Raw genomic sequence first — 144,179 nt, 5'->3', positions numbered from 1 at the left:
CATCATGCATTATTATTCATACAAAACTATGCATGTTCAGGAGTTTCTTACTGCTGACCTGCCATCAATACAAACCTTCGTTCTGGAATTTCTTCCTCGCATGGACGTGGACAATGAATGGCCGTTGAACATTCTGTGGACTGACAAAGCCCATTTCCATCTCCAAGGACATGCCAATATGCAGAACTGGAGAATATGGGCAATGGAATACCCGCACAAATATCAGTCGGTATCACTTCATTCTAAAAAAAGGTGACTGTGTGGTGTGGGTTGATAGAATCGCTTATCGTAGGCCCGTATTTTCACGAGGAGATGAGCACTGCGGGTCCTGTTACCGGTGTCGCCATTGATAAACACTATGAGAGTTTTCTGTGCACTATCCTCATTCCACTCCTTCAACAGCGTGGATGTGCGGGTAAGATCATTTTTATGCAAGATGGCACTCCTCCGCACATTGCTCAACCAGTGAAGCATCTGCTGCAGAGGCATTTCGGAAATGTTAAAATTATGACCATCATTTCCCTGCAGCCTGGCCATCCAGATCACCTGATGTTAATCCATGTGATCTCTGGCTTCGGAGTTATCTGAAAAATGTTGTATTCAATGCTCCAATTCCGGACGTAGCAGAAGGCACGCGCTGCACACCGCATCCTGAACGTGACACCTGAGACACTCCGATCTACATCTACATCTACATCTACATGGATACTCTGCAAATCACATTTAAGTGCCTGGCAGAGGGTTCATCGATCCACCTTCACAATTCTCTATTATTCCAATCTCGTATAGCACGCGGAAAGAACGAACACCTATATCTTTCCGTACGAGCTCTTATTTCCATTATTTTATCGTGGTGATCGTTCCTCCCTATGTAGGTCGGTGTCAACAAAATATTTTTGCATTCGGAGGAGAAAGTTGGCGATTGTAATTTCGTGAGAAGATTCCATCGCAACGAAAAACGCCTTTCTTTTAATGATGTCCAGCCCAAATCCTGTATCATTTCTGTGACACTCTCTCCCATATTTCGTGATAATACAAAACGTGCTGCCTTTCTTTGAACTTTTTCGATGTACTCCGTCAGTCCTATCTGGTAAGGATTCCACACCGCGAAGCAGTATTCTAAAAGAGGGCGGACAAGTGTAGTGTAGGCAGTCTCCTTAGTAGGTCTGCTACATTTTCTAAGTGTCCTACCAATAAAACGCAGTCTTTGGTTAGCCTTCCCCACAACATTTTCTGTGTGTTCCTTCCAATTTAAGTTGTTCGTAATTGTAATACCTAGGTATTTAGTTGAATTTACGGCTTTTAGAGTAGACTGATTTTTCTTGTAACCAAAGTTTAAAGAGTTCCTTGCAGCACTCATGTGAACGACCTCACACTTTTCATTATTTAGGGTCAACTGCCACTTTTCGCACCATTAATATATCTTTTCTAAATCGTTTTGCAGTTTGTTTTTATCTTCTGATGACTTTATTAGTCGATAAACGACAGCGTCATCTGCAAACAACCGAAGACGGCTGCTCAGATTGTATCCCAAATCGTTTATATACACTCCTGGAAATTGAAATAAGAACACCGTGAATTCATTGTCCCAGGAAGGGGAAACTTTATTGACACATTCCTGGGGTCAGATACATCACATGATCACACTGACAGAACCACAGGCACATAGACACAGGCAACAGAGCATGCACAATGTCGGCACTAGTACAGTGTATATCCACCTTTCGCAGCAATGCAGGCTGCTATTCTCCCATGGAGACGATCGTAGAGATGCTGGATGTAGTCCTGTGGAACGGCTTGCCATGCCATTTCCACCTGGCGCCTCAGTTGGACCAGCGTTCGTGCTGGACGTGCAGACCGCGTGAGACGACGCTTCATCCAGTCCCAAACATGCTCAATGGGGGACAGATCCGGAGATCTTGCTGTCCAGGGTAGTTGACTTACACTTTCTAGAGCACGTTGGGTGGCACGGGATACATGCGGACGTGCATTGTCCTGTTGGAACAGCAAGTTCCCTTGCCGGTCTAGGAATGGTAGAACGATGGGTTCGATGACGGTTTGGATGTACCGTGCACTATTCAGTGTCCCCTCGACGATCACCAGTGGTGTACGGCCAGTGTAGGAGATCGCTCCCCACACCATGATGCCGGGTGTTGGCCTGTGTGCCTCGGTCGTATGCAGTCCTGATTGTGGCGCTCACCTGCACGGCGCCAAACACGCATACGACCATCATTGGCACCAAGGCAGAAGCGACTCTCATCGCTGAAGACGACACGTCTCCATTCGTCCCTCCATTCACGCCTGTCGCGACACCACTGGAGGCGGGCTGCACGATGTTGGGGCGTGAGCGGAAGACGGCCTAACGGTGTGCGGGACCGTAGCCCAGCTTCATGGAGACGGTTGCAAATGGTCCTCGCCGATACCCCAGGAGCAACAGTGTCCCTAATTTGCTGGGAAGTGGCGGTGCGGTCCCCTACGGCACTGCGTAGGATCCTACGGTCTTGGCGTGCATCCGTGCGTCGCTGCGGTCCGGTCCCAGGTCGACGGGCACGTGCACCTTCCGCCGACCACTGGCGACAACATCGATGTACTGTGGAGACCTCACGCCCCACGTGTTGAGCAATTCGGCGGTACGTCCACCCGGCCTCCCGCATGCCCACTATACGCCCTCGCTCAAAGTCCGTCAACTGCACATACGGTTCACGTCCACGCTGTCGCGGCATGCTACCAGTGTTAAAGACTGCGATGGAGCCCCGTATGCCACGGCAAACTGGCTGACACTGACGGCGGCGGTGCACAAATGCTGCGCAGCTAGCGCCATTCGACGGCCAACACCGCGGTTCCTGGTGTGTCCGCTGTGCCGTGCGTGTGATCATTGCTTGTACAGCCCTCTCGCAGTGTCCGGAGCAAGTATGGTGGGTCTGACACACCGGTGTCAATGTGTTCTTATTTCCATTTCCAGGAGTGTAGATAAGGAACAGCAAAGGGCTCGTAACACTACCTTGGGGAACGCCAGAAATCACTTCTGTTTTACTCGATGACTTTCCGTCAATTACGACGAACTGTGACCTCTCTGACAGGAAATCACAAATCCAGTCATATAACTAAGACGATGTTCCATAAGCACGCAATTTCACTACGAGCCGCTTGTGTGGTACCGTGTCAAAAGCCTTCTGGAAATCCAGAAATACGGAATCGATCTGAAATCCCTTGTCAATAGCACTCAACACTTATAGACCGCTTTCTTCGAGGTAATTCATCTGTTGTGAAACATGTTTCTCGATTCTACTCGTGGCAGAAAACGGTGGGCAGCACACGGAAATTGTCTCGCGTCAGTCTTAAGAGAGTTAGAAAGTTGTGTCATGTTGCTTTTTTATGCAGTTTTTGGCCCCAGGACAATTGAAAACTGATGCCATTTTGCTTTTTATGTGATTTTCGACGTCAAGGCAATAAAAACCGATTTTTACCGTCCACTGTGCTTCGACCTCGCCTTGGTGGATGGGCTTACGCAACTAACAGTGTCCACAACTGTTGACTGCCAAACTGGTGTAGTCATGCACGTTGAACAGTCCGGATGGTGTAAACTCAGTCCATAAATTGTAAAAGTCGTTCCGTTGTGCCAGTCTGCAACTCAACGTGTCGTCTTAATGGTGAGTAACAATTTATCGTTTTGCTTATATTATTGATATTCCAACCGGGAATTTCCATTGTTCGAGGTGCAGTATTTCTGCTAATTAGAATTTTATGTAAGTAGCGACAAGGAAAGGGATACACAGGGTGAACCCGAACTACACAGACAAAATTTCGTAAGTTATTCAGGGATATTTCCGGAGTATTTTGGGATAGGGGTCACTTGGTCTTTGGTACCTCTTTACAGAGTGACAAGGTAATTTTGATTTATTCGGTTTGGTAGCCCAGTTACCTTTGTTCTGTAAAAATACTCTCACAACACTGAAAAAGCTTCTAATACGCAATCATCAAAACGTACAACATATAACAAAGAGTCATGCAACAACCCTCAGATAGAGGCAGAAGTGCTGTGATATGACTGCCTTCGCTAAGGGAAAATCCCATACACCAACATTGATGGAGAAACACGGTTTTGCACTCGCCTAGCGCCGAACCGATATAGTCACGTGCCCAGGAGAGGCGCTGTAGGCGATGTCGTGCTATTGGCAAAGGCACTCGGCCGGCCTTTGTGACCGAGAGGTTCTAGGCGCTTCAGTCTGGAACCACGCGACCGCTACGGTCGCAGGTTCGAATCGTGGCTCGGGCATGGATGTGTGTGATGTCCTTAGGTTAGTTAGGTTTAAGTAGTTCTAAGTCTAGGGGACTGATGACCTCAGATGTTAAGTCCCACAGTGCTTAGAGCCATTTCAAGCATTTAAGCGAAGGCACTCGCGTCGGTCGCCTGCTGCCACAGCCCATTAACGCCACACTTGGCCGCACTGTACTGACGGGTTCGTTCGTTGTACGTCCCACATTGATTTCTGCGGTTATCTCACGCAGTGATGCTTGTCTGTTAACACTGACAACTCTCGATCGTTGACTGAAGGCCACCGGCCACTGCGTTGTCCATGGAGATACGTAATGCCTGAAATGATGTATTTTCGGCACATTCTTGACACTGTGGATCAAATTTAATGTCCCATGCGTCTAGCTCCAACTACCAATCCGCGATCAGAGTCTGTTAATTCTCGTCGTGCTGCCATAATCACGTCGGCAACCTTTTCACAGATGAGTACAACTGACAGCTACGCCATTGCACTCCCCTTTTATACCTTACGTACGCGGTATTACTGCTGTCTGTATATCTCCATATCGCTAGCCCACGATTTTTGTTAACTCAGTGTTCCTCCGGAAAACCACCAAGGACTTATCAAGTCCATGCCACCCAGAATCGCTATTGTATTCCGTTCCAAAGGTGGACCAACGCTCTATTAATCAGGTGGGATAATGTTTTGGGTTCGTCAGTGTAATATACTTGTCCTAATGAACGTAGTGTAGAACTCAAACCAGGTTAAATAACTCCATAAATACACTTCCAGAAAAAACTGAAGGACGCGCAAGGACCATGTCATTTTATTAATAAGTGAAGTGTAAAGTAGATCATAATTGTAGGAGTGCATGGTTACAAATTCAGGCCAAATGAAACTCACATGTCGCAGTAAGGGGTGCCTAAACAGTCGCATTAGTACACAGCATTCTCCCCTCTGGAGGCAACTCAAGCTTTGATTCTCGTACGCTAACGATCATAAAGCTACTGAATGACATCGTGGAATAGATTGTCCCAACCATCGAGATTTGCATCTACGTCATAAGCCGCAAGCCATCTTACGGTGTGTGGCGGATGGTACTTCTCAACCCACTTCCCTGCTCCAACCGCGAACGGCGCGTGGAAAGAATGATTGTCGGTAAACCTCTGTATTAGCTGAAATTGCTCGAATTTTCTTGTCTCAGTCATTTCACGAGATGTATGTGGGAGTAAGTAATCTATTGTCCGACTCTTTCCGCAAAGCTCTCTCTCGAAACTTCAACAGTACATCACTCCGTGATGCATAACGCCTTTCTCGCACTGTCTGCCACTGGAATTTGTCGAGCATCTCTGTAACGCTCTCGCGCCAACCAGATGATCCCGTGACGGCGCCTCTCTTCATTGGATATTCTCTATTTCTTCTGTCAGTCCTACCTGGTAAGGATCTACATCTATACTCATGCTCATTAATTAAGGATAATTGCAGAATGTGGTGCCACACAACGTGGCACTACACAAAACTGGCGCCAATAGGATAGGCACATAGGGAAGACGCACAACACAGATCTGTAAGTCAACAGTATTGGTGATAAGTTGAGAAAACCGTTCCGAAACACATGTGCTACAAAACGCCACTGTTTCCTGTGCCTGTACCCCGACATCAATATGGGATGTAATCACCATGGCCGGCCGCTTCAGTCCGGAACCGCGCTGCTGCTACGGTCGCAGGTTCGAATCGTGCTTCGGGCATGGATGTGTGTTATGTCCTAAGGTTAGTTTAGCTTAAGAATTTTTAAGTGTAGCGGACTGATGACAGATGTTAAGTCCCATAGCGCTTAGCTTCATTTGAACCATTTTTGATCACCATAGCCTCCCATTCTTGCACCAGTGACTGTCGGAGCTCCTGAAGTGTCCTAGGGGTTTGAAGACGTGCAGCGATACGTCGACGGAGAGCATCCCAGACGTGCTTGATGGGGTTTAGGTCTGGAGAACAGGCAGGCCACTCCATTCACCTGATATATTCTGTTTCAAGGTACTCCTCCACGATGGCAGCTGGGTGGGGCCGTGCGTTATCATCCATCAGGAGGAAGGTGGGATCCACTGCACCCCTGGAAAGGTGGACATACCGGTGCAAAATGAGGTCCCGATACACCTGACCTGTTACAGTTCCTCTGTCAAAGATTTGCAGAGGTGTACGTGCGAGGTGCCGGGGCTAGCAGTGTATTTAACACTAAATTCTTCTCGAATCGTCATATGGAAATGATGCTCTAAGCCCCCCCTTTTCTAACTCCTACTTTTGCTGTTGCACATGGATTAAGAAGAAACGTGAACTGACTCTAATCGACCCTGCAAGTAGAGTAGAAAAGAGTTTGGCACCTACAATAATTTAATTTGATAGACATTAATTAAATAAAGGAAAGTTTTAGTAACGTAGTGAGAAATGAAAGTGTTGCTCTACCGATTAACAGAATGAAAGTTCTGTCCAAAATAACAATTCGATTTATTATGACTAAACTCAAAATCATAAACAAAACACATGAAACATTTACCATACATCAAATTGGATCAAATTGGATACTCAAATAAATGCTGTGAAGGTGAAGTTGTCCATAAACTAGATTGTGACATTTATGACGAAATGGTATATGGAGCCAATTCCTTGCAACTCAAATCTTAAGAGAAACACCCAGCCAACTCAACATTAATTGCTGCTACGGTAGTGATGACTCAGACAATGAACACCCAAGACAGAACAAAGTTAGAAAAGACGAACAGGCGCGCTCTGCTGAGCTCTGATTATCACACTGCAAATTCCCTAGTCTGCCGGTTCTGCGGACATACGTTACGAAGCTGTCTTCTTAACTGCAAGGACACGATCTGGCGTACCGGAAGCGATGGCTGGTTGCTTCGACGTCCCGTCGTGGTGATGATAATGTCGTGAGTATAGCCCGAAACAAATTGTCCTGGTCTGGTTGTTCCAGACTAAATACTTCCTATCAATACAAATGCGCCTCTGAGGGAGCCGAAGAAGGCTCACCACACAATCACTGACGGTACAGTGATTGATTTTAACACGCGAAGTCACACAGTAACTCCGATACAGTCAACTTTAGCCAAAACTGCCCAAGACAGACAACATAGGCCGCTTGTACCCAGAACGCTCAATTGCCAACTGTACTCGGAAAGTTACGTTGAAGTCGAAACTTCAGCCACTTCGTTAAACAGTTACAATCAAATAAAAGTATATTAGACAGCCAACGGAAGGCAGGCTGTCCAGAGCAGCGAGAGCTCAGTCTTGTAACATACTCCGACCGAAAGGCGAGAGCCGACTACCACAAGAGCACCCGTGCAAACCGAACACAGAACATTCCCGCCCCCACGACAGTGGCCGTGGTTAAACGTTCCAATCAGCAACTCGAAAACTGGCGGAAAATTCCACTCTATTGCCGAAGCACAAACCATTCCACCAATGGAGATTCTTGGCGCCAATTTCTGCGCCGATTTTGCTACGTCACGGAGCTATGTCCTGAGCAAACCAATCACAGTTACGATTTTGCAGAAAACGCGGGAATTTGCCCGCCAAGACTGCCTGGGTGCACAAGTCATTCCCACGCCTCGCTGGTAGCCCGCCAGAAAGTGTTTTCGCTAAGTTTCTGCGAAGTAACGGAACCTCTAGCCCAGCCGCTCCTTCAGGCCCTTGCGGGCGTTTCTCCGCCGCTATTATGCCAATGTCGGCGTCTGGAAAGCATTCACTCGACTCCCTCACACCCATCGGCTTAACCCTTTCAAGATCAGCAGAGCCCGCCTGTCACCGGACCACCCGGGTGACGAGAGACGCTGCGTGGGAAGTCCGCATGTGAAGGAATAGCAACTTTTCACCGCATGCAATTAGAGAGGAAAATCGAATTACTCAGAGTAAGATAGAAATATGAGAGGGGGCTTCTGCCACCTGTCATACGTGCACCAATCATAATCCCACGCCACACCATCAAACCACAGCCTCAATACAGATCCCTTTCAAGGACATTAAGAGGTTAGTATCTGGTTCCTAATTCACGCCAGACGGAAACCCGGTGAGAATCGCTGTTCAGACTATACCTGGACTCGTCTGTGGACATAACCTAGGACCACTGGTCCAACGACCATGTACTGTGTTCTCGACACCAAGCTTTACGGGCTCTCCTGTGATTAGGGGTCAGTGGAATGCACCTTGCAGGTCTCCGGGCGAATAAACCATGTCTGTTCAGTCGTCTTTAGACAGTGTGTCTGGAAACAACTGTTCCAGTTGCTGTGGTAAGGTCCCGAGCAAGGCTTCCTGCAGTAGTACGTGGCCGTCTGCGGACACTGATGGTGAGATATCGGTCATCTTGTGGCGCTGTACATTTTGGACGTACCGCACTGTACCGCCTGGACATATTTCCTGTCTGCTGGAGTTGTTGCCATAATCGTGAGATCACACTTTGTGACACACAGAGGGCCTGTGCTACGACGTGCTGTGTTTGACCAGCCCCCAGTCGCCCTAGTATTCTACCCATCATAACGTCATCAATATGTGTTCTTTGAGCCATTTTCAACACACAATCACCATTAGCACGTCTAAAAACGTCTGCACACTTACTCGCTGCACCATACTCTGATATGCACCAACACACCTATGCATACGTGGACTGCTGTCAGCGCCACCGTGCGACGACCGCAGGTCAAATGCACTGCATGGTGTTACCCCGAGGTGATTTAAACCTGCAAACCGCCCACCAGAGCATTGTTTCACCATGTATCAGCATTATCCTTAATTTATGAGCATGAGTGTACATACATTACCGCAAGCCACCGTTAGGTACGTGGCGTAGAGTACCCTGTACACTACAAGTCATTTCTTTTCCTGTTCCACTTGCAAATAGAGCGAGAGGAAAACGCTGTCTGTATGCCTCCGTACAAGCTCTAATCCCTCTAGTCTTACCTTCGTGTTTCTCACATGAAATGTACGTTGTGGCAGCAGAATCGTTCTGCAGTCAGCTTCAAATTCCGATTCCCTAAATTTTCTCAATAGTGCTTCTCGGAAAGAACGTCGCTTCCCTCGAATGATTCCCATTTGAGTTCCCGAAGAATCTCCGTAACACTTGCGTTCTGTTCGAACCTACTCGCTGTTTCCCGTGTGGGAAGGCGTGCTGGTGCTTGTGGATGGTTTTTAAGGCGGTTTTCCATCTACCTCGGCGAATGCTGGCTGGTTCGTCTTATTCCACCTCAGTTACATTGTGTCGGCGATTGCTGTGTAAACACCGTATCCTCGTACACGTACACCATCATTACTCTACCACGCAATCATTTGAGGTTGCACTCGTCTGGTATGAGACGTTCCCAGGAGAGTCTACTGGGATGCCGAACCGCACAATAACCCTGGGTTCGGTACGGGGCGGCGGTGGGGTGGGTGGACTGCTGTGGCCTGTTGTGGATTTGTGAACCACTGAGGGCTATGGTGGGACGAAGCCTCTCCGTCGTTTCTAGGTCCCAGGTTTAATAGATACACACATACATACACCTCCCAATAACCTACTGCAATCCTTACATGCTCATTCCATTTCATACTGCTTTGCAACGTTACATACACCTAGATATTTAATCGAAGTGACTGTGTCAAGCAGCACGCTGCTAATGATGTATTCGAACATTTCAGGATTATTTTTCCTACTCATCTACTTTACTTACATTTTTCTACATTTACTGCTAGTTGCCATTAATAACAACAACAGAAATTTTGTCATCTTGTGTTCTCCTACAGCCTCTCAACAACGACACATTCCCGTACGCCATAGCGTCTTCAGCATACAGTGGTCGATTGCTGCTTACCCTGTCCGCCAGATCATTTATGTTTATAGAGGATGATATCGGTCCTGTCACAGTTCCATGGGGCACTCCGGACGGTAACCTTGTCTCTGATGAAAGGTCACCGGCGAGGACAGCATACTGGGTTCTGTAGCTAAATAAGTCTTCCAGACATTCACATATGTGGGGACCTACTCCGTATGCATATACCTTCTTCAATAGTCGGCGTTGTGTCATCACCGTCTGAAATGCCTTTCGGAAATCTAAGAATGTGGAACTTACCTGTTGCCCTTGATCCATAGTTCACACGATATCATGTGAAAAAAGGATAAGCTGAATTTCGCATGAGCGATGCTTTCTAAAACCGTGCTGATTCGCAAGCAGAAGGTTTCTCTCAAGAAAATTTACTATATTCGAACTGAGAATATGTTCAAGGGTTCTACAGCAACCCGATGTTAAGGATATTTGGTCTGTAATTTTGCGGGTCCCTTCTTTTACCCTTCTTATCTACAGGAGTCACATGCCCTTTTTTCCAGTCACTTGGGACTTTGTGCAGGGCGAGAGATTCACAATAAATGCGAGCTAAGTAAGGGACCAATGCTGTAGAGTACTGTTTGCAAAACCGAACAGGGATTCAATCAGGGAATGTTGATTTCTCTGCTTTCAACACTTAACAGTTGTTTCTCTAGGCCAGGGTTGCTTATTACTGTGTCCTCCGTACTGGAGTCTGTGCGACCGTCAAACAACGGTATGTTTGCACGATTTCCCCGCATGAACGACTTCTTAATTGCGAAATTTAAAACTTTAGCTTTACTCTTGCTATCTTCTGCTGACACAGTCAGATACAAGACTGGTGCACAATACTCAAGAATCGGTCGAACAAGCGACTTGTAAGTCGCTTCCTCCGTGGATGAGTTCTATTTTCTTAAGAGTCTTCCTATGAATCTCATCTGGAATCTGGTTTTCCTACTATTTTTGTATGTGGTCATTTTGTTTAGGCGTTAAGTCAAGCGCCGGCACGTCGGTCAAGAACCTTAGAGCAGAGAGGGCTGTGAAGAAGATGTCCGCCATTAGCACGCTGACCGACCCCTCTCTAGGACGACAACCCGACGGCAGCGCCCTCGACACGAAGAGGACATAGAGCCGCGCCGCCTGGCCGCGGCCCAATTGAAGACCAGCCGTTCTACGAGCTCTACAGCAGCGACTTCGGAACTACACTCCTGGAAATTGAAATAAGAACACCGTGAATTCATTGTCCCAGGAAGGGGAAACTTTATTGACACATTCCTGGGGTCAGATACATCACATGATCACACTGACAGAACCACAGGCACATAGACACAGGCAACAGAGCATGCACAATGTCGGCACTAGTACAGTGTATATCCACCTTTCGCAGCAATGCAGGCTGCTATTCTCCCATGGAGACGATCGTAGAGATGCTGGATGTAGTCCTGTGGAACGGCTTGCCATGCCATTTCCACCTGGCGCCTCAGTTGGACCAGCGTTCGTGCTGGACGTGCAGACCGCGTGAGACGACGCTTCATCCAGTCCCAAACATGCTCAATGGGGGACAGATCCGGAGATCTTGCTGGCCAGGGTAGTTGACTTACACCTTCTAGAGCACGTTGGGTGGCACGGGATACATGCGGACGTGCATTGTCCTGTTGGAACAGCAAGTTCCCTTGCCGGTCTAGGAATGGTAGAACGATGGGTTCGATGACGGTTTGGATGTACCGTGCACTATTCAGTGTCCCCTCGACGATCACCAGCGGTGTACGGCCAGTGTAGGAGATCGCTCCCCACACCATGATGCCGGGTGTTGGCCCTGTGTGCCTCGGTCGTATGCAGTCCTGATTGTGGCGCTCACCTGCACGGCGCCAAACACGCATACGACCATCATTGGCACCAAGGCAGAAGCGACTCTCATCGCTGAAGACGACACGTCTCCATTCCTCCCTCCATTCACGCCTGTCGCGACACCACTGGAGGCGGGCTGCACGATGTTGGGGCGTGAGCGGAAGACGGCCTAACGGTGTGCGGGACCGTAGCCCAGCGTCATGGAGACGGTTGCGAATGGTCCTCGCCGATACCCCAGGAGCAACAGTGTCCCTAATTTGCTGGGAAGTGGCGGTGCGGTCCCCTACGGCACTGCGTAGGATCCTACGGTCTTGGCGTGCATCCGTGCGTCGCTGCGGTCCGGTCCCAGGTCGACGGGCACGTGCACCTTCCGCCGACCACTGGCGACAACATCGATGTACTGTGGAGACCTCACGCCCCACGTGTTGAGCAATTCGGCGGTACGTCCACCCGGCCTCCCGCATGCCCACTATACGCCCTCGCTCAAAGTCCGTCAACTGCACATACGGTTCACGTCCACGCTGTCGCGGCATGCTACCAGTGTTAAAGACTGCGATGGAGCTCCGTATGCCACGGCAAACTGGCTGACACTGACGGCGGCGGTGCACAAATGCTGCGCAGCTAGCGCCATTCGACGGCCAACACCGCGGTTCCTGGTGTGTCCGCTGTGCCGTGCGTGTGATCATTGCTTGTACAGCCCTCTCGCAGTGTTCGGAGCAAGTATGGTGGGTCTGACACACCGGTGTCAATGTGTTCTTATTTCCATTTCCAAGAGTGTATATTGTTTCACTTGTATTAGTAGTTGTGTACACTGAAGATATTTTATTATTTTCTCTGTCGCCAATTGCTTGCGACACACCATCCTAAATTCTCGAAGTTAAGTATTATCATTTATCTTACTGTAATAAAAATTCATTAATACGATTTGCTTGAATTCTTGTCTAGCGATCCGAGCAACCATGTTTCCTAGGCGCCCCATATTCGACGAGTAGGCAGGATGTGAGTTAACGAGCATTTCGCTCTCATTTACACTACTGGCCATTAAAATTGCTTCACCAAGAAGAAATACGGATGATAAACGGGTATTCATTGGACAAATATATTATACTAGAACTCACATGTGATTACAATTTGCATAGATCCTGAGAAATCAGTATCCAGAACAACCACCTCTCACCGTAATAACGCCCTTGATACGCCTGGGCATTGAGTCAAACAGAGCTTGGATGGCATTACAGGTACAGCTGCCCATGCAGCTTCAACACGATACCACAGTTTATCACGAGTAGTGACTGGCTTATTGTGACGAGCCAGTTGCTCGGCCACCATTCACCAGACGTTTTCAATTGGTGAGAGATCTGGAGAATGTGCTGGCCAGGGCAGCAGTCGAACATTTTCTGTATCCAGAAAGGCCCGTACAGGACCTGCAACATGCGGTCGTGCGTTATCCTGCTGAAATGTGGGGTTTCGCAGGGATCGAATGAAGGGTAGAGCCACGGGTCGTAACACATCTGAAATGTAACGTCCACTGTTCAAAGTGCCGTCAATGCGAACAAGAGGTGACCGAGACGTGTAAAAAATGGCACCCCATACCATCACGCCGGGTGATACTCCAGTATGGCGATGAGGAATACACGCTTCCAATGTGCGTTCACCGCGATGTCACCAAACACGGATGCGACCATCATAATGCTGTAAACAGAACCTGGATTCATCCGAAAAAAAGACGTTATGCCATTCGTGCACCCAGGTTCGTCGTTGAGTACACCGTCGCAGGCGCTCCTGTCTGTGATGCAGCGTCAAGGGTAACCGCCGCCATGGTCTCCGAGCTGATAGTCCATGCTGCTGCAAACGTCGTCGAACTGTTCGTGGAGATGGTTGTTGTCCTCCAAACGTCCCCATCTGTTGACTCAGGGATCCAGACGTGGCTGCACGATCCGTTACAGCCATGCGGATAAGATGCCTGTCATCTCGACTGCCAGTGATACGAGGCCGTTGGGATCCAGCACGGCGTGCCGTATTACCCTCCTGAATCCACCGATTCCATATTCTGCTAAGAGTCATTGGATGTCGACCAACGCGAGCAGCAGTGTCGCGATACGATAAACCGCAATTGCTACAGGCTACAATCCGACCTTTATCAAAGTCGGAGACGTGACGGTACGCATTTCTCCTCCTTACACGAGGCATCACAACAACGTTTCACCAGGGAACGCCGGTCAACTGCAGTTTGTGTATGAGAAATCGGTTGGAAACTTTCCTCATGTCAGCACGTTGTAGGTGTCGCCACCGGCGCCAACGTTGTGTGAATGCTCTGAAAAGCTTATCACTTGCATATCACAGCATCTTCTTCCTGTCGGTTAAATTTCGCGTCTGTAGCACGTTATCTTCATGGTGTAGCAATTTTAATGGCCAGTAGTGTAAATATATGGCCGAAAGAGTCAGCCTACAGCAATTGCGAAACGAACCCCGTCGTTCAGGACCGCGTGCCACAAAGGGCGCAGATTCACCACGAGATGGGGAAACTCTCAGGTGTCTATTGTCTGTTGAGGCCTAAGCGCTGTAGTGTGCGAGTGAGACAGACGAGAACCTACGTCATAGGGAAACCCAGTAGAAGCTGTTATGGTCAAGGAAACGTAGCAGCGTTAAATATGACGGAACTAAGATCGGCCATAAAGGGAAACATTTATGAAAACTATTTAATTCTGTAATAGTGCAGGGAATGAAGCCACAGTAATTTTAATCTGCCATCCTTCATAACATTTCATGGTGATCCCAGTAAAACATGAATACTGATTATATCTATAATAGTTTAGGATTTACTGTTACAGTGAAATTAAAAAGTTTCGTAGCAAAGACCTGAATGCTAAAATCTGAACGCTTTGGTCGATCTTAACGGTCGACAATTCCTATAGAAGCGCATCATTAAAATGACAAACGTTGTAAATATCAACTCTGTAACTTTATTTGTTTAAAAGATATAGTAAATTTAAATTATCAGTATTTACTGTTAAGCATCAGATCATCATTTCCTCCACACAAAACACATTTAACGATAACAGCATGACACCTTATTGAATCATTAGGTAAGAGAATATTTGTTGGAAAGTTTAGTGCGTAATAGTTACTTTTATTCTTTATTTATTTATCAAAAATTATAAAAACTACTGTGTTATATTAAGAAAAGTTATTAAAAAATCCAGGAGTTTGTGTATCATGTCTGAAATCAGCAACTCTGATAATAAAATTAAAACAATTTGGAATATTATTAAAAGAGAAACAGGTCAACCAAGAGCAGAGGAAGGCAGTATTACCATCAAATTGAATGAAAACTTTACGAACAAAAAGTCAGAAGTTGAAAATATTTTTAATAATCATTTTCTAAATGTTGTGGATATAGTAGGATCCAGGTGTTCATTAGAAGATGCTAGGCTGTTAATGGAAGAGGCCATACCTATGCAATTTGATACAATTGAAATCTCACCCACTTCTCCCTCTGAAATTAGGAAAATAATAAACTTGCTTAAAAGCAAAAACTCACATGGAATTGATGGCATTTCCAGCAAAATACTAAAAGCTTGTTCTCAACAGATAAGTAAGATTCTCAGCCACCTGTGTAATAGCTCTCTGGAACAGGGCATTTTCCCTGATAGACTGAAATATGCTATTTTTATACCTTTGCATAAAAAGGGGGATAGATCTGATGTCAACAATTACCGTCCAATCTCCCTTCTATCAGCTTTATCCAAAATTTTCGAGAAAGTAATGTATTCAAGAGTAGCTTCACATATCTGTAAAAATGAAGTACTAACAAAATGTCAGTTTGGTTTCCAGAAAGGTTTTTCAACAGAAAATGCCATATATGCTTTCACCAGTCAAATTTTGAATGATCTGAAAACCGAACACCACCCATTGGGATTTTTTGTGATCTCTCAAAGGCTTTTGATTGTGTAAATCATGAAATTCTGCTAGAGAAGCTTAAGTATTGTGGCATGAGTGGGACAGTGCACAAATGGTTTAATTCGTACCTAACTGGAAGAGTGCAGAAAGTTGAAATAAGTAGTTCTCGTAACATGCAAAGATCAGCACATTCCTCAAACTGGGGAACTATCAAGAATGGGGTTCCACAAGGGTCAGTCTTGGGTCCTTTGTTGTTCTTATTATATATTAATGACTTGCCATTCTATATTCATGAAGAGGCAAAGTTAGTTCTCTTTGCTGATGATACAAGTATAGTAATCACACCTGACAAACAAGAATTAACTGATGAAATTGTCAATACTGTCTTTCAGAAAATTACTAAGTGGTTCCTTGTAAACGGACTCTCAGTGAATTTTGATAAGACACAGTACATACAGTTCCATACAGTGAATGGTATGACGCCATTAATAAATATAGACCTTAATCAGAAGCATATAGCTAAGGTAGAATATTGCAAATTTTTAGGTGTGTCCATTGATGAGAGATTAAATTGGAAGAAACACGTTGATGATCTGCTGAAACGTTTGAGTTCAGCTACTTATGCAATAAGGGTCATTGCAAATTTTGGTGATAAACATCTTAGTAAATTAGCTTACTACGCCTATTTTCACTCATTGCTTTCATATGGCATCATATTTTGGGGTAAATCATCACTGAGGAATAAAGTATTTATTGCACAAAAGCGTGTAATCAGAATAATAGCTGGAGTCCACCCAAGATCATCCTGCAGACATTTATTTAAGGATCTAGGGATATTCACAGTAGCTTCTCAGTATATATACTCTCTTATGAAATTTGTTATTAACAACCAAACCCAATTCAAAAGTAATAGCAGTGTGCATAACTACAATACTAGGAGAAAGGATGATCTTCACTATTCAAGATTAAATCTAACTTTGGCACAGAAAGGGGTGAATTATACTGGTACTAAAGTCTTTGGTCACTTACCAAATAGTATCAAAAGTCTGACAGATAACCAACAAGTATTTAAGAAGAAATTAAAAGAATTTCTGAATGACAACTCCTTCTACTCCATAGAGGAATTTTTAGATATAAATTAAGAAAATATATATATATATATAAAAAAATAAAAAAAATAAAAATAAAATATAAAGAAAAACAAAAAAAACAATAAAATAAAGTTGTTATATTAACTTAAGTATGTTGTTAAATTAACCTAATTATGTCATGTATTGGAAAATTCGACTCGTTCCACATCATTACGAAATATCGTATTCATGATCCATGTAACTAGTATTAATCTAATCTAATCTAATCTAGAATGTACATTGGTGCAGGGCTGCTGGCCGTGGCATTCAAAGCTAAGAAGGAAATTGAATTGGTTACACGTAAAAGAATTTAACGTTTATTATGTAATGGATATTATTGTTTCTTTATTTAGAGCGTGAAAGTGGTCAAGCTTTGATTATTTAAATATGTTAAAATGTAAAATAATGTAGAATGAGCTGTAGCCAATCAGATGGACGGCTTCAGAAAAAGGAACTGCACTTGTCAGTTGAGTGAGTATGTTCGGAGCGCGGGACACGCGGCCGGGGACGGACAGAGGACAGCGCTGGGGTAGACGTGATAGCGGACAGTTCTGGTCTAGGCGCCAAAGGGAACAGTGTTGGGGGAGACGCGAAAGCGGACGGTCGATCTTTAGGTAGCTAGAAACTGAAACGACTTAGAAAATTTCGCGTTGTGTGGTATCGCGGGACCTAGTCTCTGAGCGGCGAGCAGCTGCGCGCCTGGTGTGAACTCTTTAAGTTTTCGCACAGTTAACGATGTGCGGTATCGAACTTGTAACTCGCGATAAGATTGTGAATGATCGAACTGTGTCAAATGGATAGGTGCTAGAATGTAACAGTAACTCTAAATACGACCACTTTCGCTATTAGTTTGCTTTCTGAATAAACATTATTCTAACCAAATCGCAACTGTGTGGCCTACATCATGTATGGGTCGCTAATTCAGTTCCAAGATATTATTATTACTGTTATTATATGTTATGTTAACTTCTTATTTCGCAAACTTGCCATCAGCCAGACAATTCAACCAAAGGGTCAGCCGCGCGGGATTAGCCGAGCGGTCTCAGGCGCTGCTGTCATGGACCGTGCGGCTGGTCCGGCGGAAGTTCGGGTCCTCCCTCGGGCATGGGTGTGTGTGTCTGTCCTTAGGATAATTTAGGTTAAGTAGTGTGTAAGCTTAGGGACTGATGACCTTAGCAGTCAAGTCCCATAAGATTTCACACACAACCAAAGCGTCACAAGTGTCTAATTTAGAGGGTGTGATGCGACACGTGCGGTTCAACCCCCAGACGAGTTTGAGCCAGGACATTTCGATGAAGAGGAACCGCCATGTGAGCCCGAACATCTTTGGGATGTTAGCTCGCTAGGACACAACACATCTCACTTAGAGTCGTCTGGATACTTACTCCTAGATATTTTACGGTGGATACCGTTTCCAGCAATTTATCATCAATAGCGTAGTTGTACAGTAGTGGATTTCCTCTACTATGTGTGAGAAATATGTTTCACTTATTTACGTTCAGGGTCAACTTCCAGAGCCTGTACCATTCATCAATTCTCTGCCTGCCATTCTGCAAATCGATACTGTCTTCTGGGGTTGCTGCTTTCTTATGGACAACCGTATCATCTACGACCGGTCTTCGATAGCTTCCAGCGCTTTCTACTAGGTCATTTATCTAAATTGCAGACAGTAACAGTACTATCACCCTTCCTTGGGATACTCCGGAAATTACCTTTACATCTGTCGATTTTGTTCGGTTAAGAACGACGTGTTGAGTTCTATATGCAAAGAAGTCTTGTATCGAGTCACAGGTCTGCTCCGATACTTGGTAAGCTCTTTTTTTTTTTTTTTTTTTTTTTTTTTTTTTTACTAACCGCAGTGTGGGAGGGAGTCAAATGTCTCGCCGAAGTCAAGGAACGCGGCATCAACCTGAGCGGTGCTGTCTGACAGCGCTTTGGATCTCATGGAGGAACAGAGAGAGCTGAGTTCCGCAAAATCTCGGTTTGCGGAATCCAAGTTGATTTTTTGTAGAAGAGATATTCGTACTCCGAAAACGTCGTAATTCTTGAATATAAAAGATGTACCATAACTCTACGACAGTCTGGCGTTAACGATGTACGCCTGTAATTATGTGCATCTGTCCAACGACTTCTTGAAAACGGGAATGATGTACGCTTTTTTTTTTCCAGTCGCTGGGCACCCTTCGTTGCCCCAGCGATCTACGAAGAACTGCTGGTAGAATAGGAGCGAGTTCTTTCGCATATTTTTTTGTAGTATCTTATAGATATATCATCTGGACCTGATGCATTTCCACTACTAAGTGAATGTAGTTGCTTTCCTATTCCGCTACCGCTTATCTCAATATCTGCATTTCGAAATTCATACTATGACTGAAAGGAAGAACCGTGTTACAATCTCCCGTGGTGAAACAATCTCGGAAGACCGAATTCAGTATTTCAGCCTTCTCTCTGTTATCTTGCTCTTCTGTGCCATTATGATCACTGAGTGAATGAATAGAGGATTTAGAACCGTTTACTAATTTCCCTAAGAACAAATCCTCTTAGGATTTTTTACGGAGGTCGGTTGACCAAATTGTACTTTCAAATTCATTAAAGGCTTCTCTCAATTGATCTCCTTACCCTCATTTTCAGCTACCTTCAGACTTCTCACGAATCTGTGATGAAGCTGTCTTTGTTTAAGTAGCAGTCTTCTAACACAGCTGTTAAACCACGGTGGATCTTTCCCATCCCCTATGACCTTGCTCGGAACAAACTTGTCTAGGACATATTGAATGAAGCTTTTGAATTTTTCCCATTTGTGCTCCACGTCTTGGTCGTCAGCACCGAATATTTGATGCTGACTTATCAGATGCTCTGCAGTTTTTATCCTCTCACTCTTGCTAAGCTGACATTCCTTGCAAAACCTTTCGTCATAGTTTCCACCACAGCCTTATGGTCACTGATGCCTTCCTCTACGTTAACTGATTCGGTAAGTTCAGGTCTGTTTGTTGCTAGGAGGTCTAAGACGTTAGCTTCATGTGTTGGTTCTCTAGGTTCTCTAATTATTTGCTTGAAGTAATTTTCGGACAAGACATTCAGAATAATGTCACACGATTCCCTGTCCCTACAGTCAGTTTTGATAGCATGACGCTCTCAATCTACACCTGGCAAACTGAAGTCACCCAATATTACTACAGCACTATTACTGGAGCACTCCATCACTCCGATTCCTGACCCTGGCGGTCTATAAAAGCATCCGATTACCTTTTTTTACCCACATTTGATGCATAACTTCACCCAGATTAATTCTCATGCCGAATCTGTGATAACCTTGCTAGATATTATCGAATTCTCTACTGCAATGAATACACCTCAACCAGTGCCATCTAACCTATGCTTACAATAAATATTCCAATCTGAACTTAGGATTTCGTTACTGTTCCCTTCTGATTTCAACCAAATTTATGTTGCTACTGCTACACTGAAGGGCCAAAGGAACTGGTATAGGAATGCGTATTCAAACACAGAGAAATGTAAACAGACAGGACATGGCGCTGCGGTCGGCAGCGCTTATATAAGATAACAAGTGTCGGGCGCAATTGTTAGATCGGTTACCGCTGCTAAAATGGCAAGTTATCAAGATTAAAGTGAGTTGGAACGTGGTGTTATAGTCGGCGGATGAGCGATGGGATACAGCATCTCCGAGGTAGCGATGAAGTGGGAGATTTTCCCGTACGATCATTTCACGAGTGTACCGTGAATATCAGGAATAAAGTAAAATATCAAATCGCCGACATAGCTGCGGCAGGAAAAAGATTCTGCAAGAACGGGACCAACGGCGAGTGAAGAGAATCGTTCAACGTGACAGAAGTGCAACCCTTCCGCAAATTGCTGCAAATTTCAATGCTGGACCATCAACAAGTGTCACAGAGAGAACCATTCAACGAAATATCATCGATATGGTATTTGGGAGCCGACAACCCACTTGTCTACCCTCGATGACTGCACGACACAAAGTTTTACGCCTCGCCTGGGCCCGTCAACATCGACATTTGACTGTTGATGACTGGAAACAAGCTGCCTGGTCGGACGAGTCTCGTTTCAGATTGTATCGAAAGCATGGAGACAACTTCATGATACCATGAATACTGCAAGTCAGCAGAGGACCGTTCAAGCTAGTGGAGCTTCTGTTATGGTGTGGGGCGTGTGCAGTTGGAGAGATATGGGAATCCTGATACGTCTAGATACGACTCTGACAGGTGCTACGTATGTAAGCATCCTGTCTGATCACCTGCAGCCATTCATGTCCATTGTGCATTCCGACGGACACCCCACACATCTAGAAATCCTACAGAGTGGCTCAAGGAACACTCTTCTGAGTTTAAACAGTTCCGCTGCCCCCCAAACTCCCCAGACATGAACATTATTGGGCATATCTGGGATGCCTTGCAACGTGCTGTTCAGAAGAGTTCTCCACCCCCTCGTACTCTTACGGGTTTATGGACAGCCCTGCAGGATTCATGGTGTCAGTTCCCTCCAGCACTACTTCAGACGTTACTCGAGTCCATGCCACATCGTATGGCGGAACTTCTGCGTGCTCGTGGGGGTCCTACGCGTTATTAGGCAGGAGTGCCAGTTCCTTTGACTCTTCAGTGTTTATGAGCATTGTAAGCTTCATTAAGCGATACCAATACTGGGACCTTTCCTTGAAATGCTTCTGAAGTTTACATATGCCATATTAACCTTTTCTGTCTACGATCCGCCGGCCGCTGTGGCCGAGCAGTTCTAGGCGCTTCAGTCCGGAACCGCGCTGCTGCTACGGTCGCTGAGTTAGATTTAAGTAGTTCTAAGTCTGGGGGACTGATGACCTCGCCGGGCAGAGTGGCCGAGCGGTTCCAGGCGCTACAGTCTGGAACCGCGAGACCGCTACGGTCGCAGGTTCGAATCCTGCCTCGGGCATGGATGTGTGTGATGTCCTTAGGTTAGTTAGGTTTAAGTAGTTCTAAGTTCTAGGGGACTGATGACCTCAGCAGTTAAGTCCCATAGTGCTCAGAGCCAACTGATGACCTCAGATACTACGTCCCATAGTGCTGAGAGCCATTTGTCTACGATCTACAAGGACGAGCATTCTCTGAGATCATTTTGGCTGACGTAGCCTCGATTTCGCAGACAGTTCGTCTCTAATCCCAAGGGGGGTTTCTCTAACCTAAAAACCCCGCTATCCTGGCAGACGATTTCAGCGTGTAATGCACGCCAGACCTTTTAAGGGGAACTCTACAACTTTCCACTTGGTAGCGGAGGTCGAGAAATTCTCATCCGATACGGTCGCAGAGTCGTCTGATACCTCCCGATCTGCTCCAAACCAGAGGACCACGATTGAGCTTGGGTACGGTGCTATAAATAGCTTAGCCTGCACCCTGGAACAATTAACCAACTACGGATAACACCAACACACAAACATGACAAATACTGGTGAACCCCTGGAGCGCAGCAAAATTAACTGACACTGCTAGATGTAAATTAGCCGACCAACCGGCAACGCAGGGAAGCTGTATTGCACACTAAACACAAACAAACCTAACCAAAGCTCTTACACAGTGATCGATTTATATTCAGTCGACCACTTATATGACACACTTGGCATATTACAGATACAGACGCTGCAGCTGCCTCAGAAGACTTCGCAGGTGCCCAGCCCAGTAGCACCCTCTTCGACGGAACAGATACTCTTTATGACGACCTAAGCTATGACAACGGGACCGAGCATTGCACGATAACCAAAACTAACAACTACCCTGCCCTTGCATGATCTGTCGCAGATAGAAATAAACCGCTACTGCTCTTACTGTTCGACCAGACTACCGGAGAGTTCTTTTTCCCTTGGTGCTTGCCTTGGCACTTTTCTTCCTCTGTCCTTGAAACTGCTACCCTTCGTTCACTTTTCGTCCACTATGTATCTCCTCGATGCGACCGTGTTAGTGAGTAATCCTACCCAGACGCACGGATTACGTCACGATCCCACACCCCTTGAAGCCCTCTATTAGATTTTTTGAAATGGTCACTCCGCCGGTGTGGACGTGGATGGGCTCCACCCTTTCTTTAAAAAGAAGCATGCTATACTGATTGCCTTCACTAAATCAGCCATCCACGGAAAGGAACCGAGGACGCCCTCAGAATGCAGGCGCCAGGTGTCATTAGTGCCGACATGTGGCACTATTTGTAGCCAGTTGCACCCAGTGCGCTCGATAGCCGCCTGACGATCCTCCTCCACGTCAAGAACGAGACCCCTCAGAGCGAGCATAGCAAATGTACCGTGGCAATCTTTCCCGCCATCCATACTATTTCCCTGACGGGCTCCATCACCTGCCTAACGTTGGAGGTCCCAGTGACTGGCACAATCGGCCTCTGCACTTGTACGCACTGGGCAGGAAAATCAGTCGCTGACCCAATAGGAGAGGCATCCCGTACTGGTTCAGAAGTATTATCGTAGCTGGGCAGCACCTCGTACCCATTGCTCAGGCGTAAGGAGCCAGCCATGCAGACCATTTCCTATTTCGTCTTCCACCCACTGTCAGATGAGCCCACCACTGTCCACCACTAACCCTCTAGTGAAGGCGAACCGGCTAAATGTTTCGTATCAGAAGACACAGCAACCATATGGTCGTCAGGGGATTCCAGCGACATCAAAGGTGTCGCAGGTCTCGCCACCGGCGCCCTGATGTCGCCGTAGCTATGTGCACCAGCCAGATCCCTGACTGTGGCCGAGTACCCTCCATCTGTTTATGGACAGCAGCTAATTCTCCTTGTGCCCGATGACAACAAGCACAGTCCCTATCCAAGACGTACTGTGCAATAAATAAATAAATAAATAAAACTTAGTAAGATCTCAAACATTCAGACACAGCGGTGATGAGTAACTGAAGAAGCACAAACAGAGAAAATTACCCGACTGTGGCTCTTATGGTAGGAAAAGCTCAAGTTGCTATACAAACACTAACTCACTGAACACAACTGCACAGCACACAGGCAGACAACGAAAGTTGCCTTGCCACTTTTTGTTGTAATTCAGCTTTGATTCTTGCAGGCTCTGGGGACAAGTAATTTCCCACTTCGCAATCCCCCCATACATGTTCATCTGGCATTGGATGTGGTGTTCTTTCTGGCCAGGGCAATTGTTGCATACCACGAAGAGCACATGGTGTAGCAGCAACCGCATGTAGCCGTGCATTGTCCTGCTGAGTAAGCACACCACCTTCATGTCGAAGAAATCGCAGTATCAAGGGGATAACAGCCTATGCAATGAAGCGGGAACTATCCTGTAAATGTAACTGCAAATTATAACTGATGCCTCCACATGCTATGAGACCTATGTGTCGTCTGCGCCTGCACTCCCTAATTGGTGTTCAGCACGTCTACGTCAAACATTTGTGCGTTTATAACTCGCATGCAGACAGAACCCACTCTCATCTCTGAAGACGACACAGCGCCTTTCCATCCCCCAGTCGACTGTTTCACGACAGCAGAGTAGCCGCACTTGGTGGTGACAGAGCGACATTCCACGTTTCTGTCGTCTGTTTCAAAACACCAGGGTAGCTGTGCTTGGTAGCGACAGAATGCTAATCCACCTTCCATTCGACTCTTTCACGGCATCAGAGTAGCTATACTTGGCAGTGACAGAGCGCCATTCTACCTTCCAGTCGAGTGTTTCACGACGCCAGAGTAGCTGTGCTTGGTGGTGACAGAGCGCTGTTTCACGTTCCAGTCGATTGTTTCACAACGCCAGAGTACCTGCGCTTAGCAGTGAGAGTGCCATTCCACCATCAAGCCGACAGTCTCAGAACACCACAGCAGCTATGCTTGGTGGTGACAGGGCACCATTCCACATTCCAGTCGACTGTTTCACACCACCGTAGTAGCTGTGCTTTGCGATGTTGTGGTGTCCTTGGCTGCCTGGCTAGAGGAACACGTGACCTTAATCCATCTACAAGCAGTCATCGCCCAATGATCCCTGCTGACACCAGGTGCAGCATATGCGCAGATTTCTTCCCTGGACGATGTTCGTCCAGCGAACGCTGCTCGAACAATGCGTCGATCTTGAAGTGCATCTATACTATGCGTACGTTCAAAAGCTGGTCTGCAAGTGTGGGAATATCCCACAAACCACTGCTGAAAGCAGCGACACACCACCGATACATTGTGCCCAATATGTACAGCAATCTGTCGATGCACCCATCCAACTTCGCTCATGCCTACAATGAGACCCCATTCAAATGGCAGAAGTTGTCCAATAGGAGTATATACTCATCGGTGGGGCCTGGTTGTACCCTAGAATGAATGTTGCAATCACTGTTCATCTCTATACTCACAAGGGAACCTCCCCATCGCCCCCCCCCTCAGATTTAGTTATAAGTTGGAACAGTGGATAGGCCTTGAAAAACTGAACACAGATCAATCGAGAAAACAGGAAGAAGTTGTGTAGAACTATGAAAAAAATAAGCAAAATGTACAAACTGAGTAGTCCATGTGCAAGATAGGCAACATCAAGGACAGGCTGAGCTCAGGAACGTTGTAGTCCCGTGGTTAGCGTGAGCAGCTCCGGAACGAGAAGTCCTTGGTTCAAGTCTTCCCTCGGGAGAAAATTTTGCTTTCTTTATTTTCGCAAAGTTATGATCTGTCCGTTCGTTCATTGACGTCTCTGTTCACTGTAATAAGTTTAGTGTCTGTGTTTTGCGACCGCACCGCAAAACCGTGCGATTAGTAGACGAAAGGACGTGCCTCTCCAATGGGAACCGAAAACATTTGATCGCAAGGTCATAGGTCAACCGATTCCTCCACAGGAATACACGTCTGGTACATTCTATACGACACTGGTGATGGCATGTGCGTCACATGACAGGAATATGTTACCGACCCACCTAACTTGTACACTTGGCGAATGGGTAAAAATATTCTTCTACCTTGCCCGATTTAGGTTCTTATGGGTGTGATAATCATTCCCAAAAAAGTGATGATAACATAAGAGTTTGTCACATAAACTGCAACAAATGAATGCAACAGTTTCACAGTCGCACAGTTTTCCCTGTGCTCTTTCAAAACATATGTTTTTAACGTTTTCAAATTTTTCCGTGTGTAGACCGTCAAATCCTGCATATGTCCAAGCAAATCTGAACATGTCCTGGAATTTTGGAGAGCGAAGTTGATTATATAAAAAATAAAACTTTTCAGTCGAGGGAAGATTCGAACCAAGGACCTTCCCTTCCGCAGCTGCTCATGCTAACCACGGGACCGCAACGCTGCAGTGCTCACATTATCTTTGATGTTGCCTATTTTGCGCATGGACTACTCAGTTTGTATATTTTGCTTATTTTTTTATAGTTCCATACAACTTCTTCCTGTTTTCTCGATTGATCTGTGTTCAGTTTTTCAAGGCGTATCCCCTGTGCCAACTTATAACTAAATCTGAGGGGGGTGCGATGGGGAGGTTCCCTTGTCAGCACAGTTACTGTCTACAGAAAAAAAAAACAGAGGGTGCATAGACAAACGTCGTGAGCGCCATATGATCGCCCGATGATTGTGACAAAAGAATCACTAACGTTACAACCGCCGCCCCCTCTCCCAGCATGTACATATTATAACCTGTGCCGTTGAACTCGTTACTTGGGAGCGTTGCATTTTTTCAGCAGTGCGTAAAAAAGACTAAGAGATGCTGAAACACCTCGGGAAAGACTGGAACAAAAAGTCGAAGCAGGTATTTTTTCAGCACCGCTCAATGAAGTTGATTTGGACCAGTAAACGGCTGTATTGTTTCCAACAACATTAAAAAAATAAATTATTGTAAATAATTAAGCAAACTGTCCAAGTGCTAGTAGGACTCGCGCTCTGTGGGTTCCGCACACAATTAATTCTGTATGTTGACAGTTCATCCATCTCAGCAATAGAGAATCTCGAAGATTTTCGCCTGTTAGCAACACCGATGTTGCCAAGATATTGGTCTCCCGAATTCAAGACTTTCTACAATCTTTTAATTTTAAGTTTAAAGTCGGATAACGAACGACAAAAGAAATATTTACTGTCTGATAACATCAACAAAAGCAAAACGAGGATAATGGAATGTAGTCGAATTAAGTCGGGTGATGCTGAGGGAATTAGATTAGGAAATGAGACACTTAAAGTAGTAAAGGAGTTTTGCTATTTGGGGAGCAAAATAAATGATGATGGTCGAAGTAGAGAGGATATAAAATGTAGACTGGCAATGGCAAGGAAAGCGTTTCTGAAGAAGAGAAATTTGTTAACGTCGAGTATAGATTTAAGTGTCAGGAAGTCATTTCTGAAAGTATTTGTGTGGAGTGTAGCCATGTATGGAAGTGAAACATGGACGATAAATAGTTTGCACAAGAAGAGAATAGAAGCTTTTGAAATGTGGTGCTACAGAAGAATGCTAAAGATTAGATGGGTAGATCACATAACTAATGAGGAGGTATTGAATAGGATTGGGGAGAAAAGAAATTTGTGGCACAACTTGACTAGAAGAAGGGATCGGTTGGTAGGACATGTTCTGAGGCATCAAGGGATCACCAATTTAGTATTGGAGGGCAGCGTGGAGGGTAAAAATCGTAGAGAGAGACCAAGAGATGAATACACTAAGCAGATTCAGAAGGATGTAGGTTGCAGTAGTTACTGGGAGATGAAGAAGCTTGCACAGGATAGAGTAGCATGGAGAGCTGCATCAAACCAGTCTCAGGACTGAAGACCACAACAACAACAACAACAATTACAGATTAACAATTTCCTGATTTTTTCCCTTTATCCGTACTGTGGAACTTGCTTTTTTGCCAAATTTCATTACTGTAGGTCAACGGGAAGTGCCTTACATACTAGGTGATCAAAAAGTCAGTATAAATTTGAAAACTTAATAAACCACGGAATAATGTAGATAGAGAGGTAAAAATTGACACACATGCTTGAAATGACATAGGGTTTTATTAGAACCAAAAAAAAGCAAAGTATTGTTGCTAGACGCGTGAAAGATCTCATCCGCGCATCGTTTGGTGATGATCGTGTGCTCTGCCGCCACTTCCGCCATGCTTGGCCTCCCAGGTCCCCAGACCTCAATCCGTGCGATTATTGGCTTTGGGGTTACCTGAAGTTGCAAGTGTATCGTGATCGACCGACATCTCTAGGGATGCTGAAAGACAAACATCCAACGCCAATGCCTCGCCATAACTCCGGACATGCTTTACAGTGCTGTTCACAACATTATTCCTGGACTACAGCTATTGTTGAGGAATGATGGTGGACATATTGAGCATTTCCTGTAAAGAACATCATCTTTGCTTTGTCTTATTTTTTTATGCTAATTATTGCTATTCTGATCAGATGAAGCGCCATCTGTCGGACATTTTCTGAACTTTTGTAATTTGTATTTTTTTTTTTTTTTTGTTCTAATAAAACCCCATGCCATTCCAAGCATGTGTGTCAATTTGTACCTCTCTATCTACATTATTCCGTGATGTATTCAGTTTTCAAATTTATACTGACCTTTTGATCACCCGGTATTTTAAAGAGTGGCTTTGCGAGTGTCGAAATAGGTGACATAACTGGCTATATCTTTCGATTGCACTGACTTAGAAGCTTAATTTTTTACACCGCCATAGGACTATAGACCTTAGTATGTAACATAAATTTCAACTTTATACGTCTACTCGTTCCAGAGAAGAAGGAGTCTTAACAGACGCACGGACAGACAGTTGAGTAACAAGTGACAAAAAAAATTCGTGTGCAATAACTACAAACTAACATTTTTCGGATCATTTCCTTTAGTTTTACTGTGAAACCCTGATTCTTGCCAAATTACATGATTCTAGGTCGATGGGAAGTATGCTATATGTTTTGATGAGTAAGTTTGCTTGTATCAAAATATGTGAGATAAATTGACGTATGTTTTGACTGCGTGGACTTAGAAGCATAAATCTTTTACACTGCCAAGGGACCGTACATCGTATCACGCGACATAAATTTCAATTTTATGCGTCAACCCATTCCTGAGAAAAAGGTGACAGGACAATCAGACAGACAGGCGAACAACAGTGTGATACATTTTTACCGACCTGAGGCATGGAACCCTACAAATTACTTGTTCAATGGTCATGATGTTAAAGTCACAGAAATTTAGGCTAATACGGGAGAGTAAAATAAGTCTGTCAGCAAACGAGACAGAGATGCTGTAAAAAATGTAGACGCACGCGCGAAAATAACTCACCCTGTGAGGTGAGAAATTCAGCCCCGCAGCATTCCAGAGCACCGTTCAGCCCCTGACACCTGAGTGACACCCGCCTTCTGTATGACGCGATCCCTCGTCAGCGGTATTTATCGACAGCTGTCGCCGAACAACTGTGCCCGCCATGTTGCGATTGCTCGCTCACGGACGCGCATTTCATTGTACCATTGCAGATGAGTGTCACCGCCAGAGGAACGCTTCACTTATCTCCCGATAATACCTCCCGATGCGATGTATGCTCCCCTGCCCGTGACACTGTTTCGGTGATTTTACGTCAACGGCGCACTTTTTAATTAAACTGATCCTTGCGCTCATCCATCACCGCTATCTACGAACAGGAAAATGTAGTTCCCTCAGTGAACTTCTAGAAGCTTCCGGCTGCACAGCAATATTCCCACTCTCCTAAAGGCGTAGAGACGGACGGATTTCAAAAAGTGGGAAACTGAAAGATGTATGAAACTGTACCATCCGTCCTATATGTGTGTGCGTGACATTTAGTCCACCTGTACCTCCCACTCTATAAAAGTATATCGTGTCCCTACAAACTGTTATCCCACTTAAACTCGTGTGCTAAGCTGAGACTAAAGAGAACCAAATTTGAATTGAATTGTAAATGGCCTGAATACAACTTGCGTTTATATCAAATGCGCAACTGAAATAAAACCATTATCTGGCACTAATCAAAATTTTCACTTACCTCGAATCTTGCCGGCTGCGGTGATCTAGCGGTTCTAGGCGCGCAGTCCGGAACCGCGCGACTGCTACGGTCGCAGGTTCGAATCCTGCCTCGGGCATTGATGTGTGTGATGTCCTTAGGTTAGTTAGGTTTAAGTAGTTCTAAGTTCTAGGGGACTGATGACCTCAGAAGTTAAGTCCCATAGTGCTCAGAGCCATTTGAACCATTTCGAATCTTGATAACATCGTTGCAGGTTTCTCGGAAGCACAACATCAAACAATAAACAGACAGCGGCTAAGCTAGATTTCCATTTTTTAAGTAAAATTTCCGAACAATCTTCCGACTGTTACATACTATATGGTGTAATATGGTAAAGCCTAATGATAAGCCTTCTTTAAACAGGTGGGATGGGAAGAGTAACTATTCCTATGAAATGATATTCCAAGTCAACAATTTTAGAATGAAGTATGTATTCAAAAAGACAGAGTAAAATTTTGCGTGATCTTCATACATAACTTTGGTCTGAACAATATTGTGTTTAATAAAGTGAACAACAATTTGAAGAGGGTACAATGTAAAGAGAGAAGTTCTACAAATACCAAACAGCTTAATTAGTCGATACTTTAATGCATGACTCAGGGAAATGGGGTGATCTTTGCCTCAGCTCTGAGCAAGTTAACTAGCTGACAATAATTATTCTAACTAATTAGCTACGCAGTCTGCAGTCTTACATCAGACTTCTTCTCTTCAAAAATAGTAACGTTATTCGAAATTTATATTCTTTTCACCTTCCAAATATATACATCATATTTATCCTTACTGTCCTTTACAATAAAACTTGCTTCGTATAACAGATAAAATCATAAGTCAATACAGAAATACTGAATACGTCCATTACATACCACACTTCAGCTGAGAATGTATCAGACTGCGCAGAGGCAAAGACTGTGCCACGAAAATGCCAAAGATTGTTTAACAGTAACATAACTGCCGGCCGCTGGTGGCCGAGCGGTTCTGGCGCTACAGTCTGGAACCGCGCGACCGCTACGGTCGCAGGTTCGAATCCTGCCTCGGGCATGGATGTGTGTGTTGTCCTTAGGTTAGTTAGGTTTAAGTAGTTCTAAGTTCTAGGGGACTTATGACCTCAGCAGTTGAGTCCCATAGTGCTCAGAGCCATTTGAACCAAGTAACATAACTTGCTCTCTCTCTCTGACGTGCACATCGATAACTTAACAACCATCAAAATGACATGCCCACCTTACAGAACTTACAAAAGCAACGGAAGTGTTTAAATACATTTACTGCTGTCGAATGCGCAGAGAAATGAAGTGAAACGGTTAAACAGCATGAGCTGTAGATAAAATAAAATTGCAGCCTACGATTCATCGGTAGGATTCTGGGAACCCACAATTCGTCTACAGCACGCACAACACCTATACGGCGTATACTTAAATACTGGTCAAGCATATAGCATCCTTATCATGTGGCACTAACAGGGGACATCGAGCGTATAAAAAAAGGGCGTGCAAATGGACAAGGACATATCCGGCGACGTTTGTTAATGTGTTATAAGGTTGGCTAGTTCATCCACATACTTTGATAGTGATCAGCCAGCCACATATTCCTGAGTACTGTAAGTTGGCTTCCACGTTCGCCAACTCAGTTATTTTATAATGCTTTACCACAATGAAAACAGTGATCCTAGATTGGTGTTGGGAACGGCGCAATAGAGAATGTGGACCGATTGACTTTTTGAAAATTTAAATTGAATATCGCCATTTGGTTGTCGCTGTATGCTGTGTGACAGATTTGAAAAATCTTGGACTTCTTTTCTGGATGACTGCAGGTACCACACACAAAATGAGTAAGAATGACATTGCAAATTAGCAATGAAATCACGTCAATGGCGGATAGGTACCACACAGAATTGTTGCGTCTTCCTTGCTAGAAACGAAGAAAAACTAAAAACTTGAAATACAATTAACAATGAAATAAACATGTGGACTAGTTAACTGATAATAAAACTGCATTTAAGTAACTCAAAATAAGTTAGTATATTCTGAAATCACTACAACTACAGCTCACGATGGAGGTTGAGAGCAGAAGATAAGTTCGAACAGCCAGATTTCTCCTAGTTGCTCTCAAAAAATTTGAAGGCTTCACCTCCGTTTATTACACAGATAATACAAACATGAAAATCGACTCTTTGATGAATGCGTTTAGACAAATTTTTACGTAAATCATAGGTTTTAAAAAAAGGGGCATTACAGAACCCATTTTAATTTTCCTATTGTCTTATTTGTTCTTTGTCAGTTACATAACATATGACTGTTTTAGTACTACCTTCAAGGATGTGAGCTAGTGAGATTGTGCTGGTGATCATGGGTGAGGCAGAATGAGTGAGTGCAATTTTATCTCAGATTGCTTCTTATTTCTTTCATCCATTCGCTACGGCTAACCAAATTCGTTTCGACTAATTTTCGTATGGGTGCTGATGGCCTAGTCGTTGCGTGCCCCTACCCCCCCCCCCCCCCAAAAAAAAGTGAAATACCCTGACTTGCAGCCAACCGAAGAAAGACGCCGCAGAAACTCTCTCTCTAAGGCTCTTTCCAAGGTAACAGAAAACAGTGCGTAGCTCCATTAAGGAAAAGAAATCGCTAACACAATTCGGCAAATATAAATCTTAAAAATCGCTAGGATGTATCTAGACAATTCGCAACACTGTCTTTTTGGCTATTTAGAGTTGCTGTTTGGCTGCAGGGTAATGTGTAATGGAATCGTCCTATTCCTCCTATTTATCCACAATACGCTACATATGTTTATGCTGTGGATCAACTGCCGGTCCTATATAGCAACGTTTCTCAAACCGTATTCCACCGATCTCTGTTTTTTCTTAAAATTTAATTTATTGGCCTTTAGCTTACACTACACAGCCAGCTCATTCTTAAATAAAAATATACAGATATTGATCGATGATTACTGTTAGAACATCTGTTTGCTCGATTGCTCTCTCTCTCTCTCTCTCTCTCTCTCTCTCTCTCTCACTCTCTCTCACTCACACACACATATATATATATATATATATATATATATATATATATATATATGGTGAGTCACCTAACGTTACCGCTGGATGTATTTCGTAAACCACATCAAATACTGACGAACCGATTCCACAGACCGAACGTGAGGAGAGGGGCTAGTGTAATTGTTTAATACAAACCATACAAAAATGCACGGAAGTATGCTTTCTAACACAAACCTACGTTTTTTTAAATGGATCCACGCTAGTTTTGTTAGCACATCTGAACATATCAACAAATACGTAATCAGTGCCGTTTGTTGCATTGTAAAATGTTAATTACATCCGGAGATATTGTAACCTAAAGTTGACGCTTGAAACCTCCGACGTTCAGTTGCGTGTTGTAACAAACACGGGCCACGGTCGGCGAGCAGCATCTGCAGGGACATGTTTACGATGACGACCGTGTTTACGAGTGTGGCTGTAGTGCACTGTTGTGGTTTGGTCTAGCTGTAGCAGTGTCCGCATGTAGCGCTTGCTGCTATTATTATTCTGCATTCGTCTCCGCACGCAGACCAACTGTAGTACACCGTGTTACCAGACGTCTGCGATAGTGTAGTGTTGTAGGAACTATGACCATGGTGTATTCGAACACTGAAAAGGCGGAGATGATACTCATCTATGGCGAGTGTCGACGAAATGCAGCTGAAGCCTGCAGAGTGTATGCAGAACGGTACCCGGACAGAGAGCATCCAACGTGCCGCACATTGCAAAACATCTACCGCCAACTGTATGCAATAGGTATGGTCGGAGCACGCAAACGGGTCCGTAACAGGCCCGTCACAGGAGAAGCGGGTGTCGTTGGTGTGTTAGCTGCTGTTGCCATGAACCCACACATGAGTACACGGGACATTGCGAGAGCCGGTGGACTAAGTCAAAGTAGTTTCATGCGCATACTGCATCGTCACCGCTTTCACTCGTTTCATGTGTCGGTACATCAGCAATTACATGGTGATGACTTTAATCATCGAGTGCAATCTGTCAATGGTCATTAACAGAGAATGCGTTGCAGTTCTACCTGTTTACCGATGAAGCGGGTTTCCCAAACCACGGGGCAGTGAATCTACGGAACATGCATTATTGGTCCGTGGACAGTCCTCGCTGGCTCAGACAGGTAGAGCGACAGAGACCGTGGACTGTAAATGTATGGTGCGGAATCATTGGCGACCACCTCATTGGTCCTCACTTCATTGCAGGGGCCCAAACAGCTGCAACATACATCGCGTTTCTACAGATTGATCTGCCAACGTTGCTCGAAAATGTCCCACTGGAAACGCGTCGACGTATGTGGTATCAGCATGATGGTGCACCTGCACATTCCGCAATTAACACTAGGCTGACAGGATGTTCGACGGGCGTTTCATAGGACGTGGAGGACGCATAAATTGGCCAGCCCGTTCTCCTGATCTTACACCTCTGGACTTCTTTCTGTGGGGTTCGTTAAAGGAGAATGTGTACCGTGATGTGCCTACAACCCCAGAGGATACGAAACAACGTATTGTGGCAGCCTGCGGCGACTTTACACCAGATGTACTGCGGCGTGTACGACATTCATTACGCCAGAAAAAAAAAAATGGTTCAAATGGCTCTGAGCACTATGGGACTCAACTGCTGTGGTCATAAGTCCCCTAGAACTTAGAACTACTTAAACCTAACTAACCGAAGGACATCACACACATCCATGCCCGAGGCAGGATTCGAACCTGCGACCGTAGTGGTCGTGCGGTTCCAGACTGTAGCGCCTTTAACCGCTCGGCTACTCCGGCCGGCATTACGCCAGAGATTGCGATTGTGTGCAGCAAATGATGGCCACCACATTGAACATCTATTGGCCTGACATGTCGGGACACACTCTATTCCACTCCGTAATTGAAAACGGAAACCACGTGTGTACGTGTACCTCACCCCTCATGGTAATGTACATGTGCGTCAGTGAAAAAGACCAATAAAAAGGTGTTAGCATGTGGACGTAATGTGCTGTTCCAGTCTCTTCTGTACCTCAGGTCCATCACCGTTCCCTTTGGATCCCTACGTAATTCGGTGCTCTCCGATACACACGATCGAACAGCGGAGGAGTGGTACTCAAGCGTCAATATCTCCGGACGTAATTAACATTTTACAATTCAACAAACGGCACTGATTACGTATATGTTTATATGTCCAGATGTGCTAACAAAACTAACGGGGTTCCATTTAAAAAACCTAGGTTTGTGTTAAAATACATACTTCCGTGCATTTTTTTATGGTTTGTATTAACCAATTACACTAGCCCCTCTCCTCACGTTCGGTCTGTGGAATCGATTCATCAATATTTGATGTGGTTTACGAAATATATCCAGCGGTAATGTTAGGTGACTCACCCTGTATATGTACGCGTGCGCACTGTCAGTGATATGTGTCAGTGAAACGTTGGTCTTAGATACGGATACCTGAGGCAACAATGAATTTATACGCCGCGTTGAAAAGCCTGTGATTCTGTGTAGCTAAAGAAGCTGTTGTACAGGTTGGCAACGGATGACCAATCTCAGGAAGCTGTTCTAAAAGGATTGTAGTACTTCCAAGTGCTCTGGGGTACCGAAAGAAAAGATATGTGCGTTCTCTTGCTGTTCACATGTGTGGAAAGGTGTTTTTACGGTGTACAGCTTGTGAAGATGTTTGTGAAAACGTCCAGGGTTAAGTTTGAGTGTGGCTATCGGAAAGATGAGGTGCCTAGACTTTGAATGTCTATGAGATTTCCCTGAATACAAGAGTGATAGGTGAATTATTGTGTACCTCGTCTTTGTGTCTTGTTTCCTTCCACTCCTGTTGCCAGTTGTCGGCAAGCTGTACTTGTGGTTGCAGTCCAGGTGGTATGCCCCTTTACAGCTGCTTCTTTGGCTATGCAGTTGGCAGCTTCTTTACCATTGATCGCACAGTGTGATTTCTCCCAAGGAATTAAGGCAATAGCCTTTTTCGTTCATCTATTCCAGCACTTCGGTAATCCTGTGTACAACGGAGTTTTCAGGCAAACGGTGCTACAGTCCAAATTCTGTTAGAACAAATACGGCGTCACTGAGTAGGAACTATAGAGATGCTGTCATTATTGAGCAGAAACGTAGTGCTTCTATTATAGCAATCGCGGTCGTGATATTTGCCTGTTGGCTAGTTGAATAATCCCGGTATTTTCAGACATGGAATGTAGAATGCACTTCCAAAAAAGACACTGTTTTGGTGCCCTCACTATCGATATAGAGTGCCTCCAGGCACTGTCTTAAAAACTGCATCGAAGTTTTATCTTTAATGTGAGCATTATGGTCAAATCTATTGTCAGTTATTCCGTTCACCTGGGTCATTTTAATGGGAGTGTGACGCTTTTTAGTGTAGGTACCCGAAAGATCTTCCTTGACATCTCCTGATGAAATGGAAGGGAGGGACGGAGGGGGGAAGTATAGCCAGATTGTCAACTAGATCATTCCCTGGGATGTCCTCATGACATGGAATCCAGAGATAGACAACTGAGCAGGCGGCACAGCCAAGGACATAGAGGAACTCATGGATAGCAGTGACCAAAGGGTGACGAGAGTAGCATCGGTCTATAACCTGTGCGAGCTAACTTTCCATAGATGTTCGGGCTCACATGCGGCTCCTCTTCGTCGAAATATGTCTAGGCTCAAACTCGTCTAGGGGTTGAACCGCACGTGTCTCATTATGCGCCCTAAATTAGGCACTTGTGACCTTTTGGTTAAATTGTCTGGCCGATGGCAAGTTTGCGAAGTATACAGTTAATATAACATATAATAACAGTAATAATAATGTCGGGAACTAAATTAACGACCCATAAATGATGTAGGCCACACATTTGCGATTTGGTTAGAATAATGTTTATTCTGAAAGCAAACTAATAACGAAAGTGGTCATATTTAGAATTACTATTACACTCGAGCGCATATCCATTTGACACAGTTTGATCATTCACAATCTCATCGTGAATTGAAAGTCCAACACTTCACCTCGTTAGCCTCGCGGGATTAGCTGAGCGGTCTCAGGCGCTGCAGTCACGGACTGTGTGGCTGGTCCCGGCAGAGGTTCGAGTCCTCCCTCGGGCATGGGTGTGTGTGTTTGTCCTTAGGATAATTTAGGTTAAGTAGTGTGTAAGCTTAGGGACTGATGACCTTAGCAGTTAAGCCCCATAAGATTTCACACACATTTGAACATTTTGAACTCCACCTCGTTAACTACGCGAAAAGTTAAGAGTTCAAACCAGGCGCGCAGCTGCTCACCACCCAGAGACTTAAGTTCTGCGATACCACACAACGCGAAATTTTCTAAGTCATTTCACTTCTTAGCTACCTAAAAACTGACCGTCCGCTTTCGCGTCTCCACCCGTACTGTTCCCTTTCGTGTTTAGACCAGAAGTGTCCGCTTTCGCGTCTCCACCAGTACTGTCTCTGCCCGTCCCCGGCCGCGTTTCCTGTGCGCTGAATATCCTCGCTCAACTAACTAGGGCACTTTTCATGCCATGCTTTTGGTCTGAGACTAACAGCAGTTGAACTTGTCCCATGTATAGGGTGCCGCTAATACCATAACACAAACGAGTGTTTCTGGAATGGTGTCGAGAAAGCATGGACTGCTGGCGATGGCGTCGTATTGTGCTCAGCGATGAATCGTTGTTCTGAACTACCGCAGACGAACATCGTTAGCTTGTATAAGGTGCTGGGAGGAGGTACCAATCTTACAATGTTGTGGATAAGTGCGGCAGTGATAGGTATGAGTTCACATCACAACTGGTAATGAGTCAGGAAACTCAGATGGCACAACGGTAGGCCACGGGCATCCTGTGTCCTCATGTGTTACCTCTCATGCGACAGTATCACGATGCCATTTTTCGGCAGGACAATTCTAGTCCACACATGACACCTATCTGTATGGACTTTTTTTTCTTTATTGTGATTTCATTCCCCTGCCCCATATGGGCAGGGGAGGGCTGTCAGTAGCACAATCCGCCGTTCTTCAACCGAGTGACATGACAACAAAAACAAGAATAAAATGATACATACATAAGGCGATAAAGAAGGGGAACATAAAACGGAGTAAGGGGAGAAAATTGAGGTAAAAATACACGGACAGGGAGACGTTCATGGGGGACAGTTAAAAAAGTCACCAGAAAGTTAAAAAAACATAGTTGGCGATTCTTAAAACACAGAGGAGACACTGAATGCGCACGCACAGGTTAAAAATCGGCCACAGTATTAAAAACACTCCGCAATAACACACTTAAAACCCACTTGGAGCACACACGACGAAGAATAAAACTGCCAAGTGGGATCTGTATGGACTATCTGCCAGTTAATTTTTATTTTGGCTGGAGCTACAGCCATGTTACATTTCTTGGATGATGCTGCAGCCATTTAACTGTAATAATTTTTATTTTATTGTTATATGATACATATTTCGGCTTTCTGTCATTTTCAAGTACAAAAACTTCGTTATACGTCAAAAGACACCAGACTGGTATTAAATACAAGTCCATGCCAAAAAAGCATATCTGATCATATAGGCCAGATCAGTCATTAGTAAAAGTGAGAACATGTCTACAACGCTTAAATACGAGTATACAGCAGACTTCCGTTTCTGGGCCCTATAGCAGATCTAACCAACAAACATGTATGCACAGGATTGGTTAGTGTTTTCATTTAACAGCTGTACTGTAGGGTCCAGAGATGAAAGTCTGCAATATACTTTAGGCGTTTTAGAAATGTTCTCACTTTTACTAATTACACATCTGGCCTATATTACCAGACATACTTTTTCGGAAAGGATTTGTACTTCATAGCAGTCTGATGTCTTTTGACACAAATACGTTTTTGTTCTTGAAAGTGGTCTAACGCCGAAATCTAGATCGTATAGCAACAAAATAAAAGTTATTACAGTCAAACGGCGGCATCATCATTTATAAAAGATATCTGCATGATATTGTGGTACTCCCATGGTCAACAAGACCCTCCAATCTGTCCCTGACAAAACATGTGTGGGGCTGCTTGGATGTCATCTCCATCTGTGCCAGAATAGAGGATAGCAAGAAACAGTTACAACAGTTGTGCGTCAGCTTGCTGCATGTATGCATGCAGACCAGATTGCTTGGTTGGTTGGTTGACCTGCGGGAGGGGATCAAACAGCGTAGTCATCGGTCCCATCAGATTAGGGAAGTATGGGGAAGAAAGTCGGCCGTTCTCTCTTCGAAGGAAACCATCCTGACATTTGCCTGAAGCGATTTAGGGAAATCACGGAAAAACTAAATCAGGATGGCCGGACTCAGGTTTGAACCGCCGTCCTCCCAAATGCGAGTCCAGTGTGCTAACCATCGTGCCATCTCGCACGGTCAGACCAGACGGGGTGCATTATAATGATATGTGGGCTCATTGCTGTATCCTCTGGCGACACAGCCACCAACCATACAGTCGTGTACCGCGGATTCCAGCAGGTTGAGCCTGCTAACGACACTTCCTCTGGCGCGCAGACGAAAACAATCCGCAGCAACACACAAATACACTGTGTTGTTTACAACCGAGCCTCCAGCACCGCCACGGTACCGTGGGTCCTAACCTCTCCGCCAGAGGCAGAAGCACTGCCACAAACAGGGCTGCCAACGTGGCACTACCTCGCTTCTGCAAGCTATGTGCCTCTGTCAATACCTGTCCACTGGACGAGTCTCCATTTCATTGCTCAACCACTTTCCAGTCAGTTCAGACTCCGGACTCCCGGCTTCATGCCACCCTACACCTAACTGTTCCTCAATTGCAGTTCTTCCACCAAGAGCCTTCCATGCTCCGTCCTCCACGCTAGCCGCGCGTAGTATTCCATAGTCGCAGTTCTTCCGCCGAACGCCCCGAGCATTCTGTGCTCTACGAGGTGCGGCTAGAAAAAAACCGGACTGATGCTGGAAAAAACATTTATTTACAATTATTTACAATTTCATGTTATCTCCTTCAATGTACTCTCCTCCTCGGTCTCTACACCGCTCCATACGAATTTTCCACTGTTCATAGCAATGCTGCAGATCATTTTCGGTAAGTCCATACATTACTTCCGTCGCTTTTTCTTTTACTGCTTCAACAGTCTCAAATCTAGTTCCTTTCAAAGCTGACTTGACTTTAGGGAAAAGAAAAAAGTCACAGGGGGCCAAATCAGGTGAGTAGGGTGGATGATCTAAGATGGGAATGTTGTGTTTTGCCAAAAACGTCTTCACTGACAACGCACTGTGAGCTGGGGCATTGTCTTGGTGAAGGATCCATGACTTTTTTCTCCACAAATCGTTCCGTTTTCTCCGTACTCGCTCACGTAGGGTAGCCAGGACGCTAATGTAGTAATGCTGATTCACTGTTTGTCCCTCTGGTACCCAATCAATGTGCACAATCCCTTTGATGTCAAAAAAAAAAAAAAAAAAAACAATCATCATTGCCTTGAATTTCGATTTTGACATTCGTGCTTTTTTTTGTCGTGGAGAACCAGGAGTTTTCCAATGCATCGATTGGCGTTTAGTTTCGGGATCGTAAGTAAAAAACCACGATTCATCGCAAGTAATAACATTTTGTAAGAAGGTGGGATTACTTTCAATGTTTTCCAGGATGTCAGAACAAATCATTCTTCGGCGTTCCTTCTGTTCAATTGTGAGACACTTTGGAACCATTTTTGAACACACTTTGTTCATGTTGAAACTTTCATGAAGAATCTGCCTAACACTTTCCTTGTCAACTCCTGTTAACTCAGACACTGCTCTGATTGTTAAACGGCGATCTTGTCGAACAAGTTTACCGATTTTTTCAATGTTTGCATCAGTTTTTGCTGACAATGGTCTGCCAGTGCGAGTGTCATCACTGGTGTCTTCGCGGCCATCTTTAAATCGTTTAAACCACTCAAACACTTGTGTTCGCGATAAACAATCATCGCCGTACACTTGTTGTAACATTACAAACGTTTCACTTGCAGATTTTCCTAGTTTGAAACAAAATTTGATGTTAACACGCTGTTCTTTCTGTACACTCAACATTTTCCGACGCACAGACAAAACGTCAACTACTTAAAACAGACGCCACGGGCAGACTGAGTGCAGGAGGCAGATGAAACTCGAGCAGTAGGCGGAGCGAGAGTCACGTGACAGGCCACGCGACTTTCAGCCTTATTGCATTCGTTTTATTGTTTCACCAGTACTAGTCCGGTTTTTTTCTAGCCACACCTCGTATGCCGGAGACCCCTAGCAGTCAATCAATTAGAGTCCATCGCAGCTCAGTGCTTCTTGGCACTTCATCTTTCACTATCTCTTAGATCACCGCCTCACAGGACAGTGTCACCATGGACTTCATTCAGATAAGAACATTCCAGCACAACCTCAGTGATTACCTGCTAGGACATTCCGTACTTCGGTGATTAATTATCAGACTTAATTATGCAGTACAGACTTCTCTTCCAGGAAACTGTTATTGTATTTTGTTTATTAGACTCAATAAAGCTCTATTGTTATTGGCTACTTAGGCACATCAATCTTAGTAGGTTGTTCCTCTCAGTCATTAACACTACACTCATGTTGCCGAATTCTTCGTAAATGTGACTTGATTTTGTAGTCACTGAAATAACATCACATATCCTCTCAACCTGCGAAGTTTCATTTCGTTTCTTCCTCTCCTCCTGGATCCTTCACTTTTCTGGTCAGGTAGTGTACCTGTATTGATGAGAACATGAAGTGGTACTCATATGTTATAGATCTTTCATGTCTAAGCTCTCCAGCTTTTACATTACGGTTTTCGGTCACTGCTGTCTTACGGCGTCACAATCAGAGACCTGGCAAATCCTGAATTACTGAAGAAGTGTCTGCATGGTCAGACTCAAAATCCCAATGAATCGTTCAATAATCTCGTATGGACTCACTTACTAAAAAATGTTTTTGTTGGAATGAAGACTTAAGTGGGGGGAGGGGGGGTCAGTGATGCTGTTATTGCTTTTTTTTAAATGATGGCAGCATTGGTAGGGTGAAAGTGCTACAGCATATGGGAATTAATCCTGGATCAAATTGCATCAGTGAACTTGAACGGATGGACAAGGTTCATACTAATGAACCAGAGTATGCAGCGCAGTTGGCCATTAAGGAGTCCAGAAACAAGAAAAAACTTCGAAAAAGATAAAGAGGATGATATACGGTATAGTGCATGGTGCTTCTGAGTGACTAAAATTAAAAAATTAAGCATGTTACAGTAATTTGAAACTTTAGAAGCAGTTCCTGAAAAGTTACATTTTCTGTTGCATTTTTCCTTAAATCTCATAAACCATTTCGAGTAGAGTATTCAAATTTTCAGCGAGTAATAACATATATATCCTGAGTCTACTGAACTAAAAGAAGAACATAATGCTATGTATACTTAAAAAAGTTTCATGTCAATGGTTACAGTGGTTCCTGAAATACAGGGAAGCCAAGTCACTAAATTTAACATTGTCGGGATAGGGCGTCCCTACTCCTCTATGGTCAAAACAAAGAGTATTCACAGGAAATGAGGGAAAAAACAGTTCTACAGCAAAAGCTGTCTTGTGATGTCTAATACAGAAGTTGAATTAAGAAAAAAAAGTTAAAAGATGTATATCTGGAGGACCGCATTATACACCGTCCGCCATGGGAATGATTTCATTTCTGGAGTATAAGTGACGTCAGCGCAATAACTACGGTGGCAGCTTGAACTAACAACTGTAAACAACAAACGGGCATTCGATGAGTCAGTTGTGCTGTCGTGGTGTGTCAACGTCGTATAACGAATCGCTATGAGGCAACGAACTGAAGATCTGTAAAAAAAGTATTGATAATATTCTTCAGAATGGTTTGAAGAAGAGTAAAGTGTGTGCATCGTTTGACGCATTCACCTTGATTCCCGACCGAGAACAAAGACGTGTGGACATCTGCCGCGACCTGATTGAAATGAAAAGTACGGACAGTTCTTTTCTGAGAAAAAAATCCTAGTGTGTGACGAGCTCGGTGTTATCAACAAGAACCTACTGCAAAACGAAAAAGTGCAGAATGGGTCTCTGATAATTCGTCAAGATCAAAGAAGGTGCGAATGTGACCTGTAAGCTTAACAAAATCCCAACGTTTCTGACATTTCACATTGTTGTATGAGAGTTCTGTGCGTTGTGCTCAGGTGGGGGCGAGGCTATGTAGAACACCTGAAGCATTAAAACTACCAACTTAACTTTTCACTATTTTTTATTGATCCAGTCTAAACTTTTTGAACTGACAGGGTATGAAAGTAAAATGTGGATACTGAAAATACTATAGAAAAAATTGGAACGTACTGTCGTTGAATATCCCGAAAATTAAAGTGGATTGTTTATGTACGAAACTAAGTGATAATACAAAACAGATATTTCGATGGAGAAAAAATGTACAGCATTATAGGGAGTAATAGAGAGAAAATATTGTAGATTCAGGCAAAGAATGGAATATTACAATAGTTTATGGAGAATATTGATTTAGTTGGTGAGCTCAACAATACCTCTGTGGTGAAAAAGCAGAGAGTAGTCCTACCCCTAGTTTCGTTTCCAATTGCTGTTATGCGTTGTTAAATATGCTGCATATAAAATTAAGATTTTTCTGGTTCTCAAAATACATCAGGCCTGAGAAGTGCAATAGAAGTGAGAAGCAGCTACAATTTTCCTAACGTCACTATCTACGTTATATTTAAGCGCCGCTGTGTAATAGGCCACCGTCAAACGACAAGTCTTCTCTGTGATTGATTGGTTTCATTAGTGTCCACTAGGTGCTTTCGCCGCCACAGGCATTATTTGGTGTGGTCTTGCTGTCTTATTGTCAATACCGTTTATCAGGGAAACGTATGTCGTGTATTGTTCAGGCACTGGGTCAAAATAATGAAACACTCCTGCAGCCACGTAGTAGGTTTGAGAGATCTCAAACACTGATAACCGCAAATCTCATTTTGTCGAACGCCGAGCTGTAACAACAAGGCAATCAGAGGATGGCGCCGCATTTTCATGTCTAGAACAGGGGTAGGCAAGTAATTTTTAGTGGGGTCTGGATGCTTTTGAATATCCGTATCGAGGTCCCAAAAAAAAGTAACTCATATTCCTTACTAATATTATTTTAATTTTCACTCAGAAAATAATATGAACTACAATAGGTAGGCACACATGTACTCAAAAATCGATGGGAGGAACTACATTTGCGGTCTTGGGTCAGTTTGTTTCGTATTTTTTTTATGTTACGTACGCTTGGGGAACAGGTAAGGAGAAGAGCGTCTGCAAAGTGGGCGACCGTTAATCTTGAGATATACTGGTTCTTAAAAAAAATCATTTTTAAAAATGAATTACGTGAATGGCTGTAGCTTGGTCATAAGTTGCATTAATAAGTATCCTTCTTATTTCTCGAGGCTTACTAGTTTCGGATAACGGTGTCCATTTTCAAATCATCCGCGTCATGTGATTATTCAAGCGAAAGCCTTTGTACAAAAACTGACCTTACAGAGACGATAAAAGCAGCATTATGGCCGGTTCAACAGTAAACAGACCACATGCGACAGACACTGGAACGTAAGTTTCACAAACATATGTGGAGCCAAACATAATACCAGGTAAATAGCAAATGTTTTGCAATTCCTTATTTTCTGGGAAACGTTTACTCCAAAATTCTTCGCTGGATAGAGTTTTATAAGTTTGAAAGGAAGGAATTTTCTTCCTTCAAATCCATTATCTCCATTTGGAGGAAAGGCTTTGAATGGCGGAACAACTTCGCAGCCACACCAGTCCATTTTGCCGCTGGAGAAACTTCAACAGGTGATTTTCAAAATCGCGACAACTTGTCTATGACTGCGAGGTCTTGGCATCGTGCTGCAGATTCCTTCCAGAGATCGGACTAAAATTAGAAAATACTGCAGTGTCTGTTTCAGAATTATTTTTATATTCAAGAATTGCTGAAAAGTGAATATATTCTTGAATTGCATTTCTTTTTCAAAGATATCCAGCTTGTGACTGAAAGAAGACATGTTTTGTATCAGATCGTGTATTAATTTCCCATTTACGTGTAGCTCGGATCTGAGAGCATCTGAACATTCAGACTTTCTTTCAGGAAAGCTACAGATAGAATGTTGCGTTCGTTGGTAGGAACTCCAGATACGCCCTAGCTTCTTGTCTACAAAAGAGGTTACTCCTCTGGTTTGCCAAAAATATTATATACAGGCTGTTATAAAAAGGTACGGCCAAACTTTCAGGAAACATTCCTTACACACAAAGAAAGAAAATATGTTATGTGGACATGTGTCCGGAAACGCTTACTTTCCATGTTAGAGCTCATTTTATTACTTCTCTTCAAATCACATTAATCATGGAATGGAAACACACAGCAACAGAACGTACCAGCGTGACTTCAAACACTTTGTTACAAGAAATGTTCAAAATGTCCTCCGTTAGCGAGGATACATGCATTCACCCTCTGTCACATGGAATCCCTGATGCGCTTTTGCAGCCCTGGAGAATGGCTTATTGTATCACAGCCGTCCACAATACGAGCACGAAGAGTCTCTACATTTGGTACCGGGGTTGCGTAGACAAGAGCTTTCAAATGCCCCCATAAATGAAAGTCAAGAGGGTTGAGGTCAGGAGAGCGTGGAGGCCTTGGAATTGGTCCGCCTCTACCAATCCATCGGTCACCGAATCTGTTGTTGAGAAGCGTACGAACACTTCGACTGAAATGTGCAGGAGCTCCATCGTGCATGAACCACATGTTGTGTCGTACTTGTAAATTCACACGTTCTAGCAGCACAGGTAGAGTATCCCGTATGAAATCATGATAACGTGCTCCATTGAGCGTAGGTGGAAGAACATGGGGTCCAATCAAGACATCACCAACAATGCCTGCCCAAACGTTCACAGAAAATCTGTGTTGATGACGTGATTGCACAATTGCGTGCGGATTCTCGTCAGCCCACATATGTTGGTTGTGAATCGAGGAAGTACAGTACATACTGACGAAACTAAAATGAGCTCTAACATGGAAATCAAGCGTTTCCGGACACATGTCCACATAACTTCTTTTCTTTATTTGTGTGTGAGGAATGTTTCCTGAAAGTTTGGCCGTACCTTTTTGTAACACCCTGTATATATATAGGAAACTCCAGGTCTATCACACAGCGTAAAGAAATGTTCACTTCAGTCAGTTAAAAACTTCCTATTTTCATTATCATCTTTACGAATTTTAGAAGGATCCATATCGATGCAAAGAAACGTTATTAGCTTACTGTTATTACCAGACAAATTAATGACAGCTCCGTATGAAGTCGCAACAACTTTTGACGAAGTGACGATAAACTTTGCCTATTTTATTTAGATTCGTCCTTTATAATGATACCGCCGCCCGGCACAAAGCGCGTGCCGACGCACTGTAAAGGAGACGCTTCCATGTCACAAGTCGCCGCCACAGTGTACACCCACCCGAAAGACAAAATTATCATTTCACATCAGAGTTTCATAAAGCGGCGTTAAGCTTCTCGAACATATTCTCAGTTCGAATATAATGAATTTCCTTGAGACAGAGAAGTTGCTGTCCATGCATCAGCACGGCTTTAGAAAGCATCGCTCCTGCGAAACGCAACTCGCCCTTTTTTTACATGATATCTTGCGAACCATGGATGGAGGGTATCAGACGGATGCCATATTCCTTGACTTCTGGAAAGCGTTTGACTCGGTGCCCCACTGCAGACTCCTAACTAAGGTACGAGCATTTGGGATTGGTTCCCAAGTATGTGAGTGGCTCGAAGACTTCTTAAGTAATAGAACCTAGTACGTTGTCCTCGATGGCGAGTGTTCATTGGAGGTGAGGGTATCATCTGGAGTGCCCCCAGGGCAGTGTGGTAGGTCCGCTGTTGTTTCCTATCTACATAAATGATCTTTTGGATAAGGTGGATAGCAATGTGCGACTGTTTGCTGATGATGCTGTGGTGTGCGGGAAGGTGTCGTCGTTGAGTGACTGTAGGAGGATACAAGATGACTTGGACAGGATTTGTGATTGGAGTAAAGAATGGTAGCTAACTCTAAGTACAGATAAACGTAAATTAATTCAGATGAATAGGAAAACCAATCCCGTAATGTTTGAATACTCCATTAGTAGTGTAGCGCTTCACACAGTTACGTCGATTAAATATTTGGGCGTAACATTGCAGAGCGATATGAAGTGGGACAAGCATGTAATGGCAGTTGTGGGGAAGGCGGAGTGTCGTCTTCGGTTCATTGGTAGAATTTTGGGAAGATGTGGTTCATCTGTAAAGGAGACCGCTTATAAAACACTAATACGACCTATTCTTGAGTACTGCTCGAGCGTTTGGGATCCCTATCAGGTCGGATTGAGGGAGGACATGGAAGCAAATTCAGAGGCGGGCTACTAGATTTGTTACTGGTAGGTTTGATCATCACGCGAGTGTTACGGAAATGCTTCAGGAACTCGGGTGGGAGTCTCTAGAGGAAAGGAGGCGTTCTTTTCGTGAATCGCTACTGAGGAAATTTAGAGAACCAGTATTTGAGGCTGGCTGCAGTACAATTTTACTGCCGCCAACTTACATTTTGTGGAAAGACCACAAAGATAAGATAAGAGAGATTAGGGCTCGTACAGAGGCATATAGGCAGTAATTTTTCCCTCGCTCTGTTTGGGAGTGAAACAGGGAGAGAAGATGCTAGTTGTGGTACGAGGTACCCTCCGCCACGCACCGTATGGTGGATTGTGGAGTATGTATGTAGATGTAGATGTAGAAGTTAGGAACACAAAAATTGTGTAAAAATGAACATGCTTGTTCCGGTTAAAAGAGGCTTCATAGGTTGCCAGAGTCAGTGATTGACTTATAAAATTTCCTATTTCATTAAATAAAATTCTTGTCTTCGGGTGTGCAGAGTAAGAGTGGATCAAATACAAAACGCTGTGCCGGAGGGCCAGCTGGCTCCCCTTCGCCTCCGCTCCCCTGCGCAACCCTCCTACGTTACTCAGCATAGCGACTGTGTATTAAATCTACCTAAGAACCATCAAGAACTCAAATGAGTCGCGCGATTACTTTTAAAATACTATTAAAAGTGGCAAGGGTGGCTCTCAAACGTATTGTCATCTACAAAAAATTAATTTTTAAATAATTTTCTTGAATATACTTTGAAAATATTTTGGCGGACCAGTTTTTGGCCTCCGCGGTCCGGATCTGGATCTTGGTCCGCCAGTTGCCTACTGTTGGTCTAGAAAGAAAGAACGTTACTGGTCCATTAAACAACGGGCATGCAGCCGCGCAAATGAAATTTCTTCCACTGATATTTCGGCCGCGTATCGTCCGGCCGTCGTCAGAGTGAGTCGCACGAGTCATGCGACTCATTCTGAGGATCTTTGTTGATCCATTATGGACTGTGGGACAACGGCTGGCATGTATTTCTTGATGCAATAATTTACCAACAGCCGTATGTATTGTAGAAGTTTATTTTATGAACTTCTTTTGTGCTACCAGTCTGTGTCACCTGGCCACCAAGAGCCCTTTGCAAAGCGGTTTGATTCACGGATTCAGTTATATGGCTCCTTCCGTGTATAGCGATTTTACGACTATGACGTGTGGGGCCTGAAGATGGTATCAGTGTAATGCCGAAACTGGTAGTACATAAGAAGTTCATAAAATAAACTTCTACAATACATACGGCTCTTGCTAAATTATTGCATCAAGAAATATATTATGAGGATGGCCAGACCGTACGCGGTCGAAATATCAGTGGAAGAAATTTTATTTGCGCGGCTGCACGCCCAAAATTTAATGGACTATTCATAACGCCGCGAAGAGTTGCAAATGCGCGTGAAGAGCGTTACTGTGACAGATTAGAGACTGACAGCAGCTTGGAATGAGCAGATGTGGGCGAAAGAGTCGACTACACCCAATCTGAAGAATCATTCTGGCATTCAGTAAGAGATTTAAGGAAATCATGGAAAATATTATGATGAATCGATGAGGATATGAAACGCGTTCTTCCTTAACATGGGACGGCTTGCCTCAACTGTGGAACCGCGTTTGAAGAAAATATGGGAACTACAGTTCAAAGCTATAAGAATACATTAAAACCTTTCTTGAACTAGGCTTTTTTCCAGAATTCAGCAACTTTAGTGCTTCGGACAATTGCTAGTTTTGAAACAAAACACATCAACACATTTCCACGCATTAATATCTTACGCTGTAATTTTCTGGGGTAAATTATTGTTTGCACAACTTTTCTCTATGACTGATTGCACAAAAACGAACAATTTCAATCATATATGATGTCCAACTACAGTCATCTTGCAGTTATATTTACAGGATTTACACATTTTGTGTGCACCTTATGAGTAACACTGCTATGTAATGGCAATGCATCGACTTCCTGCTGTTGGCAGAATAGTGACTAGATTTTTATCGTCTTCGTGTTTAATTTGTGTTAGACAGTTCAGTCATCTAATGATTATTTTTAATTTGATCAGAATATATGTTAAGAAGTGATTCGAAATGTGATGACAATTTACATTGTTGCTTCTGTTAAAATGTACCACCAACAGGGGTAACAACATTCTGTAACCAAGGTTACTAATATACACTGGTAGTGATACGCTGAGTGGTCGCGAGGTTTGAGGCGTGATGTCATGGACTGCGCGGGCTCCCTCGGGCATGGCTGTTTGTGTTGTTCTTAGCATAGGTTAGTTTAAGTAGTGAGTAAGTCTAGGGACCGATGACCTCAGCACTTTGGTCTCTGAGGAATTCGCACATTTCAACTGGTAGTGGTCCAAAAACTATGCCAGTAGATGGCCGTTCCATGTGGCCGACAAGGGTACAAAGGAAGTGATGTTCACTTCTTTACTCTGAGACTGTAAGTCAATGTCTCGGGTTAAAACGCAAACATGTGTCTTACACAGTGAGAGCAAATAGCACTCTTGATGGTGATCTGTTGATCGAATGCTTGGGCTTGGTACCTTCCGCAACGCTTCCGAAGAGTTGTAGATGCTGTGTTGGCTGTGTATTTCGCTCTTTCACTCCTACACTGCCATCGTCACAACACAAAAACATTTGGTTATCAGTCATCGGCTATGAACAGTCACATTTCGAGCACAACACTCATGCTATTTCTAGGAAAACTGCTATAATACGCAAATGAAGAGCTCCTTTTCCATTTGTTAGCTGAACACTGACTGTAAATGTTGTGGCCAATAGTATTACACTACATAACGATTATCTCTTTTATGGAAAATGTCATCTAAAACACTGTCAAATTTATGAATTTGTATTATACTTTATTTTATATAAATACTGTTTTCACATCCATTTAAGAAAAACATTGACGCCATAGTCTTCCACTTGCCGTCTGCCATTCTTGCTCACAACATATCCATCAGGACGTACTACCAGTAAGACTGGAATTGATGTGATGCCGTATTTCATTCGCAAGAGCCTGTAAACAACGAATTGTTTTTGTTACATGTTCTATAATCAAATCTGTTTGGTTATATACCTCGTCTGTATAAAGAATTATGCGTCGGAGGTATTTTATATCATCCCATAGAAGTCAATAAAAATCATTGATCACTGATGCCAATTTCTTTGGCCTAATCACTTGCGTGTTTACAAATCTTAAGAAATTACTGTTTAATAGTGCAATATACATGGTACACCCTTCTCAAATTGATGAATATACATGCAATATGACTTGCTGACAAGTACTCCTGATGAGCAACCATAGCAGACATACAGAACAGATAAATTAATAGGAAACATTTATGGAATATTTTGGAATTTCTGAGAGCAATAGCAGCAAAATTTGCAAGAACTGGAGAATTCTGGTCTTCAGCGATTTGTTGAAAGAATTATAACAAGCGCTGCAGTCATATTGTGGTTACTATACTTAAGCTTTCAAAATACCATCAGAGGGAGATGCGTGAGTACATATCAGAAGTCAACATTATTAAAAAAATTAACTCAAAGTTTATAATATTATGGGTCAATTGTATTTTGATAGAGCAGCCACTGATATGTCATTCTCTTTGTTTTGGCAGGCATTTGAGTAACTAATAACATAGTTCTTGCTTAATTATATAATCTTCTGCTAATTTGCATGACATATACCATGTGGGGTATCAATAAATGTACAATTCAATAGTCACAGTTCCAGTTTTATAGATAAGATATGCACAATTCACTCAGATAAAAGTGTATTAAAATAGCATATTGTTTCATATCAAATTAGTTTGGTAACTGCATGAAAATCAATAACATGTATCAGTGTACTGAGTAATATGGGTCAAGCCAACCTTTACTTTGTAGGCTGTAGAATAAACCATCACAATAAAGCTCCTTAATTGTAGTGTCAATCAAGGCTCCATTAAAATGAATATTCAGCGGTCCTTTGAATTGAAAGCTTTCATAAATATATATACATTAAAAGAGAAATGTTTATGAAATGAGAGTACATTAATAACACACCAATATTTGTGTTATACAGACTGCATAAGAAACACTGCAAGATTTTACTTTCTGATTTACAAAGATGTTAATAATCCTACAGTAAGTGTTATTTAGACCACATGTCACATTAATAGGTAACGTAAAGAAAGCTGTACATGTCAAGTCATCAGTCTTGTGGCTGGTATAATGCTTCCTTCTTCTTCTTAACAGGACCCCACTTGAGATTCAAATTAAGACCCAATTAATTCGAGAACGATTTAGAAAGAAATTGTCATCCTAACTATTTTAGAAGGCATCGTGAATATTGTAGACATGTGTTTAGTGTAATTAATTGTATGGTAGCTGCTTCTGCATAAAGGAAGGAAGGAAGATTAGAGTTTAACGTTCCATGGAGAGCGAGGTCATTAGAGATGGAGCAAAAGCTTATGTCAGGGAAGACTTGGGAAGAAAATCGGCCGAGCCCTCTCAAAGGATCCATCCAGGTATTTGCGATAAGTGAATTAGGGAAATCGTGATAAATCTAAATCTCCAGTGGATTGGAACTGTCGTCCTCCCGAAACCATCGCGGTGTGCTAACCAGTGCTCGATCTCTGAGATTTTGCATCACGCTGAACATGGATAATTATTCTATCTCTAAATGAATGTCCAACATCCAGGACAGGGAAGCGACACTGAATCTCGGCACACTTCTTCACTCTATTTTGAACAGACCATAACTAGATTTAAACTGGCTCTGCACACTAAAAATCTTTGGTAGCCACAGAAACTACATTCTGTTCATTATTTTAACGCATATGTGATGTTGTAACTCTTAGTATTAAAGGGTTATAACCTCTATGTAATGTAATCGTTGGGACACAGACCAGCATCCCCAGAATAACTGAAGGAAACCCGCATAGTTACTACAGTATAGAAGGTCAGAATATATAAACATAAAATGTGGAACTTATGGCGAATTTTTTCATTTGTCTTGTCAACAAAATGGTTCAAATGGCTCTGAGCATTATGGGACTTAACATCTGAGGTCATCAGTCCCGTAGAACTAAGAACTACTTAAACCTAACTAACCTAAGGACATCACACACATCAATGCCCTAGGCAGGATTCGGACCTGCAACCGTAGCGGTAGCACAGTTCCAGACTGAAGCGCCTAGAACCGCTCGGCCACACCAGCCAGCTCTAGTCAGCATCTGCACTGTTGCTGTCACCAGGAATCTCACATCTCACATTGCTCAGTACTTCCATTTATGCTATTCCATAATTAGAAGAATATAGAAAATAATTAGGTTTGACGAATTCCCATACAAGAGAAAACACAACAATACAGAGACTCAAAGGAACAGGAAAGGTGAGACTGAAAACACTGAAGAAGGAACGCAAAATATAAAGAAAAATTCTAGGCTCGAACATACAGATGAACAATACCGAATCAGAGGTAAGGAACTCAGACAAAACACAGAAATCCACAGCGACATTAGAAGTTACAGGAGTAACCAAACAAGCTTCGTTCTGGCGCATTTTGTTAGTGTTGGTTGCCTATGTCAGGGATAGGTATGCACTCGGGCAAACTTATTGTTCCCCTTTGATTGACAGGTACTTAACCTATTGTTCTCCTTTGATTGACAGGTCATTAACCTATTCTTCTCCTTTGATTGACAGGTGCTTAACCTATTGTTATCTCCTCCACCCACATATTCCACGTTTGCACTGTGTTTGCTCTGTTCAGTCCTCCTGTTGGTGGACCCAGCTTCTAAAATAGAACACATCTTCGGATGTAGCGTGTGGTTGGTCCTCCTACGAGCCCTATCCCTATCCTACATTTCACTCCTTTATTTAGTTGAGGGACAACCGATTGTGGTGTGTGCATCTAGCAGTTGAAATACTGGGGGAAGAGACATTTTCTGGTTCTCTAGACATGAGAAACACCTTAGTTGACTTTGTAAATTATAGGGATGCTTTGGAATCTGTTACATCACCGCCATCGGTATTCTTGCGTGGAAATATCAGTTTCTTCTACTTTTTTCGAGTTTTCGAGTAAATGTCTTCACAGACAGGATAAGTTTCTAGTTACTCAGTGGTTTACAGCACGTTTCACCTTGCTAAGGTTTCAGGTTTCTAGAGAACTAATTTCGAGTCTATATCTTAGGAATTATGTTGCGCGAGCGATACTGCTATGCAAGCGATATTGCTGTGTGCTTGATATCGAGAAGTATCGCGAAAACGGTATGATATTCTGACAAACCATGCGAAATTACGTATGTTCTTGTAATCCAAGAGTCTGGAGATGAGTGTAGAAAAGCAGGCAAGCATGCAGGCCGGGGCCGTAAGCAGTAAAGCTTTTGTGCTGAGGGGAGCTGACCCCGAATTTGTAGAGTTCTGAGAGTGACTTCGGTCCGCTGAGGGCGCTCTGGTCATGCATCAGGAGTGGATGACCACCCGACCTCATGGGAAATATCTAGTGCAGCGAGGAGTATACCTACAGTGCATGTGCTTATGCTGCTTGTCTTTGCGGCATATGTATGAGTGTCTAGTAGCCGATAGCTATACAAATGATGTAAAAGGGACGATTTTGTATGGTGCAGGATGCGAACTGTATGTTTACTACATCGACATGGTACGCGGTGATATATTGTTGGGTTGGAGATCCATTTCATGCTCTAATATTCAAGCTCCTGTCCTCAGTGACAGAGCAGTGTAACTGAGTAAGAGTCTTTCCTCATCTGATGATCTGGAGGCCACTTTGCAAGGTTTAATTGTCAGTACAATGTGGTGATTTGTGCAAAATAGTTTCTTGCCACTGAAAGTCTCATTTGCAGAAAGAAAAAAATAAGGCAGACAGTGCTTCCACACTGGCGGCATCAGTAATTCAGCAGGTAAATTCAATAAAAGCCAGTCATAATGCTCCATTAATTCACAAGACATCCTTTGTGCCAGGACATAGGAGTGTCTACAGACAGATTTGAACAAGATTGAGGCAAGGTATCTATGAAAAGTTCTGAGAAAGCAAGTGTTCAAAGGCAAGTTGAAGCAGACAATCTCTGGTGGGAATGCCGTCGCTCATCTGCCATTGTGGCATTAGGACATCACCAGACCAGTAGCTGTAGGATATCGAAAATTCCCGCCATTTTTCTCTTCTGTAGAACAGTGCTTCGAATTCTGTTTGTGTAATTGTTCTGATACCCCCCCCCCCATTATGTGCTTAGACAGTGCTCTCTTTCTAAATAACAGGAATGCTTTTATGAGCAACGGTGTTTTCGTGAGGGTGCACAGACATGATGAAGGCTTTTAGCAGTGAGAACTTTTAACGTTTCTGAGACGTATGTTGACAACAGGACGAACATTTCATGGTGATGCGACAGTCACGTTGGGCAGGTAAACACGCTTGCATGGCTAGATGCAGCCTGCATGTCACGTTAGGATCGCTAGGAACAATGCACCCTGTGCTATTCTAGGAAGCATTGGAACAGATAGGTTAAGTGCCAGTCAGTCAAAAGGAAAGATCCTTTTAGCACAACAATAGGTTTAGGACCTGTCAATCAAAGGAGAAGACTAGGTTAATGACCTGTCAATCAAAGGAGAACAATAAGTTTGCCCCTGAGTGCATACCTGTCCCTGATGTAGGCAACCCACACTATCAAAATGTGCCAGAACGAAGTTTGTTCGACTACTCGCAGATGCAGATTCTATGGACACATTAAAAGAATGAACAGCCTTACAAAACAATTAGTTTATTGTTTTAACTACAGAGGCAAAGGCAAAACAGATGTGATGAAATGGGTTGGCGAGATCAAAACTGATATGAAATTGGCTGGAAGTACTTCAGAAGATGCCCAAAACCCGTGAAATCTTCAGGTCCAGAATTCATAAATGGCAAATTGACCAAGGGAAAAACCCAAGAAGAAGACTAGGACAACAGCATCTGAAGAGGGAAGGGAAGTTCACTGGGAGATAATGAAAGAATTATGGGCACAAGGCATTGAAGATACAGTCCTCTGAGATCTCTGAATAGTCCTAATGGACTTATTCGCAAATAATAACAGAGCTCTAAGAATATCACAGTAACATGGAACTTCTTTAAGAATAGAACTGTATGCCAGACCAGCACTTCGTCTTTCACAGGGAAAATGGTCTTACCGATTATACACCAAGACACGGCCTACGATGCGCACACACACAGCCTCAATTATTCCACTACTCACTTACCATATGGCACAGAAACTCCCATGGATGAAACAATATGAAGAGGAATGGCTTTGCGACAGCTTAGGTTTCCTGTTTCCCTGATGTATCTTTGAAGATGCAGTGGAAGGTGCGCTCCTTTGAAACATCGTGACAAATTAACAGCATGTAATCGAACCTACTCGTATAACCTTTCTATTCGCAAAAAAAGCTCTTGCTGACTTTTAATACATAGAGAGCATGTTAATGATACCTCTTTTCTGGCTTGGGTCATGATCTAACACCTTGCGCAAGTATCTGGTAGCCTGTGTCGGTTTTTGGGATGCGCTGCAGCCCAGGTTCTCATCATTTCTCGTAACCAACACATTAAGGAAGAGTAGCTGTTCAGTCTTTTCAGTCTCCAAAGTGACTCCGATACTGGCCTGGAGGCTGTTCAGATGTCTTAGTAAGTCACCGAGTTGTTCCTCACCATGGTTCCACACGACAATTGTTCAAATGGTTCAAATGGCTCTGAGCACTATGGGACTCAACTGCTGTGGTCATAAGTCCCCTAGAACTGAGAACTGCTTAAACCTAACTAACCTAAGGACAGCACACAACACCCAGCCATCACGAGGCAGAGAAACGACAATTGTGTCACCGAATTTTTACGTTTGCAAGGAACGAAGTACAGATCTTATCTTCCTACATGTACCAAAAAGAAACAGGCAACCTCTGCAACAAGTGGGCTACCATTGGCGACATCTTCCAAATGTTCGTTGAAGTCGAAATCCCCCACAACATTATTGTGTCTCTATATTATAATCTCAGGAACTACTGGTGGAATTTTACTACAGTTTTCACTAAGAGATCGAAAGGTTCGTGTGGAAGGTTTGGCTACAGAATTGTTTTTAGTAATGATGAGTGCATAATAAATATATTTTTATCTGTGTCATATTTAACTGGCGTTGGGAGTGACCTCTCGTAATAATGATGGATGCTGGGAAAAACCGACCAGTTAAAACCAGTTTCGGTATTTTAGTTCTGAATAACCGATATTTTTCGGTATTGGTCTCTTCTCTATTATAACAGGGTTTCTTTTATTTTTACTAGTAACCGGGTAAAAAAGCCAAAATATCAATAAGTCAATGCAATTTTTCGTTTTTAAATAAACCTTTTTAGAATAACGAATAATTTTTATTCCTAAAATCCGTATTGTCTTGAAATATTGCGTTATTATAGAAAATGTCCCCCCCCCCCATGAACCATGGACCTTGCCGTTGGTGGGGAGGCTTGGATGCCTCAGTGATACAGATAGACGTACCGTAGGTGCAACCTCAACGGAGGGGTATCTGTTGAGAGGCCAGACAAACGTGTGGTTCCTGAAGAAGGGCAGCTGCCTTTTCAGTAGTTGCAGGGGCAACAGTCTGGATGATTGAATGATCTGGCCCTGTAACACTAACCAAAACGGCCTTGCTGTGCTGGTACTGAAACGGTTGAAAGCAACGGGAAACTACAGCCGTAATTTTTCCCGAAAGCATGCAGCTTTACTGTATGGTTAATGATGATGGTGTCCTCTTGGGTAAAATATTCCAGAGGTAAAATAGTCCCCCATTCGGATCTCCGGGCGGGGACTACTCAGGAGGACGTCGTTATCAGGAGAGAGAAAACTGGCGTTCTACGGATCGGAGCGTGGAATGTCAGATCCCTTAATAGGGCAGGTAGGTTAGAAAATTTAAAAAGGGAAATGGATAGGTTAAAGTTAGATATAGTGGGAATTAGTGAAGTTCGGTGCCAGGAGGAACAAGACTTTTGGTCAGGCGAATACAGGGTTATAAATACAAAGTCAAATAGGGGTAATGCAGGAGTAGGTTTAATAATGAATAGGAAAATAGGAATGCGGGTAAGCTACTACAAACAGCATAGTGAACGCATTATTGTGGCCAAGATAGACACGAAGCCCACGCCTACCACAGTAGTACAAGTTTATATGCCAACTAGCTCTGCAGAAGACGAAGAAATTGAAGAAATGTATGATGAAATAAAAGAAATTATTCAGATAGTGAAGGGAGAGCAAAATTTAATAGTCATGGGTGACTGGAATTCAGTAGTAGGAAAAGGGAGAGAAGGAAATGTAGTAGGTGAATATGGATTGGGGCTAAGAAATGAAAGAGGAAGCAAATGGTTCAAATGGCTCTGAGCACTATGGGACTCAACTGCTGTGGTTATCAGTCCCCTAGAACTTGGAACTACTTAAGCCTAACTAACCTAAGGACATCACACACATCCATGCCCGAGGTAGGATTCGAACCTGCGACCGTAGCAGTCCCACGGTTCCGGACAGCGCGCCTAGAACCGCGAGACCACCGCGGCCGGCAAAAGAGGAAGCCGCCTGGTAGAATTTTGCACAGAGCACAACTTAATCATAGCTAACACTTGGTCCAAGAATCATAAAAGAAAGTTGTATACATGGAAGAACCCTGGAGATACAAAAAGCGTCGCGGTTATCTGATTAATGCTACCGACCTTATATAGCCGCTTATCTCAATTTTTTTTATGTCGCTATCCGAGAAAGCCTGGAGATACGGGAAGGTCTCAGATAGATTATATAATGGTAAGACAGAAATTTAGGAACCAGGTTTTAAATTTTAAGACATTTCCAGGGGCAGATGTGGACTCTGACCACAATCTATTGGTTATGAACTGTAGATTAAAACTGAAGAAACTGCAAAAAGGTGGGAATTTTAGGAGATGGGACCTGGATTAACTGAAAGAACCAGAGGTTGTACAGAGTTTCAAGGAGAGTGTAAGGGAACAATTGACAGGAATGGGGGAAAGAAATACAGTAGATGAAGGATGGGTAGCTTTGAGGGATGAAGTAGTGAAGGCAGCAGAGGATCAAGTAGGTAAAAAGACAAGGGCTAGTAGAAATCCTTGGGTAACAGAAGAAATATTGAATTTAATTGATAAAAGGAGAAAATATAAAAATGCAGTAAATGAAGCAGGCAAAAAAGAATACCAACGTCTCAAAAATGAGATCGACAGGAAATGCAAAATGGTTAAGCGGGGATGGCTAGAGGACAAATGTAAGGATGTAGAGGCTTATCTCACTAGGGGTAAGAGATACTGCCTACAGGAAAATTAAAGAGACCTTTGGCGAAAAGAGAACCACTTGTATGAATATCAAAAGCTCAGATGGAAACCCAGTTCTAAGCAAAGAAGGGAAAGCGGAAAGGTGGAAGGGGTATATAGAGGGTGAACACAAGGGCGATGTACTTGAGGACAATATTATGGAAATGGAAGAGGATGTAGATGAAGATGAAAGGGGAGATATGATACTGCGTGAAGAGTTTGACAGAGCACTGAAAGACCTGAGTCGAAACAAGGCCCCGGGAGTAGATAACATTCCATTACAACTACTGACGGCCTTGGGAGACCCAGTCCTGACAAAACTCTTCCATCTGGTGAGCAAGATGTATGAGACAGGCGAAATACCCTCAGACTTCAAGAAGAATATAATAATTCCAATCCCAAACAAAGCAGGTGTTGACAGGTGTGAAAATTATCGAACTATCAGTTTAATAAGTCACGGCTGCAAAATACTAACGCAAATTCTTTACAGAGGAATGGAAAAACTGGTAGAAGCTGACCTCGGGGAAGATTAGTTTGGATTCCGTATAAGTATTGGAACACGTGAGGCAATACTGACCCTACGACTTATCTTAGAAGCTAGATTAAGGAAAGGCAAACCTACGTTTCTAGCATTTGTAGACTTAGAGAAAGCTTTTGACAATGTTGACTGGAATACTCTCTTTCAAATGCTGAAGGTGGCAGGGGTAAAATACAGGGAGCGAAAGGTTATTTACAATTTGTATAGAAACCAAATGGCAGTTATAAGAGTTGAGGGGCATGAAAGGGAAGCAGTGGTTAGGAAGGGAGTGAGACAGGGTTGTAGCCTATCCTCGACGTTATTCAATCTGTATATTGAGCAAGCAATGAAGGAAACAAAAGAAAAATTCGGAGTAGGTATTAAAATCCATGGAGAAGAAATAAAAACTTTGAGATTCGCCGATGACATTGTAATTGTGTCAGAGACAGCAAAGGACTTGGAAGAGCAGTTGAACGGAATGGACAGAGTCTTGAAAGGAGGATATAAGATGAACATCAACAAAAGCAAAACGAGGATAATGGAATGTAGTCGAATTAAGTCGGGTGATGCAGAGGGTATTAGATTAGGAAATGAGACACTTAAAGTAGTAAAGGAGTTTTGCTATTTGGGGAGCAAAATAACTGATGATGGTCGAAGTAGAGATGATATAAAATGTAGACTGGCAATGGCAAGGAAAGCGTTTCTGAAGAAGAGAAATTTGTTAACATCGAGTATAGATTTAAGTGTCAGGAAGTCGTTTCTGAAAGTATTTGTATGGAGTGTAGCCATGTATGGAAGTGAAACATGGACGCTAAATAGTTTAGACAAGAAGAGAATAGAAGCTTTCGAAATGTGGTGCTACAGAAGAATGCTGAAGATTAAATGGGTAGATCACATAACTAATGAGGAGGTACTGAATAGGATTGGGGAGAAGAGGAGTTTGTGGCACAACTTGACTAGAAGAAGGCATCGATTGGCAGGACATGTTCTGAGGCATCAAGGGATCACCAATTTGGTACTGGAGGGCAGCGTGGAGGGTAAAAATCATAGAGGGAGACCAAGAGATGAATACACCAAGCAGATTCAGAAGGATGTAGGTTGCAGTAGGTACTGGGAGATGAAGAAGCTCGCACAGGATAGAGTAGCATGGAGAGCTGCATCAAACCAGTCTCAGGACTGAAGACCACAACCAAATAGAAAATGTGAAAAGCGATCAGCGATATTTTAATAACAACACTGACAGAAACGAGCAACAAACACACGGCATAAGCATTGGTACAACACTGGTGAGACAATGACTTGTTACTACGTGGTACGTGACTACATGCAGTCCGCGAGACTTGCCCCATACGGTCTATATGGTAGATACTTGCTGTTGTTGTCGAGCTTTGGTTGTGTTTCAGAATGGCACAATACCTAATCTGGAAGTATTTCACGAAGTGCGATATTAATTAAAAACAATGCCACATTTACTTTAAAATATTAATAACAGGAGAAGCCACAACAAACTTGCCACATCATATAAGGAGAAAACTTAATTCCTTCATAGTCTACAATAGAAGTACACCCATTAAAAATGTTTTTCATCACCTCGGTTCCCAGAACTCCTGAAGGTAGACGTTGACAGTGGATATTGTATCACAGACACAGTCCCTTTGACTGTTCAGAGATGTCACTAAATCCGCCCAAAAGTGTAAAAAACCATGCATGAGCAGCGCCTATTAGACGAAGGCGTTCCGACAGCCGATCAGTTCCAGTCATTCCACCAGGAAGAAGGTACACTGCTCGTGTTGTCTGTAGTTCATCCATGCCTAGACGGTCAATACCGCGATTCGATCGCGTCCGCATTGTTACTTTGTGTCAGGAAGGGCTCTCAACAGGGGAAGTGTCCAGGCGTCTCGGAGTTAACCAAAGTGATGTTGTTCGGACATGGAGGAGATACAGAGAGACAGGAATTGTCGATGACATACCTAGCTCAGGACACCCAAAGGCTACAAGTGCAGCGGATGATCGCTACCTACGGATTATGGCTCGGAGGAATCCTGACAGCAACGCCATCATGTTGAATAATGCTTTTCGTGCAGCCACAGGACGGCGTGTTACTCAAACTGTGCACAATAGGTTGCATGGTGCGCAACGTCACTCCCGACATCCATGGAGAGGTCCATCTTAGCAACCACGACACCATGCAGCGCGGTACAGATGGGCCCAACAGCATGCCGAATGGACCACTCAGGATTGGCATCACGTTCTCTTCACCAATGAGTGTCGCATATGCCCTCAACCAGACAATCGTCGTAGACGTGTTTGCAGGCAGCCCGGTCAGGCTGAACGCCTTAGAAACACTGTCCAGCGAATGTAGCAAGGTGTAGGTTCCCTGCTGTTTTGGGGTGGCATTATGTGGGGCCGACGTACTCAGCTGGTGGTCATGGAAGGCGCTGTAACGGCTGTACGATACGTGAATGCCATCCTCCGACCGATAGTGCAACCATATCTGCAACCTATTGGCAAGACATTCGACTTCATGGACAACAATTCGCGCCCCCATCGTGCACGTCTTGTGAATGACTTCCTTCAGGATAACGACATCGCTCGACTATAGACTCCAGACATGAACCCTATCGAACATGCCTGAGATAGATTGAAAAGGGCTGCTTACGGACGACGTGACCCACCATTCACTCTGAGGGATCTAAGCCGAACCGCCGTTGAGGAGTGGGACAATCTGGACCAACAGTGCTTTGATGAACTTGTGAATAGTATGCCACGACGAATACAAACATGCATCAGTGCAAAAGGACGTGCTACTGGGTATTAGAGGTATCGGTGTGTACAGCAATCTGGATCACCACGTCTGAAGGCCTCGCTGTATGATGATACAACATGCAATCTGTGGTTGTCATGAGCAAAAAAAATGGTAGAAATGATGTTTATCTTGATCTCTATTCCAGTTTTCTGGCCGGCCGCGGTGGTCTAGCGGTTCTAGGCGCTCAGTCCGGAACCGCGCGACTGCTACGGTCGCAGGTTCGAATCCTGCCTCGGGCATGGATGTGTGTGATGTCCTTAGGTTAGTTAAGTTTAAGTAGTTCTAAGTTCTAGGGGACTGATGACCACAGATGTTAAGTCCCATAGTGCTCAGAGCCATTTGAACCAACCAATTTTCTGCACAGGTTCCGGAACTCTCGGATCCAAGGTGATGCAAGACTTTTTTTGATGTGTGTAGAAAGTAGCTGATATGTTGACTGTATCTACATGATATGCCTTTATCTGCATGTAGCTTTTGAAAACGGACAAATTAACGTAAAAAATAGTTCTTCAACCTCGGTTTTCCCCCATTAGTGCTGACCATTCGTAATGCCCAAGTAGTGATATGGTGCTCGATTGCAACGTGATTTTTGAGCAGAGTTTCAAAAAATTATAAGCAATAGGAGAATACTTACGATTTTTTGGTAGTACATAACCACTTATCACTTTTCGATAAAAGCTGCAAACTGTGGATGGACTAAGTTTTCTCTTATTTGCCTATTTAATTTAATACTTTGACTGTATGTACCTTCAAACTGAGTGAGTCAAATTTTACAATCTTTGATCGATTACAGTGTTTACTGCAGGAACTAATAGGTATAAATTCCGAAACTAGGCTGTTTCAGAAACCGGTCATTTTAAGCGGTTTTAACACTCGGGCTAAATTGGCAATGAAAAAACCGATATAATCGAAAACCGGTTGTTTCAGCATTAACGGCCATCCCTACAGAGGAGGCGGTGTCTAGCAGGAATGTAGTAAACAATGTTTTACATAGCGGGCTAGCTCTAGACCTTGATGACGGAGACGTCCAACATCCTGTCACCTACTCGTGGTTTCACCATCCTTGAACCATTTTCTATAGACGCTCACCACAGTAGCTTCGCCATTTCCGGGATTACCGTTTCCAGGCGCCGTACCATCAGTCTGTCCTTTGTCAAAATTGCTTATGTCAGTGAATTTACTACTTTTCGGTACGTGTCGTCGCTTGAGTGGTTCCTCTTTCTTATCTGCTCCACTTATACGTAGTGTTCCACAGTTTCTAGTACAGGCTTCAGGGGTTGTACAAGGAGCTTCGTAGATAAAGTTTTGGTAAGAAAATGTACCGTTTGAATACAGAATAAGTTTGAAGATCGGACCACTTTCAAATCTCCTGCTTCACGGTATGTGATGGAAGACCTGGACAACGAACATATCAAGAACATTTTGCGGTTCACCTCAGTTCATTAGGCGAATCTGGTGACTATGACATCGGCGTCATTACAGTATCACTCTCCTGGAACAGTGGTTCCCAATCTGTCTGAGACCGTTAGCTCCGAGTACCATAAGAAATTAACTAATAGCCCCTTTGCACCTTGCTCCTCTATTATCAGCATTAGCGTCTAACTTAATCTTGGAATGAAAAAGTATCTTTGGACACTTTCATTGTTAAAATGACGAAAGGCAAATGATATTTAGTGTTTGTGGGTGTTTTATTAAACCAAAAACTATGGAGTCAATTGGTACTGATTGCATTTATAAGAATGGTGAATCATTTCCCAGTGCATTCCTATTTCTACCTACAACTCCTCCCCAAAGAAGAAAGCTAACTATCCACAGCCAGGGTAGACACTTGCTGCGAAATATGCTCCTCCTCCTCTACTCCTCTCCCAAGTGACACTTATGCTCTATTGCTGGAACTACCTACAACTCGGAGAAGGCATTTTCATGAAATATTGAAGCGTACGTGATGTTTATGTCTCAAATTTACTCTCATAGATACATGGTACGAACTACGAAGTATGTGTGTGGTGGGTGGGTTAAATGGAAAATGATATCCGTACATTCGTTTCACAAGCTCTAACCTCCCGACATTGTGTCATTCGATAGTATAAGTGTTTGGAAAAAATGTAATTATTGGTAACTTATATAATCAGAATTACAGTCTTGCGAAATACTGATGCTCTTTTAAAAATCAATTTAGTGGTGTGACCGAAACAATTGAACACTTTCGCTTTTATCCCTCAGAACATTACATGTTACCGCTGAGGGGGTAATTACCTCCAGGTTGGGAACCACTCTCCTAGAACCTGTATTCCACAATGCTGTCGTTGCGAAATGAGCAGTTATCCTGCTGAAAAATGCCGACTATAATAACAGCTGTGAGAAACCGGTACGTTCGTGACTTGAAAGGGTGACCACAATTTTCTACGGACGCGCACCTACATTTGTGACCTGTGTGTATCAAAGCATGCATCGCAGGTTTTGCATGTGAGCAGCTTTTGTAGAGCACACGGGTCAGAGGTCTTTTTATCCGCTGCGCATGTCGTGAAGCGAGAAATTCGAAAGTGATCTGATTTTAAAACTTATTTTACATCCAAACGGTAAATTTATGGACATGGGTTCCTTGCGAAAAGTTTATCTACTAGGTCCCATCTACAATCCCTGGAAGCCGGTAATGCGAACTATGAAACGCCCCATAAACTTCCCCTACCACTAATCGTGCCCCCAGCGCCACTTGGTGGCATTCAGTTTTGTGGTAGGTAGTGATTAAAATGTTTTGGTTCGTCAGTGTATAACTATCATTGAGGAGATGTGAGTATTCTTGTCCAGACATATGCTTCCTATGGACATGTGGTTCTTACCCTCTTCCCAGATGGCTCTGAGCACTATGGGACTCAACTTCTGAGGTCATCAGTCCCCCAGAACTTAGAACTTCTTAAACCTAACTAACCTAAGAACATCACACACATCCATGCCCGAGGCAGGATTCGAACCTGCGACCGTGGCGGTCACGTGGTTCCAGACTGTAGCGCCTAGAACCGCGCGGCCACTCCGTCCGGCTACCCTCTTCCCAAACTGCCACTATCTTTCCCTCAATCTTACTCATCTCCTCCCCTCGCTGAACCCTTCCTCTTATCTCTTCTGTTAGGTTGGTGCATAAGTTCATAGAATTTTTGTTTTGCATATTGGTATTCCTGTTGCTATTTATTTATCCATTGTCAATTTTTATTTGTAGTTCACTGTTGCTATTGAAGTTTACATATTGGCATATTATCGTTTGGAGACAGTGGGTGGAGCTGTGAACGTGAGAAAATGTAGTACCCAGTGGAGAAATCGGAACATTTCCGACATATACTTCTATTTGAGGTCAGTAGGGGGGTGACAGAATCGGAGGTAGCCATAAACATTTGTGCCGTGTAAGAGAATAATGCCGTTGAACAGAGCACGGTAAGAAAATGGTTACCTCGTTTTAAGGAGGATCCTTTCGACGTTAGTGACTCTGCACGCTCAGGAATTTGATGAAGATCGTTTAAACACATTAATCCACAATGATCAATGTCAACGTACTCGAGAACTGACAAATGTGATGAACTTGATCATTCCACCCCCATGCAACATCCACATGCTGTGGGGAAGTTTCAAAAATCTGCTGTGTGGGTACTGCATGCTCTGAGCCAAAGTCACAAAGATCAGCCGATGGCCATATGTGCATCTCTCTTTGCTCGTCATCAGTTGGCTCTTGAACAACACTGTGCCGTTACTGGTGTCGAGATATGGCGTCTTTATACTAACATAAGGAAAAGAATGAATGGTTGAGCGTAAACAAAGCAGCAATTCCTCATAAAAAGACCTAAACGCATCCACATAATGTCACGAGGTGCTATCCAAAATTTTCGGGACTGGTGATTCCATCTTTTGAAAACCTTACCTTTGGACTACTGTTCACCATCACCCTCGAAGTAGTTCCCATCCACAGGTACACACCGGTCCCAGCGCTTCTGCTACTGGTCAAACGTTTTCTGGAAGCCCTGTTCTTTGAGGGTGTTTATCACCGCCAGCGATGCTTCTTGAATCCTCTCTAGAGCGTCGAACCGTCGGCCTTTCAACTTGAGTTTCAGTTTTGGCAATAGCGGGAAAACGCAAGGTGCCAAATCTGGCGAGTACGGTGGGTGGGGTACAACCGCCCTGTTGCTTTTTGCCAAAAAGGTCCTGGTGAGCAAGGACGTGTGACAGGGCGCATTGTCGTGATGCAGCAGCCAGTTCCCTTGACGCCCAAGTTCGGGCCGTGGTCGCCGCACGTTTTCATGTAGCCATCGCAAAACATCACAGTAGGACGCAGAATTCACTGTTTGGTTGGGTAGGACGAATTCTTTGTGCACAATTCCCTTGATATCAAAGAAAACGATGACCATGCTCTTCACTTTGCTCTTCACCTGTCTCGCTTTTTTGGATCTTGGAGAGCCCAGGCTCTTCCACTGGGATAGTAGTTGCTTTGTCTTTGGGTCACAACCATAAATCCAGCAAGGGTCTCCGTAGCACTTTTCCCGAGATTCGCACAGAATTTGACACACACGCGCTCTTCTGTTCGCGGATCCGTCGTAAAATCGCCACACACCAAACACAGAGTATTACCTAGCGGTGCAAAGATCTACTACTCCTACTTTCCAGATGGGAGCACCAGTCCCGAATATTTTGGATTCCACCTCATATGCATCTGGTGGAACATCGATGGTGTGGTGTAATACGAATTACTTCCCCGAGGTATAACCATCCCTACTTAAATTTACTGTCACCAACTGAGACGTCTTGCAGACGCTATCCAAGAAGAACGACCAGGAAGAATGCGTGAAGTGATGTTACTCCACGATAACGCACGCCCGCATTATGCTAAACTGATTAAAAACACTCCATAGGATTGACTTGGGAAGACATTTCGCACTCACCTTATTCAACTGATCTTGAGCCCTCACATTTCCACCTTTTCTGCTCTTTATCAAAGTTCAAAGAATTCCCTTTCAGTTGAAAATACGCTCCGTACATGGTTCAAAACAAAGTGATTTCTTCAGACGCGGAACCGAAAAGTTACCCCAGCGTTGGCATACTTGTACACAGTGAAGGAGAATATATTATTAATGACTAATGTCTCTGTTATTTGCATCTGTCGTGTTTATTACACTTACGGAAAAACGCTTCGAACTCAAGCACCAGCGCAATACATTTACATCTATATCAGTACTTTGAAAACCACCATTAAGTACTGGTAGAGGTTGCTTCCGTTTGCACCAGTCATTACGGCTTCTCGTTCCCTACATTCAGTTCATGTGTGGAGCGAATGACTGCTTCAGTGCCTCTGACTTTGTAAGTAAGCTCCCTCGAGTTAATTCACGTGCATCTTCAAAAGTCTGCCATTTCAGTTCTTTCAACATCTCCGTGACGCTCTCCCGCTGATCAAACAAACCTGTAGCCATTCGCGCTGCTCTCCTCTGTATACGTCCAACATCTCCTTTTAGTCGTATTTGGTAGAGGTCCCACATACATAAGCAATATTCTAGGTTGGGTCATAATAGTGTTTGCAAGCAGTCTCCTTTGTAGACTGACTTAATCCTCTGTCACTGAAAAGAGGAAGGAAATAAGTACTAGTGTCAGTGGTGTTGAGAAACAGCTGAAATCGTTAAAACTGAACAAAGCTCCAGGGCCCGATGGAACCCCTGTCAGGTTCTATACTGAATTTGCGGCTCAGTTAGCCCCTCTTTTAAGTACAATCTATCGTACATCCTTTGAACAAAAAACCGTGCCCAATTGTAAAAAAGCGCTGGTCATACTCATCTATAAGAAGAGCAGTAGAAGTGATCCACAAAACTACCGTCCAGTATCCTTGACATCAATTTGTTGTAGAATCTTAGAACATAATCTAAGCTCAAACGTAATAAGGTATCTTGAACAGAATTGACCCCCCTCAGTGTCAACCAGCAAGGATTCCGAGAACATCAATCATGTGAGACCCAAATCGCGTTTTTCTCGTGTGACATACTGAAAGCTTTGAATAAAGGTAATCAGGTAGATACAGTATTTGCAAAAAGCATTTGACTGTGTACCAAATCTACGCTTATTGTCAAAAGTTCGGTCATATGCCGTATCAAGTGAAATTTGTGACATTAATCAGGACTTTTTGGTAGGGAGGATGGAGAGTTATGGACAGATGTAGAAGTAACTTCGGGTGTATCCCAGGAAAGTGTGTTGGAACCCTTGCTGTTCGTGTTGTATATTTAATGACTTTACAGACAATATTAACAGTAACATCAGGCTTTTTGCAGATGATGAAGTTATCTGTAATGAAGTATTGTCTGAAAGACGCTGCATAAATATTTAGTCAGATCTTGATAAAAATTTCAATGTGCTGTAGAGATTGGCAACTTGTTCTAGATGTTCATAAATGTAAAATTGTACACTTCACAAAGCTAAAAAAAAAACATAGTATCCTATGAATGTTACATCAGTGAGTAACTGCTGGAATCGGCCAACTCATACAAATACCTGGATGTAACACTGTAGGGATATGAAATGGAATGATCACATAGGCTCAGTCGTGGGTGAAGCGGGTGGTACACTTCGATTTGTTCGTAAAACACTGGAGAAGTGCAATCAGTCTACAAAGGAGACTGCTTACAAATGACTCAAGCGACCGGTTATAGAATATTGCTTAAGTGTGTAGGACCTGTACCAAACAGGAGTAACAGGGTGGCACGAATGGTCACAGGTCTTTTTAATCTGTGGGAAGAGTGTCACAGAGATTGAAGGAACTGAACTGGAAGGCTCTTGAAGATAGACGTAAACCAGAAAGTCTATTAAGAAAGTTTCAAGAACCAACTTTAAATGATTACTCTAGGTACAGGGTGTTTCAAAAATGACCGGTATATTTGAACGGCAATAAAAACTAAACGAGCAGCGATAGAAATACACCGTTTGTTGCAATATGCTTGGGACAACACTACATTTTCAGGCAGACAAACTTTCGAAGTTACAGTAGTTACAATTTTCAACAACAGATGGCGCTGCGGTCTGGGAAACGCTATAGTACGATACTTTCCACATATCCACCATGCGTAGCAATAATATGGCGTAGTCTCTGAATGAAATTACCCGAAACCTTTGACAACGTGTCTGGCGGAATGGCTTCACATGCAGATGAGATGTACTGCTTCAGCTGTTCAATTGTTTCTGGATTCTGGCGGTACACCTGGCCTTTCAAGTGTCCCCACAGAAAGAAGTCACAGGGGTTCATGTCTGGCGAATAGGGAGGCCAATCCACGCCGCCTCCTGTATGTTTCGGATAGCCCAAAGCAATCACACGATCATCGAAATATTCATTCAGGAAATTAAAGACGTCGGCCGTGCGATGTGGCCGGGCACCATCTTGCATAAACCACGAGGTGTTCGCAGTGTCGTCTAAGGCAGTTTGTACCGCCACAAATTCATGAAGAATGTCCAGATAGCGTGATGCAGTAATCGTTTCGGATCTGAAAAATGGGCCAATGATTCCTTTGGAAGACATGGCGGCCCAGACCAGTACTTCTTGAGGATGCAGGGACGATGGGACTGCAACATGGGGCTTTTCGGTTCCCCATATGCGCCAGTTCTGTTTATTGACGAAGCCGTCCAGGTAAAAATAAGCTTCGTCAGTAAACCAAATGCTGCCCACATGCACATCGCCGTCATCAATCCTGTGCACTATATCGTTAGCGAATGTCTCTCGTGCAGCAATGGTAGCGGCGCTGAGGGGTTGCCGCGTTTGAATTTTGTATGGATAGGTGTGTAAACTCTGACGCATGAGACGATACGTGGACGTTGGCGTCATTTGGACCGCAGCTGCAACACGGCGAACGGAAACCCGAGGCCGCTGTTGGATCACCTGCTACACTAGCTGCGCGTTGCCCTCTGTGGTTGCCGTACGCGGTCGCCCTACCTTTCCAGCACGTTCATCCGTCACGTTCCCAGTCCGTTGAAATTTTTCAAACAGATCCTTTATTGTATCGCTTTTCGGTCCTTTGGTTACATTAAACCTCCGTTGAAAACTTCGTCTTGTTGCAACAACACTGTGTTCTAGGCGGTGGAATTCCAACACCAGAAAAATCCTCTGTTCTAAGGAATAAACCATGTTGTCTACAGCACACTTGCACGTTGTGAACAGCACACGCTTACAGCAGAAAGACGACGTACAGAATGGCGCACCCACAGACTGCGTTGTCTTCTATATCTTTCACATCACTTGCAGCGCCATCTGTTGTTGAAAATTGTAACTACTGTAATTTCGAAAGTTTGTCCGCCTGAAAATGTACTGTTGTCCCAAGCATATTGCAACAAACGGTGTATTTCTATCGCTGCTCGTTTAGTTTTTATTGCCGTTTCAAATATACCGGTCATTTTTGAAACACCCTGTATATATTACAGTCCCCTGTGTATTGCTCACATAGGGATCATGAGGATAAGGTTAGAATAATTACTTCACGCACAGAGGCATTCAAACAATCATTCTTCCCCGCTCCATATGTGAATGGACCAGGAAGGAACCCTAATAACTGGCACAATGGGACGTACCCTCTGGTATGCTTAGCACGGTGGTTTACGGAGTATAGATGTAGATTGCATTTCCATTGTGTGCTGCCAATAAATCGAAGTTTGCCACCTGCTTTATCCACGGCTCACTCTATGTGATCGTTCCATTTCATATCCCTTCAAAGCGTTACACCCAGGTATTTGTATTAGTTGACGGATTCCAGCTGTAGCTCACAGCTGTTATAGTCAAAGGATACGATGGTTTTTAGTTTTGTGAAGTGCACAATTTTGTATTTCAGAACTGTTAAAGAAAGTTGTAAATTTTTACATCTCTTTGAATTCTTATCAAGATCTGACTATTTGTGCAGCATCTTTCAGACTGCAATGCATTATGGATAGCTGCGTCATCTGCGAAAAGTCTCAAGTTGCTATTACCACTGTCTGCGAGATCATTCGCATGCAAGATGAACGGTAAAAGCTCCAACATATTTCCCACGCGCACCCCTGTAGTTACTTATTTATCTGTCGATAACTCTCTGTCCAAGATAACAAGCTACTCCTACCATGAAGTACTCCGTCCATTCTACATATATCACTTTATGTACCTGCAAAATTATATCATTGTGCAGGACATAATTCAGGAGATACGATTTCATAATTATGAACCTGTGTGAAAAAAAATCTCCAGAGCTAAATTCGATAGAGGTATAGGTGCAATGTATGTACAAATACGTGCTAAATATGTTCAATGTATGTGAAATATATTTAACATGTGTGTACTCATGCGTCGCCACGAGTAAATATCTCGTACAAAACCCCTCACAGTATGAGTTAAATTTGGAAGACATTAGCTAGAAAGGTGGAAACAAATGTGTTAAGAACCACCAACGTTCTATAGGGTTGAGCGTAATGACGCGTAGAGTGAAGGGGAAGGAGGAAATGGACAGAGAGCGAGGGGTGAGGAGGACATTAATTTCATCTGATGTGCCGTATGATTGCACTGCGATTGGCTGAAAGCAAGGGGAAACTTCAGGCGTACTTCTTGCCAAAGACATGCAGCTCTACTGTGTGGTTAAATGCTCCGGTAAAATATTCCAGAGGCAAAATATTCCGCCATTCTGATTCCGGGCGGCGATTACTCATGGAGGATGTTGTTATTAAAAGTAACAAAACTGGAATTCTACGGATCGGAGAGTGGAACGTTGGACCTCTTAATCGGCCACGTAGGTTAGAAAATTTAAAAAGGGAAATGAATAAGTTGGAGTTAGATATAGTTGGAATTAGCGAAGTTCGGTGGCGGTAGAAACAGGATTCCTTTTCAGGTGAGTACCGGGTTTTAAATGTTGTTGTTGTTGTGGTCTTCAGTCCTGAGACTGGTTTGATGCAGCTCTCCATGCTACTCTATCCTGTGCAAGCTTCTTCATCTCCCAGTACCTACTGCAACCTACATCCTTCTGAATCTGCTTAGTGTATTGATCTCTTGGTCTCCCCCTACGATTTTTACCCTCCACGCTGCCCTCCAATACTAAATTAGTGATTCCTTGATGCCTCAGAACATGTCCTACCAACCGATCCCTTCTTCTGGTCAAGTTGTGCCACAAACTCCTCTTCTCCCCAATCCTATTCAGTACCTCCTCATTAGTTATGTGATCTACCCATCTAATCTTCAGCATTCTTCTGTAGCACCACATTTCGAAAGCTTCTATTCTCTTCTTGTCCAAACTATTTATTGTCCATGTTTCACTTCCATACATGGCTACACTCCATACAAATACTTTCAGAAAAGACTTCCTGACACTTAAATCTATACTCGATGTTAACAAATTTCTCTTCTTCAGAAACGCTTTCCTTGCCATTGCCAGTCTACATTTTATATCCTCTCTACTTCGACCATCATCAGTTATTTTGCTCCCCAAATAGCAAAACTCCTTTACTACTTTAAGTGTCTCATTTCCTAATCTAATACCCTCAACATCACCCGACTTAATTCGACTACATTCCATTATCCTCGTTTTGCTTTTGTTGATGTTCATCTTATATCCTCCCTTCAAGACACCATCCATTCCATTCAACTGCTCTTCCAAGTCCTTTGCTGTCTCTGACAGAATTACAATGTCATCGGCGAACCTCAAAGTTTTTATTTCTTCTCCATGGATTTTAATACCTACTCCGAATTTTTCTTTTGTTTCCTTTACTGCTTGCTCAATATACAGATTGAATAACATCGGGGAGAGGCTACAACCCTGTCTTACTCCCTTCCCAACCGCTGCTTCCCTTTCATGTCCCTCGACTCTTATAACTGCTATCTGCTTTCTGTACAAATTGTAAATAGCCTTTCGCTCCCTGTATTTTACCCCTGCCACCTTTAGAATTTGAAAAAGAGTATTCCAGTCAACATTGTCAAAAGCTTTCTCCAAGTCTACAAATGCTAGAAATGTAGGTTTGCCTTTCCTTAATCTTTCTTCTAAGATAAGTCGTAAGGTTAGTATTGCCTCACGTGTTCCAACATTTCTACGGAATCCAAACTGATCTTCCCCGAGGTCTGCTTCTACTAGTTTTTCCATTCGTCTGTAAAGAATTCGTGTTAGTATTTTGCAGCTGTGGCTTATTAAACTGATTGTTCTGTAATTCTCACATCTGTCAACACCTGCTTTCTTTGGGATTGGAATTATTATATTCTTCTTGAAGTCTGTGGGTATTTCGCCTGTTTCATACATCTTGCTCACCAGATGGTAGAGTTTTGTCAGGACTGGCTCTCCCAAGGCTGTCAGTAGTTCCAATGGAATGTTGTCTACTCCGGGGGCCTTGTTTCGACTCAGGTCTTTCAGTGCTCTGTCAAACTCTTCACGCAGTATCGTATCTCCCATTTCATCTTCATCTACATCCTCTTCCATTTCCATAATATTGTCCTCAAGTACATCGCCCTTGTATAGACCCTCTATATACTCCTTCCACCTTTCTGCTTTCCCTTCTTTGCTTAGAACTGGGTTTCCATTTGAGCTCATGATGTTCATACAAGTGGTTCTCTTATCTCCAAAGGTCTCTTTAATTTTCCTGTAGGCAGTATCTATCTTACCCCTAGTGAGATAAGCCTCTACATCCTCACATTTGTCCTCTAGCCATCCCTGCTTAGCCATTTTGCACTTCCTGTCGATCTCATTTTTGAGACGTTTGTATTCCTTTTTGCCTGCTTCATTTAATGCATTTTTATATTTTCTCCTTTCATCAATTAAATTCAATATTTCTTCTGTTATCCAAGGATTTCTATTAGCCGTCGTCTTTTTACCTACTTGATCCTCTGCTGCCTTCACTACTTCATCCCTCAAAGCTACCCATTCTTCTTCTACTGTATTTATTTCCCCCATTCCTGTCAATTGTTCCCTTATGCTCTCCCTGAAACTCTGTACAACCTCTGGTTCTTTCAGTTTATCCAGGTCGCGTCTCCTTAAATTCACACCTTTTTGCAGTTTCTTCAGTTTTAATCTACAGGTCATAACCAATAGATTGTGGTCAGAGTCCACATCTGCCCCTGGAAATGTCTTACAATTTAAAACCTGGTTCCTAAATCTCTGTCTTACCATTATATAATCTATCTGATACCTTTTAGTATCTCCAGGGTTCTTCCATGTATACATCCTTCTATCATGATTCTTAAACCAAGTGTTAGCTATGATTAAGTTGTGCTCTGTGCAAAATTCTACCAGGCGGCTTCCTCTTTCATTTCTTAGCCCCAATCCATATTCACCTACTACGTTTCCTTCTCTCCCTTTTCCTACACTCGAATTCCAGTCACCCATGACTATTAAATTTTCGTCTCCCTTCACTATCTGAATAATTTCTTTTATTTCATCATACATTTCTTCAATTTCTTCATCATCTGCAGAGCTAGTTGGCATATAAACTTGTACTACTGTAGTAGGTGTGGGCTTCGTATCTATCTTGGCCACAATAATGCGTTCACTAAGCTGTTTGTAGTAGCTTACCCGCGTTCCTATTTTCCTATTCATTATTAAACCTACTCCTGCATTACCCCTCTTTGACTTTGTGTTTATAACCCTGTAGTCACCTGACCAGAAGTCTTGTTCCTCCTGCCACCGAACTTCACTAATTCCCACTATATCTAACTTTAACCTATCCATTTCCCTTTTCAAATTTTCTAACCTACCTGCCCGATTAAGGGACCTGACATTCCACGCTCCGATCCGTAGAACGCCAGTTTTCTTTCTCCTGATAACGACATCCTCTTGAGTAGTCCCCGCCCGGAGATCCGAATGGGGGACTATTTTACCTCCGGAATATTTTACCCAAGAGGATGCCATCATCATTTAATCATACAGTAAAGCTGCATGCCCTCGGGAAAAATTACGGCCGTAGTTTCCCCTTGGTTTCAGCCGTTCGCAGTACCAGCACAGCAAGGCCGTTTTGGTTATTGTTACAAGGCCAGATCAGTCAATCATCCAGACTGTTGCCCTTGCAACTACTGAAAAGGCTGCTGCCCCTCTTCAGGAACCACACGTTTGTCTGGCCTCTCAACAGATACCCCTCCGTTGTGGTTGTACCTACGGTACGGCTATCTGTATCGCTGAGGCACGCAAGCCTCCCCACCAACGGCAAGGTCCATGGTTCATGGGGGGGGTTTTAAATACAAAACCAAATAGGGGAATTGCTGGAATATATCTAATAATGAATAGAAACAGGAATCCAGGAACGCTATGGGAGACCTGGGAAAGTTGACGATAGAGGCACTAATCCGTAGTTTTTTTTTTTTTTTTTTCCCCGTAAGGCTACTGCTAGCACTCCTCCACACTACTAACTCAAACAATTGAGCCGTTACTCCGGTTCACTGTGCCTTAGGTACTTGTTGTCTACATTAACAGACGTGTTATAATTTTCGAAACGTACAGCATAAGCTCTTGTGGTCTAACAAGTGTCAAATTTGGTTATTCTTTGCTATACATTACTTCTCAAACAGTATGTACTTCACAGTCATTGTTTATTCATGTCTTATTGTTAGTTATGTTATCCGTACGTCAGATTCGACGACTTTTGAAATAGATAACTGGGGCATCTTGCACCACTTGATCTCTACTGCTTTCTTTTGATAAGTATATGCACTTCTTATTTCTGGTGTGACATTTTCTTAGCTGTGTCGTAATAGTTTGTAAGGCGTCTCGACGACAGAAAATTTTGTAGTTCTGTCTTCTGCGCTAGTTCATTAATTTATGACATATGATTATTGTGATATGGTAAGGAAATTATTAAAAAAAGGCCACTAGAGGGGAATGGAATAAATATAACATGGCTGCTGCTATGTTAAGCGTCGAAGAGGAAAGAATGAGTTGCTCGCGTGCAGAAAATGTTTAGCATAATCCCGACGCATCACTTCGTTGCTGTTTGTTGAAAAGTGTTGAAGTCAGAATTGTATGCGCTTATATACACTCCTGGAAATTGAAATAAGAACACCGTGAATTATTTGTCCCAGGAAGGGGAAACTTTATTGACACATTCCTGGGGTCAGATACATCACATGATCACACTGACAGAACCACAGGCACATAGACACAGGCAACAGAGCATGCACAATGTCGGCACTAGTACAGTGTATATCCACCTTTCGCAGCAATGCAGGCTGCTATTCTCCCATGGAGACGATCGTACAGATGCTGGATGTAGTCCTGTGGAACGGCTTGCCATGCCATTTCCACCTGGCGCCTCAGTTGGACCAGCGTTCGTGCTGGACGTGCAGACCGCGTGAGACGACGCTTCATCCAGTCCCAAACATGCTCAATGGGGGACAGATCCGGAGATCTTGCTGGCCAGGGTAGTTGACTTACACCTTCTAGAGCACGTTGGGTGGCACGGGATACATGCGGACGTGCATTGTCCTGTTGGAACAGCAAGTTCCCTTGCCGGTCTAGGAATGGTAGAACGATGGGTTCGATGACGGTTTGGATGTACCGTGCACTATTCAGTGTCCCCTCGACGATCACCAGTGGTGTACGGCCAGTGTAGGAGATCGCTCCCCACACCATGATGCCGGGTGTTGGCCCTGTGTGCCTCGGTCGTATGCAGTCCTGATTGTGGCGCTCACCTGCACGGCGCCAAACACGCATACGACCATCATTGGCACCAAGGCAGAAGCGACTCTCATCGCTGAAGACGACACGTCTCCATTCGTCCCTCCATTCACGCCTGCCGCGACACCACTGGAGGCGGGCTGCACGATGTTGGGGCGTGAGCGGAAGACGGCCTAACGGTGTGCGGGACCGTAGCCCAGCTTCATGGAGACGGTTGCGAATGGTCCTCGCCGATACCCCAGGAGCAACAGTGTCCCTAATTTGCTGGGAAGTGGCGGTGCGGTCCCCTACGGCACTGCGTAGGATACTACGGTCTTGGCGTGCATCCGTGCGTCGCTGCGGTCCGGTCCCAGGTCGACGGGCACGTGCACCTTCCGCCGACCACTGGCGACAACATCGATGTACTGTGGAGACCCACGCCCCACGTGTTGAGCAATTCGGCGGTACGTCCACCCGGCCTCCCGCATGCCCACTATACGCCCTCGCTCAAAGTCCGTCAACTGCACATACGGTTCACGTCCACGCTGTCGCGGCATGCTACCAGTGTTAAAGACTGCGATGGAGCTCCGTATGCCACGGCAAACTGGCTGACACTGACGGCGGCGGTGCACAAATGCTGCGCAGCTAGCGCCATTCGACGGCCAACACCGCGGGTCCTGGTGTGTCCGCTGTGCCGTGCGTGTGATCATTGCTTGTACAGCCCTCTCGCAGTGTCCGGAGCAAGTATGGTGGGTCTGACACACCGGTGTCAATGTGTTCTTTTTTCCATTTCCAGGAATGTATTTGTGTGCGTGTGTGTGTGTGTGTGTGTGTGTGTGTGTGTGTGTGTGTGTGTGTGTGAGAGTGTGTTTGTGAGTGTGTGTGTGGAGGAGATGCCTATTCATGGTGGAAGATAACAACCATGGACAAAACGTTTGTTTTACGTGACGAAGCAGCAGTGCAAAAGACTTGGGTTTGGATAGGCAGAACAACGTGACATTCTTCATCCACTCCACTAGGTAACCAGGACAGCAGTAGGCCATTGGGTGGTAAATTTTATGAAAAACATTAAGTTCAGGATGCGGAAGCTAGAGGCAAAATCCATAGCCAGATCAATGGGTTTCAACAAGCATAGTGTAGATAATTTTTTCTTAATTTTAACACAAGTGCGGGAAAAATATAAATTTTCTGCATCTGCCCTTTATAATGCAAAAAAAAATGTGAATGCTCGGTCCACTGTGCCTACTAAGCTACCAAATGTCATTTAACCCTCAGGAACTAAGAGATTTTCTAGAATTGTATCAGCAGAGAGAAGGAGAAACGTTACTGCTGGATGCTGCCTGTCCCCTTTTCTCGTTTTTGCACGAACACTTATTGAAAGAGCACCATCAGGAACCGCTGAACATTGCAGTGATAATGGCTGGAGCGATGGAACAATATTTGTCTTGTTTTTGAAACATTTTAATCTTCATTTAAGACCTAACAGTGAATTCCCTGTCCTGTTGCTTGTTGATAATCATAAAACACACATAATCTAGAGGATATCAACTTTCTCAGAAAAAAATCATATGGTCATGGTTGCATTTCCAATGCGTCCTAACCATCAATTTCAGTCGTTGGGTGTTTCGCTTTTTGGTCCCCTATAGACCTATAGAAAATCAAGCTTGTGACTTCATGGTCATTCACCAAGGACAAGTGATTATTGAAAACATGGTTGGTGAGCTGTAGAGCGCTGTTTATTTCAAAGCAGCTATAGTCGGTAATGCAATTAATGGGTTCAAAGCATGTGGGATAGAAACCTATGACTCCCTGTGTTCAACTAGAAGGATTTTGCTGCGGCGGAAACCACAGGTTGTGACCTTGTTACAGATGATGTCAAAACTGAAAATGCTCCTGCTCAGTTTGCAGTACCTCAAGGTCAGCTCACAGAATCTCTTAATGAATCTCTTGATGCACACCAGGCAGAGTAAAATGAAAAACCAGAACCTTCAACAAGTGGTGCTACTATTAAGCCAAAACAGTGCTGAACCATTTCTGATTTTAAACCATTGCCTACAGATGGATCAGATGTAACAAAACTTCAGTATCACTGTAAGCAGTTGGAAGTATCTTAAGTTCACCAATGAAACAGATGTTAGCTGATAAGAAATCGCATATGATGGAACAAGGCTTCTAGAGCACCAAAGGAAAGAGGAATCTAAGTATGGTATCCATATCGAAAAAACTATGCTGTTTGAAGATTCGACAGACATGACTTCCAAAGATAGTATAGTGCGGTGTCTTGCATGCGATGAGATCTACACTGATCCTCAATCAGAAGGCTGGATAGTGTGTTGCAAATGCCACACATGATGGTGTGAGGACTGCTCAAACTTAAAAAGAGGAATATTTGTGTGTGATTTTTGTTAATAAAAACACTGATGTTGAGACATTAATTTTCAAAACCATAATCCTTTCATCACATCCTATTCAATAATACAAAATTAGCAATGTTTAATTAATTGACAGACTCTTTCACCTTCTTGGACAAAAAGGTGTTTAATTAGTATCTGAATAGTTATCTTGTCCCATTGGTTGGCTCTGAGCACTATGGGACTCAACTGCTGTGGTCATCAGTCCCCTAGAACTTAGAACTACTTAAACCTAACTAACCTAAGGACATCACACACATCCATGCCCGAGGCAGGATTCGAACCTGCGACCGTAGCAGTCGCACGGTTCCGGACTGCGCGCCTAGAACCGCGAGACCACCGCGGCCGGCTTGTCCCATTGTCAAAGTCGTCTTGGCGCAGTACTGGGACAAGATGACACCTTTCACTACTTTTTAAAAGCGGCAAAATAATTGTGGTTATAATTAAACAAAAAATTATACAAAAAGGTACAATACAATTTAAGAGCGTTCTATTAATACAAAGAAAAAAATTCCCCAAAGGTGAATTTATTACAAATGGTTAACTATTAACATCATCAACTTGCTCCAGCCTCCCCTACTCTTAACAGCATAGTGAACGCGTTACCGCAGCCAAGATAGACACGAAACCAACGCCCTCCACAGTAGTACAAGTTTACATGCAACTGGCTCCCTCCGTTGATGAATTATTCAGGTAGTGGGGGTACATAAATATTTAATTGTGATGGGGACTGAAACTTGATAGCAGAAAAATAGAGAGAAGAAAAAATAATGGGTGGATATGGACTGGGGGAAAGGAATGAAGCTGGTCTGAGTGGCAGAGCGGTCCTAGCCGCTACAGTCTGGAACCGCGCGACCGCTACGGTCGCAGGTTCGAATCCTGCCTCGGGCATTGATGTGTGTGATGTCCTTAGGTTACTTAGGTTTAAGTAGTTCTAAGTTCAAGGGGACTAATGACCTCAGAAGTTAAGTCCCATAGTGCTCAGAGCCATTTGAACCATTTTAAAAAGGAATGAAAGAGGAAGCCAACTAGCACAGTTTTCGACAGAGTATAATTTAATTATCGCTAACACTTGGTTTAAGAATCGTGAAATACGCTGTATACATGACAGAGACCTGTACACACTGAAAGATTTCAGACTGATTATGTAGTTTTCCTTTTCCCTGTTATACTCCATCGTTGCCTAATGGTCCATCAGAAATTCTCAACAATCTCTTGTTCTTTCGATTCGTCCAGGTTCCATCTCTATAATTTCCTACTTTTTTGAAATTTATTTAGTTATAATCTACAGTGCATGACGTTTAAATATTGGTCAGAGTCCACATGCGACCCTGGTAATGTCTTATAGTTTATAATCTGGTTCCGAAATCTCATTCTTATCACTACATAATCAGTCTGAAACCTTCCAATGTCACAGGTCTCTTCCACATTAACAGCCTACTTTCATGATTCTTAAGCCAAGTGTTAATGATGATTAAATTATGTGGAAAATTCTACCAGGTGGCTTCCTCTTTCATTCCATTCCCCCAGTCCATATCCACCCACTATTTTTTTCTTGTCTTTCTTTTTACGCTATCAAGTTCCAGTACCCAATCACAGTTTAATTTTTATGTCCCTCCACTGTCTGAATAATTCTTCATCAACTGGGGAGCCAGTTGCATGTAAACTCGTACTGCTGTGGAGGGTGTTGGCTTCGTTTCTATCTTGGCTGCGGTAATCGGTTCACTATGCTGTTAAGAGTAGGGAAGGGTTGGGCAAGTTGACGATGTTAACAGTTAACCATTTGTAATAAATTCATTTTTGGGGAACTTTTTTTCTTTGTATTAATAGAACGCTCTTAAAATGTATTGTACCTTGTTGTATAATTTTTTGTTTAGTTATAACCACAATTATTTTGCCTCTTTTAAAAGGTAATGAAAGGTGTCATCTTGACCCAGTACTGGGGCAAGATGACTTTGACGATGGGACAAGATAACAATTCAGATACTAACTGACTTCATTTTTACTCTTAGAAGGTGAAAGATAGTCTGCCAGTTAATTAAACATTGGTAATTTTGTGTTACTGAATAGGATTTAATGAAAGGATTATGGTTTTGAAAATTAATATCCCATCAGTCTTTTTACTAACAAAAATCACACACAAATGTTCCTCCTTTAAAGTTTGAACAATCCTCACACCATCATGTGTAGCATTTGCGACACACTATCCAGTCTTCTGATGGAGGATCAGTGTAGACCTCATCGCATGCTAGATACCGCACTATACTATCGTTGGAAGAGTTAGCTGACATCATGAGTGTCGAAATTTCAAACAGCATAGTTTTTTCGTTATGGATACCATACTTAGATTCCTTGGTACCAATACCTTTCTTTTTATCCTGAGTCACTTCTCTTTGTTTCTCTAGACGTTCTAGTTCCATCTTATGCGATTCAATTGAAGAAAGGAGAAAATATAAAAATGAAGCAGGCGAAAGTCAATACAAACGTCTAATAAATGAGATTGACAAGAAGTACAAAATGGCTAAGCAGGAATAGTGAGTAGCCATATGTAAGGATGTAGAAGAATATATCTCTAGAGGCCGCCTATAGGAAAATTAAAGAGCCCTTTGAAGAAGAGAGAAGCAGCTGAATATCAAGGGCTCAGACTGGAAACCCAGTGCCAGGCAAAGAATGGGACGTTGGAAGGTGAATGGAGTATACAGATGGGCTATACAATGGAAATGAACTCTAAAGCAATATTATAGAAAGGAAAGAAGACGTAGATGAATATGAGATGTTAGGTATGATACTGTGAAAGGAATTTGAGAGAGCACTGAAAGACCTAAGCCAAAACAAGGCCTCTGGGTTAGGCGATATTTCTTTAGACCTACTGGTATCCTTGGGAGAGTCAGCCATGACAAACCTATTCCAACTGGAGTGCAATATGAATGAGACAGGCGAAATATCCTCAGACATCAAGAAGGATGTAATAATTCCTATTCCAAAGAAAGCAGGTGCTAACAGGTGCGAATGTTACCAAGTAATCAGTTTAATATGTCATGTCTGGAAAATTCTGGCACACATTCCTAACGAAACAATTGAAAAACGGGTAGAAGCCGATCTCGGGAAAGATCAGTTTCGGTTCTGGGGAAATATAGGAACACGCAATATAGTACCGACCACATGACTTCTCTTAGAAGATAAATTAGGGGAAGGCAAACCGACCTTTTTATCATTTGTAGACTTAGCGAAAGGTTTTGACGAGGTTGATTGAAATACATTCTGTGAAATTATGAACCAATCAGGGATAAAAAAAAACAGGGAACGAAAGTCTATTTAAGAGTTTGTACAGAAGCCAGATGGTAGTTGTAAGAGTTGAGGGGCATGAAAGGGAAGCAGTGGTTGAGAAATTAATGAGAGAGGTTTGTAGTCTATCCCCAATGTTATTCAATCTGTACATTGAGCAAGTGGTAAAGGGAGCAAAAGAAAAAAATATATAAATAATCAAGTTCAGGGAGAAGAAATAAAAACTTTGAGTTTTGCTGATGACACTGTAATTCTGTCAGAAACGGCAAAGGACGTGGAAGAGCAATTGAAAAGAAAGGACAGTCTTGTGAGGAGGATATAAGATAAACATCAACATAAGAAAAACAATGGTAATGGAATGTAGTTTAATTAAATGAAGTATGGTGAGGGAATTAGATTAGAAAACGTGACTGTAAGTAGCAGATGAACTTTGCTGTTTGGGAAATAAAATAACGGATGACTGCCGATATAGAGATGAAGTAGAATAAAGACTGGCAATTGCAAAGAAAGCATTGCTGAAGAAGAGAAAATCATTAACATCTAATTTAGATTTAAGTGTTACAAACTCTTCTCTTAAGGTGTTTGCGTACAGTGCAGCCTTGTATGGAAGCGAAAAGTGGACGATGAACAGTTGGTACAAGAAGAGAATAAAAGCTTCTGAAATGTGTTGCTACAGAAGAATGTTGTAGAAATGGCGAAACAAGAAATGTATGGTGCAACTTGACTAGAAGAAGGAATTGGTTGACAGAATACATTATGGGACGTCAGGTGATCGCCAGTTTAGTATTGAAGCGAAGTGTTGGGGGTTAAAATTGCAGAAAGAGATCTAGAGTTGAATACAGAAAGTAGATTCAGAAGGATATGTGTTGCAGTAGTTATTCGGAGGTGAAGAGGCTTGCACAGGGTAAGGAAGAATGGAGAGCTGCAGCCCAGTCTGCAAACTGAAGACCACAACAGCAGCTACACGATCGTAGTTTCGGTAATAAACACTGGTATGGCACTGAGACAAACGTGTTTCGGAAGTCAAGATTCACTACATTCGCCCCACTTACGCTGTCCAGGATAACCACTTACTGGGATGTGGAAATGAGATAACGTAGCCATGTGTGTTGTGTTTGGGGGGAAAGGGGGAGGCTTGAACTGAAGAAGGACAAAAGTTCGAAAGCTGAGCAGTGATGTTCAACAACATTTATATGTCTAATTATTGCCCACTGTCCCTACTGAATGCTAAGTGCTTACCTTTATTCATTCTATTGTTTGTACTTTAAAAAAAATTTCTTAGGAGACTAAAATGAGCAATAACCTTAAAAGACTTAAGAGTGTTACAGAACTGCCACAGAATACTATGATCAAGATGAAATGCTAACGAACAACTGTTTTAAAAAATAGGTAAACTTAATAAGGATAAAAGAAAATGATATGTAATGAGATCTGACAAAAATAAACGTGACTGTTTGTACCAATAAGGAAGTATTTGTCATGGCATATAAGTGAAAGCTGTAATAAAAACAGCTGGCAGATGGACCAAGGAAGATCTTTCTTCGATGGCAATAGTTAAGATACGTTAAGACAATGTACTCGAAATAAATCAGGCGATGCTGAGGGAATTACACTAGGAAATGAGAAACCGAAAATAGTAGCTGAGTTTTGCTAAATATGCTGCAAAATAATTGATGATGGCCAAAGTAGAGGACATAAAACGTAGGCTGCTATAGCAAGAAATTCTGAAGAAGAGAATTTTGCTAACGTTGAGTATAAATTTAAATGTTGCGAAACCTCTCCCAAAGATATTTTCTAGAGTGTAGCGTTGTACAGTAGTAAAACGAGGACGATAAACAGTTCAGACAAGAAAAAAATGGAAGTTTTTGAAATGTGATGTTACAGAAGAAGGCTAAAGATTAGGTGGGTAGATTATTAGATGGTTGTATCGAATAACTACAGAGAACACACTGAACTAAGTAGGGGAAAAATTGGCACGACATGACTAAAAGAAGGGAATGGTTGGCAGGGTACATCCTAAGGCATCAAAGAATCGTCAATATAGCACTGGAGAGAGGCGTGGAATTAAACATTTCAGAAGGAGACCAGGAGACGAATACAGTAAGTAGGCTCAAACGAATGTGAACTGCAACAGTTATACATGGATGTACAGACTTGCAGAAGAGAAAGTAACGAAGAGAGCTGCATCAAACCTGTCTATGGACTGAATCCCTCAACAACAACCAGAAGAGACGGGGGCGACGAACTGTTGGAGAGCAGGTAGATGACAATGTAAACAGTAGAAGAGTAAAATGGATGTTTTATAGATGAAGATTGTATAATGAGTGAAACTCTACGGGAGGTCTTTATACAATAGTGGTGAAAATGGCTGATGATCCTGATTAGTGCGTAATTGTTTTCTGTCTTCATTCTGTGTCCTTATAATGGGACAAGTTTCCTCAGAGTTACTCATTCCAGTGGCAGCGAATGAGCAGTTTACTACAACAGTGCTCATATTGTCCGCTGAAACATTTAAATGGCAAAGTTCCTTGCTTCATGATGATGTTCAGAAATGTTTCGAGTAGTGGTATCCAGACGTGCGTGGAGTGAAGCGCAGTTCATTCTCTTTTTCAAGACTGTTTGTCAAACAGAGCTACAGGCCTATACCGATAATGTTAGTGCGTTGTGGAATTATGTAACACGATAAACGCTCACATATCATGAAATTTCTGAAGAACGAAAATCTCATCAGTAGTATTAACAAGGATTCCAAGAAATACACAATCATGTCAAAGCCTTCGGGCTCTCTTCGTTCACGAGACCTAGAAAGCAGTAGTATTGGCACCCAGACTCATGCCATGACCTCCAGAAAGCGTCTGATACAGTTCCACACGATCGCCCAAAGAACAAAATATAAGCGTACACTTGTTATTAAAAAAGATATTTGTTGTAAGTCATTGAACAAGTAATGCAGCACAATGGCGTATGCTGAAGTCAGATGAATTTAAAACATAGAATTATTTTGAATTTCAGTTTAAATTGAAATGCGAGATTGAAGGAGCTAAGAAAAATTTATATTTAGAATTATTGGGGTCCAAACCTCACAGTACTAATAACTGGATATAGAGACTTTGTGAAACACCAATGAAACAAGGCCAAGTACCTAAATGATCCACTACATGAGGAACTTTCACTGAAAGTGATAATAACTCGGATTACATTGGAAAGTAAAAGATAAGCTTTTAGGCAAGGACTGGGAAAAAGTTAATAATCAATTAGATTAACTTAAACAAATTGATACTACAGAAAAGTGGTCAGAAATATGGTGTTCCAGTGCCAATATGGTAAAAGTAATACCGAAAATAGGTACAGTAACAACAATACAGGACCAAAGAATACGAGACCAGAGAACACTGAGTAGTGTGATAATAACATTAGACAATGTTGGAGAGATAATAATAATAATAGTAATAAAATAAACTACAATTACAGTAATATAGAGAAGGAAAACTAGTAGACTTCCAGGAAGAGGTTTGGTCCCCACAAGCAAATGAAAAAGAGCCACAAGTGATATGTCCACATTTGATAAGATATGACAGAGCAAGTAACTTAACAAGCGACCTGTTAGAAGAACATGTGCTGTCAGTTAGAACCTACATGCAGCCAAAGTTAAAACAAAAAATAGAAAACATTTGTGTAAATGTGATCCTAGTTTCTGGTAGTGAGATATGTGTGACTGATCAACAAGTCCTAGCCCTATACCTGTGAGTGGAATAAAATCAGTGTGAGTTACTGGAATTGTAGGGGAAAACAAATACCTACAGAATTATTACTAAGATTAAGTCTCCAAGGATATGACTTTGACTATCCATGTTTCTTGTAACAGGGTTAAATGTCCCAATAGTTACAGAAACACAATGACTATTAGAACAAAAAGTTGTCTTAGATTTTAATAACATTTCTGTGTGGGGTAGTTGGTGTACTAGAAACATATTTTCATCCAGCTGCTTTATATAAATCTAACATCACTAATAACTGAAACAGAGTTACTGTACATAATTGTAAGGAAATTTGTATAAATGATCATAATATGAAAATAAGTGAAAATGACATTATGCACATTGTTAATAATCTACAGGGACTGGATTAAAAGAGAAGTCAGATGTAATATCATTCACTGTTAAACACATATATATATTTTTTTTCTAATGGGAATAATCAAAGATTTTGAGTGTGCATTAAAGTAATGTCTCAAGACTCACTTTTGTAAAACCATATCCGATACTAACAGCAGCAAAACAATCAATACGAAAAGAAACTGGTAGGATCATCACATGAATCTTGTAGAACCATCTGACAGCAGTTATAACAACCTGGTTTGTTATAGTTAAAAACATGATGAATCAATATGTTTAGTACGCAGTGCCAGGAATGTTAACAAAATAATATGACCAGAATGAGATAAAATTTACAGGGACAAAATTAATTAGTACAATGGACTTAACACAGCTTATTGGCTAATCCAATCAAATGCAGAGTCAAGAAAATAAACTTTGTTCCTTTTCGAAATCAGATGTTGCAGTTTTATGGTATTACCATTTGATCTCAATATCTAAGTTTCAGTATCTATCAGAGCTTCCGACAAAGCCATAGGTAATGACTTGCACGAAAAAATCTTAACCTCTGCTGGTGATATACTGATCATATCTATAAGTTGGACTGAAAAATTTCAAATCCTTGACCAACTTTTCACTAGACTGTACTCAAGTCATAACAGTTAAACATTCTAAGTTGCAGTTTGGATGAAATGTTTTTAGGTCACTTAGTAAATACTGAAGGGCTGAAGCTTGATCAATATGGATTAGATGCAATAAACAAGTGTCCTGAACCAACAAACAAGAAACAGTTAAAAACATCCTTAGGAGTAATAGGTTTCTATAGAAAAAATTTTCCCTGTGCTGTATTAAACATGCCACATTTAATGGCCATGCTTAAACATAACATACCTTGGCAATGGACACAAGGATGCAACACAGAAATTAAAGGGATAGAAAGCAGTTATTAGTTCACCCAAATTTTGAGGAACCTTCCCATGTGGTGCATATGCTTCAGAATATGGCATAGCATCTCACCTACATTAGGAGATACACATATGTAATAGATTGAAACACTGTCCAGTAGCATTCAGAAGACAATTACTGGAAAACCAAGATGGAAATTATGACCACAGAGGCGGAGACATTATCTGTTGCATGATCATTTAAGAAGCTAAAATACTTAATTATCAGGAGATGAGACTGTAGAATACAGGGACCACAGAGTGCTAAGATTTTTACTAAAAAGTAGGCTTCTACACAGCTGATCAACAGGGTAGGCTCTATTCCTCCAAGAATCTGTTTTCGATGTAATGTAATATGTAATAGGCATACAACAAAACAAAAGTATAAAACACAGAAGTAATTTTGCTATATACTTCCCAAAAGTTAACATATACGAACAGGACATAAGATTACTTTGTAGGAAATTGGATTATAATTAACATAAGCATGAAATGTTATGTAATGATGTATAATATGCAATACAAAACCAGATGATAACAACATGAGCTGGAAAATTAATCAAGCATTACTTTTTCAAAAAAAATGTCAATAGCTGGTTACTATGAAGTCCTAAAAGTAGCATTACTATGTTAATCTTCTATAAACATGTAGGATACACCTATTCTGGAGCAAAGAAGTGCATGAAGTATGTGAGAAAATATTTCCGAAACATGTCCCAACAAGTCAAGAAAATATTGACTTCATGTGACACGAGTCAAAAAGTTAAATACAAACTTCAAAGGTGCACACCTTGTTATACACCATAACACAACAAGCGTTATGGTCCACTGCTTTGAGGGTGGCGTGGAATGGTGTATATCTTTGTCATTTAGGAATACTGGTCTAAATTAGTCAAACTGCACCGATGGAAGACAGCTCTGACCAACAACATTATTTTTAACCTAACTGATAATTATTTCAAACATTTGGCGAAACAGCTAAACAGTTTAAAAAGTTTTGAACTTAGTAAAAAGTAAATCACAACTTAATTTCTAAGTACCACCCACAAGCCAACCTGGATGCAAGAATTACTGATAAACTGAATAAATTATGCTGGATGAATTCCATTCTTTAGGGCCTTTAATAGCTAATGATGATGATGATGATGGCATGTGACGAGGGTCTCCCCAGGTAGACCGCTCGCCTGATGCAAGTCTTTCGAGTTGACATCATTTCGGCGACTTGCGGGTCGATGGGGATGAAATGATGATGATTAGGGCAACACAACACTCAGTCCCTGAGCGGAGAAAATCTCCGACCCAGCTGGGAATCGAACCCGGGCCCTTAGGACAGTCCGTGTGCTGATCACTCAGCTACTGGGGGCGGACAAATATGAAATAAAGAAATTACTGACACAGTAACGGAAAAGGTGAAAGGCATGTACAGTTACAACGATTTTGGGCCTTTCATAGTTAATCAATCCTAAGTAATTACTGCTAATATGAAAATTGAAAGTAGTGGAGTGTTGAAAGAGCTTCCACAGTAATTTGGGAACATAATGGATATGAATAACATTTGGTCTCTCAATGATTTATTTTTGTACACAACTTAACAAGACTGGATAAAAGAAATGCTGTTTTGTACATGTTCATAGTGAACAGAAATAGTTAAGTTACTATTATAAGATTTTTATTGGGGTCTAAAAACCTGGGTACCCAGCTGAGGGGCAGCATGTGAAGTGACTACTGTTAAGGAAGCAATATGAGGTTGGTATGGTGCCATTGGCAAGAGGCTGACTTCTGAAAGAGCACCTGGAAAGAAATTTTGTTGAATGTTAGTATGGAGAAGAATATAGTCAATGGTCGTCAGTGGAAATATGTATAGTAGTACACTATTGCTGTTACTTCTATGATGAGTATCTTACTGCATATACAAATTTGATTTCTTCTGTGTGAAGATGTTCTTCATAATGGATATTTTCTCTTCCTAGTTAGAATTGTCAGTGAAAGAGAGATAATTATTTGTACATATGACTCCACATGCTCATAAGGTTCATTGTATTGCACTGACATCCTCTATGAGATTCATGTTTGTACTTTAAATGACAATCGAATAACAAAATTTCGACGTATGATGTGACAAAATTGTAGCAGAAATGAATAGATAAAGAGCTACGACTATTATTTACTTATTAGTAAGTTTTCTTTTAGTTTCTACATTTTGAATAAGCCTGATTTCTGGGACTGGATTTGCACAACGTTGTTTGGAGAAGAATAAGAAGAAGAATAATTGGTTATATTTGTTGATATTAATTAGAAACTGCGAATAGTAGAATAATTGGTTATATTTGTTGATATTAATTGGAAACCAACTTCAGTTTTCTTATTTAGGCATCAACAAGATTAAAAGATTTCGAGTAAAATAGTGTTTAGTTGTTGGAAGTTTTACGTCAGCCTGCTGTACTCTTCATAGACTCTCCATAATAGGTACTAGGACCGATCTTTTTGGGGTCTGTAGGGGTGAAGCTGACGAAGTCCATACTGTAGAATCGATTGTTATCATTATTGTCCGGCCTACCAGTGAAATCCCTCCCCCCCCCCCCCCCCCAAAAAAAAAGGAGGGAGTTCGGTGTAGGAGTTGGGAATGGCATCTGTGTTTCCAGCTGTTGTCTTTTTCTTCAGGTATGGCATTCCTAACCTTCATTTCCTTTACCTGTTATCAACGGATTGTCTGTGGTAGTGGCGACCTAGAAAGCTTCTGCCAGCGTAATTGTAGTGTATATTATTTATAAGTTAATGAACGGCTGAAATTTGTTTACGCATGCCCATGCCCATCACAGAACCAGTAAGTTCACTAACATTCATAATTAAGAGGGAGAGAGTAAGAATCGACCTCCATGTTAATCGAAGACCAGTGCATATTTATCTTTGGTGAAATGCAATCCCGAAGAAATAATTAAATGCATCTTTTAGCAGACTATGAATGACCCACTGGAAGAGTTAGCTTTTTTTTAATACCTCTTCTCATAACATCATCGAGAATACTTGACAACTAATTATGACTGACAAGTTCGAACACCAATAAGTTGAAAGATAGTGATATCTGAATTTTAAATTTAAATTGCGTCCAGTCCCAAAATGGTCAGAACTTAGAATATTATTGTTTGGGTGACCAAATTTTTTGCGTAAAAAAAACCGGACATTTCTGAAAAATAGAAACGAAAAAACGGGACAATACAGGACAATAGTTAAAAAGAAACTATACTTCATATATGTCAGCAATGCTTTACCGAGACAAACGAAAACATTTATACACGCAAATAAATATTTATTGTGTTGATGTATACGTTCGTAGCCTTTTCCGTAAGTTTATTGATAAATACAACAGACACACACAACAGAGACTTCAGTCATCAATAGTATATTCTCCTTCACTATTTACAACAGTCTGCCAAAGCTGGCGTAACTGTTCGATTCCGCGACATTAGAAATCACGTTGTATTGAGCCGAAGAACTCATCGCGTCACGTTCAGAGTGCATTTTCATCCGAAAAGAAAATTTCTAGCAGAACATTCTATAGAGAACGAAAAAGGGGGAAAATCTGAGGGCGCAACTCCAGGTGAATAAGGTGAGTGCGGAACGATTTACCAACCCAATCCCTGCATAGCGTTTCTTGTTAGTATAGCAGGATGCGGGCGGCCGTTATCATGGAGTAGCACACTTCACACAGACTTCCTGGTCGTTGTTCTTGCATAGCGTCTGCATGGCGTCTCATTAGTTGACAAATGTCAGCAGTGATGGTTACACTTCGGGAAAGCTATTCGTAGTACATCACACTGTCACTGTTCCACCAGATGCATGATGATATATTTTGTGGATGCAGACAGGTCTTCGTACGGGTAGTTGCTGCTTTGTTTCGGCTCAGCCATTCCTTTCTTTCCCTTATGTTGTTATAAAGATACTATTTCTCATCACCAGTAACGATACAGGATAGGAATTGTAGTTGTTGTTCGAGAGCTAATTGATGAACAAAGAGAGATGCACATGTGTCCACCCGCTGATATTTGTGATTTTGGATTAGAAGATGCGGTACCCAACACTCGATTTTTGAACCTTCCCAGTTGCATCCCAGTGTCGCACAATGCTGGAATGATCACAGTTCCCATTTGCCAGTTTTCGAGTACACTGCTGTGGAGCATTGTGGATTAGTGCGTTTAAACGATCTTCATCGAACCCCGAAGGTCTTTGTGAACAGAAGAATTACTAATATCAAATGTAGCGAGGTGGCGCAGTGGTTAGCACACTGGACTCTCGTTCGGGAGGACGACGATTCAAACCCGCCTCCGGCCATCCTGACATAGGTTTTCAGTGATGTCTCTAAATCGCTTCAGGCAAATGTCGGGATGGTTCCTTTGAACGGGCACGGCCGACTTCCTTCCCCGCCTTTCCTTAACCCGATGACCACGCTGTTTGGTCCCCTCCCCAAAATCGACCGACCGACCAAATAATGTCGAAACGATTCTCCGCTTGCTTAGCTGGGTGGTAGCATGCTCGCCTCCCATGCAAGTGGACCCTGATTCGATTCCCGGCCGAATTGGAGGTATTCTCCGCTCGTGGACTGGGTGTTGTGTTGTCCTCATCGTCATTTCATCCTCATCACCGGCGCGCGAGTCGCCCAATGTGGCGTCGACTGAAATAAGACTTCCACTTGGCGGCCGAACGTCCAAGGATGGGGCCTCCCGGCCAACGATGCCATACGCTCATTTAATTTTTTTTTCTCCTTAAAACGAGAAAAACATTTTCTTGAATGCTCTGTCAAACAGCATTATCCTCACACACGGCGCAGATTTTCTTCGCTGTCTCCGCTGCTGTCACCCCTCTACTGAACTCAAACAGAAGATTGTATCGGAAATATTTCGATTTTCCACTTGGCACTCCATTTTATGGCATCCACAGCTCCACTCACTATCTCTAAATGACGTAATGACTATATGTAAAATCAAATAGCAACAGTGAACTACAAAAGAAAAGAGACAATCGATAAATAAACCCACAGCAACCAGAATACTACCATGCAAAACAAAACCACTACGAACTTAGGCACCGACTTAACATTTTAATTTAATATTTTAATAACATACTAAAAAGCATACATGCACTGACTCATACTAATACATCAGGTCTCCCACGAATTCTACCAGAATTTACAACATAAAAAAACAGTAAACAGGTCGTAGATATCAAATAACTGCTGAAAATGAATTTGTGGCTTCTGATCTAGGAAGACCAGCATTAACCTTGTCCTTATCAGAAGATCTGGTACATCGCAAGAGTCTGTATTGCTTAATAGCAGGTTATAGAATTCCTTACAGCTTACGTATTGAAAATGAGTCTTAAAATTGCAACTGCTTCAGTAGTTTCGGTAATGAAACGATTATTTTCATCATTCCGAACGTAGTTAAAACCTGAAAAGACTCTTAACACAACAGAATTTGTGGCTGCTACACCACCAACAAAACTCACAAACACTTACATATTTACACATGAAACGCCTACAAAAAAAAAGGTTCGAATGGCTCTAAGCACTATGCTGGATTCGAACCTGCGACCGTAGCAGCAGCGCGGTTCCGGACTGAAAAGCCTAGAACCGCTCCGTCACAGCGGCCGGAAATGCCTAAATTTTTAAGTATGTGGAATACATCACACCATCTCTTATAAGAATCGAAATTATTTTTTTTTTCATTCTTCAAGTTTTCTAGAAACAGTTTTGTTTACATATTCCAACTCATCAAATAATTCACCTTCTTTTCACCTGGATCGTTGAACCTGAATCTACTGTCTTCAGAATTTTCAGACTTTCTAAAACCTGACTGCAAGACACACAATTTTTTAATGTTATTCAATGAAATGATTTCAGAGGATTTTATGGAGAAACCGACTTTTCTAAATAGGGTAGCTTGCAAAAGTATCATAAAATAAACTTGCAATAGTTACAAGTTTCGACTGAGTGAAAACACCTTCATTTTCTAAATTAACATTAGAGAAATAAGTGAAGTTTGCCATTTATTACATTTCCTATTATTGATTTTTTGTTTAAGCAGTTCTAGTTGCTCATCTGATTCATTAGCAGAAATTTTGGTTCTTTCCAAGTTTTGGATTATTGGCTGTGTGTGAAATGAAGTCAAAGAAGTGACTGCGAGTTCTCGAAAAACTGTTTTAGCAACGTACTACACCTGTCCTGAGACATGAAATAAGACTTCAAAGGTTTACACGTATCAATAAGACTTAACACCATGCAGCAATGACAACCAACTAGTTTTAACACTGCCCAGAACCTGCTTATATTCAGTAGCAACAAAACCACAAAATAATTTCAATTCTTTCACAAACACAGCATAAATGTAAAAGTACTGAAATACATTATTTATTACAGTTTCTATATCGATATGAAGAATGTCTGCACTTGCTTTTACACGCTGCGTACCAAATGGACTACACAACCAATGCCTTCAATGTTCATTTTGAGCACAGCGTTCTATTAGTATAAACGTTGTTTGTCCCAGTCCTCTTGTACCCATCAAAATTAGTTTTACAATTATCTCCACAAAACGCGACGATCTTATCAACTAAATTATTCTTTCTCAAAAAGCCCATGACAAATAGCTAACAATTGTACTGTTTCTCCACCAACTATTTGAAAAGAGATTATTTTACACTGAATATCTTTTGTAGGAGTAAAATAGTCGTCCAGTCTGTTCCAGAGTTGCCGGCACTGAGAATGTAGTGGAGAGTCTTCTGTCGATACCTCTACTGTCGACTTGTAATTTCGCTCTCCACTCTCGATACCGGCTGTGGAGCCAAGAAAACTTAATACTTAAAACATGGCAGCTAGCGATCGCGTTCCCTGGACATTCGAGTTGTACCTGAATCTTAGTAAGAAAGTAAGAAAAACGTATGAGACGAAAGTGAAACATAAAACAAATAAAAATCCAGAGAAAAGTAAATGAAAAAGCTAAAGCTATTGACAACTAAGTGTGTACAGGGAAATGTGACATTTGGCGTCCCATTTAAACTTGTCGGAACAACAGGATACACACCGAAAAAAATTAGTAGTTATGTAGATAACAAAAGAATGGAGAGAGTAAAATATATGAGACTAAATGATGACTGTAATATCTTAATCAAAACGTAACTTTTACAATATGTTATGTTGTAATGGTATAGGGCATATCAACTACCCTGAAAACGGAGTTCAAGCAATGTAAAGATAACCCGCCCTGCTAGTAACGCGCTCTAACGCGCTGCTTCCCGAGCAGGAAGGCGTGCCGGTCCCCGGCAAGAATCCGCCCGACGGATTAGTGTCGAAGTCCGGTGTACCGGCCAGCCTGTGGGTGGTTTTTAGGCGGTTTTTTATCTACCTCGGCGAATGCGGGCTGGTTCATCTTATTCCGCCTCAGTTACACCATGTTGGCGATTGCTGCACAAATACTGTCTCCACATACACATACACCATAATTACTCTACCATGCAAACACTCGTCTAGTATGAGACGTTCGCGGGGGGTGGAGGACGGGGGGGTGGGCTGGGTGAGGGGTGTCAGGGGGAGAGTTCCGGGGGGGGGGGGTCCACTGGGGGCCGAACCACACAATAACCCTGGGTTCAGTGTGGTGGGGTAGCGGTGAATTGGGTGGACTGCTGTGGCCTGTCTTTGGGTTGTGAACCACTGAGGGCTGCGGCGGGACGAAGCCTCTCCGTCGTTCCTAGGTCCCCGGTTTAATACACAACATACAATGAATAGGATTGGGGAGAAGAGAAGTTTGTGGCACAACTTGACTAGAAGAAGGGATCGGTTGGTAGGACATGTTTTGAGGCATCAAGGGATCACAAATTTAGCATTGGAGGGCAGCGTGGAGGGTAAAAATCGTAGAGGGAGACCAAGAGATCAATACACTAAGCAGATTCAGAAGGATGTAGGTTGCAGTAGGTACTGGGAGATGAAGAAGCTTGCACAGGATAGAGTTGCATGGAGAGCTGCATCAAACCAGTCTCAGGACTGAAGACCACAACAACAACAACGTAAAGATATAAAGTTGGGATATTATATATCAGTTATGTATTTTTAACAAAAAGGAGAGAAAAATATAAAGTTTGCTTGGAGTATGGTTCAAATGGCTCTGAGCACTATGAGACTTAACTTCTGAGGTCATCAGTCCCCTAGAACTTAGAAGTACTTAAATCTAACTAACCTAAGGATGTCATACACATCCATGCCCGAGGCAGGATTCGAACCTGCGACCGCAGCGGTCGCGCGGTTCCAGACTGTAGCGCCTAGAACCGCTTGGCTATTCAGGCCGGCTTGCTTGGAGTACGCAAAGTGGAATACTCAAAAGTTCTTCTTAAACATTAGCTACTAAAATAAGTGGTTCAAAATTTCTCCCGCTTACTGAATTACAGGGGCAGCAGATGTGAGGGTACAAGGGCATATTATGATACAAACGTGACTTTGGGTGGCATTAGTACCCTTGACGACTTTTAAAAATGAGCAAGCGCGATCAGTTCAAATTAGGATTCACCAAGAATGAAGTTGGTGTTTATCAGTTGAAGTAGTGATACGACTATAGTTTCGGTTGGTCGCATTTTTTATGTTTGAGGTGCTCCTGGGGTGTCGCATGGCGATGCAATTTCTCCATTCGCCGTGCTTGCGTCGTCGCCAGTATTTTCTCGGAATCTGCAACGCCGTGTACCTCCTACCGAAGTTCTGTGGTTTGGGCTTCCCAACAATAACCAACACGTCCTTAACGTGTATCCCAAGAAATGACACTGTATGCATAGAAAGTCTGTATAAAGCTACCAGATTGCAAAATCCAACGTAATACTGTTAATAAGTCATTCTACGGATGATAAATCCAGTCAATGTTTGGCATTTGGGCTTTCACTTATAGTCAAGAGTTTTATTTTACGAACATTTTCTGGTAGTTACGAAGATGATGTCCTACTCACGCCAGGGTCAAACTTCAAGAAATTTTAAGCAATAAGGGACTTTCTCGAACCATTGCGCATAAATAGGCAGAAGGGCTCATTATTGTATGATTACACGATAGCAGAATAATCGCTACAAGTAGTCACGTCCGTTAAATATCAGAGTACACTTAACGGAGCTATTTAACATGGAACGACCACGTAAAATTAATCACAGAGTAAGGCGGATGTCAGATTGATATACATTGGATGAATCCTCAGGAAATGTAGCCCAGCTTACAAAAACCTCGTTCGACCACCACCTGGATATTGCACGTCAGTCAGGGATGCGTACCAGATAGGTCTGATGAGAGAAATAGAAAGGATCCAAAGAAGAGCAACGCATTTCGTCACGGATTCATTTAGTAAGGCGAAATTGCCACAGAGATGCTGATCCAACCCCACTGACAGACGCTATAGAGAGGCACGGGTATTCCCAGCGTAGTTTACTGTTAAGATTCAAATGGTTCAAATGGCTCTGAGCACTACGGGACTCAACACTAGAACTTAGAACTACTTAAACCTACCTAACCTAAGGACATCACACACATCCATGCCCGAGGCAGGATTCGAACCTGCGACCGTAGCTGTCGCGCGGTTCCAGACTGAAGCGCGTAGAACCGCTCGGCCACACCGGCCGGCTTACTGTTAATATTCTGAGAACGTACGTTCCGAGAAGTGTCAACCAATATACATACTACTTTGTCCTATGTGTACATCGCAAAGAGACCATTAAGGTAAAGTCACTGTCAGCTGAACATTTGTGGTAAGGACTCAAAAGTACAATGTGAGTATCATATGTTTTTTGTCATTTTCCGGTACTGGTGCAGAATGAAATCCCCACACCATAGTACCGTAGCACACCGGTGTAGGAGCCAATCGAAAACGGTACATTTCACTGATATAGCGTAGTGTCGTAGTAATCCGTTTCGTGCCTTTGCTGAGTCGGCGAAGTGTACAGCAACAATGCTCCATACTTAGCAATCTTATACAACTACTCGCCCGTCGAAAGATCCATAGCCAAAGACTGGAAAGCTGTACAGGTCACAACAACACTCAAGAAAGGAAGCAGGAGTAATCCGATGAGTTACAGACCCATATCACTGACGTCCAATTTGCACAGGATTCTGAAAAATATACTGTGTTCGAACATTATGAATTACCTCGAAGAAAACGATTTACTGACAAATACCCAACACGAATTCAGAAAATGTCGTTCTTGTGATCACAACTAGCTCTTTATTCTCACTTGTCGATGAACGTCCATCAGCTCCAAACACACCCACTCTTATTTTCACGAAGTAATGAGTACTGCTGACAGCGGATGTCGAATTGAGTCCATAATTTTTAAATAGACAGGAGGCTTTTGACACCGTTCACCACACGCAATTCCAAATCAGATTGCATGCCTACGGAGTATCGTCTCAGTTTTGCGACTGGATTCGTGATTTCCTGTCAGAAAGAGCATAGTTCGTAGTAAATGGCGGAAAGTCACAGAGTAAGACATTACGAATAGTCAGTTGTAAAGAGTTGTAAAGAGTGAAAGCTGAGGTTGAAGAACTGTATTTTCGTGTTAATTTGTCCGTTCACCAGAGCTACAAGCAGATATATGCATGTTATGTAGCCACAGACAGCTGATCAGCTGCTTTCTATTTTTATTGCAAACTATGATTGAACTATTAAGCTTTACGTTTTCTCCTTATATATTCTGGCACAAATTCATGGTGGTCCTCCCTTTTTAATCTTTTAGAGCAAGCGGAGCACTGTACTCCATTGATACTATACTTCGCAGAAGTACAGCGAGGAACTACCATATAGACCAGATGGGATAAGTCTTGCACACAGCACGTATAAATGTACCAGCCAATAGGCCACCGCACATGGAAACTGGTATATTATTGTCTCAGCAATTCCATGCCAAATCTTTTACCATGTGTTTGTCACTCGTTTCTGTCGGCGTTTTTATTAAAACAGCACTGATCGCATTTCCCTTTTTCTATAATGACGCAATATTTCAAATCAATGCAAATTCTACGAAGAAACACAACCAGTTCTTGAAACGATGTTTATTTAAAAACGAACAATTTTAACACTGCTTCAGTTACTTATTCATATTTCAGCTTTTTTACCCAGTTATAAGTCAAAAATAAAAAAGACTTGCTACAACCGAGAGCAGACAAATACTGAAAAAGAACTGTTATTGAGAACTAAAAGACCGCTATCGGTTTTAACTGGTAGGTTTTTCTCACCCCTAACGTTCATTTACCTCCCCAAAAACGTTGTAGATTCAACTGTCATCTGACAAGGATGATGATGATGATGATTGGTTTGTGGGGCGCTCAACTGCGCCGTTATCAGCGCCCGTACAAATTCCCAACCTTTGCTCAGCCGAATCTCGCCACTTCCATGAATGATGATGAAGAAAAAACGAAAAATTTCAACACTGCTGCAGGTGAAACTTTCTGACAGATTAAAACTGTGTGCCCGACCGAGACTCGAACTCGGGACCTTTGCCTTTCGCGGGCAAGTGCTCTACCAACTGAGCTACCGAAGCACGACTCACGGCCGGTACTCACAGCTTTACTTCTGCCAGTATCTCGTCTCCTACCTTCCAAACTTTACAGAAGCTCTCCTGCGAACCTTGCAGAACTAGCACTCCTGAAAGAAAGGATATAGCGGAGACATGGCTTAGCCACAGCCTGGGGGATGTTTCCAGAATGAGATTTTCACTCTGCAGCGGAGTGTTCACTGATATGAAACTTCCTGGCGGATTAAAACTGTGTGCCCAACCGAGACTCGTACTCGGGACCTTCGCCTTTCGCGGGCAAGTGCTCTACCAACTGAGCTACCGAAGCACGACTCACGCCTGGTACTCACAGCATTACTTCTGCTAGTATCTCGTCTCCTACCTTCCAAACCTTACAGAAGCTCTCCTGCGAACCTTGCAGAACTAGCACTCCTGAAAGAAAGGATATAGCGGAGATATCAGCGCCCGTACAAATTCCCAACCTTTGCTCAGCCGAACCTCGCCACTTCCATGAATGATGATGAAGACAACACAAACACCCAATCATCTCAAGACAGGTGAAAACCCCTGACCCAGGCGGGAATCAAACCTGGGACCCCGTGCTCGGGGAGCGAGAACGCGACTCCGAGACCACTAGCTGCAGACATCTGACAAGGAGACGATAAGTGCTTCTTTTTGAACTGCCATGGTGTGACACTAACATATTATGTTTGTATAGGATAAATGGTGACAGGAGCATACTGCGAACTCTCTGTAGATTCAGTGAAGTTGTCAAGACAAAGCTTCGCAGGAAGCTATCCAAGAGAGTATTTTCTCCCAGTTTTGTGGTGGAATGCTTCCTCGGTAGCCAAGATGCAGATGTCTACAGTCAAGGGTTCCACCAAATCATCCCTTGTTAGGATTGTAGGATAAACATGTAGAGGTCTAAAACCATTATCAATTTTGATAGTCTCTGCTCAATTTTTTTTTTTTTTTTTGATTTGGTAATCAGAAATTAATGACTGTCTCTTTTAGTTGCTCAGCAAAATTATCAGTTTCGTTTTATTTTTATCGGACCCTGAAAGAAAGTACCAAGCTGTTATAATTAAAGTGCAGCTTCTCACAGAGGTGGCTGTAATTATCCTGTGACAGTGAAACCTGGTAGAGTTCATGCAGAATAACGTGGTCAGTAGATACGCAGTCGGCAGGGGTTGAGTGGGGAGAGTGACAGTGGTGGGGGTTGCGGGCAGGCGCTGTAGGGTAAATGTTGGGCGCTGGAGGGGAAGTGCAGTTGTAAACAGAAGCCTATGTTCACATTTTTTGTAAATATTAAATGCGGCTCCCCACGCCCACCCACACTTGTATGGTGATCATCCAAAAAGATCCAGTGTCACCTCTGCTTCGGTTAGTATCTAAAACGTATTCTGCAGAAAATGCAACAAAAGCAGCGATTTACTTTTCCCTGACTTGTTAACCATTTGTAACTTTCAGAGAAGCGTCATGAGTGGCGAATTTTGATTAACACCTATATTTCTCTTGTTGCCATGGTAAAATTTGCTTCGTGTGCGAAAACTCAGCGGAGTTTATACAGTGTCACCTCACTAACATGTTACGCAGACTGTTGCGAGAGAATTCTGAAACAGTGGTTTATTCAGTGTATTGAGTGAGGAACTGATGACAAGTAAGGTCAATGTTTTACAGAGAAGCACTTCTGCAGTGCTAAAATAAACGCGTAATGTCTTCATTTTTGCTATTCCGAAGTCCACAGCATTTCTCATTTCATCAGCCATTCCATGGCCCATCAAAATTACATTCTTTCATCGAAACAGTCTGTAATTTATTGGAATGACACAGTAGATAATGAAATTTCGCTTCATAACCACATGGCAGAACACTCTCCTCTCTGTATGCTATCGTTCGCCAAAATCTCATTTAGATATCTCAGACCGTTTATGAAATTTGAGTAACGTTGCGGATATTTCACTTATATGACCTTATCGCTGGCGCGCGATATAGCAAACGATTGTGCTACATCAGATACGTTTTCTCGAGATTGATGACAGAGACCTCCACCAAAGACTAAAGAAAAATTAAATATGCTAGCTAAATTCCATACGCAGCAGCACACGATGTAATATGCATAAACGCAAAATCATAGCGACCTCTATTTTTTTTCGAATGTTGCGCAGTGTCTTACTTAATTGCATATCACACAATAACTACGAGCATTGACGAAATGATGGGCACATCATCAGGAAGCTGACATGCAAAGCTATATGTAAGGCAAAATGAATGTTTTCACCGAGTAGTTCCTGAAAAATCGTTCGAGAAAGATTGCAGGGCGTGCTCCTCGATTCTGTCAGCGCAGCGCGTCGCGAACAGGCTGAAAGGGGGCAATGTCGACCTCGTCTTGTGAACAAACAAATCAACTCACCCAGTGCTTGAGACGGAAATTGATCACGGCGCATCTGTCACCACATTCTAGCTAATGCATTAATGCGGGACCGATTTACGCTGAAAAAAAAAAATTAGTTCCAATTTTGGCCACCAGGTGCAAATCTGACGCTGTATATCATTTCGTCGATGTCTCTGGTGCTCACGTTGAACAAACAGTGTAATCAGCGATTAATAATAAAGTCACCATTATGCCTTTCTCACTTGTTTGACCTTGTCTGCCCACATCCCATTCCTAATCAATTACACATGGAAACATTTCTGTACGTCTTTCTTGCATTTACAGTGCCATATTTGCACCTAGTGGTCAAAACTGAAACTACTTTTTTCTAGAATAAATCGGTTCCGCATTAACGCAATGGAATATGTACTAAGTTTTGCTGCCATACGACAATTACAGCCCACATTGGACTTCTGTGAGGGGCTGCATTTTAATTATAACAACACAGTACCTATAGTTTGTCGGCTATGTGTCAGACTATACTACCGACATGGCAGCAATATCATCATCAAACCTTTGGTCATATCTTGAACCGTAACTGTGAAAAGCAGTTTTGATTACGAGAATCTTGTGTATTGTAAAAAATAGCTAAAATTACAACTACAATGATCAGTGCCTATTTAACAAAATATCCTATTTTAGAAAGATAACGTACCTAACAATCAGAAAACCGGTCTGCAGGTGAAGTGGAGAAAAGGTTCACAATACGAAGTAAAAGATAAACATTTATTGTACATAAATTGAAGACAGCACCATACAAAACAAACTTTAGCTGTACACAGTTGACCCAATAACCTATTAAAATATAGAAAATCAGTACTACACATAACGCAGGTAGAGAGGTAAAAACTGACTCATATGCTTCATATGACATGGGGTTTAATTGAAACAAAAAAGAGTACACAAAATAACGAACAGAAGGCGCTACGTATGAAACAAAAGCAATAATTAGCGTAACAATTGACTTTTAGCAAAGACTATTCCCCTTATAACGAACGCTGAACATGTCGACCGTTATTTATCAACAATACCTGTAGTCGAGGGATAATGTTGAGAACAGCACTGTACAGTATGTCACTAGGTATGGTGAGAAATTGCCGTCGGATGTTGTCTTCCAGCATCCCTAATGAGACCGGACGATCGCGGTGGATTTATGACTTCAGGCAATCCCGCAACCAATAATCGCAAGGACTTGTGGCCTGGGGAGCTCAGAGGTCAGGCGTGATAGACTTGGCCACTCACACGATCCACACCAAACGATGTGCGCGAAAGATCTCTTACCCGTGTAGCAATAAGGGGTGGAGCGCCATCCTGCATAAAAGTCGTTCCTTCCAGTACGTGTTTCTCAGCCAGGTTAGGGATGACCTGACTTCCTCTCCGACTACGGCTCATTTTATTCATGATTCTCATGCAACGTCACTGACGTGTTGCCGTTCGCCGCTATCTGTTGACTAGTTTTTGCACTCGTTTTTGGTTTCAGTAAAACTCACTGTCATTTCAGGCATAAGTGTCAATTTGGGAATACTGAAGAATGGGGTACAACCCGTCGGCTTCGAAAAATGGTGTCACAAGTTACCACAGATGGTGCATTGTAAAGGCATAGACGAATGTTGAGAAACAAAGGAATGTAGTACAGATTGTTGGTTGGTTTGGGGAAGGACACCAGACAGCGAGGTCATCGGTCTCATCGGATTAGGGAAGGACGGGGAAGGAAGTCGGCCGTGCCCTTTGAAAGGAACCATCCCGGCATTTGCCTGGAGCGATTTCACATAAATTTTCTCAGCATGTTATAGTCTTATGTGGAGATTTCAATTTACCAGATATAGACTGGGACACTCAGATGTTTAGGATGGGTGGTAGGGACAGAGCATCGAGTGACATTATACTGAGTGCACTATCCGAAAATTACCTCGAGCAATTAAACAGAGAACCGACTCGTGGAGATAACATCTTGGACCTACTGATAACAAACAGACTCGAACTTTTCGACTCTGTATGGGCAGAACAGGGAATCAGTGATCATAAGGCCGTTGCAGCATCCCTGAATATGGAAGTTAATAGGAATACAAAAAAAGGGAGGAAGGTTTATCTGTTTAGCAAGAGTAATAGAAGGCAGATTTCAGACTACCTAACAGATCAAAACGAAAATTTCTGTTCCGACACTGACAATGTTGAGTGTTTATGGATAAAGTTCTAGGCAATCGTAAAATGCGTTTTAGACAGGTACGTGCCGAGTAAAACTGTGAGGGACGGGAAAAACCCACTGTGGTACAACAACAAAGTTAGGAAACCACTGCGAAAGCAAAGAGAGCTTCACTCCAAGTTTAAACGCAGCCAAAACCTCTCAGACAAACAGAAGCTAAACGATGTCAAAGTTAGCGTAAGGAGGCCTATGCGTGAAGCGTTCAGTGAATTCGAAAGTAAAATTCTATGTACCGACTTGACAGAAAATCCTAGGAAGTTCTGGTCTTACGTTAAATCAGTAAGTGGCTCGAAACTGCATATCCGGACACTCCGGGATGATGATGGCATTGAAACAGAGGATGACACGCGTAAAGCCGAAATACTAAACACCTTTTCCCAAAGCTGTTTCACAGAGGAAGACCGCACTGCAGTTCCTTCTCTAAATCCTCGCACAAACGAAAAAATGGCTGACATCGAAATAAGTGTCCAAGGAATAGAAAAGCAACTGGAATCACTCAACAGAGGAAAGTCCACTGGACCTGACGGGATACCAATTCGATTCTACACAGAGTACGCGAAAGACCTTGCCCCCCTCCTAACAGCCGTGTACCGCAAGTCTCTAGACGAACGGAGGGTTCCAAATGATTGGAAATGAGCACAGGTAGTCCCAGTCTTCAAGAAGGGTCGTCGAGCAGATGCGTAAAACTATAGACCTATATCTCTGACGTCGATTTGTTGTAGAATTTTAGAACATGTTTTTTGCTCGAGTATCATGTCGTTTTTGGAAACCCAGAATCTACTATGTAGGAATCAACATGGATTCCGGAAACAGCGATCGTGTGAGACCCAACTCGCTTTATTTGTTCATGAGACCCAGAAAATATTAGATACAGGCTCCCAGGTAGATGCTATTTTTCTTGACTTCCGGAAGGCGTTCGATACAGTTCCGCACTGTCGCCTGATAAACAAAGTAAGAGCCTACGGAATTTCAGACCAGCTGTGTGGCTGGATTGAAGCGTTTTTAGCAAACAGAACACAGCATGTTGTTATCAACGGAGAGACGTCTACAGACGTTAAAGTAACCTCTGGCGTGCCACAGGGGAGTGTTATGGGACCATTGCTTTTCACAATATATATAAATGACCTAGTAGATAGTGTCGGAAGTTCCATGCGGCTTTTCGCGGATGATGCTGTAGTATACAGAGAAGTCGCAGCATTAGAAAATTGTAGCGAAATGCAGGAAGATCTGCAGCGGATAGGCACTTGGTGCAGGGAGTGGCAACTGTCCCTTAACATAGACAAATGTAATGTATTGCGAATACATAGAAAGAAGGATCCTTTATTGTATGATTATATGATAGCGGAACAAACACTGGTAGCAGTTACTTCTGTAAAATATCTGGGAGTATGCGTGCGGAACGATTTGAAGTGGAATGATCATATAAAATTAATTGTTGGTAAGGCGGGTACCAGGCTGAGATTCATTGGGAGAGTGCTTAGGAAATGTAATACATCAACAAAGGAGGTGGCTTACAAAACACTCGTTCTACCTATACTTGAGTATTGCTCATCAGTGTGGGATCCGTACCAGATCGGGTTGACGGAGGAGATAGAGAAGATCCAAAGAAGAGCGGCGCGTTTCGTCACAGGGTTATTTGGTAATCGTGATAGAGTTACGGAGATGTTTAGGAAACTCAAGTGGCAGACTCTGCAAGAGAGGCGCTCTGCATCGCGGTGTAGCTTGCTCGCCAGGTTTCGAGAGGGTGCGTTTCTGGATGAGGTATCGAATATATTGCTTCCCCCTACTTATACCTCCCGAGGAGATCACGAATGTAAAATTAGAGAGATTCGAGCGCGCACGGAGGCTTTCAGACAGTCGTTTTTCCCGCGAGCCATACGCGACTGGAACAGAAAAGGGAGGTAATGGCAGTGGCACGTAAAGTGCCCTCCGCCACACACCGTTGGGTGGCTTGCGGAGTATAAATGTAGATGTAGATGTAGGGAAATCACGGAAAACCTAAATTAGGATGGCCGGACGCGGGATTGAACCGTCGTCCTCCCGAATGCGAGTCCAGTGTCTAACCACTGCGACACCTCGCTCGGTATGTAGTACAGAGAGAACAGATTCTGTATATACAGGGTGGTCGGAAATTCCCGTTACGGACTTCTAGGGCTTGTAGAGCGGAGTGAGTACATCGTGTTTTGAATAGGAACCCATGTCCGGAAAAGTCACCCAGAGAGACTACAGAGCGTCAACGTTATAGGCGCGGGCGTCTGTAAATGCACGTATATACGTATACAGGGGGTGATTCCGTGAAGATATTGCAGACTTTCTAGGATGATGGAGAACGCTAAATGTGTTAATGTGAAGTAAGGATCCCTGTACTGGAAACGAACGAGTCGAAAGTCGTAAACGGAAACCGTTCTGAAACCTCTGACGGCTGAATACATGTACAGGTTGTCGTGTTCCGAAGAGTATAGGATTAGTAACTTTCAGAGGTGGTAGTGTGGACAAAAACAAGAAAAAATGTCCAGCAAACGTGGGCTCTAAAATGCATACCTGAGGGGCTATGACCATTCGTTCATCTTGACTAACGCGAAACACATCTCTATTCAGCAAGTGTTAGTAGCTGTTTAAGGTACGCACTTCAGAGCCCACGTTTATTGGATATGTGTAAGAATGGCATGGAATACCTCAGCTGACGTACTTCAGTTTATCTGCCTAGGTCACATGAAGTATACGATACAAATTTTACGTACGTCGGTTTTCTCACCTTCGCTTGTACTAGTGAGTCAACAAACGTAAAATTTGTATCCAGTACATCAGTTGACCTATGTGTATAACAAACTAGTACTGGTGAAGGTGAAAAATGCGACAAACATAAAATTTGTACCCCGTACTGCAGCTGACTTTTATAGACCAACTGAAGAATAGGATATAACGTTCGTAGTTCAACTAAGGTACAAGATGCCAGTGTTATGTATGTCGCTTTTTTTGCTTTCACTGGTACTAGTTTCCTGTTCTTTAGTGGACCTACGTGTTACAGGATATGAATCAATTGCAGAGGTAACAGAAATTGGTACGAATATCAGACAAATATGTAATTCAAATTGTGTGCACAAATTATTTAAAATTACCACAAGCGACAAAAAGCATACACAATTTCTATTTCTCAGTAACACATTCATGTAGTTTTAATTGCCATTATGACCCACTGACACTGAACATAAACTATTTATTATCTACGGCTCGAAAATAAATTAATATTTGTGACTACAATATGACGTTATTGGCCAAAGCCGATGAGTTGTATCCCATTCTTCAGTTGACCCGTCAATTTTTACCTCTCTGCCTACGTTATTCAGTGAACTAGTTCAAATGTTAACGAACTTTCGAATCCCCCTGTAGATCAAGTGGAAAGTGTGATATTTTTATGACCGAGGAGTTACGTTAATTATTTTTCGAAATTAAAACGAATGGAATACCTACAACTGAAAGAATATCAGCCCTCAGTCACTATTTTTTACAAATTAACCTGGTTTAGACACTGCTAGGAGTGTCTTCCTCAGAATTTAAATCAAAGAATAGAGTCCGTTTTGCAACCTGCACCACGCAAGTAACGAGCAGCCCAAGGCTCGCCATCAAAGTTTTCTTTTTCTTAAATATCTTTGTGAATAATGCCCTTTTGGCATATTTATTATTTTATAAATGACATATAAGTACTGCCAGTCTTTCACGACGATTCCGTACTTATACTCTATCATACGTTTTTAGTCATAATTCTGTAACCATGTTATAGAATATAGACCATACTTTGATTTAAATTCTGAGGAAGACACTCCTAGCAGTGTCGAAACCATGTTAATTTGTTAAAAATAGTGACCGAGGGCTGATCTTCTTTCAATTGTAACTATTCACGGTCTTTGAACGTGCAGCCATGTACAAGATTTGCGAATGGAATATCGTATGGTTCGAAAATGGTTCAAATGGCTCTGAGCACTATGAGACTCAACTGCTGAGGTGATTAGTCCCCTAGAACTTAGAACTAGTTAAACCTAACTAACCTAAGGACATCACAAACATCCATGCCCGAGGCAGGATTCGAACCTGCGACCGTAGCGGTCTTGCGGTTCCAGACTGCAGCGCCTTTAACCGCACGGTGGAATATCGTACAAAAATGTACTGCAGTCGGAGTGGGGATAACGACACAACGTGCCAGCAAAAGTATAACAACGATAAAGAGAAATGCATTTCAAAATGCGCACCAAGAAAAGACATCATGACGGTGATTAACAATGAGCCGGCCGCTTCAGTCTGGAACCGCGCGACCGCTACGGTCTCAGGTTCGAATCCTGCCTCGGGAAAGGATGTGTGTGATGTCCTTAGGTTAGTTAGGTTTAAGTAGTTCTAAGTTCTAGGAGACTGATGACCTCAGATGTTAAGTCCCAAAGTACTCAGAGCCATTTGAACCATTTGAATTAACAATGAGACACTGGTCAAAGCTGATGGCAAATTCCTGTTGATTCAGCAATGTCTTCAGCAAAATGTTAAGTACGTGCTAAAGTGTCTATGAAACAGTTTCATTGTAGAAGCGATTGCGTAATCAGCGATACATCAGTGTAATTTAGGGTTGCCATCCATTCCGATAGATCGGGACCGTCACCATTATGGATCTTCTTGTCCCGAAATTCCCGACGATACCCAATTTAGTCCCGATTTTCCAAAATACTGTTACGAGCTTGGCTTAAGTACTGAAGTATCGTCATCTGTTGGTGCAAGATGTAAATGGAGCCTCAGGTTTATTTATGCAAACAAGTTTATGTTGACGAGGTCGTCTCACAGATGGCGTTGCATGTTGCATAGCCTACATCGACGATGCACTACTGGCCATTACACCACGAAGATGACGTACTACAGACACGAAATTTAACCGACAGGAAGATGATGCTGTGATATGCAAATGATTAGCTTTTCAGAGCATTCGTACAAGGTTGGCGCCGTGCTGACATGAGGAAAGTTTCCAAACGATTTCTCATACACAAACAGCAGTTGACCGGCGTTGCCTGGTGAAATGTTGTTGTGATGCCTCGTGTAAGGAGGAGAAATGCGTACCATCACGTTTCCGACTTTGATAAAGGTCGGATTGCAGCCTATCGCGATTGCGGTTTATCGTATCGCGACATTGCTGCTCGCGTTGGTCGAGATCCAATGACTGTTAGCAGAAAATGGAATCGGTGTGTTCAGGAGGGTAATGCGGATCGACGTGCTTGATCCCAACGGCCTCGTATCACTAGCAGTCGAGATGACAGGCATCTTATCCGCATGGCTGTAGCGGATCCTGCAGCCACGTCTCGATCCCTGAGTCAACAGAAGGGGACGTTTGCAAGACAACAACCATCTGCACGAACAGATCGACGACGTTTGCAGCGGCGTGGACTATCAGCTCGGAGACCATGGCTGCGGTTACCATTCACGCTGCATCACAGACAGGAGCGCCTGCGATGGTGTACTCAACGACGAACCTGGTTGCACGAATGGCAAAACGTCATTTTTTCGCATGAATCCAGGTTCTGTTTACAGCATCATGATGGTCGCATCCGTGTTTGGCGACATCGCGGTGAACGCACATTGGAAGCATGTATTCGTCATCGCCATACTGGCGTATCACCCGGCGTGATGGTATTGGGTGCCATTGGTTACACGTCTCGGTCACCTCTTGTTCGCATTGACGGCACTTTGACCAGTGGCTCTACCCTTCATTCGATCCATGCGAAACCCCACATTTCAGCAGGATAATGCACGACCGCATGTTGCAGGTCCTGTACGGGCTTTTCTGGTACAGAAAATGTTCGACTGCTGCTCTGGCCAGCACATTCTCCAGATCTCTCACCAATTGAAAACGTCTGGTCAATGGTGGCCGAGCAACTAGCTCGTCACAATACGCCAGGCACTACTCTTGATGAACTGTAGTATCGTGTTGAAGCTGCATGGGCAGCTGTACCTGTACATGCCATCCAAGGTCTGTTTGACTCAATACCCAGGCGTATCAAGGCCGTTATTATGGCCAGAGGTGGTTGTTCTGGGTACTGATTTCTCATAATCTATGCACCCAAATTGCGTGAAAACGTAATCACATGTCAGTTCTAGTATAATATATTTGTCCAATGACTATCCGTTTATCATCTGCATTTCTTCTTGGTGTAGCAATTTTAATGGCCAGTAGTGTAACTCTAGTGACGTCATTCGAGGAAACACCAGACAGCTCCAGTATTTCAGGGCTGGAACTATTTAAGGAGCGCCTCATTTGAATAGCGATCTGATGAGACGATTCTCTCTAAATGTACTAGGAACAACGAAAGCACTTTAGTAATGTGTACTGGAACAACCTGTCCAGAGTGCAGATTTCACTTTTTTATTCACTCGATGGCTAGTTTCGGGCCGGGACCCATTTTCAAATCATCGTACAGGGCAGAAAACGAAATTCATACCTCTGTGTAACATAAGTATTACCAAATTTTAAGCACATGCCAAAAACACATAACATATCGTTTCAAGAGTTGCGTAACATAGTCAAAAATATATTTCCGAAAATACAAAAAAGTATATCAAAAATGTACAGACGAACAGTTCCAGCGCCTACAGACAACTGCAGTCTGCTTCTTTCGCTACTGTAAGGAAATCTCGAAAAGCGGCCGCCCTATCAGGATATAGGAAACCTTTTGTATTTATTACAGTGTTCTCCAACCATAAAAACCATCTTGCCGTCCTAAGGGATGTTAGCACATATTATCTGTACGATTACTCGTGAGTAACGTATGGTTTCTCTGTTGACTATGGTGGTTCTTACTTATTTGATTATAAAAATGATGAATAATCGTTTCCAGTCCAAATTCAATACTTTTCTTGTGTTACTACTGATAATATATTATTTAAATTCTTGCCATGTTGCCTACTTGGGCCCTCTCCCCTTTTTGCGCTCCATGCTCATACTCCTCCTCTCTCTCCCCGTTTCCCAGTCCTCCATCCTCCGCCCCACCCACCCCCCCATCTCATCTCCTCTCCTCCTTCCTCCCACAACCACGCTCCCACCCTACACGCCCATGAGTGTGTTTGTACTTTGTCTTCGTTCAGGATGGCAAGTACATTTTTGGTAATTTGTAAAAGACAACTTTGCGGTTTAATTTCTGCTTCTACCTGGGACATTTTAGAAAAAGAAGAATAGGATACAACCTTGGTAATTCAACTGAGGTACAAGATGCCAGTGTTATGCATGTCACTTTGACCAATAACGTCATATTTTGGTCACAAATATTGGTTTATTTTCGAGCCGTAGATAATAAATGGTTTATGTTCTGTGGCAAAGTGTCATAATCGCAATTAAAAATAAATTTGTTATTAAGAAATAGAAGTTGTGTATGCTTTTTGTCGCTTGTTGTAATTTGAAATCATTTTTCACACATTTTGAATTACATGTTTGTCTGATAGTCGTTCCAATTTCTGTTTCCTGTGCAAATGATTCATATCCCGTACCGCGTAGGTCCACTGAAGAACATGATACTAGTACCCGCGTAAGCAAAAACTTTGTGGTTTAATTTCTGTTTCTACCTGGGACATGTCAGATAAAGTTTTTTTTTATCAAAAATTGGTTCAAATGGCTCTGAGCACTATGGGACTTAACTTCTGAGGTCATCAGCCCCCTAGAACTTAGAACCACTTAAACCTAACTAACCTAAGAACATCACACACGTCCATGCCCGAGGCAAGATTCGAACCTGCGACCGTAGCGGTCGCCCGGTTCCAGACTGTAGCGCCTAGAACCGCTCGGCCACCCAGGCCGCCTGTTGTTTTACTTCAGATATTTTGTGAAGTTCGTTATGGTAAAGTTTTCACGCTTGTAAAGGGCTGGAAGTGATGATTTTTTAATTTCCTATAATTTGTTGCCCTTTAATACTAATGTTGTCCACATTTAATGATTTTTATTTGCCAACATGGCATACAACTTCTTAATAGGCGCCGTATATAGCGCTGTTGTGTTTTACTGCTAAGAGATTTTTAAGTAATTCACTGATCTTGGTAAAGACGTTAAAAGTATTAATTTCATTGCAGACTTATACGTTTATTGTCTCAATTGTTGTATTTTTTAAGGTTGAAGAACATTTTAATAAACGCCAAAGGTTTTCTATATCCTGACAGGGTGTCCCTTTCCCGAAGTCTTATTCAGTTCATATATGGGGAAGTGCACAAGCTGGCTACTTAAAAAGAATATTCACAATTCAGAAAAGGGCAGTGAGATGGATTGCAAAAATACCACGAAAACAGACCTGTAGGCAAGCTTTTGTACACTATAATAATATGACAGTGTATTCACTGTACATATACCAAAGCATAACGGCGGTAAGGTCAAGCGATAAACATCTCCTAAATAAAGATGTACACAAACACAGTACAATAGGAAATAAAAATTACTACATGATAAACAGAAATCTGAAACTGTCTATGACTGCCCCTGAAGAAGCAGGCAAAAGATTTGTTAATAAACTCCCCAAAATCATTAAAAAAGAAACGGACCTAAAATGTTTTAAAAATCATTGTATCTCACAGAGAAATGTACCTATATACAGTTTGAGTGAATACTAAGTTGTGTTTAAATATGTTATACCATTACTGTAATGTACCTTTAAAAATTATGATTTCTGTATGTTGTTTGGATTTGTGTGCATTTATAATGTGAAACATGTAATACCTTTGTATGCTTATAGACTATTTCTGTTTAATTATTTGTTTCATTTATATATAATGAAATCAAGTTTGATGTTAATAGCCTAACGTATGACACACCCAAACCTCTCAGCTGGATTCTCAGGTGGAGTCCATGGGCAAAGAATAAATAAATAAAAATAAATAAAAAAGTTTCCTTAAGACAGCGGAAGAAGTAGTACTGCCAGTTGTATGCATTGTAATTGTTTGTTTGCACATTTTTGACATGTTTTTTTTGCATTTCCGGAAATCATTTTTTTATGTTACGTTAGGTCTTGAAACGATATGTTGTGTATTTTTCGCATTTGCTTAAAAATTTCGTAATACTTATACTGTACACGAGTGTAATATTCGTTTTCTGCCCTGTAGAATGTTTTGAAAAGCGATCTGGCCCTAAACTAGTCATCGAGTGAATAAAAAAAAGTGAAATTTGCAACTCTGTACTAGTTTTTCGTTGTACTGATTAACAGAAGTTGCTCACCCACAGCTGTTTCACCATGGTGGAAGTACGCACGTTAGTAATATTTGAAATGTTTACTGCGGGTATATAGGGCGTGAAGTGTATAGTGATGTGTACCGATGACTGAAGTGTTATTGTCAACTGTTTACCGTCTAATAAGCTTATAATTCCTTAAGGAAATGCCTAATAATGGAAAGAAAAGTGTCACTTTTCGGATGACTACGCAAAAGAGTGATCTTCCGTCAAGAAAGGATGTACGTATCAGGAAGCGTTGTGTGAGATTTGTAGCTCCTTCATCTCTTTAACACACGGGGGTAAGACAGATGTGAGGCATCACATTTCTACGAAGAATCATGCAAATAGATTCGCGGTAGCAAGGGCATTCATGATTAAAGAAAATACCCAGGAAGAATTTCTTGTTGCTGCTGGAGAAATAACGACAGCTTATGAAGATGTCAAGTATAATCCTTCAGTTCTCTTGACTTTACTGTAAAACTGAAAGCTGCAATGTATGCTGAATCCATAGTCGCCGCAAAGCAGTCTACAGCCAGGACCAAAGCTACTACAGCAATTGTTAAAAATATTATCGCAGCACATTCCGTAACCGATTGCATAAAACAATTGCAAGAAGTTTCATTTTCCGGCATAGGACCGAGTTTTCGAAGCACAAGATTGAAAAGATCTCTCGTTTAGTTGTTCAGTACTGTACTGAAACTGACGGAATCCAACAGATGTTGAAGTTTGATTCGCTGAATAACGAATTATTGGACACAAGAGCAAAGTTTTGTCTAGACACTTTAACACAACTGCAAATTCCGTAAGATACATTAATCGCTTTTTATGGAGACAGTATCAATACCAATTTCGGAGGGCTTCATCGACGTGGCCAGCGGAATGTGTTTCTCCAAATTAAAAAGAGCTAGGAAAAATTGTAGAAGGAATTGCATACCCTGCCCATATTCTCCCCAATAATATAACAAGCGCTGCTGGAGTCTTAACTGTCGACTTTGTAATAATCGTCATGAAAATATGTAATTACTTTTCAATATATACAGGGTTGCCGGCCGCTGGTGGCCGAGCGGTTCTGGCGCTACAGTCTGGAACCGCGCGACCGCTACGGTCGCAGGTTCGAATCCTGCTTCGGGCATGGATGTGTGTGTTGTCCTTAGGTTGGTTAGGTTTAAGTAGTTCTAAGTTCTAGGGGACTTATGAGCTCAGCAGTTGAGTCCCATAGTGCTCAGAGCCATTTTTTATATACAGGGTTGTCCATTGATCGTGACCGGGCCAAATATCTCACGAAATAAGCATCAAACGAAAAAACTACAAAGAACGAAACTTGCCTAGCTTGAAGGGGGAAACCAGATTGCGCTGTGGTTGACCCGCTAGATGGCGCTGCCATAGATCAAACGGATATGAACTGCGTTTTTTAAAATAGAAACCCCCCTTTTTATTGCATATTCGTGTAGTACGTAAAGAAAAAGCAGATTCAGAAGGGCGTAGGTTGCAGTAAGTACTGGGAGATGAAGAAGCTTGCACAGGATAGAGTAGCATGGAGAGCTGCATCAAACCAGTCTCAGGACTGAAGACCACAACAACAACAACAACAACGTAAAGAAATATGAACGTTTTAAATGGACCACTTTTTTCGCTTTGTGATAGATAGCGCTGTAATAGTGGCAAACATGGCTCACAATTTTAGACGAGCAGTTGGTAACAAGTAGGTTTTTAAAATTAAAATACAGAACGTAGGTACGTTTGAACATTTTATTTCGGTTGTTCCAATGTCATACATGTACCTTTGTGAACTTATCATTTCTGAGAACGCATGCTGTTACAGCTTGATTACCTGTAAATACCACATTAATGTAATAAATGCTCAAAATCATGTCCGTCAACCTCAATGCATTTGGTAATACGTGTAACGACATTCCTCTCAACAGCGAGTAGTTCGCCTTCCCTAATGTTCGAACATGCATTGAAAATGCGCTGACGCATGTTTTCAGGCGTTGTCGGTGGATCACGATAGCAAATATCCTTCAACTTTCCCCACAGAAAGAAACCCGGGGACGTCAGATCCAGTGAACCTGGTTCGACGACCAATCCACCTGTCACGAATTATGCTGTTCAATACCGCTTCAACCGCACGCGAGCTATGTGCCGGACATCCATTATGTTGGAAGTACATCGCCATTCTGTCATGTAGTGAAACATCTTGTAGTAACATTGGTAGAACATTACGTAGGAAATCAGCATACATTGCACCATTTAGATTGCCATCGATAAAATGTGGGCCTATTATCCTTCCTCCCATAATGCCGCACCATTCATTAACCCACCAAGGTCGCTGATGTTCCACTTGTCGCAGCCATCGTGGATTTTCCGTTGCCCAATAGTGCTGTTGGTGAATGACGCTTCGTCGCTAAATAGAACGCGTGCAAAAAATCTGTCATTGTCCCGTAATTTCTCTTGTGCCCAGTGGCAGAACTGTACACGACCTTCAAAGTCGTCGCCATGCAATTCCTGGTGCATAGAAAATTGGTACGGGTGCAATCGATGTTGATGTAGCATTCTCAACACCGACGTTTTTGAGATTCCCGATTCTCGCGCAATTTGTCTGCTTCTGATGTGTGGATTAGCCGCGACAAAAGCTAAAAAAACACCTACTTGGGCATGATCATTTGTTGCAGGTCGTGGGTGACGTTTCACAAGTGGCTGAACACTTCCTGTTTCCTTAAATAACGTAACTATCCGGCGAACGGTCCGGACACTTGGATGATGTCGTCCAGGATACCGAGCAGCATACGTAGCACACGCCCGTTGGGCATTTTGATCACAATAGCCATACATCAACAAGATATCGACCTGTTCCGCAGTTGGTAAACGGTCCATTTAAACACGGGTAACGTATCAAGAAGCAAATACCGTCCGCACTGGCGGAATGTTACGTGATACCACGTACTTATACGTTTGTGACTATTACAGCGCCATCTATCATAAAGCGAAAAAAGTGGTCCAACTAGAACACTCATATTTCTTTACGCACTACACGAATATGTAATAAAAATGGGGGTTCCTATTTAAAAAACGCAGTTGATATCCGTTTGACCTATGGCAGCGCCATCTAGCGGGAAAACCACAGCGCCATCTGGTTTCCCCCTTCAAGCTAGACGAGTTTCGTTCTTTGTAGTTTTTTCGTTTGATGCTTATTTCGTGAGATATCTGGCCCTGTCACTATCAATGGACCACCCTGTATACGGTAAGGACAGAGAGCCTGAAAGAGTTCTGCTTGTACATTTATATCAATCATCACACTCTTCTCACTCGAAAACTAGGTGGTTGTCGTTAATGTCCGCAGATGAGAGAATTCTTAAGCTTTGGAATCCGTTAAAACAATTTTTTGACGCAGAAGACAGGCCACGAAAAATAATTTCAGATATTTTCAGTAGTCCGCTGAGTGAAATTTAGTTCATGTTTCTGGAGTCAAACTTGGCTCTGCTCAAAAAAAATATAAAAAGTGTCGAAAAGAAAAAAAAACTCTTGATAATTGAAACATATTAATCGACATTCAAAGATATCTGAATGAAAGGAAGACTACTGGTTTCATTTGCATGCAAACCAAAATGAATTTGATCTAATTAAAGAATAAGAACCCTAAGAAAGAAATAATTAATTTGATTTAGAAATCTCAGGATGAAACAATTGCTTTCAATACTATAGCATTCGATTACCTAGAAAAATGGGCTATTTCTTTTAATAATTAGCATGTATTTGATTGGATGGTGCTATCTGAAGCCCCAGACTGGGTGATGATTGAAAACACCATTATATACCTGACTAAAAATTATGTGAATATTTCAGGCGACAGTTGTTATCAGGAATATATGTGTGTGAGGAACTTTTTAGAAACTAAACGTGACTCGGAACAATGGAAGTCTAAACTGTCAGTGGAAGAAAAATGGATTTTCTTTCTTAAGGAAACCGAAACTTCTGAACGCAGATACCAACTGCTAAAATTATGTATTTGTTTTCTATTCCCGCACATGTCACTGTGAAAAGAGTATTTTCGCTGACATTGGCCTAGTGGGCTGATGAAGGAACTCGACTGCTGCCGGGGAGTGTGGAATCAGTGTTATACTGCCAGTTCAACTACAAGCTGACTTACATAGAGTTTTATAAATACGTAAATGGGAAAAAGAGACCTGCTGAAAAAAGTGAAATATTCCGAAAAATATGGTGTAGCAACTACTTCTGCCGCCACAAGTTCCATGTAATGTGTTCCAAATAAAAAGTAATTATATTAAATAAATTTTTATTGCTTTTCTGTACCCCCATCTCAGTGTCCCGGCGAGGTCCAAGCTAGGCAACCCTAGTGTAAGTTGCCTCCTTGCTCGTATTTGAATGGTATCCGAAACCTTGAAGCTTGCAAATCTTACTTCTAAGACCACAAATATAAAATGTAATAGTATCAGCAAAGGTACACACGGTCTTACGTCGTCATCGTATTTCACAGCATACCAATGACCATGGCTCTCTGAGAAATGTTGCAACATTTCAGATTCGTTGTTATCTGCTGATATGTAAATTACCTGGATAGGCAGCTCAAACTTCATTGCTTCCTGTAGATTGTTAAGATACATTACTGAAGCTCTTCAGCACAGAGAATAAAAATACGCACACCCTCAGACTGGTACTCACTTCGTGCAAAGCTCTCAGTTTTTCAACGAACAATATAGAATATGGACACCAAGCCGCTGCAAAGTAAAGGAGAATAAGTTTAGTCCCTTGCAAAATTTCTTCCACAGGAATTGATGCACCATTTTTGTCTATCAGAAATTTTCCAGTCAACAAATTCATAGCTTTGATTCATATAATAATAGTAGTGACTGTGCGGCGTAGCAGAGTACAAGGTCAAATGAAAAAGTAAATAAGAGCACAACTCTGCGTGAAATTGAGGAGGAAACTGAAGCAGGCACATTTCATTATCTTTGACACGTGTCAGTGAAGTTCAGTAGAGCTGAATAATTACTCTTTGGTATCTTTTCGTTACTTGTACATAGTGAGCCTGTATCACATGTTTTATTGCACATTTAGTTATCTTTCACATTTTTTCGAGACTATATCTGCTACCTACAAAACCTTACAGTGCCGAATTTCTATGGAAATATATGGTATTTGACGAGGATTTGTAATTATTCCAGCAGGGAGAAGTATGCAGTATTTGAAATCAGTAATTACGTGCATCCATATGTTCAGCTTTCATTGGACGCAGAATTACAATTACATGAACGTAAGCGTAAAATCTACGTCATAAAAATTATCGGATGCCTTACTAAGCCAGTATAGTTCAGCGAAAGCACGCGAATAATGTAGTTCTATTTGAATTAACTGATCTTAACCCTCGATCAGTAAACCGGGTCAGCTGAAGAATGGAATACAACTCGTTAGCTTTGACCAGTGACGTCATATTTCAGTTACAGATATTAGTTTGTTTATTTTCGAGACGTCATCATTCAAAGCCGACGGGTTCTATCCCAGTCTTCAGTATTCCCCTGAGACCCCGTAAAATGTACAATTGCAGATGATATAAATTCGCGGTTCCCGTCAATCCGGTATTGCCAGTATGGTGTGTAAAACAGGACGTTTTGAACTTATTTTGTATGTGACAAGCCATTGGAGACCTTATTATCGTAATTAACTAGTGCATAAACTACAAATTATGACATCCTTTGCCGCGCGGAGTTGCCTCTCCCGCCGGAGGTTCGAGTCCTCCCTCGGACATTGGTGTGTGTGTTAGCTTAAGTTAGTTTAAGTGGTGTGTAAGCCTAGGGACCGATGACCTCAACGATTTGGTCCCTTAGGAATTCACACACATGACATCCTTTGAATAAACCTGGAGTAGTAAAATTTACGATGGTTCAGTAAAAATGTAACATTTTCCCCCGTTTAGTGTTCTAATGTTAATATACTTTTCAACTATGGTACAAGGGGACCACAGCTACTTGTCATCATCGATTTCGTCTAAATTAGTGGCACATGCAGGTCTTGACGGAAGTAAAAGTGACAGGAGCAAAGGCTTTAGATGGCATATTTTTTAAAAACAGCATTTTTGGTGCGTTTCGGGAGAGGCATCTGCCTTTTATGTCAACCTAGCAGCTCGGTAGCGCTTGGCGTAAAGCTAAGCGTATGGAGTACAAGTCCGCAGGGTGTGGGATCGATTACCTATACGGGGACTTTATTTTACTTTCAGTTTTTACGTCACTTGACCTCAAATAAGCCGAAATAATGCTCTGTATATCACATTTACTAATATTTCAAAAAAGGTACCAAAAGGAGAGGCAAAGGAAAATTTGGAAACGAAAACAAATTTCCAGGAAGGGATTATTACACGAGAACTTCGAACATAAAATCAGATACGTTTATTAATTTACAGTTGATGATTTACGCCTACTGCGGTGGTATTCATCGTAAAGGCAGGGGGAGAAGTAATTGTCTCGACATCTGACACATACAATAAACGCTGCACTTTTACAATTATATGGTTGTTCACTTCTGTAGAAAACATACTTGGTTTACATTTATATAAAGTTCCTTCTCACTGCACAGTTTGGCAGCTAACCATGGGTAACCCGTTGTTTGCCAAATATTGGCCAGGATTGTGGGTGATAAACAGTAGGACGTATTTTGATGCATTCTTCTCGGCGTGTGATTTTTTTCCCCTTCTCGATGGGCCAATCGTACCTGCACTGGGAATCTAGTGCTCACGTATCGCTGCTGAGAGCTGCGGGAAGGTCAAAATGAAACTAACAGAATGCAGAGTCCTGTACGCTTTAATTACAACCCCTTCTTGTAATGTTGTTTGCAGAGTCCTTTTAAACGCTTTAAGTACTATCCTTTCTTCGAAATTTATTTGCAATCGCAAATTTTCATTTACCTTTTATTTTCGTGCCTTTTATAAAAACATTAATAAATACAGCATATTGAACATCATTTCGGCTAATTTGCAGCGTAAGTATCGTAAAAATTGAAAGTAAAAGATAAAAGTTTCCTGATAGGTTTTCGTCCGCACAATGTTCGGATTAGCATTTTCTACTCTTTGTGCTATGTATAGCGCTGCCTGTTAACTACAGTAACGTAGGCTACTCGTAAATGGCTTATGCCTCATCCGACCCGTGTCAACAATGCTGTGTCTTCGAAATGACTGGTCACCTGGAGTTCACACTACGGTCACTTTCATTTATGGCCAAGCTCTGCATAAGAGGTCCGTTCAAAAAATCACGGAACATTCGCAATCGTGCCAATGGTGTGTTGGAGTGAAATGCGGTTGTCATCCGCGCACACGCCTGTGTTTAATGTGTAACTGCCGGAAAAGTTTCATTGTTGTGTGTCTGTTACTTATTGTTCAGTGCTGTATTGAGTGGAACGTTGTGTCGCATAGTTCGCGAATTTCGAGATGCAGAGTTTCAGGGACAATGTATCTGCATTAAATTTTGCGTGAAACCCAAGAAAAACCGTTACAGAGACACGCCGAATGATGCAGGAAGCCTACGTTGATGACTACTCTAGCCATATTCGATGTTACGAATGGTTCACACGATTTAAAAATGGCTGGACGGAAGTTCAGGACGCCCTTTAGCGTCTACCTATGACACTCATGTCAGGAATGTCCACGAAATTGTGCCTGCCAATCGAAGACTGACTATCAAGAGATTGCAAAGGAATGTAACATTTCAGTTGGATCTTGTCATGAAAATCTGACACAGCGTCTTGGAATGAATCGTGTTTCCGCCGAGTTCGTCCCACGGCTCATGGGTCAAGATCAGAAAGATCTTCGCCTCGCAATCTGTGAAGAGCGGGCCGGCCGGTGTGACCGGGCGGTTCTAGGCGCTTCAGTCTGGAACCACGCAGGTTCGAATCCTGCCTCGGGCATGGATATGTATGATGTCCCTGGGTTAGTTAGGTTTAAGTAGTTCTAAGTTCTAGGGGACTGATATCCTCAGATGTTTAGTCCCAGAGTGCCCAGAGCCAATTGAACCATTTTGTGAAGAGCGTTTGGATCGTGCAAATGAGGACGAGATGTTTCTTAAGAAAATCATAACTGATGATGAGACGTGGGCCTACCGTTTTCTTGTTGAGACCTAGAATCAATCTTCACAATAGATGGGGGAAGGTTCTCCAAGATCAAAAAAAGCTGGTCAGGTCAGGCTAGATGTCAAAGCCATGCTGATAGTTTTCTTTGACTTTGAAGGATTAGTTCATCATGAATTCGTGCCCAAGGACAACGTGTTAATCGATGGTACTAACAGGACGTGTTGCGACACATCCACACATTCATCCCTGTCGGTGAATGACTATTGCACAAACAACGAAATCACTGTGCTGCCTTGTCCTCTGTACTCTCCAAACCTGGCCCCTGAGGACTTTTTTTTATTCCCAGAGTTGAAAATCCTATTGAAAGGATGAAGATTTGCAACGACAGACGAGATAAAAGAAAATTCGCAGACGGCGCTTCGCGCGTTCCAGCCAGAGGAGCACTAAGACTGCTTCCGGAAGTGGAAACGGCGTTCGGAGAGTTGTATCAATTGTGAGGAGAGTGTTTCGGAGGACGCCATACACAATAAGTAAAAGATGAGGGCAGAAAAATTTTGTGAACAAACTTCAGGGATTTTTCAAACAGACCTCGCGTACCATAAATTTTGACGTAATCGGTGTTGAGTAGGCGTGGTCCGAGGTTAGTAACGTTAATTCAGATGTATTTGAAAAGAACGTATACAATTATTGTGGAACACATATTTTCAATATCTTGACAGCTGTGAACACACACCTTAAAAAGAACATACAGGGTTTGCTGGTGGCCAACCTCTTCTGTTCGACTGATGAATTTCTTAGCCGAGCCAGTTGACTTTTGACTGTTGGGCCTTCATGGCCTGTTCGGACAGAGTTTAGTTTAGTTTAGATTTTATTAACTATGCAACATTACATAATGCGATCTAATATCTGACTTACATCATCAGCGCAGTAACACCATCTGTTTGAGTAATTTTTGTGTTAAACTTCTTTACAATGTTGTTTTTGTTTCAGTCCTCAGTCCAAAGACTGGTCTGATGCACTTCCCCATGCAAGTCTATTCTACGAAGCAAACGGATTTTCTTGCTATTGCCAGTTTGCATTTTACATCCTCTCTTCTCCAGAAATGGGCTGTTATTTTGCTAGACAAGTAGCAAAACCCATCTATTAATTATAGTGTCTTATTTCCTAATGTAATTCCTTCAGCATTCAATAAGTTCTGTTACCCTTGTTCTAGTATTGTTGATATTCATTTTTAAGAGGGCTAGTACGCAAATAAGCGTCATGAAACCTATTTTTTAAATTTTTGTCTTAAAAATTCTCTGTAGTTTTCAGAACAAGAAAACAATTATTTCGAGGAAATGGTACCGAAGAGAGTCCCAAAATTAGAGAATTTAGAAGTGTCTGCACACATAATGACACCCTGATGTCATGCAGACAACTCTGTTAAAAACCAAAGTTTTTTCTCAGTTTCTCTTTTTAGCGACTTTTTAGTCTCTAATGTGTTAGTTACACAAAATTGTTAAAGAAGTAATTATATGGCAGGATTCAAAGCCCAGATGACAATTTAACCAATGTATATGAGAATAGATACCATCGTTCTGTGAGACAAAATACTTTGAAAATGGTTGTGCTGGATGCTCTGCTATGTTACAGTGGTGGTACAGTGTCAAGGTTTAAGGTCATAGAATTGATGGAAATGCCTTGTGGACTAAATATACAGAGAACTTCAATTGTCATTGACTCTTAGAAGCAGAGAAATCAGTACTGGAAGGCCCCAAAGAAGCTAGAACATGATGAAAAGTCTGAAAAATAAAATGGAGGGAAAACAACATCTGAAACAAGATAATTATGGACCTGGGATGGATTAGTATTGTGCAAGGTAGGTAGAGAAACATTCTTTAACTTGAATTTCCCTGAGGTTCACTTTTTCTTATATTCTGGTTAAAAACTATTAAAAATAGATTGCTAAAATTTTGTATACTGTCTCAAAACATATTTAACTAAAAAGCACACTTTTCTTATGACTTAAATTTGAAAAATAAACAATTCTTTAAAGAAAGACTATGAGTTAATTACTGAAATTTTTGATAATCAGTGTTAAAAAACTTTCCATAATTTGTGAGAGCAACATCTTATTAAAAGTCTGCTTTAAACATAATAGTGTGAGGAACTTACAGAAAAAAATCAAGTTTCTACTTTGTTTTTATTTCGAGATATGTGTATCTATGCTGCACATAAATAATTAACATGCTTTATTTCCTTGCAAAACGAAATATAACTCAGAAGAAAGTGTGAGGCCAAAACCTGTGGTTCATATATCAAATTGTTCCAGCATTACATGGGCTTCCAAATCTTATCCTTTGAGTAACACTTTTTAGAAAACTGAAAACTTTTTAAAATTTTGCCTTGTGTTCACGAAGCAGTCTCCTTAAGCCTGATCTTCCAAAGTCATTGCCATCTCTGATAGAATTACAGTGTTATTGGCAAACTTTAAACTTTTTATTTCTTCAATATCAGAACAAAAGTTTGTTGACTACAAGCAAATGCAGGGAATTCTGCAGGGTATCAACGCATGCAGCAGGATCTGGTAGGTCACATTCAACATAAAAGCAATGTGTCCTATTGGGAAAAGTAGGTGGAATGATTGGTTACCATTTGACTGCATAATTAGTAGTCAGTCACTGAAAATAGTGATAACCATTATGTATCTAAAAGTATATGTCTGGAGCAATTTGTAATGAAATGACCATATGGAATTGATTGTAAGAAAGTCAGATGTTAAACAGCAATTAACTGGAAAAGTCCTAAGAAATTGTAATTTGTATAGGATGAATTAAGCTTATAAAAGCATCATTCGACTGATGCTTCGATGTTGCTCTTTACTTTAGGATTCCTACCCAGTAGAGTTAACAAAGAGGATAGAGAATATTCTACGAAGGACAGCATGATAGCATCATGTCTGTGTCAGCTGGGGGTACCGATAAAGAGAGCGCCGTCACTCCACCATGGGCGGCTGTAAAGGTGTATCACTACTGCCAGTCAGGCTAACTGCCCACGAAGCAAATTACAGAAGCACAATGTAACCGGCCTCTCAGTGGGACTAAGGCAGAAGAAATAGGTGTGACACTTTACTTGTCGAGTAAGCCATCGACCTTACGCTCTATACACTTAAATAAATAGACCTACACGTTAATTGTGGTGCAGCACATATTTTCCCAGAATCAAATTAAAAATAGTTCTCATACCCTGGCTCTTATCAAAGTTCTCGATAGTCTTACCTCAGTTGTAACTCAAATGTTAGAACTCGAAATCCCTCCCACATATTACCAACTGGGGCTCTCTCTGCCCAACTGCTAGTTCGGCTAGGATTTGCCTGAAAAATACTTTGTAATCAGTCATTGCACGAACGGCCCGCTAAGGCAGCTCACATTAGGCTATGTGGGCTTTCTGACTGTTGTGTTTCCCACCCTTTTAAAGGTGACACATGTACTGTGGGACTTCCGACCAAGCAGTTCTGCACCGTGGGTTTTCCGACCAGAGCGTCCCCCACTGTCGATTTACGCCAGTCGTTCACCAGGAGCAGAAGAGTTGTCACCGTCAGTAAGATACTGCCCTCGCTGACAGCCTTCGCTTCCATATAGTTTGGAAGGCCTAAGTAATGAATGAGAAGCCCTGCCATCACTACTAGGTGCACAGAAAGTGTGATAAGTATACGAACTGGTTGTGAGTGAATTGCGAACGTAGTTAGTGCGGAGACTGTTTAAAAATTGCAGGTGGTAGAATAGTGGTTGAATAGCAACATTCTTGCCCACCTAACGAAGAAGATGTGCATCTTAAGAAGGGAATGCGCAACTGCAAGAAAAGAGTCCACGAAGAAAAGACAGTGCTTCTCTATCAAATTTTTGAGAAGGAAATTTAAGATTTTAAAGATATGGGTGTAGATTTTGTCGCAAAAATTCGCCAAATTATGAGAACTCCAAAACTGCTTTGCACTAAGCAAGAAGGGAAGCTATTGGGACAACCCAGAACCCTGGCACTAGTTTGAAGACATTCTGAAACTAACTGCTGCTAGCAGATTTCAGGCAGGAAATTGAAAATACCCAGACACTTAGAAACAAAGTAAAATACATCACAGTAGACATTCCCATAATTTATTGGAATATATATGCCTCCAAACATGTTTTTAAAAAATCTATAAATTGTCACAGTCGGTATATTACATAACTGAGGTATTTCACTTCATTAAATCCTTCTACAGCATATATAGATCCGCACGTGTTAGGTATAATTGGGCTCAATGCTTGCTTGGACATTGATGTCGAAAACTCTAAAGTTTTAACGTCTTCTTGTTGGTAGGAATCGTTATGTCGGTGTCAGCTATTTATTAGATGAAATTGCTTAACTCATACAAGTATTTTGTCGTATAATCTGAGGAGCTACGCATAGGATCAGTAGCTGTTTGTAGATCTCTGTGTCCCATCACAAACGATTTCGCCATCATTGGGTTCGCCCAGCAATTTGCAAAGTAAATTAACAGAATGTGAAAACTGCCATCGCTTAAGGAATCATTACTGTAGTCATTTGGTACCATATTTCCGATACTGCATTTTGTTCACACTTTTTTTTTAATACAAGTTCTGAAGTCAACCTTCAAAACTATTTCTTCCACAGCGAATCTGAAATGAACAGAAATAACCTTTGTGAGAACATTTCTGCTTGCCGCTGAAATCTCTTTACACCAATAGATGGCGGCGCTGCAGTAGATGGAAACCACGGAGGTATAAATAAATATTTTTTTACCTCCATGATTAAACAGTGGTGTGTGGTCACACGAAAATTGCGACGATTTACTGCACCCACAAACATCAGCTCATGCAGATCGTTGTATGTGGCAAGGCTTAGGAAAGAGAGAAAAAAAGCGTAAAATTTCCAGATCAAAAGATCTGCTCTCCTGAAGTTGACACCTTCTTGATATCTATGGGCTGCAACATAGGTCACCTGCAGTCATAGAGATAGGAATTTGGTAATCCAGTTGGCATGGCTACATAATAATTTATCAAGTTGGAGTGGCGAAGACAATCTTGGATTAGTTACAAGCTCTTTAAGAACCGGTTCTGTAGACCATCCTGAAGGTGGGTATGGGAGGTTACTCATATTTATCTAGTCGCATTTTGGGCCTGGGGAGCACTATACATATTCACCTAAAAAAATTAACTTTCAAAACACATTTACTTACGTCACTCCATAATAAAAAACATATGAAGCATAAAAATAACGCACCTATGCATGAAAAGGGTAAGATATGAAGCTTTGTAAGCAAATAGCTTTAAAAACTGCAACAAAGTTAAATAAGAATTTTTTAAATTATTTCTTGTATCTTCTCTTAGTGGACTGTTGCTCGAAGTTATTTTCTGTTAATTATATTTTTTTATTTCCAACAGGAATTTCTCAATACTGCTTTTTTCAGGTTCAGATTTTCGGTGTCAACCTAACGAAATTCCTTTTGTAAATTTTTTATAGCTTTCCCTGTATTTCGCTACTCGCTGCATACGCTGGATTTATTCATATACAGATGTAGTTTAGGATCATTAAGTAAAAATACCCCCCCATGTACCACGGACCTTGCCGTTGGTGGGGAGGCTTGCGTGCCTCAGCGATACAGATGGCCGTACCGTAGGTGCAACCACAACGGAGGGGTATCTGTTGAGAGGCCAGACAAACATGTGGTTCCTGAAGAGGGGCAGCAGCCTTTTCAGTAGTTGCAGGGGCAACAGTCTGGGTGATTGACTGATCTGGCCTTGTAACATTAACCAAAACGGCCTTGCTGTGCTGGTACTGCGAACGGCTGAAAGCAAGGGGAAACTACAGCCATAATTTTTCCCGAGGACATGCAGCTTTACTATATGATTAAATGATGATGGCGTCCTCTTGGGTAAAATATTCCGGAGGTAAAATAGTCCCCCATTCGGATCTCCGGGTGGGGACTACTCAACAGGACGTCATTATCAGGAGAAAGAAAACTGGCATTCTACGGATTGGAGCGTGGAATGTCAGATCCCTTAATTGGGCAGGTAGATTAGAAAATTTAAAAAGGGAAATGGATAGATTAAAGTTAGATATAGTGGGAATTAGTGAAGTTCGGTGGCAGGAGGAACAAGACTTTTGGTCAGGTGATTACAGGGTTATAAATACAAAATCAAATAAGGGTAATGCAGGAGTAGGTTTAATAATGAATAAAAAATAGGAGTGCGGGTTAGCTACTACAAACAGCATAGTGAACGCATTATTGTGGCCAAGATAGACACAAAGCCCATGCCTACTACAGTAGTACAAGTTTATATGCCAACTAGCTCTGCAGATGATGAAGAAATTGATGAAATGTATGACGAGATAATAGAAATTATTCAGGTAGTGAAGGTAGACGAAAATTTAATAGTCATAGGTGACTGGAATTCGTCAGTAGGAAAAGGGAGAGAAGGAAACATAGTAGGTGAATATGGATTGGGGGAGAGAAATGAAAGAGGAAGCCGCCTTGTAGAATTTTGCACAGAGCATAACTTAATCATAGCTAACACTTGGTTCAAGAATCATAAAAGAAGGTTGTATACCTGGAAGAATCCTGGAGATACTAAAAGGTATCAGATAGATTATATAATGGTAAGACAGAGATTTAGGAACCAGGTTTTAAATTGTAAGACATTTCCAGGGGCAGATGTGGATTTTGACCACAATCTATTGGTTATGAACTGCAGATTGAAACTGAAGAAATTGCAAAAAGGTGGGAATTTAAGGAGATTGGACCTGGATAAACTGAAAGAACCAGAGGTTGTAGAGAGTTTCAGGGAGAGCATAAGGGAATAATTGACAGGAATGGGGGAAAGAAATACAGTAGAAGAAGAATGGGTAGCTCTGAGGGATGAAGTGAAGGCAGCAGACGATCAAGTAGGTAAAAAGACGAGGGCTAATAGAAATCCTTGAGTAACAGAAGAAATATTGAATTTAATTGATGAAAGGAGAAAATATAAAAATGCAGTAAATGAAGCAGGCAAAAAGGAATACAAACGTCTCAAAAATGAGATCGACAGGAAGTGCAAAATGGCTAAGCAGGGATGGCTAGAGGACAAATGTAAGGATGTAGAGGCCTGTCTCACTAGGGGTAAGATAGATACTGCCTACAGGAAAATTAAAGAGACCTTTGGAGAGAAGAGAACCACTTGTATGAATATCAAGAGCTCAGATGGCAACCCAGTTCTAAGCAAAGAAGGGAAGGCAGAAAGGTGGAAGGAGTATATAGAGGGTATATACAAGGGCGATGTACTTGAGGACAATATTATGGAAATGGAAGAGGATGTAGATGAAGACGAAATGGGAGATAAGACACTGAGTGAAGAGTTTGACAGAGCACTGAAAGACCTGAGTCGAAACAAGGCTCCGGGAGTACACAACATTCCATTAGAACTACTGATGGCCTTGGGAGAGCCAGTCATGACAAAACTCTACCATCTGGTGAGCAAGATGTATGAGACAGGCGAAATACCCTCAGACTTCAAGAAGAATATAATAATTCCAATCCCAAAGAAAGCAGGTGTTGACAGATGTGAAAATTACCGAACTATCAGTTTAATAAGTCGCAGCTGCAAAATACTAACGCGAATTCTTTACAGACGAATGGAAAAACTGTTAGAAGCGGACCTCGGGGAAGATCAGTTTGAATTCCGTAGAAATGTTGGAACACGTGAGGCAATACTAACCTTACGACTTATCTTAGAAGAAAGATTAAGAAAAGGCAAACCTACGTTTCTAGCATTTGTAGACTTAGAGAAAGCTTTTGACAACGTTAACTGGAATACTCTCTTTCAAATTCTGAAGGTGGCAGGGGTAAAATACAGGGAGCGAAAGGCTATTTACAATTTGTACACAAACCAGATGGCAGTTATAAGAGTCGAGGGGCACGAAAGGGAAGCAGTGGTTGGGAAAGGAGTGAGACAGGGTTGTAGCCTCTCCCTGATGTTATTCAATCTGCATATTGAGCAAGCAGTAAAGGAAACAAAAGAAAAATTCGGAGTAGGTATTAAAATTCATGGAGAAGAAGTAAAAACTTTGAGGTTCGCCGATGACATTGTAATTCTGTCAGAGACAGCAAAGGACGTGGAAGAGCAGTTGAACGGAATGGACAGTGTCTTGAAAGCAGGATATAAGATGAACATCAACAAAAGCAAAATGAGGATAATGGAATGTAGTTAAATTAAATCGGGTGATGCTGAGGGAATTAGATTAGGAAATGAGACACTTAAAGTAGTAAAGGAGTTTTTCTATTTAGGGAGTAAAATAACTGATGATGGTCGAAGTAGAGAGGATATAAAATGTAGACTGGCAAGGGCAAGGAAAGCGATTCTGAAGAAGAAAAATTTGTTAACATCGAGTATAGATTTAAACGTCAGGAAGTCGTTTCTGAAAGTATTTGTATGGAGTGTAGCCATGTATGGAAGTGAAACATGGACGATAACTAGTTCGGGCAAGAAGAGAATAGAAGCTTTCGAAATGTGGTGCTAAGAAAGAATGCTGAAGATAAGGTGGGTAGATCACGTAACTAATGAGGAGGTACTGAATAGGATTGGGGAGAAGAGAAGTTTGTGGCAAAACTTGACTAGAAGAAGGGATCGGTTGGTAGGACATGTTTTGAGGCATCAAGGGATCACAAATTTAGCATTGGAGGGCAGCGTGGAGGGTAAAAATCGTAGAGGGAGACCAAGAGATGAATACACTAAGCAGATTCAGACGGATGTAGGTTGCAGTAGGTACTGGGAGATGAAGAAGCTTGCACATGATACAGTAGCATGGAGAGCTGCATCAAACCAGTCTCAGGACTGAAGACCACAACAACAACAACAAGTAAAAATAATCATTAACTAAAACTAGATGGCATCCACATTCATATTAATAACACAGAAAGATGTATGTTACATATCCTAATGAAATGGGCTTACCTGTTAGGTATCAAAGCAATTTGCTTTAAGAAGTACTGAATGGACATCTATTACCACTCTGAGATACAAAACATTACATGTATCTTCTGTAATGTTTAGTTCTTGTGGCACAACCTATTTATATCCTCACATTAAATCTACTTACTCATCAAGCTATATCTATAATGAAAATTTTATAATATGGTCTGCTTTTGGATAAACTTCTGCAGACACGCATGACCAAAATTACAATTCTTGAATTATCTTGTGTTGTTTTTCTGGCTCGAGGAATCTACATCTAGTTTAACTGTACATCTAGTGTATAAAAAAGTAACTGTGTCCACCTGAGTGTTGATTAATTCTTGTGGAACACACCAAATGGGAAATAAGATGTTAAGTACTTCTAAGTACAATACAGTAGGAACTAAATATACATTTGTGGAGCCTGCAAAGGTAGAGATCTTGAAACAGCACACCCAGATGTAGCACCATCAGCAGCAGCTTCTTAATCAGCAACAGAAACTCTTGGAACCGCCATTGGCCTGCCTTGACATAGTTCTAAATAAATTAACAGAGCTCCCATTCACGCCTTTCTACATCTATAGCAATTCTCACCAAGCCATCTGACAGTATGTGGCGGAAGGTACTTCTGCTGACACCATCTTTTCCTCTTTCTCTGTTCAGTATGCCAGTGGCACGCAGGAAGAGTGATTGTCCGTAGACCTCTATGAGCTCAGCTCTGGAGGCTCTCACTGAACCTACAGGGTTAACTGTTTTCGTGTTCAGTTATACTCATCACACCTGGGGCAGCTGAGGACAAACATCCGCTGCTGGACCATATGCCGTTTTTCAAAGTGTGAAAGAGAAATAGGAGCATATCCTTGCTGTTAACGAGCCATCATGCTTTCATGCTTTAATAACGTTGAATTCAATGCATTTGAAGCATCTTCCTCTGATTATTGATCATATACAGTAAATTCAATAAACTGATACAAAAGGTTTTTTATTTAATGGAGATGTCACACATCCCCTCATACAAACTGTTTTCAAATTGTAGATTTTCGGGTCAAGTAGTTTCAGCCTGAGAAAGATTCAAATCTGTAATTGCCTGTGTATTTCAGGATGAAACTATGTAATTTTATTTGTCGTTCATAATAAATTTTATAGTTTTCAGTTGTCACTTCAACAAATTATATTTCATATTTGTACTTAAGGTTAACCTTACTGACATTAACTACATGTTTTGAACCTTTTTCCTATCATTGATGTTAAATAAAGTGGAAATTATCATTTCATCTTGCCAGAAAGCACGAATTTTAGACTTCACATCGAATTATTTTTATCATTTTATGGGGCAAGTCTTATTTTTATGCTAGTTATTTAAATCACTAACCAATGTTTGTAAGCTTATTCCTTTAAGATAACACAAATTTTGTGTAGAAGATGTTTGTAAATTATTTTATAAAATCATTCACATATGAAAATGCACATCAACCTCAAGTTAAGGAAGCACTCAAACATATAAAATTAAAAAAAAAACGTTTTTAATGGAGTTACAAGGGTTTAGAGAAATGCCAGTACAATTTATTAGTACATGATGTATGGCCCTTAAATTTTCAGTATATGATGATACAAATTATTTGTGTGCTTGCCCAGCATATACACCCCTGTTCTGGTCATCTGCACTATAGCATATGCTAATTTTTTTTGTATGTGCACATGCCAATGTGGCTTCTGTTTGTGGTAGAACAATATGTACTCATTTCATTGCATTACCATCATAACTCCATTCTGACTAGTTTGAGAAAGCTATTCACATTATTATCAAATCACTACAATTTGATGAGAAAAAGAAATAAAAACACTGCAATACTTTTCACTGACACTATATGCCAGCTTCAGCACTTGCAGTATTAACTTGGTTGCAACAAGTGGCTGTCTTAATTGCCTCAGCATGATGACCTTGCACTTTTTGCAGACTGCATGTGTGAGTCTGAAGTCTGGGTCCACTGGTTCCTTCTCCCATCACATATTGAAATATTAACACATGGAAGGAAAATAGTAAGTAACAGATGCAGTAAGGGACACACATTTGATTACCTATTAAAATTCTCTTCATACGCATTACTTTAACTTAACTAATCACACATGACTCTACATTATAATACAATTTGTTGATGCAAGTTGTTTCATTCATTGATATGACCCATTTTTCTTATTTCTCTATATTGGTATCGTCACCTAAATAGCTGGCATGAAATATGGAAAAAGCTAGCATTGCATGTAATGGTCTCCCTCTGCGTGGCTAGCATGCTCTGCAGAGTACTATTACACTCCCTTCGTATGTTACACTCTGTTTGGAGTACTTGATTACTCATAGTGCTTGAGCCCCATTCAGTACTGTTTGTGCTTAGTATTTAGTGCTTAGTATTTAGTGTTCAAACTCCATTCATAACTGTGTTCTCTCACATCACACTCTTTAAAGCAACGCGTTACATAATAGCAATTCCACTCTTTGTGTTTAGTATTTAAGTGCCACTTTGACTCGTCACACACACTGACTATACTACCATCCTGACAGAAGAAAAATTAATCAAACACAGGCTGTTTCAGGTGTTCTTACCCAATAAGAAAAGTACACACACAACTGTGTTTATCAGAGCATTTCATGGAATGTTACTGCAGACATCGATGGGTGTGCAAAAGGTTTCCTTTGTCACAAGTTGAATACATGGGGAAGACGCACTGTGGGCAGCTGAGGCAATGGAAACTTGTCATAGCTATTAAAGATTTTTGCTAGCTCTCCTGGCGAATTGTTGTTCAACAGGAATCCAGGAAAGGTTACACTGACAGGTGTTTGAACTCGAGGTATTCAACTTTAGACAAGGCAGTTTGAGGCGTTGTTTTGAGAAATACCTCAACAAAATCTGGGTCTGAGATGAGTCCATGTCTCATCATGATCTTTTTCGCATACTAAAGGCAAAACTACCAGTAGAAGAGTGTGAATAACTAATTTATGTTAGTGAGTCAAATTTAGGAGATATCATGTCTGTCCTTGATTCAACTGATCTTATTTATCAAGACACTAAAATTGCTAATAATCACCAAGTAAATTTGATGGCTATTGCTAGTACTGTAGTCGGCGCAGCTCACAAGGAACACATTTGTTGTCAGCTCAGCTGAATGTGCACAGACAGCACCTACATTACGTTCTTACACTTGGAAGCGTCGCAGACAGGCTCGCCTGGATCTGTCTCACGTTTTAAGAAAGAGTACATTTAAAAATGAGGACTCCTACCTGTTTGTGAAACACTTGACGCCTTCTAGGTGTTGCAACCATTATAAGAAAACTCCCAAAAGACACAGACTACCACAGAACTGAATCGTAGTATCACACACGTAAAACACGATAGAACTCTCAAATATGTAGGAAGTTTACACAGTTCGGAACACAGAAACAGACTGAGTGTTGTTTGGCTAGCTGTGCAGCTGACTATGGCGCCTACCCAGCCAAAAGGCCTTAAACACTATTGTGAACTGTAGTAAAAATACTGAAGATAGACTGTCTGCGACATTGCCAAGTGCAAGAACGTAATGTAGGTGCTGTCTGTGCACTTTCAGCTGAGCTGACAACAAATGTGTTCCTTGTGAACTGCGCCGACTACAGTACTAGGAGCAGCCATAAAATTTACTTGGTGATTATTACGAATTTTAGTGCCTTGATAGATAAGATCAATTGAATCAAGGACAATCTAATGGCCTCATAATGAATTACAGCAAATTGTCAGGAACCACACCAATGGTAGCAGTCACAATCATAATAATAATTATGACAACAGCCATAGTAGGCAGAACAGGCAAGAGAGGGGATATAACCCAGTTTATGTGCCCCAAGGTGGCAATACTAACCATACAAATACTTGGCAGAGTTTTAGCCAACCGGATCCAGGGAATAACCAAGACGGGGGAACAGACCCTTAATCACAGAATTAGCCAACAATTATAATCAATCGTCGATTAATATGCTGGAAACTGGAGTGTTCGTCAAAATGCAGATAATAGTGTAAACTTATTCAAATGTAATGACGGGATAGATATCAGGAATAAATTGTTTTATGACAAAAGCAGAAATAACAATGAAGGTTCAGCTGCTGCACAGTCAGTAATTAAGTTGCAGATATTTGACATCCCAGTGACTGTTACTATCGACACGGTCTCATCTGTGAATGCTCTGTCATCTGACCTGTTTCAAAAAATATATGACTAAGTAAGAGTTCCAGCTTTACTAGTAAATAACTGTAGGATTTTGGGGACAGATGAAATCCGTACAAGGAATATCAAGGTACAGACGAGACTCAATATAATGCTAGAAAATGGAGCAATTAGTTGACATTTCTTGTAGTCATACTGGTTGTACAAATCATAATAGGCATTCTTTCACTAAGAGCAATGGACATCAAGATGACTTTGAAATTTCTGTACCAAAAAACCGTCAGAAATATATATATATATATATATATATATATATATATATATATATATATATATATATATATATATATATATATATATATAGAGAGAGAGAGAGAGAGAGAGAGAGAGCATCGTTCTGGTGAGAAATTCTTCATTAATTGCAGTTATATTTTCTTTGTTCTTTGACTTGAAATGACAGAGCACTGGCAGTGTAGATGCTGAGTTTATGTGCCAACATCCAATAAGTAGGAAGAGAAAACAGATGAAATGAACAAACAAATTGCAGACACTGTAAGTATCACCTGCCCTGGAATCAAAGGGTGGTTTCTCGTACATTATTTTTTGGATTTTGTGCATTATCAAATGGTTCAAATGGCTCTGAGCACTATGGGACTTAACATCTATGGTCATCAGTCCCCTAGAACTTAGAACTACTTAAACCTAACTAACCTAAGGACATCACACAACACCCAGCCATCACGAGGCAGAGAAAATCCCTGACCCCGCCGGGAATCGAACCCGGGAACCCGGGCGTGGGAAGCGAGAACGCTACCGCACGACCACGAGATGCGGGCTTGTGCATTATCTATTGTCTTCTTACTCACATGAAGTCTATGGGAAACCTGAGCTAAAAATTAGGTCATATCCTTCAGACTGTAACCACTATTCATAATGGTAAGCTTTATTGATTACATTAAGAAGTTTAGAATTTGGTTGTGTATAACTGATGTTAAAATCATATAGCTTTTCCATTTTCATAAATTTATGTCTTGTAGTAGTTGACACGTTTAGAGATTTACTGAAATGTAGAATCTTACAGATCATGAATATTGTCCAGTAGCAGTGAACTGTGATTGTTTTTAACACATCTTGTTGTATAATTAACTTGATGCCATCAAGTCCATTTAGCAATATTTGTTGTTGTGACTAGACAATATATATTGATGTATTAGAGTTTCTGTTTGCTCGTTTCAAGAGTCAACAGTCCATTTGTTACATTTTTGTGAACAAAAATCTTCGTTAGTTCTTAGGTCAGGTAGCTGCCGATGCGGTTTTTCCAGGGCATCGTGGCTTGAGTTGGAACTCACGCATAAACGTGATGTCAGTAATCGGTGCCAGAACCCTTGGTGGAAAGTAGGGACCTAGGTGAATAGGCCAGTGTGTCAGGAAATGGTTACAGGGCTCAGGAGAGATTGATTGTATTCCAGTGACACAGATGTCAGGCAGCTCCTCAAATAGTGGATACATGAAACAATTGCAGAGCTGTATCAGTAACACATAATATAAAACTTAAGCTACATCATTCTGAAATTAAGTTTTGTTAGTACTTACACAACTTCATACTATATATTAGAAATTCATACATCAGTTATGTACACTGACAGAAAAAAAATCGCAGCACCAAGGAGTTGTGCATGTAAACAAAAGTTGGTAGGCGTGTTTCAACATCTGAAAAGTCATGTCTGTTCCAATTTAGCGCCAGTGGTATAAAAGTGGCGCTAGTAGTGTAGTATGAAGATGCAAATCGGGTTCGCCATATATACCCACTGTAACAGTTGTGAGTGTTAGCTACCTTTGAGACTGGATGTAACGAGTTGATGTTAGTCATGAGTGCAATTAAGATAATGGAGACACTACCAAGAGAGAAGACCAACATACTCAGCGTATGGCTCTGGTGCATCATACTGCAACTGCATCAGCAATTTGAACAACAGTTAGCACCACAGTGACACAAAGATCTATTACAAATCGGTTACTTGAAGGACAGCACTGAGCCAGACACATTGTAGTGTGCATTCCACTGATCCCAAACTGCCGCCATTTGCAACATCAGTGGTGTCAAGAGAACTCACTGCGGGGCAGGGTGGAGTTATATTGTGCTTTTTGATGAAAGCAAGTTCTGCCTTGGAGCTATTGGTGGCCATGTGTTGGTTAGAAGAAGTCCAGTTGAGCACCTGCAACAAACTGGTCTGCATGCTACACACACTGGACCTACATTGGGAGTTATGGTCTGAGGTACGATTTCATAAGACAGCAGGAGCATCTTGTGGTTGTCCCAAACTACCTGACTGAAAATTTGTACGTCAGTCTGATGATTCAGCTGGTTGTGCTGCTATTCATGAACAGTATTCCAGGGTGTGTTTCCCAACGGGATAACGCTCGCCCATATACTGCTGCTGTAACCCTACATGACCTACAGAATGTCGACATGTTGCATTGGCCTGCATGAACATCAGATCTGTCTCCCATTGAGCACATTCAGGACATCATCAGACGAAAATTACAGCATCACGGACAAACAGCATTAACCATCCCTTTATTGACTGATCAAGTGCAACGGGCATCATAATTCGTGCAAAAAAATGGTTCAAATGGCTCTGAGCACTGTGGGATTTAACTTCTGAGGTCATCAGTCCCCTAGAACTTAGAACTACTTAAACCTAACTAACCTAAGGACATCACACACATCCATGCCTGAGGCAGGATTCGAACCTGCGACTGTAGCGGTCACACGGTTCCAGACTGAAGTGCCTAGAACCGCACGGCCACACCGGCCGGCGTCTAATGTGTGCATCTTTGTTCGCCTGCATACAACGTTCTGGCAGTTACACCGGTTGTTAATGTACCAACATTTCACATTTGGAATGGCTTATCTCAAGCTCATATTAACCTGTGATCTTGCAGTGTTAATCACTTAAATACGTTACCTAGACAAATGTAGTCCCAACTTTTTATTACTCTACAGTGATTATTTTTTGGTGTTGCAATTTTTTTCCATCAGTATAGTTACACACTGAAGAGCCAAAGAAACTGCACACCTGCCTAACATGGTGTAGGCCCCCACGATACGCAGAAATGCCACAATAGGACAAGGCATGGACTCGACTAATATCTGGAGCAGTGCTGGAGGGATTGATACCATGAATCATGCAGGGCTGTACATAAATCCATAAGAGTATGAGGGGGTGGAGAGTTCTTCTGAATAGCATGTTGCAAGGCATCCCAGATATGCTCAATAATATTCATGTCTGGGGAGTTTCATGGCCAGCGGAAGTCTTTAAACTCACAAGAATGTTCATAGAGCCAGTCTGTGGCAATTCTGGACGTGTGGGGTGTCGCATTGTCCTGTTGGAATTGCCCAAGTCTGGCGGAATGCATAATGGACATGAGTGGATGCAGGTGATCAGACATGATGCTTATGTACGCACCACTCGTCACTTGTCAGAGTCTCTAGAAATATCAGGCGTCCCATATCACTCCAACTGCACACATCCCACACCATTACGTAGCCTCCACCAGCTTGAACAGCCCTGGAGAAATGTATGGTCCATGGATTCATAAGGTTGTCTCGATACCCATACATGTCCATCCACTCAATACAATTTGAAAAGAGACTCATTCCACCAGCTAACAAGTTCCCCATCATCAACAGTCCAATGTCAGTCTAGATGGGCCCAGGCGAGGCGTAAAGCTTTGTATCATGCAATCATGAAGGGTATATGAGTGGGCCTTTGAGTGCGAAAGCTCATATCGATGATGTTTCGTTGAACGGTTTGCATGCTGACACTTGTTGCTGGCCCAGCATCGAAATCTGCAGCGATTTATGGAAGGGTTGTACTTCTGTCAGTATGAACGATTCTGATCAGTTGTGGTTGGTCCTGTTCTTGCAGGATCTTTTTCCAGCCACAGCAATGTCGATGATTTGATGTTTTACTGGATTCCTGATATTTTTGGTACATTCATGAAATGGTCATTAGGGAAAATCCCCACTTCATCGCTACCCTGGAGATGCTGTGTCCCATTGCTCGTGTGCCGATTATAACACCGCGTTCAAACTCACTTAAATCTTGATACCCTGCCATTGTAGCAGCCGTAACCGACCTAAAAACTGTGTTAGATACTTGTTGTCTTACGTACTCGCCGCTCGCCACTTGTCAGAGTCTCTCGACATATGAAGGGTCCCATATCACATCAACTGCGCCAGTTTCTTTGGTGCTTCAGTGTATATTTGTATGTGTGTGTGTGTGTGTGTGTGTGTGTGTGTGTGTGTGTGTGTGTGTTTATCGAATTCCATATTTCATAGATCATTTGAGTGATTCTTTTATCAAAATGATGTGGGAGGAATTATTTTCTGGAATGCATGTATGATTATTGTAAACATTAATGACAACAATATTATTTTTATTCCTCCATACAAATGTATAGTGATGGTGCTCTTAAAATGCCTAGCTCCTTGAAGAGGTACCTACATGACATCCACACTCCAAAGGTAAACACTATATATTATTCTTACTTCTCGCTTTTGTGCAAACAGTACTTTCTTTCTAAGTGATGAGTTAGCTTCCTTTCTTTTATGTCTCGTAGGCCTTTTCATTGCTCACTGATAACCCTATTTTATTAAGTGTTTTGAACTGTTTTCATTGTTCATAACCTGTTGTGTGCTATGCAGACAGGTATTATTAATTTCAATGTCCACTACACACTGTGTAAGTGTCTTTGTAGGCAAAGTTTCAACTGTAACATCACATATTTTAAACTGTTAACAATCACACATACAGCACTTTCCAATGACACTCAGACATGATACAGAGAGTATTGTGGTATATCACGAGTGCAAAGACAGGGATTATTCTCTGAGCCTTCACAGTGACCTTGCATGTGTATTTTGTGTACTTTGTCGTTTTCTTTTATTAAAATATGGAGAACTGTGGCTATTGTGTTCATGGTTGTCTACCAAAGGTACTGTCAATGGTGGCATGATCATTGTTCCTTTTCTGATTGTTGTAATGGTTGCTTGACAGAGCAAATGGGCCGACACCATTGCCATTACTTACTTTTGTGTATTCATGGACTCAGTAAATGGACCTCCTAATTACTTGCTGGGGCATGCACTAGCTTTTCCCTAATAACGAGAGGTAGTTTGGCTTTGAGAAATCTTAATATATTGCAGTACAAGATTGATTCATCCCAGTAATGATTTTTTTTGGTAAATTGATGGATTTGAACAGACTGCTTTTTTTACTATGATATGGGTTGGGAATGTAAACTTACCTTGGTAATCTTTCCTGTTCACAGGTAGGCAAGTATGTTGACAGAAAGCCTTTTTGAACTCTTTGTACGATTTGCAACATTCAGCATTTAAACCGCCAATAGTGACACATCCTTTTGTATATAGGCTGTATTGAACTGTATTTTTTGTAAATTGGCGGTGGTACTCCCTTAATGCATTTTATGAAAACTACAGAATGAATTGTCTTTTTGTCGGGCGAAAAAACTTGGAGCTTCCTATGTTTTAATATACTTTCTTCTAAAACAATTGCTGATGTGGCCAGAACTGCCCCCATCTCAGATGATACATACCTAGCTGACAGGCTACTATGGTCTATTTTGTCTCTATTTACTCTACCAAATTGACTTAAAACATTATAAGTATCACCTGCCTTGTAACCAATGGGTGGTTTCTCATGCATTATTTTTTGCACAGTGGGTAATTCCCTTCTCTGCCTTTAATTTGTGTAGCTACATTACTACATAACTCAGGAAGTCCCTACTTAATATAACTTTAATCTGACATAACTCAGATTGAATTAGTTGTCCTGAAGCATCTATTTCTGATAACGCTACGGCACTAGCTGGTTGTATAACAACTTTTAATTCTGAGTTCAGCTCTTCTTAGATCTGTATGTCCTTTACATTTAACTATCTTGAACAGTAATTTGAAAATTTCTGTTTCTGTACATCAAATCATTCTTTAATATTGTTCAGCTATTCAGCAACTAACTTATTTATTCTTTCTGTTAGCTGCTGGACAGTTTATTTTAAGCTAGATTGTTCTGACCATATCAAATAAATTTCATCCAATAACATTTTTATAGTATCAGGGAGGGTGTTCAGTTTGAGCTCAGATACGTTCTGTTTGGATTGAATGTTGTTCAGTTTGGACTTAAAGCTGTCTTATTTGCATCGAAATAAGTCCTGTAGAGTATTAAGAGCGTCCTGTTCTGATGATAAGCTATCGAAATCTGTCTTCATTGTAGCTTCTTGGTGTAAGGACATGATTTCCAGATTTTCGTTCATCATTTTTTCTACTCTTTTGTGCAATTTCACAAAGAGACCCATGGTATTGCTAATTGCAGCAGTTAATTCGTCACCTTCAGCTTGCAGTTCCATTTCGCTTGCTGAAGGTTCCAAGGATCAGCAGATTCGCTGCCATCAGGTTTTTTGCTAGTTTTGAATTAACACAACAATAAGTAAATATTGTAAACTTAATAATGAATTTACAACAATAAAAGCTCAATCTGGACAAATGCACTACCAGCACTAGTGCATATTGCTCGTACGACACACAAAGTCAGACAATTTGCCATGAATAATCCGATGCATAGTGCAGTTACTTAACACAGTTTCAACATTCAATTTGCAGTGTGTCATGACTCATGAACATCTACCCAACTGACATAAAATAGTAAAATGCAAAAACAAATGTACCAATAATAATATCCTTACCTTAGATATTCTGGAATATTTCAATCAGTAAATTAATGCATTCAGAATTGGTTAAAACTATTTCTATCTTCTTTGCTTGATTCTATTTGTTACTGTTATATTTGTTCATCTTCATATTTTCAATGCAGCTTGTTTCAATGGTTGATCATAGCCATTGTAAAAGAGAAAGCAATCTATACTCCTGTACTGGTAATACAAAAATTTTCCACACACGTAACATCCCATGTTATCACACAAATATGTGTCCTGGGAACAGGTTACCATTTGAAGTGGTTCCTTTTCTAACACTCATTCAACTTCCACAACCGTCGTATTTTTGTAAGTATTCATCAAAAGGACCTACTTCAACAACAGTGGAACAAAATTTCTGTACCTTCCTTATATGACATCAATTATATGTTTCATTACCTACCTCAAATTTCTTTGTGAATTATTTCAATATTTTTCTTCCCTTTAAATGACTGAAATTACAGGCCAAAAGTCAATGACTGTTGTCGATATGTTTGATGACATCTGAATATGTAAGGTAATATGCTCATGCAGAAAACTATTTTGAAAAAGATTATTACACTTCATGTTAAAACTGCAGGGTCGCCATGCAGTAAGTAAAGAACTAACAATTGAGCACTGATTGCGCTCAACCATTGTGCCATCAAATCAACTGCCTCCAATTTACATAATTAAAACAGCCAAAAGTAATTTCAAGGACTTAATTAAAATATGAGGAATCATAGATTAATCAGTTCATTGAAACAAAATGGTTTTGAATGAATGATTCGCAAAAGTAACAGAGTGCATTAAATTTACATCTGTATTATCCAGCATCATGAGAGGGAAGACAGAATAACTGAAAACAATCTAACCATATTATTAATACAGAGATAATTCTCATCTGAAAACATGATCAAAATAGTATCATTGTATTTCACATACTTTGCTTTCTTACAACTGGTTGAAATAAGTAGGTTTATAGTGGTTTCAGTGAAAATGACATTACATTATGAACACTTGTGATAATAATAATTACACAGTAGTTCATAAATAGAAATTTATTTAATAGTACTGTTTCATAATGTATCAACGATTGGAATGTTGTGATTATTAAAAAGAAGAAACTGTAGTTGTTTCATATTGACAATAAAAAATTCAAAAGAGAAAAAGATTCTCTTCATCAGAGCTGAAATTTTTATGGTGTGATACAACATGTTCTAAGCAGTATGACAGTACCTGTATGACTCTTCAAAACATAGAAGTGCAGTACATAGTGCTACCACAAGCATGGAAAACACTTTATTCTTACTGGCTGATGATTTAGACAGCCAATCAAAATATCTCCTGCCCTCAAATACTCACAGTGATTCCTAACTCATCTGGTAGAATTAAAGAAGTCTGAATTGATGAAACTGAATAAAATAAAACAAAATCTGAATCATCCTTACAAATATAATATGAAATGATTGATCACCTAAACGTTTTTCTAGCTGCTTTCATATAAAAGCTTGCACTCTGTGCATACATCACATGACTCATGATTGCACAAGAATTTTCCCACACATACATTTACATAGTTTTTAGTAGAATAAAACATCTACACTTCATGCATGTCCTCACACTCTCCACAGCAATCACACAACAAAACGCAATTAAATAATAATTTTATAGTTAATACTTTTAAATCATTAAGCTATTATAACAAAACAAAGAAAATTCTAGAAAAACACTTTATACATACCAAACACTTTATACATACCAAATCAGATGAAATACCAAATAAATACATTGAAATATCTAATTCTGTGTTGCAGTACAAGATAATTTATGATGGGTTTTGATATTTTTTTGTATCTGAGAGTGCTGTAGGTAATGAACTGAGGTTTTAACAGTGTTGCTGTTATATCAGCACAAGCTTGTATATGCAGTATGAAAAAAAACCGAATAACTCGTGCTGGCGAAACGTCAGAAAAATCATTAGATGAACGTCGGCCAAAGAACCCGAGACAGAAGCCAATAGGCAGTTTGTTAATGCTGTTTCTTTATATTCGTAGACAGTGTATCTAGTCTATTGATCACATGCCAAGCTGGTCCATTGCCCTAGTGCTCAGCATCAGCTGTGCAGATATGAGAGCAGAAACAACTACTCTCCCTCCTAGCAGACACACTCTAAGATAGTTTACTTCACTACATGGAATGAAGATTCTGCATTATCTGTTACGTTGGAGATACTGGAATCTCACACTATGAGGAATTGAGACTAGTGTTGTTACAGCTGTATGCTTGTCTAGGCTTGTAATACTTTATTTTATTATTTAAATGATTTAAATTTTAGGATAACAGAAGAGAGCCAATGTCTATATTGTATACGAATATGAACATAAATTGTTGAATCAGTTTTAATTACATAACCTTTTCTTAAATAAAAAAATCACCTCTACAAAAGGAGCAAAATTCAGTTGTACAGTTCTGTGTATTCTCTTACAAATATTGTTTGGTATTTTTGTATGTGTATATCTTCACTAGCAAATAAATGTAATGTTTTTAAAATGTTGTTTCACTTCTCAGCAATTTACCAAGTAAAATTGATCAAAAATATAAATTATAAAGTTAGCTGTGACCAGTAATTTATATTTATCGTTGTTAGTTCTTCACTTACGATACTTAGCTCATAACCTAATTTTAACCATTGGGCACTGGACTACGTGAATTGATGTGATGTGACAGGCCATGTGTATCAGTCATCAAGGCAAATTCACACTGGCCATTAAGGCACGAACACATCATGGCACCATCACATCACGATGTAGTCACATTATCCATCATGCCATGTCACAACCAGGCAATTCAAGTCATGTGATCTCAACTCACATCATTGTTTCCAGTCTATAACAAATAACAAGTAATGGAGTCATAGAACAGCAACTGATATCAACCACAAGAACAAGACCTAATGAATGCATGATAAATTCAAGTATGGAGGATTAGAACATTATTGTGTATCAGGAGGAGATGAGACTAGAGGTCAAGTGATCAACAACGGATGTTGACCTCATGTATCAAAACTTTGTTCCTGAGAAACCTTGAATGTGCCATGCATGACATGACATTATGTGACTTGAGAGACTGTATGGATGTCACTATTTGAAATGTGTTGTGGAATGTTTTGATGCGCCATGATGTAACATGACAGCCACTGTGAAGTCACCTTTAGTTTCTACTTACAGATATCTCACTTTATTTTATAATGGCAATGAAAATGGTAGCATAACTGGGTTTCTTTATTTTGTTTCACTTTCTGCTGTTTTTCGTAATAATTTTATGATTAAAGGCCAATTCTTAATGCTGTCATGTCACATCATGTCAAGGCATATCAAAATATTCTACAATGAATTTAAAATGGCAGCATCGCCACTGGCCATCATGTCACATCA

The 144,179-nt window shown here is 41.8% G+C and overlaps 1 protein-coding gene across 1 annotated transcript; it reads right to left on the bottom strand.

The window, feature by feature from the left end:
* Positions 1-50,300: 50,300 nt before the first annotated feature.
* Positions 50,301-124,859, bottom strand: LOC126263291 (nucleoredoxin-like protein 2). The gene is given in 5 exon segments (XM_049960377.1): positions 50,301-50,436; positions 102,371-102,447; positions 117,232-117,357; positions 117,437-117,597; positions 124,838-124,859. Coding segments are annotated over 5 exon segments (522 nt in total).
* Positions 124,860-144,179: the final 19,320 nt, after the last annotated feature.

This window comes from Schistocerca nitens, chromosome 6 (assembly GCF_023898315.1).
Source record: "Schistocerca nitens isolate TAMUIC-IGC-003100 chromosome 6, iqSchNite1.1, whole genome shotgun sequence".
NCBI lineage: Eukaryota > Metazoa > Arthropoda > Insecta > Orthoptera > Acrididae > Schistocerca > Schistocerca nitens.
The sequence above is the reverse complement of the archived record's forward strand: the minus strand, read 5'-3'. Positions and strand labels throughout refer to the sequence as shown.